Source organism: Eptesicus fuscus, chromosome 3, assembly GCF_027574615.1.
Source record: "Eptesicus fuscus isolate TK198812 chromosome 3, DD_ASM_mEF_20220401, whole genome shotgun sequence".
In the NCBI taxonomy this organism is placed as follows: Eukaryota; Metazoa; Chordata; class Mammalia; order Chiroptera; family Vespertilionidae; genus Eptesicus; species Eptesicus fuscus.
The window spans coordinates 77,089,754-77,233,932 of record NC_072475.1 but is presented as its reverse complement, the minus strand read 5'-3'; the positions used below and the strand labels follow the sequence as shown (position 1 = coordinate 77,233,932).

General features: G+C 38.6%; 1 protein-coding gene across 1 annotated transcript; it reads left to right on the top strand.

The window, feature by feature from the left end:
• The first annotated feature begins 51,057 nt into the window (after positions 1 to 51,057).
• Positions 51,058 to 96,893, top strand: LOC129147986 (zona pellucida-like domain-containing protein 1). The gene is made up of 11 exons (XM_054712151.1): positions 51,058 to 51,085; positions 54,071 to 54,184; positions 70,895 to 71,115; positions 74,261 to 74,442; positions 76,286 to 76,358; positions 81,397 to 81,494; positions 82,734 to 82,814; positions 88,964 to 89,135; positions 90,378 to 90,486; positions 96,285 to 96,314; positions 96,718 to 96,893. The coding sequence occupies exons 1-11, from the start codon at positions 51,070 to 51,072 to the stop codon at positions 96,891 to 96,893; spliced, it is 1,272 nt and encodes a 423-aa protein (XP_054568126.1). The 5' UTR covers positions 51,058 to 51,069.
• The last annotated feature ends 47,286 nt before the right edge of the window (positions 96,894 to 144,179 follow it).

The following is a 144,179-nucleotide window of genomic DNA, read 5'->3' as shown; positions in this document are numbered from 1 at the left end:
AGAGGCTTTTGCAATTTTGCAAGTCTTGTCTCATAGGCTGTCTCCAGCACAGAAGTTGTCCCGGTATAGACATAGGTGATCCTCACAGCCAATTGATCTGGAAGTCAATTCTTCACAGTGATACCAACAACAATCAAGACTTAACTACAACAAGGCTGTACACACAGACCACAAAGGGGTGCACCAAGAGTGTCCACCTCAGGTGACTGGGGCGGCTGACCCACTGGGCCATATAGGAAACCTAGCACACAAAGCTACCCTACCAACTCAGGGAAGCAGCGAAAATGCAGAGACAAAGAAACAGATCACAAATGAAAGAAATGGAGGAAAACAAATGATTGGATATAGAGTTCAACACCACGGTTATAAGGTTTTTCAAGAATTTCCTAGAAAAGGCCGATAAATTTAACAAGACCCTTGAGGATATGTAAAAGGACCAACTAGAAATTAAACATACACTGACTGAAATAAAAAATATATACAGACACCCAACAGCAGACTAGAGGAACGCAAGAATCAAGTCAAAGATTTGAAATACAAAGAAGCAAAAAACACTAAACTGGGAAAGCAAAAAGAATCCAAAAATTTGAAGATAGTGTAACGAGCCTCTGTGACAACTTCAAGCGTACCAACATCAGAATAATGGGGGTGCCAGAAGAAGAGAGAGAGCAAGATACTGAAAACCTATTTGAAGAAATAATGAATGAAAACTTCCCCCATCTGGTGAAAGAAATAGACTTACAAGTCCAGGAAGAGCACAGAACCCCAACCGAAAGGAATCCAAAGAGGACCACACCAAGACACATCATAATTAAAATGCCAAGAGCAAAAGACAAAGAGAGAATATTAAAAGCAGCAAGAGAAAAACAGTTAATTACCTACAAGGGAGCACCTATACGATTGTCAGCTGATTTCTCAACAGAAACTATGCAGGCCAGATGGGAGTGGCAAGAAATATTCAAAGTGATGAATAGCAAGAACCTATAACCAAGATTACTCTACCCAGAAAAGCTATCATTCAGAATTGAAGGTCAGATAAAGAGCTTCACAGATAAGAAAAAGCTAAGGAGTTCATCACCACCAAACCAGTATTATATGAAATGCTGAAAGGTTTTCTTTAAGAAGAGGAAGAAGAAGAAAAGGGTAAAGATAAAAATTATGAACAACAAATACATATCTACCAATAAGTGAATCTAAAAATCAAGTGAATTAAAAATCTGAGGAACAGAATAAACTGGTAAATATAATAGAATCAGGGGCATAGAAAGATAGTGGACTGAAAATTCTCAGGGGTAAAGGGGTGTGGGGGTGCGGGAAGAGACTTAACAAAAATTATACACCTATGGATGAGGACAGTGGGGGAGACGTAAGGGCAGAGGGTGGGGTGGGAACCGGGTGGAGGGGAGCTATGGGGGGGGGGAAACAAAGAGGAACAATGATAATAATCTGAACAATAAAGATTTATTAAATTTTAAAAAAAGAAGAAGGAAAAACATTTTAGAACTTGGGAGAAACCACAATTCTCACCTTTCTCTTACTATTGGTATATTATTTATCTAGTAGGTTGCATCGAACATTAATATTTAGAAAAGGTCATATGAAGAGCCAGATTCATGTAGTGTATTTGAATAATGCAGGCAGCAGGGTCTAGAGAATTGGTGTACTTAGGCTAGAAAGCCTGATGTTTTTTAGGCTGCTCTCATTTCTGCCCCTGATTTATTGTTTGACCTGAAGTGAGCCATTATTTTCTTTGTCTGTAAATGGTGATAAAGAGATCTCTTCTTTCCCTTTCTAATATAGATGTGAAGAATGCAACAGTCTCGTAAATGGCCCCTGCCCTTTATATACTACCTCCTAGACTTCCTATCTACTACGACTTTCCTAAAACACTGCTGGGCATCCTCGCCCACTTCTCATAAATCCCTAGATTTTCCCCTATGGTATGATATCCAAGATTCTACCCATTTTAATCCCAAAAAATTGATGACCATTCAATGTACTAGAAATTGTACTGTGTACTTTTAATATCAACTCTATCTTCACACCAGTATATAGTTATGAATGCTCACACCCTGTTACATATAAAGAAAATAGTTATATTTAAAGCACAAGTTTGAAGGCAGGTCTGTTGGATTTTTGGCCTTTTGATCCATCCATATGCATATGCATATTCATGCTGTTGCTACTTAGCTTTTACCTTTATGCATACACAGGCACACAGGTAGACACACATTCTCTCTCTCTGTTTCTCTCTCTCTCTCTGTTTCTCTCTTCTCTCTCTCTCTCTCTCTCTCTCTCTCTCTCTCTCTCTCTCTCTTTCCCTTACATAAAACTTTATATTTATATCCCACCTACTTTCAAAGGTGAGAGTAAAATACAGGTGTAAAAGGACACCATTACATTAGAAATAAAAGAGTATTATGTAAAGGAAGATGAAATCAGCATTTTATCTCTAGAATGTTTCCCCAAGCAATTTACTCCACAGATTTGCACTGCCCGCTCACCAGATCTCCTGGACGAACTGCTGCAGTGGCCATCTATCTGTATCCCCACTCCACTGTCAGCCCTGTCCATACAGAGGATAGAATGACTATTTTATTTGTGTGTTTTGTTTCGTGTGTGTGTGTGTGTGTGTGTGTGTGTGTGTTTTAGAGTGAATATTTTAAAACATAAACCATAGCCTCTGCTTAAAATATTCTACTGGTTACCACTATAATTAGGATACAGTGCCACTCTCTACCATTACCTTCAGGGCTATACACCTTCAGACCTCTATCTTCATCTCTTCCCTTCCTTATCCATCCTACTTCAGTCCTCGGTGGCCTTTTTAATATTGCATCCCACCCAGGGTGTCTTGCTTTTGCTGTCACCTAATCTGGCACATTCTAACCCTTCAGGTGAATAGCTCCTCCTCGTGGTTCAGGTGTCAGCTCTTAGTTTGCTGGTTCCAGGTCAGTATTATTTGGCATACACTGCCCTTCCCTTATTGCCTGCAGGGTACTCTCATCCGGATACGACTTAACTCACTCAACTTGTCTTCTGCCAATTGGCATTAAGGTACTGCCCAGTGTTTTGAAGTTACAGAAAAGAAAAAAAAAAGCTGTAATATGAATGATCATATGTACATATGTACACACTTAAAGGAGGTTATTTATAGGAATAATTGCCTGAATTGAAACAACCAGATAAAAGGATACAAGATGCTTATTTTTGATAGATTTTTGCCAAGCCATAGAGTTTAATTTTATTTTTTCTAGCTTTATTGTGGTAAAGTTAACAAATAAAAATTATATACATTTATGGTGTGCAACATGATGGTTCAAAATATGTATGCATTGTGAAATAATTACCTCAATTAGGTTACTTAACACAACCATCACCCCATCATGTCACATAATCTCACATTATTATTATAATACTAGAGGCCTGGTGCATGAAATTCATGCTTGGGGTGGGGGAGACCTTTTAGCCCGGCCTGCACCCTCTCCAATCTGGGACCCCTAAGGTGATGTCCAACTGCGGGCCTAAACTGGCAGTCGGACATCCCTCTCGCAATCCAGGACTGCTGGCTCCTAACCACTCACCTGCCTGCCAGCCTGATCCCCCTAACTGCTCTCCCCTGCCAGCCTGATCACCCCTAACCACCTCTGCCTCAGCCCACTACCATGGCTTTGTCCTGAAGGATGTCTGGAAGACATCTGGTCCAATTAGCACATTTCCCTCTTATTAGTATAGATTTTGGGTGTGTGTGAATGCCTAAGATCTATTATCTTAGCAAATTTTGAGTATACAATATGTATTGTGTCAACTATAATCACCATGCTGTACCACAGATCCCAGAACTTGTTTATCTTATGAGTGAAAGTTTATACCTTTGACTAACATTTCCACCTTTGTCCCACTCTTCAGCTGTTGGTAACCACTGTTCTATTCAGGGAGCTTGATATTAAGGCATAATTAAGTGAAGGACATTTTAGAGGTGAAGCTAAGGTGTCATGAAATGCAACTTTATGAAGCTCTAACTTGAGCCAAGATAGAGCTCAGAAAGCCTTCAGGAGTGGATGGCTTTAATGATTTTCCTTGATTTGCACTTTTCTCAGCAGGTTTTTAGTTAGGAATGTATTTTTTTTTCCCCTGAACACAACCTTCTGCATTCCCTTGTGAACTAAAGGATGAGCCACAGGCTCAGTGGTGCTGGAGCTAACACAAGAGTTTAGCGATCTCCTGCTATGCCCACTGAAAAGTCTGAGCTGTATTTTTGCCTAGATGGAGGGTCCCAAGCTTCTCTGTGGAGATGAGCCTTTACTGAATGCCCACCTTCTGCCTTCTCCATGCTTAGAAAGGCTAGCACCAAGGTTGCCTCTTCCACAATTTTCCCCTCACTACACCAAAAATGGTTATCTTTCTTTTTTCTTCACTCTTTCTATTCTTACTGGCTGCACTATTTAATTGGTCCGAAAATATGTTGTACTTGATCATTTATTATTTATCTCTTTCATATGTCTTCCTTCCCTCACTTGAGTTGTGTGGTGCTCAGAGGCAGAGATGTTGCCACACCCCCTTTCTCCTTTCCAAACCTAATTCAGCGACTCTCACATTATAATGAGGAAAGTTAAGAATGATCATGTTAAGTTACTGACTGTTCACTACAGCTGGGGTGATCTAGACATCTCACCACTCTTCAAACCAGTGTCCCTTTGACCTAGGATATTCCAGCAGGAGGCTACTGACCCCGAGCAGAGCTGATGTCAAGTGTGGGATACTTTTCTTTCATATGGATTGTATACCAATGAGCCTGTGACCTTGACTTCATTAGCTGTTTTCTAACCAACTGAACTCATGACTAAATATTTTTAGGGCAAAATTTCCATTACAATTCATTGTTAAACTGACTCTAAGAAGAAAACAAACCATAGCCTGGAAGGAAAAACAGCATCAAAAAGTTGCCAGTGAGAGAAAATTGGGGTTATATGGTCAGTTTGCATGCCTTGTCAGCTACAGTATGCTTCCTCTGTAATGAGCTATTTCATACTGCTGAAATCAAATTCCTATAGATGCAGTCATTATTGGTATTTTTATGTCTTGGCATAGTAACATTTGAGAGGTTTGTACACTTTTACGCTTTTGCTGCTCTAAAAATAAGTGTCTTAACAGTTGCATATGAAGAGCATACAATGCAAGGAAGCTTTTGTTGTGATCTTTTCTGAGTGTTTTGCATATTATGGGCACTCAGTCATTTGATTGACAGGTTGTCTTCACAATATACTTTAAAAGGCTGGGTACTTTCTCCAGTTCCTAGAAAGAGAGCATTGACTCGTGCTCTTTGAAATGAGAGATCAGGCACTACTTAGGCACCAGGAGTCATGACAGGACCCAAGTCAGCTAATTTTGCCGAAATTTTAATTTGCTAAGGTTGGCCTTTGACACTGCTAATTATTGGATTGCCACTGTTTGTTATGAAAAGAAAATCACTGTGTAGAATGCCTAGTAGAGGTTTGACATCACCCTTGTTTATGAGTGGTTACAATTATCTAAGCTCTCTGTTGCAGTATAAGGGAGATAAAAAGTGAAGGAGAGATGAAAGTAATTATTCGGGTAATTTAGGCTCCACAACCCTTTTTGCCTCATTTTAGGTTTCAAAGGTTAGAATTTTTAAGCCAATTTTAACAAAAATCAAACTTAACTAAAGTTATCCCCATAATAAATGTACTGTAGAAAAAAACAAGTTTTTCCTAGAGATTTGACTACTTCTCTTAGCAGCTCTTCAACCTATGGTACTTTTCAGAATTAAAGAGCATTATATATAAACTAGAGACCCAGTGCATGAAATTCGTGCATGGGGGTGTGTGTCCCTCAGCCCAGCCTGCACCCTCTCCAATTGGGGACCCCTCGAGGGATGTCCAACTGCCTGTTTAAGCCCAATCCCAGTAGGACCGGGCCTAAATGGGCAGTCAGACATCCCTCTCACAATCCAGGACTGCTGGATCCCAACTGCTCACCTGCCTGCCTTCCTGATTGCCCCTAACCACTTCTGCCTTCCAGCCTGATCACCCCCTAACCACTCCCCTGCCAGCCTGATTGATGCCTAACTGCTCCCCTGTTTGCCCCTAACTGCCCTCCCCTGCAGGCCTGGTCACCCCTAACTGCCCTCCCCTGAAGGCCTGGTCACCCCTAACTGCCCTCCCCTGCAGGGCTGGTCTCCCCAAACTGCTCTCCCCTGCAGGCCTGGGTCCCCCCCAGCTGCCCTTCCCTGCAGGCCTGTCACCCCCAACTTCCCTCCTCTGCCAGCCTGGTCACCCCTAACTGCCCTCCCCTGCAGGCTTGATTGCCCCCAACTGCCCTCCCTTGCAGACCTGGTCCCTCCCAACTGCCCTCTCCTGCTGGCCATCTTGTGTCCACATGGGGGCAGCCATCTTTGACCACATGGAGGCAGCCATCTTGTGTGTTGGAGTGACAGTCGATTTGCATATCACTCTTTTATTAGATAGGATAGCGACCTGATGCATGGGTGGGGGCCGGCTGGTTTTCCCTGAAGGGTGTCCCAGATCAGGGTGCGGGTTCCCTTGGGGCATGGGGCAACCTGGGCAAGGGGCCTGTGGTGGTTTTCAGGCCAGCCACACCCCCCGGCAACCCAAGTGGAGGCCCTGGTATCTGGGATTTATTTATCTTCTGTAATTGAAACTTTGTAGCCTTGGGCGGAGGCCAAGGCAGGCCAGGGCAGGCAGAAAGCTTGGCTTCCTCCATCACCAGGGGCAACCCAAGACTCCTGTTCACTCTGTGGCCGCAGCCATCTTGGTTGGGTTAATTTGCATACTCACTCCTGATTGGCTGATGGGCATGGCTTGTGAGTGTAGTGGAGTGATGGTTAATTTGCATATTACTCTTTTATTAGATAGGATTTTTAAAGCCTCAGTACATTGTGGCATTTATTGGCCTACAATATCTCCATAAATGCTTTCCAATGACAATTATAAATATTTTCAAATGCTCTTTTTTTTTTTCTTAAGTATTTAACTGGTTTTCTTTATTTCTGCCTCTGAAGTTCATTATAAAATACTTTCATTTATTTAAATATGTCTCTTCTACCATTCATTCATTTAATACACATATAATGAGCACTAACACTTTCTTGTTTAATATGAAAACATGCCTGCTTATAAAGCAGTTTTATCTTTGCTTGGGATGGTACCAAAGCTTGAATATCAAGTGAACATTTATAGAAAGACTTTAGTATCTACATATTGGTACTTTAAGTGAGATACTGTGTAATGGTACAAAACCCGAGGATTCCTAATATGGAGACATTGGAAATAGTAGAATACATAAAAGCTAAGTCAGTAGTGAAAGGACTTTGATAAATCTAGATATGCTCTGTCTATAGGGTGTAAAGAAATTACATCAATGTTGCAGACCAAGAAAACCCTAACTGTGCAGAGTTGTTCACTTGGTTCCCTGGACTGTCTGAGGCAGTAGGATAGTATTTGATGATTATGAGCAAGCATTTTTAATGCCCCATATTTATTCAAGCAAAGACCCAGAAATTAAAAAATGTCAAGCTTTTTTCTTCAGGTTGGGTTGTGTGAAAGTGATATCTTCAGCCTGTCTTGTGAAATGTCAAACATATGAGTGGATTTTAAACATGATTTTCATATCAATAAAAGTTGTGGCTGTGGGTTTGTGATAAAAGTGAAACAATTAGTATTTTTTAGCCTTCAGTTGTGGGAAATTTCAAACATATACAAAATAAATAGAATAGTATAATGAACTCCCATGTGCTATTGCTCAGCTTAAAAGATTTTCAATATTCAGCCATTCTTGTTTTATCTTTACTTCCACCTACTATCCACCCCTACTGATTATTATTATTATTTACATTTCTGTTTTTGAGATATAAATTAAAGACATTGAAATGCAATAATCTTTATCTGTAAAATTTTTGCAAATAAGTACACTTAGCTCCATCTCTACTATGATTAGCTGGGGGATTTACATTTATTATTATGATGCTATAGATTCTGTAGTATCCATATGGGAGAGAGGGAAATTCTACCTTCATCTACTCCCTGATGCTCAGACCTGGTAATTGAGTCTTATATAAATGTTTAAGGGACATTAAATAGAGGAGCTTTTGCTTCCAAACTTTTTCATATTCTTAATTATTGACTCTGAAATATCTTCTCCCGTGCTTCTTCAAGGTACAAGGAAGAGGAGGTAGTTATTGTGAGTTAGAGAATGGGGAAGTAGAGGAAGAATCTCCAAATTTCATGTTAATCTGAAAAGTTTTTCCTTAGTTACAAAATGTTTGGAATTAAAGTCAAATGATCTATCTGAGGTCTTTATCTAAGCTGGGCTATATTTGCTGTCGCTTTGATCCCTGGTAACTTGTTCTTGAGTGACTATAACTTAGTAGTTTGATCATACCCTTAGATTTCTAAAACCTCTTAATGAATCAGGAATCGACACAATTCTAGTTCATCCTAGTATGTCTTAGTTGTGATTGTTGAAGTTGTATCATTGTGATTGAGTGGAGGGTGGGACATAGAACCTCTAGGGGCATATCAGGATCTGTGAGCAGCAGACAGTGTGGCTTTGAACGGTTCTACTCTTCCTGTGTTTTCTCCTCCTGACTTTGTTCAAAAATAGAGGCTCCTGCTGATGAATAAGCCCTTAATTCTATATATCAGAGATGTTCACAATATTTGCTCTCTTGGCATTGAAAATTACAAACACAGGGCTATTTTTTAAAATGAAGTAAAAATTCTTCACCTGTTTTTAAGATATTGTTATTTATTCATACTCAGTGGCTATTTGCAAGACTGATCATTATAATTCTGCAGAAAACTGCCTATATTCCTGTGTTACTCTTGAATAACCACAGTCCAGAGCTTCAATAAGGGTGCTCCTCATTTACAAGGTTAATTCCTTCAATAATGATGTCTATACCCTCACACACATTTCAGAGCTGATGATTTATTGCATGGGGCACAAATTCATTGAATATACAGTGTAAATAACCTTTTCAAGAGTGCAATGAGAGGGTATACATTATTGTTCCATCAGGTCAGAAGGGTAAACACAACAAGAAAAAGAGGGATTTACCACTAAGAAGTCTAAGTGATATATTTTCCTGTATCTTTTTATTGTGAGCCTTTGAAGTGCAGATTGCCTGGGTATTCACTGAGGCATTCATTTAAAAATTCTAAATTCTACAGTGTTGGAATTGTCCCAGAGAACAATGCCAGGGACTATGTGTTAACCAAAGTGAGAACTGAGACAATGTTTCAGGGAAGGGTGCATTGATAGTAAATCTGCTTTTGCTCTTGGGCTCCAGGTGTTTCTATTAGGATTCATTATAACCTATGATGAAGAATTTCTCCCTGCCAGCGTCAATAAAACTCTCTTGATCTAGATCTAAGCAGTGACATGGCTCTAAGTAGAGACCAGAACCAAGATGAAGCAGGATGTGCTTCAGCTGCCTCCTACATGGTCTGTATTTCCAGTTCAACTCTAAATGCTTTGATAGAAGAAAGTTGTTGTTTACTTCTTTATTTTTGCCAAGAGATGGCACCCAGTATAGCGGTGTGCCAATGGGAAGAGCTCCCTCAGTCAAGTGGTCTTCTGAGACATGAAATTACATTTTATACAACAGAGAATCCCATATCAAAACTATAATATCCTCAGGATCCTTAACCCAAGGGCCATTTTGCTTAGTAGTATATATTTTTCCTAGTCCTTGCAACAGAAAAATATTGTAAATACATTAGGAAGACAGTGTCTTTCAAATTAGTAACAACTGCTCTAATATTTATTTATCTGACAATACTAATGATTATAGATTCTTATTTTCTGTATTATCCTACCTAATAATAGACAAATATGCAAATTGACATACTTCCGACACACCCACAAGCCACGCCCACAAGCCATGCCCACAAGCCAATCAGAGCGAGCATGCAAATTAACCCAAACCAAGATGGCTACAGCCACAGAGAGCAAGGTTTCCTAGGTAACAGAGGTAGCCAAGCTTTCTGCCTACCCTTGCCAGGCCTAAGCCTCCACTCAAGCTACAAAGGTTCAATTATAGAAGGTAAATAAATTCAAACAAATGGCAGCAGATTGGAGCTTGAGAGAGCAGGCCAGGGTTGCCGCTGGCAACAGGGGAAGCAAAGCTTTCCGCACACCCTGGCTGGGCCCACCTGCTTAAGGCAACAAAGTTTCAATTATAACCCCAACACAAATGGCTGCCGGCCTCGGAAGGAGCCCCAGGCTTGGCTCCGCTCCAGGCTACAAAGTTTCAATTGTAGAAGGAAAATAAATTCCAGATACCAGGGCTTCCTCTTGGGTTTCCAGGGGGCATGGCTGGCCTGCAAACCACCACAGGCCCCTCACTCAGGCCACCCCACGCCCCAAGGGAACCCCCACCTGATCCGGGACACCCTTCAGGGCAAACCAGCTGGCTCCCACCCCTGTACCAGGCCTCTATCCTATCTAATAAAAGGGTAATATGCAGATTGACCATCACTCCAACACACAATATAGCTGCCCCCATGTGGTCAAAGATCCTGCCCCCATGTGGACACAAGATGGCCACCACAAGATGGCCAGCAGGAGAGGGCAGTTGGGAGGTACCCAGGCCTGCAAGGGAGGGCAGTTGTGAGGGACCAGGCTTGCAAGGGAGAGCAGTTGGAGGTGATCAATCCTGCAGGAGAGGGCAGTTAGGGGTGACCAGGCCGGCAGAGGAGGGAAGTTGGGGGCAAACAGGCTGGCAGCAGAGTGGTTAGGGGGTGATCAGGCTGGCAGGCAGAAGTGGTTAGGGGCAATCAGGAAGGCAGGCAGGCAAGTAGTTGGGAGCCAGCAGTCCTGGATTGTGAGAGGGATGTCTGACTGCCCGTTTAGGCCTAAACGGGCAGTCGGACATCCCTTGAGGGGTCCCATATTGGAGAGGGTACAGGCTGGGCTGAGGGACAAACCCCCTCCATGCACGAATTTCATGCACCGGGCCTCTAGTAAATGTCAAAATCTGGAATGGACTCATATGAAACGCATTTGGTATTATGATGATCCCAAAGTAAGAGTTATAGTGAATGCATCTCATAACCCGTATGTTTCTTATTGTTTGAACAAGGAGTCCATATTTTCATTTTGTACTAAGTCCTGCCAATTATGTATCCAGCCCTTGTCTCAGGCCTTTATAAACTTTTTTTTTTTTTTTTTTTTTTTTTTTTTTTTAGCAAGGATTAGGAATTAGCAAGAGCATCACTCTTTTAATATTGCTTTGTAACTGTATAACATATAAAATATGTAATGTATAATTATATGTATAATGTAGTGCTATTTATGTTATCATTATAATCCCAAATCTTATTTCTTATTTTTGTTTTTTTTTCTTTCTCTGTAGCTATTAGCATCTGGAAGACTAATTCATGTCTACCAACCTACAAGAATCTCATGAATTAGTTCATTTTGAATTGATAAATGGTTGAAAATACTGATATTGAGGGGTCAGTACCTTTTTTTTCTCAGAAGCGATATCTGTTTGGGAAATCAGATGATTTTAAGAAAACTCAGACAAACAGGATTTAGATGACCTTTAGGAACAATGTTAATGGATTGGTATGTACCCCTCTTCACTGCGATGACATCACTGCTGAGAAGCTTGGAGGCCAATCTGGGTGTCCTGTTTTATGAGGTAGTCCAGAGACACAGCTACACAATATTTTATGCTCAACTCTTATTTACCCAGACTTCACCCTTTGAAGGCATTGGTTGTTGCAATCTTACAATGTCCTATAATACAGTTTTTCTATCAGTTATATTTGGTGGGTATCCTCCCAATGAGATTTTAGTCTATACACCATTTTCCACGGTTGTAAAACATTTGTAAATAATCTTTTAGAATGGATACCTTTCTAAATGGTTGGTTAAATATGTAGGTTCTGATTAGCTTCACTTTCTAAAGTTTACATTTTGCTTGCTTCCTCCTCAAATTCTAGGTCATTTTGACTAGCTTTTTTTAATGATTGAACTTTAAAAAAATCTCCCACAGTTAACATTTCTTAAAGGATAAATTATTTTTACTGTAAGAAATAGTTAACAATGTTTAAAGTTGAAAGAGAATGGCTAGTTAATTCTAGCCATTTCCTAAGCACCACCATAATTCAGAACCTATTTTTCCCTTTGAGTGGATCATTAAGAATCACATTTTCCAAAGACATATGGTGTCAATATATTTATTTTATTTCTACAATGGGATGGTCAGTTTGAACAAATTGTGCAAATATTATGAGAAGTAAATTCTCAATATCGACTCCAAAAAGATGAAAATTATTATTGGAAGATATTTTTCAATATTCAAGTGAATGGTACTTAACAAGTCCATTCTGCAGGTTCTGCAAAGACTATTTTGGGAATAACTCATCTTAAATATCATTAAGTTGTAGTTATCCACAAATTTAAATTGTTGTCTATAATAGAAATTGAAAATTACTAGTGTATGCTCTTTTAAAGTTTTCCAGCTAATGTGTAATGCAGAACTCTGAGGATTTAATTGTGAAAAGGGGGACTTATGTAATACTTTCAACAATAAAGATTAAAGAAAAACTTTGGGAAGAACTAAAACTGCTTCTTGAGAGAAGTCTTGTTTCTGCCAATTTAGTTTCTTGACAGCTGAGAATGAACACAGATAAATTATTCAATATTTACATAAAAATATAAATACAGTGGAACCTCAGTTCTCAAACTTAATTTGTTCCAGAAGGCTGTTCTAAAAGCCATTTGTTAAGAAACTGAATCATCTTTTCCACTAGAAATAATGTAAATTAAATTAATCCATTCCAGAACCCCAAATTATTCCCTATTTTAACCTTTATTATATACAGTACATGTTTAATGCACTGTTTAACCTATAAATAAACACTTATTTTCTTAAATTTATCGAACCACTCCCTATTAGCCTTAAAAGAGTCACTTTTAGCACTTGGTCCAGTGGAGCCTTTCAGGTCAGTATGCAGCATCTTTGCTTGTTCATAAATCACTGCCTCTGAAATGGTTGTCATGGGCTAACTGCTTTTTCTTTTATTCAAATCAACAACAGTTATTGTACCTCTTCAATTGCCTGTGATCATTGTTTCTTTCACACCCTTAGCAACATTAGCACTCTTGATGGCCTCTTTATGTTTTAAAAGTGTGTTAATCATTGATTTCCTCAGCAACAAAAACATTCTCTCTTTTGTTTGTTGCCTGAGAGATGCTTTTTGTTATGCTGAGGTATCAGCTTGAAAGGGTTGCCAGTAAGAAAATCAAGTCTGATTCACAATAGAGACATTTTTTCCTGTGAACAACTTGGTCCAGAACTGAATTGTTTGACATGGGAGATGTTCAAAACTGAGGTTTGACTGTATCATTAACTATACAACTAGTAGCTAAATCAAGGACATCAATTCATTAAAAAGACAAAATGTCTTCATTTAAGGCATTTATAAAACCTTAATTTTTAAATATATGTTACATACACTATTGTTTCAGAGACCATCTGAGATAAACAACATTTTTTTCCTAAAATTTATAATCTCCCCTCTGCTATAAGCTAAATCAGTATAAAGCTATACCATCCCATTCTCAAACAAATGTCTCTTAGGGACTTATTTATTTATGGATTCACCTCCTACTATAAGCTCTTTTTGGTACTAGCTATAAACATAGCAAAGACTCTGAACCCTTGGACCACCATAGTGTAATGTGCAATACCCAGTTCCAGATGATATCAAAATGATATTAAAAAATAAAGGAGATGTTAGGTTTTTAATACTATATTTATTAATGTTATTCATGAGGTTTCTGGAGCAGAGCACATTTATTATTTTTTATTTATAACCAATAATGTGCTGGTTCCCTTGTGCTACAATGTCCTCCTTCTGGGGCCATGCAAGGAGAACAGGAGGTCACTCTACACATACTGTGTCTGTATCGAAGGTGAGTAACCTCCCCCCCCCAAAAAAAAAAATCCTAAACAATAAATCTGGGCATTTATACACGAGCAAGAGGCAGCTGTCTTCCCTCACCTCTGAGAGAGTTTTTTGAAAAGTAATGGGAAGGATCTTGGGTTCTCACTGTTTGGAATGTCTCCATGGTCCCTGGTCTTATGTCCCCTTGAAATGTAAACAAGTACGTCTTGAGTTCACGTTATATATTCAGTCAGAAATTACCTCCTAGGAATTGTGGTTCAGCCCAGGTTTCAAGGTTTAGTAAACAATTTCTCAGAAAGCTTTAATTATGCAGAAACAGAAATATTTTCTCTTTAGCCCCACAGGAGAGTTGTGGGGTAGACGCTTGATGAGGTCCTTTAGATTGAGGCAAGAAGCTGTCAGCCATGTGAAAATCTGTGGAAATGGAACATCTGGCATAAAGATCATAAAGTAAAAATTAACTTGGAATGTTTTAATAACTGAGAGAAATCTAATGTGACTGGAGTGTAATGGAGAGAAGGAAAGGAACTATATTCAGAGAAGTAGAGAGTAACAAGATCATGCTAAGCTTTACAGAACATCAAAAGGATTTGGATTTTATTCTAAGTGCAATGGGAAGGTATGGAAATATTTTAAAAAATAATTTGTTTCAGTTACAGTTGACATAAAATATTATATTAATTTCAAGTGTACAACATAATGATTATATATGTGATCACTTACAAAGGGATCTCCCAATAAATCTACCCATTTGACACCATACATAGCTATTACAATATTATTGACTATATTCCCTATGCTGTACTTTATATTCCCATAACTGTTCTTATAACTGGTAATTTGCACATTTTAATCACGACCTCTTTTTCATCTATCCTCTCAAACCCCCTCCCACTGGCAACAATTGAAATGTTTTCTGTATCTATAAGTTTATTTCTGTTTTATTTGTTTACTAGAGGCCCGGTGCACGAAATTTGTGCACGGGAGAGGGTGTGTGTCCCTCAGCCCAGCCTGCACCCTCTTCAATGTGGGACCCCTAAAGGGATGTCCAACTGCCCGTTTAGGCCCGATCCCAGTGGGAGGGCAGTCGGACATCCCTCTCACAATCCAGGACTGCTGGATCCCAACTGCTTCCCTGCCTGCCTCCCTGATTGCCCCTAACTGCTTCTGCCTGCCAACCTGATAACCCCCTAACCACTCCCCTGCCAGCCTGATTGACGCCTAACTGCTCCCCTGCCAGCCCGATTGCCCCTAGCTGCCCTAACCATGCTGGCCTGGTCACCCCTAACTGCCCTTGCCTGCCAGCCTGGTCATCCCTAACTGTCCTCCCCTGTTGGCCTGGTTCCCCCTCCCCCAATTGCCCTCCCCTGCAGGCCTGGTTGCCCCCAACTGCCCTCCCCTGCAGGCCTGGTCCCCCCCAACTGCCTTCCCCTTCAGTCCTGGTTCCGCCCAACTGCCCTCCCCTGCAGGCCTTATCCCCCCAACTGCCCTCCTCTGCCAGACCGGTCACCCCTAACTGCCCTCCCTTGCAGGCCTGGTCCCTCCCAAGTGCCCTCCCCTGCTGGCCATCTTGTGGCGGCCATCTTGTGTCCACATAGGGGCAGCCATCTTTGACCACATGGGGGCAGCCATCTTGTGTGTTGGAGTGATGGTCAATTTGTATATTACTCTTTTATTAGATAGGATTTTGTTTTTTGTTTTGTTTTGTTTTGTTTTGGATTCCACATGTAAGAGAAATCACATGGCATTTGTCTTTCTCTGACTCATTTCACTTAGCACAACACCCTCTAGGTTTATCCATGTTGTTGCAGATGGCAAGATTTCATTCATTTTTATGGCTGAGTAATAGTCCATTGTATATGTACCACCTCTTCTTTGTCCATTTGTCCATCTAAGGACACTTAGGTTGCTTCCATACCTTGGCCATTGTAAATAATGTTGCAATAAAAACAACACCCATACATATGTTGCCCACAAGAGACCCACTTCAGATTGAAAGACACACAGCATAAAAAAAAAAGGAATAGGAAAAGATATTTCAGGCAAATGAAAAGGTTTTGAATCAGGGGAAAAGCAGGGAGAACCATGAGGAAGCTACATCAGTAGTCTAGGTAGAAAAAAATGAGGGATTTTGGACTCTAGTATTTGTATAGAGGTAGATAGAAGTGGGCTTTGTACTTATTCAATAATTTCTTTATTATTCAATCATTCAACAATGTTTTGGGACCCTACTATGTGCTATGTAGACATGGACAAATTTATGGGGACATGATTGATTGAAAGGTTGACATGATATCGGATTTCTTGAAATTTATGATGTAGTGAGGGACAAAAAATATTATGTTTGGGATTATAGGAAATGCCATGGAAACAAGGAGGAGCACCTAAACCAGAGTGGAGCTGAGACACATAAAGGAAGTCTGAGTTACAGTTGCACTCATCTGTATGTCATAGAAACTCAAAGTGCTTTATTTCACCATATTTTTCATGAGTCTAAAGGCAGATAGTAGTCCAGAGTTGTTATGGTGACATGATGACATTGAGGTCCTAGACTGCTCTTACTTTTCAGCAATATCTTTCTTAGTACAAGTCCATTCTCATATTTACAAAAAAGTGATTGCCCTTCTAGATGTCACTTTTCAGTTCTATGAAAGAGGAAAGGGAAAAGGGAAAGAGCATAAGATACATTTAGCAGTTTTGCCTATTTTTTCAGGAAGACAATAATACTCTGAAAAGCCCAACCCTTAACTGCTCCTTATACCTCTTTGCCCAGAACTGGGTCATAGGATCATCTTTGGATTCATGGAAGTGTGGAAAGCTCAGTATTTTTAAACAGAAGCATTACCCATTGATTTTTAATTTGTGTTCGATTAGAAAGTGGAGTGGAGTGAGTCAATATTAAGAGGACAATTGTAAATGACTGGCACAGTGATGATTTCTGAAGAAAGTGAGAGCAAAAATTTGAAAAAAAAGAAAAATTCTCAGAAGACCATTGAGTGATTAACAGGCAATAAAAAGTTCCTATCACTTAATCTTTTTTCTCAATTTTTTAAAAGAGCAGTGATAAGAAACAATATAATAAGAATGTATGTGCTCTTTATTTTCTGTAAAGTTGCTATTGAAGATACTATTTAACTTTAGTCAATTCTCCTTTATACTGTTAAATTGAATTCCCCTTTTATTGCCCTTTAAAATTTTAATAATAACTTTATTATATCTATTCCTGTTACTTATAATATCCTTTAAATCAGTTTAGAAGTAGCTGAAAACCACCTGCTTCAGCCATGACTTTTAAGAAATAAACAAATATAATAATACTATGAGCTTGATGGAAAAAAAATACCACATTTGAACATAATGATTTTCTTAACTAAATATTTAGTACAATGGACCTTGAGTTGGTCCTCGATAAACAGAATATATGACTATTAACAAAAACAGAGCCAAATATACCATTGGCTAAAATATTACCCTTGTAATATAGGAATCATGCAAGTTAAGACAAATTTAAAAACATACTAGTACTCAAATATAAAAGATATTCATCTTATCCATTAATTTCATATTACGTGAAATATTTCTTTCCTGACCAATCTTAATCTTTCTAGATTGCATTTCTTTAAACTTGAAAAGAAGGAAAATGACTTAGGAAAAATATCATTAAATAACTCTTGCCTATGGATTTCCACATCTTGCTAAAATAGTGATTATAAACTGATCCTCCCAGAGTTATTTGTTCCAGCAATGCTCCCTCTCCCCCTGCTTTTTTTGAGTTAAATGCTCAACAGTGGGTTTAAGTACTATATATTTTTACACATGATCTTGCACGATCACATGATTTAAATGTGGATATTCAGCAATCCCATGCCTCAGAGAGCACAGAAGATGCTGGGCAATGCTTAGGACAAGAAATCACTATGAAGATGGTAATAGTCAAGGCTTACACAAGCCTAACAGCATTGGTGGGACTTGGCACAAATTATTATTGGGGATTCATTATATCTGTATAAAACTTATTTTTCAAGTGACTGATTACATATTATAAAAGCAGTAGTTTTAGTGTTTTCTCTCCTGTTTAATTTCACATTTGAAAATTTGGTGAGTCCCCCACTCAAGTGTGAGTTATGTTTCATTTTTATCTTGATTATATTTATCTAATTGAATATGTGAAAGCATTCCCACAGTCTGGCCTTTGGCATTTATAGACTGGACATTCATTGGTGCATTCCCACCCTGAAGACCTTTTTCTTTTTCTACTCAGATAATCCTATCTAATAAAAGAGCAATATGCAAATTAACCATCACTCCGCTACACCCACAAGCCACACCCACTAGCCAATCAGGAGTGAGTATGCAAATTAACCCCAACCAAGATGGCTGCAGCCACTGACAGCAGGAGAGAGGCTTGGGCTTCCCTGGCGATGGAGGAAGCCAAGCTTTCCGCACACCCTGGCTGGCTCAGACCTCCGCTTAAGGCTACAAAGTTTCAATTATAGTAGGTAAATAAATGCCAACAGAAATGGCTGCCGCCACGGATGGAGCAGAAGGCTTGGCTCCGCTCAAGGCTACAAAGTTTCAATGGTAGGAGATAAATAAATCCCAGATACCAGGGCCTTCGCTTGGGTCGCCAGGGGGTGTGGGCGGCCTGCAAACCACCACAGGCCCCTCGCCCAGGCTGCCCCATGCCCCAAGGGAACCCCCAACCTAGTCCGGGACACCCTTCAGGGCAAACCAGCTGGACCCCACCCATGCACCAGGCTTCTATCCTATCTAATAAAAGAGCAATATGCAAACTGACCATCACTCCATCACACAAGATGGCTGCCCCCATGTGGTCAAAGATCCTGCCCCCATGTGGACACAAGATGGCCACCACAAGATGGCCAGCAGGGGAGGGCAGTTGGGAGGGACCAGGCCTGCAAGGGAGGGCAGTTGGGGGTGATCAAGCCTGCAGGGGAGGACAGTTAGGGGATACCCGGCCAGCAGAGGAGGGAAGTTGGGGGCAAACAGGCTGGCAGGGGAGCAGTTAGACATCAATCAGGCTGGTAGGGGAGTGGTTAGTGGGTGATCAGACTGGCAGGCAGAAGCAGTTAGGGGCAACCAGGAAGGCAGGCAGGCAAGCAGTTGGGAGCCAGCAGTCCTGGATTGTGAGAAGGATGTCCGACTGCCCATTTAGGCCCAATCCCACCCCTGTGCACGAATTTTGTGCACCAGGCCTCAAGTAAGTAAATATTTACTTAGAATGGAGTTGATAATCCATATTGGGCAAATACATGTATTTCTTTACTTTTGTTTTCATGTTACTATTCTGATTATTACTTAAAGTACAATAATTTAAAGTCACATTCTTTCTTTAAACTTGAAATTTAGAACATAACAGAAGAATTGTTTTCAAAAGACAAAAAGATGCTCAAAAGTGTGTGTGTGCCTTTAAAACAACTGATTGCTAGCTACTCCAATATTTCATCCACACGCACACACACCAATACATCACTCATTCAATTTCTAAAGCCTCTTAGGCTCATGATGGTACAAATGAAGTGAACATTCAGCAACCTAACACTGGACTTCAGAAATTGTGAAATTGGGGAGCCACTTAGAGTTTAATTCCCTCTCTATTAAGAATTCTTTTGGAGAAACATAAGAATTGCTGTTTGGCACCAAACATGCATAGGAAACCTGTTGAGTGGAAATTGGCTCAGGTATCTAAGTCCTGAATGGATTTTTTGTTCCTAAAAGGCTTGCTACAAATGCCTGTTCCCAGAAAGAGGGTAGGGGGATCAGATGGGTGTTCAGATAAGAATACCCATGGATTTCTGTGACATTTCAAAATCTAACGTTCACCTTCCAAATTAGTAATTGGGCAAAATGGAAAGAATAATTTGACCTAAAAATTGTTTATATTAACGTTAATACACGCTTCAGGAAATAATGTTTAAAGGACAACATATTATATGAGAGAACTGTGTCTGTTTCAACAATACCCTTTCAGTGTTCTTAATATATCCATCTATGTTCATTGTGAGGAAGAAATACATTGGGTTCAAATAACACAAGGTGGTTGCAAAAGTTTGTCTTACATAGTCAAAGTAATTAACTGTGGGATGAAAAGATGGGAGCTGGAGGAAAATTGGATTCTACTTCTCCAAAGCTGAGAGATGTAGAAGCCTTTGCCCAGCAGAATGAGCAGATGGTTTAATCCCCTTGGAGTACAAGGGCTGAATTCAATACTTTGAATTATTTGGAATTATTCATTTAAAAGGTTTGGTCTTTTCTGAGAATGTAATAAGCCAAGAAAGAATAAACTGTGTCATTCAATTTTACCATTATAAGTTGTCTAGTACAATTCAAAAGAATTATTAAGGGAGCTTTTTATGCTTAGGAAAAACAGTAACAGCATTCAACATTCAACATTTGCTGTGGCTGGGGTAGACCATATTTTTTAGGATGCCAAGTAACTTACATTGATTTGATTTAAAAAACTAGCCTGGATGAAGCAAGTATGATTCTATCCTCTGTATTTGAAATAAACCTGGGCAGACAGGGAAGACGTGGGAAACCAAAGAATGATTCAGCCAAGAATAATGAGTTGGCTCTAACAAAAAAAAGTTTATTGTGAATAAATACAAATTCCTTCATTTCCAGTGTGGACAAGTAAAAACTAAAAATAAAAGAATGTGTTAAGTTACACGACAGGGGAGAAGGTATTTAGCAGCCATATGTATAAAATAAACTTGCTATATTAATTCTGGGTCCTCCAAAGAAACAGAAGGAGCCTTTTCTCTCTCTTTCATTGTTATATTTAATGCTAACTATATGAAGAGTGTTAGAAGGTAGACACATTTATTTTTATCCTCACCTGAGGGTATGTTTTTGTGTGTGTTTTTTTAATTGATCTTTAAAGAGATAGGAAGGGAGAGAGAAACACTGATGTGAGAAACATTCTTTGCTTGCCTCCCATACATGCCTTGACCAGGATTGAACCCACAACCTAGGTCTCTGCCCTGACTGGAAATTGATCCAGTAATCTTTTAGTGTATGGGACAATGCTGCAACCAACTGAGACAGTTGGCTATGGCGATGTAGAAACATTTTTAAACTAGAGGCCTGGTGCACAAAATTTGTGCATGGGGAGGGCTGTCCCTCAGCCTGGCCTGCACCCTCTCCAATCTGGGAACCCTTGGGGGATGTCTGACTGCCGGTTTAGGGGCATCAACTCCAGCCATTAAGAAAATCACACAGAATGTCCTTGACCTACAAACAGTGTGGTTTTATGAGTTGTTTTAATAATAATGACCATTCCTTTAAATAATATCTGCTTACATACAATACAGCTGGTACTATGTGAATTCAGAATGTTAATAGCACAAAATCATAGAAAGTTGTAGTGGAAATAACCTTGAATTGTCTAGTCCAAACTTTTATAAATATTGGAATTCCCTTTTCAAAGATTTTGAATGCTTTTTGTCCTAAGAAGCTTAACCAACTTTTGAGGCAATCCATTTTCTGTGAAAGGACTGGGGGACAGGGGGGTGACAGGCGGGTGGAACAGCTGGGCGGGTCTGGCTGCACCACGTGCCTGCCGCCCCCCAGCTGGGCTGAAAGGACTGGGGGACTCTGGCGGGGCTGAGGGGACTGGGCACCGCCATCTTGTGGCTCTGGGCACTGCCATCTTTGTGATGGCATGACGGTAAATTTGCATATTCCCTCTTTATTCAATAGGATGATGATGCAGAAAAAGTTATTAATATTATTCCATTCTTGAAGAAAAGTACAGGGAATGAATACTTTTTCAAATGATACATTTCTATAGTTCAAAGCCATATGTTTAAAAAAGTAGGAAATATTAATTTTGTTCTTTATCTCCTACCCTCTGTTTTCTTAGGATGCCACCAAATACCTTTTTAATGTGCCAAAAATTAACTATGATGGTATGATCAATCTACTTTGAAATAATTATAATAAAACTAATATCAAGAGTATATTTGGACTTACCATTTTTTTCCTTCAATATATTGTGCTTTTTGTTACAATAAAAATATGTGCATAAACCTGTGATGTTGGGCCTCATAAATATTTACTATAATCTATATACACTAGAGACCCAGTGCATGAAATTAATGCACAGATGGGGTTCCTAGGCTTGGCTGGTGATCAGGGCCAATCAGATTCCCCGCCTCCCCGCCTCCTCCTTTCCTCACCACCTGCGCGCTGCCACCATGCGGTTCCCTGCCTCGCTGCCTCCCTGCCTCCCCCTCCTCCTTCCCTCACTGCCCTTGTCTGCCACCAACCACCCCCAGTTCCCCATCCCAGCCTGGGACCCAATCCTGATCAGGCGATCAGGACCAGCTGGCCAGAGGGAGGGGCCAACCGCCACTACGGTGGGCTGGCAGTGGGCCAATCGGGGCCTGCTGGCCAGGGGTAGGGACAGCGGGAGAGACCCAGGAGGTTGGCCTTTGACCCTGAGGAGGGAGCTGGCCCTTGGCCCCCCTGGGAAAGAGGCCATCTTCCCTGCCACCCACTCCCAGTTCCCCATCCCAGCCTGGGGTCTGGCCCTGAATGGGAGATTGGGGCCTGCTGGCTGGAGGGAGGGACTGGGAGGTTGGCCAGCAGGCCCCATAAGTGATCAGGGCCTGCGTGCTGGGGCAGCTCCTGCATTGAGCGTCTGCCCCCGTGTCATAGCAACCAGTCATTCTGGTCATTTCAGCTGCTCTATATAGATAAAAACCTAAGTGACCAAATGACCGAATGACCAGATGACCTAACGACCTGGTCACTATGATGTGCACTGACCACCAGGGGGCAGATGCCCAATGCAGGAGCTGCCCCCTGGTGGTCAGTGCACTCCCACAGCCAACTTCTCACGGCCAACCTCCTGCGGTCCCTCACCCAGCTGGCCAGGTGGTCAGTGCGCTCCCACAGCCAACCTCCTGCAGCCAGCCAACCTCCCACAGTCCCTCCACCTGGCCAGTCGGCTCCGATCAGCCCCCATCGCTGGCCAGGCCGAGGGACCCCACCTGTGCACAAATTCGTACACCGGGCCTATCGTGAATGTATAAATGGGCATAGGAAATTCACTCTGTGACTCATGAAAATGCCACTACTGGCTAATTAGGCAGTACCACACAAAAAGAAGAAGATTTTAGCAGAAAACTAGCTTATTTTTCTTTAGTTATAAAATGCTTTTGACTTTTCAGACTTCTAGACAAGGTGGCAAACTGGTTTTTCAAAAGTTTAATCCAGTCCAATATGTGCCAATGATTTAACAACATGAAACAATATATGAAGTTAGGGTGGTTGCAAATAAAAAGCATAATCTCTTTTCTTAAAATATTGGAATTTCTGGCAATGTTGGGTAATGTATTTCTGCATGACAACAACCTCTTGCAAGAATGTAGTCATTGCTGCCTTCAGGCAAGCTCTGTGTTCTCTAATTGGCCATGAGTCCAGCTATTCACTTGATGTGCCAACATGTCCATTCACCAGGTGGCTCCCATCACTTACATTGCCTTCCAGCCCTTGTAGTTCTTGAAGTTTGTTTCCTGTTCAAGAAAAAGGTAAGGCTCAATTTAAATAAGGAGTTCTGGGCAAATTCCTACCTTTCTAGAATGTACAGTGAAACGATTGTGATGGCCTGAGTTTCTGTCTTCGAAATTTCTTAGAATCCTTGGTTTTAAAAGGAATAGGCCTGGCCCTAACCGGTTTGGCTCAGTGGATAGAGCGTCGGCCTGCAGACTGAAAGGTCCCAGGTTTGATTCCAGTCAAGTGCATGCACCTTGGTTGCAGGCACATTACCAGTGGGAGGTGTGCAGGAGGCAGCTGATCTATGTTTCTCTCTCATCTATGTTTCTAGCTCTCTATCCGTCTCCCTTCCTCTCTGTAAAAAAAAATCAATAATAATAAAAAAAAAAAGGAATAGGCCTGTCTTACTATGACAATAGAGATATGATTAGAACAATTTTCCTTACCATTATTCAGTTTGTGGCTTTCAACAAAGATTTGCTGGAAATACAAACCACAATCTCAGTGCCTTTATTGGTAAATAGGGTTGTATTGGTGAACTGATACAGTAATTGCACTTTTATAAGCATCAACACTCCAACTTACAATTATTTTAAATTTAATGCTTTTGGCTATGCATTTTCAGAAATGAGTGTGCTTATGTAATCCAAGAAATAAGGAAATGTTTTGTAAATCTAGGGATGATTTAAAAGCTTTCTTAAAGTTATTCAATATCAGATATCTATTAAAGTTAGTTCCTGGAATTGATCATCTGTAAATTAATAGCTACCAACCAATTATGTACTATAAAAACTGTAATAACCATGAATTCTTCATTGAGAGCATTTTGCATATATCAGTAAATCTTGTATATAAGGGGAAATTTCTAAAAATACCTGAAAAAAACAAACAAAGGCTTAAGCATCATGTGATATATGAGTAGCAATATATCAGTATTTCCACTGGTGGTTGTAAGGTAATAAATTCAGCATTCCTTTAATAACATTTTCCCCCTTTGTGGTACAATAATATCTTCAGTACAATAAAGTGTTAGTCTTATATCTGCTTGCTAACTTATCAACTAACAATTTATGCCGATCAGGCTAATTTATTCTGTTTTTAGGCTCTTGGGATTAGAAATATTTGGTTAAATTACTTGCGCTGCTGGGAAATTGATTGAACTTATGTGTAAAGCTTGTTTGGGCCCTCTTTTGAGTGTGGCTGAATCTGTTTTTAGAATTTATGTACAATGCTGTGTGGCCTAAAATTTCATTAGAACATAGACTCAATCCATTTGTGTGTAAGAGTACATGAACTACAGCTGATCCTGTAAGCACCTGAAAAACCCACAGTTCTACAGTCTAGCTCTGCAGTCATAAAGCTGTTAGGCTATATCTAAAATATGGCCACATGCTATCTATACTCATAAAAGGGTAATATGCTAATTAGACTAGGAGACCTTTCAGATGTCCTTCTGGACAAAGCCATGGTGGCAGGGCCAAGGCAGAGGCGGTTAAGGGCGATCAGGCCATGAGGGGAGGGCAGTTGGGGGCAATCAGGCCAGCAGTGGGGGAAGTTGGGGGTGAGCAGGCTGCCAGGGGGGGCCAGTTTGGGGTGATCAGGCTGGCAGGGGGGGAAGTTGGGGGTGAGCAGGCTGGTGGGGGGGCAGTTGGTGGCAATCAGGCTGGTGGGGGGCAGTTGGGGGTGAGCAGGCCATCGGGGGGGCAGTTGGGGGCAATCAGATCAGCAAGGAGGGCAGTTGGGGGCAATCAGGCTGGTGGTGGGGCAGTTGGGGGTGATCAGCTGGCAAGGGGGGCAGTTAGGGGTGAGAAGGCTGGCGAGGGGGCAGTTGGGGCTAGCAGGCCAGCAGGCAGAGTGGTTAGGGGTGATCAAGCAGGCAGGCAGGTGAGTGGTTAGGAGCCATTGGTCTCAGATTGCAAGAGGGATATCAACTGCTGGTTTAAGCCCAATCCCACATCAGGTCTATACTGGCAGTCAGACATCCCCCGAGGGGTCCCAGATTGGAGACAGTGCAGTCCGGGCTGAGGGACCCTCCCCCTCAACATGAATTTCGTGCAGTGAGCCACTTAGTTAAAAATAAAAAGTAAAGCAAGTTGGAGAGGGAAGATTTATGAGGTCAAAACTATTTTCTGGCTGCTGGATTAATTGAATGATCAAAATTAAAATCAACATCTATATATTTTCTGATTTCCTTTATATCATTGAGTTCAGGTCCATCCTATCTAATAAAAGGGTAATATGCAAATTGATCATCACTCCAACACACAAGATGGCTGCCCCCATGTGGTCAAAGATGGCTGCCCCCATGTGGACACAAGATGGCCAGCAGGGGAGGGCAGTTGGGAGGACCAGGCCTGCAAGGGAGGGCAGTAGGGGGTGACCAGGCCTGCAGGGGAGGGCAGTTGTGGGGGATCCAGGCCTGCAGGGGAGAGTAGTTGGGAGGGACTAGGCCTTCAGAGGAGGGCAGTTAGGGGTGACCAGGCCAGCAGGGGAGTGCAGTTAGGGGCAATCAGGCTGGCAGGGGAGCAGTTAGGCATCAATCAAGCTGGCAGGGGAGTGGTCAGGGGGTGATCAGACTGGCAGGCAGAAGCAATTAGGGGCAATCAGGAAGGCAGGAAGGCAGGCAGGGGAGCAGTTGGGAGCCAGCAGTCCTGGATTGTGAGAGGGATGTCCGACTGCCCATTTAGGCTCGATCCCAGAATGGGCCTAAACAGGCAGTCAGACATCACTTGAGGGTCCCCAGATTGGAGAGGGAACAGGCTGGGCTGAGGGACACTCCCCTCCCTCCCATGCACGAATTTCATGCACTGGGCCTCTAGTTTTAAAACAAAAAGGAACTCTGTGAGTGAGGCTAAACATGTGGATGATACAAACTTCATCAATCCTGAAGGTATAGAGATATAAAATTTTCATATTTTATAAATTTTAGTGTGAAGCTGTTTGTTTAAATAGAAAACTATGCTAAAACTGGTCTTACCTACCTTTTCCTTTATCTTTGAGAAAAACATACTTTACCACTTTCATATTGTATTTTTTCATTAATTAATTTATTCAAATATTATTGAGGCCTCATATGCCAGGCAGTCTTGTGAGTACTAGGAAAGTATTAGGGAACAAGGAGAACCTTTGCAGGGGTTACATTTAGGTATGCGTCCGGAGGGAGAAGACCTATAAATAAGTGCATTATGGAGTACATGAGAAAATGGTACTACAAATCTGATGAGATAGAATCATTCCGGAAGTAATTTAAAATCAGATAACTAGTTTATAGCAAGGTGAAGAGGGAAAAGACAGTTCTGAGCTCCATCACTGAGAGGTAACATCATTAGAAGGCAGTGGAAATCTATCTTTATTCCTCACCCATTGTACCAACTGCTGGTGAATGTCAATTTCATCATTCTAGGGGTGATTCCCCCCCCCCAAAAAAAATCTCACTTTCATGTCCCATATTGAAAATATACTTATATTGAATGCTAGAAAAGATGTAACTTTCCTATAAGTAAAATCCTAAAATAATGACTCGTTCACTATGTTTTTAATGGCTGCATCTGACCCAGAGGGCTTTTTACTTTCATTTTCTAGCTGGGGCAATTCAGTCATTGTGATTTAGTTACATGATTTCTAAAGGAAGTTACGAATGAGCCAGCTAGTTTGAGTCAGGGTGCCTTCCTAGTCTAAATTTGTTTTTTTAGGAACTGAAGGACCTTGGTCACTTTCCTCCTATTATGAAACATTACGTCCTTTTCTGGCCAGGATAACTGCTTAGATTTCCACTTCTGGTTGTATCAGGTACTAATGAATATTTTATATGGCTAAAATTATTTCCTGATATAAGCATATGCTGCATGTACCCCTAACCAAACACTCAACCAAGTCACATAGCCTATAAGACAAGAAATCCTCTAATAAAGAACTCAGAGTTTTCAGAAAGCTGGTAAAATTTTCCCTTGAAAGTTTGCGGAATGTACGACATGGCTGTTCACCACATTTTAAAAATGAAATAGTAACAACTAATGTCAGTTACTTTATCTCAACTATTTGATCTTTTCCTTGCTGAAAGCCTCTAATGGAATCACTGTCTTTTTAGCTAACCAGCTTGTAGAGTATGTGGGTAGAGGTATTCAATATTTATGAAATGTCCATTTTCTCAGAGGATAGAAGCGACTGATTTTTTTCATAAATGAAAGAACATATTAATTGCTACTTGAACCCGTTACATTTTCATTTTAATTAAAAAATGGTAGAGGACATAATGGTCATGCTTTCAAAGTAAAAGCTGAACATTTCTTAAAAACATCTTGCTCAAAAGCTTCAGAGTCAAACAGCCTCTGGAAGAGGAAGGAAAGCTGCAGTTCCTGTCAACACAATTAGGAAGAGGTTTCCTAGAATCATTTTTATGTTTTTAACAAGAGTGCTTAACCACAAAAATGCAAGGACAGTTTCATTAATGGTATTCAAAAAATTGGTAGGTTCTCAGGAGTTAGAATGGTATTATAACTATGCTTGTTTATGGAACTGACATGTCCCTGAAAAACATGAACCTGGATTTGATGTAGAAAGCACTGGAAATATCTCCCAACACTAAACAGGAGCTTGAAGGCAATGTAAATGGCCTCTGGCTACTATTTTTTTCAGTAGTTACATCAGCTTTAAATTCACCTACCCTTTAGGGAAAGAGTTTGGTTAAGGGGGATTGATTAGAAATCTTAAAAAGCTGAAAACTCTTGTATTTTAATCTTCATTCTCAGTAGCCATAGGCAACTTGCCTCTATCACAGAAGCAATTCAGAACGTAAATGTTGTTAGAGTATCCTAAACTGATTGAACAAAAACAATTTTATCAAGGTATATTCCCATGCCTTATTAGTGCAGCCATTCTTATTAAACAGCAGGGGGAGGAATATAAGCCTGCATAATGGGTTCCAGTCTTCCCCCACAGTCATCCCTAAGAATGCTAGTGCATCAAATAAAGCCTTCCTAGGGTCAGAGTCTCTCAAAAAGCTTTCCCTGTGGCACCGGAATCCCAGCTTCCCACTTTTCTTCCCAGTGAGAAGTTATAATAGCTATTGGAGTGGAATCCTTAGATGACATCCAAACTGGGTCCAAGGCTCCAAAGGCTGGTGGGTTGAGAGTTGTTTGGAGGCCTCTAAACAAAAGCCGAGCTTATGAAACAGGTTCAGTGCCTAGCTCATTCTTCACAATTGGGTCCTGTTGAGTTTTTTGCATTGACAGCCTCTTAGTCATTTTTTTTTCCTCAATCAAAACAGTTTTCACGATGATATTCCATATCCCATTTTCATCGGTACATGAAATCTAGTATTGAAAGGACCAGGCATCTTTCACAAAGCACAACGGGACATTGATAACTGTGCAGATTAACTCTCGGTCCAATCTCAGGCCTTATTTCTTACTTTATGGTTGTTGTTTTTTTAGACCAGCAGGCTTTCCTTCATCAGGCTGATGATGGCTCCCTTCACACATACCCCTCAAAACTTCTCTACAGTATAAATAGAAGATCAAAAACAGATAGGAGAAAAAGAGTAAGGGAATGAACTGAAAACTGAAAGAAATGTAGTGGGAAGGAAACAAAAGGTCTGTAAAAGATGAGCTCAAGTTTCATGTTGGTGATGATTAGTCTTGCAAACCCTTCTGAGACCTGTGGAAGCATTTGCCTAAAATCCAGTTTTTTTTCTTTCTTTTTTTAAAGACTTCTAATAATGAGCAATTATTCTCTCATCTGAAGGGTTGAATCTTTTCTGAAAACGTTTGCTAAGGCCAGGCATTTGGACACTCAGTCACATGCGGCAGAACCAGGCACATGGAGGACAGCTGACTCCACAGAACCAGGGACTTGGGTAAGTGCCCAGCACTGAAGCCACCTAAAGTGACTGCAAATGCTGTCTTTTTAGGAAGCACAGAAAACTCATTTTGATTTAATAATGTTTTTATAACACAAGGCAACTTCTGGTGACTCTTTTGGTGGTGTGTTTCCAGGGATGGTAAGGGTTGGGCTGGGAAATACCTTAAATATAGCAAAAGGAAGAGAAAATCATCTTCCCATAGTTGGATATAGAAAGGTAAAAATAAAATTTTACCATGCCAAATATTTTGATTAGATTTGGAGAAAGGACTGACTCTTGGTAGCTTCTTCAATTTTTAGGTCAGAGCTTGAGGTCAAAGTTATGTAGGATTCACCGCACCATTGTATTTCTGTCTTAAGTCCTGTCCACAGTCCACCTCCAGTCAGCTACAGCGGACAGATGCTCCATTAATGGAAGCAAACAGTTTATATTTGAGATTTCTTATCAGGACTCCATCATACCAGCTAAGCTGGCTGAATGTGTAGAACATTATCTATAATTACCAAAATGGTAGGATCATTGAAAACAATGGTTTTATTTTCTTTTAAATGAAAATTATTTTAATGATTAACCTAGCATTGTCAGAAGTGACTTGGCGCTCACCTAACCTGGGAGAAGTCATCCATGACTCAAAGGAAACATTGTGATTTCCATTTCTCAGGGGGTCTCTAAGGCTTTTTCCATTCCAAGATTGCCCTTGATAAAATCAGTTGTTTTTTATATTAAGAAAGAAACTTCACTTCTTGATTTCATGTATTTAAGATAATATTTTTGGTTCTTAGGAGCATGACATTATTCATTTTGCTACTCTGAATTGGCCTCTTATAATTCATTTTAGGGGACAAAGAAAAAAATATAAACTGTCACTTTAAATAAAATTGGTAGCAACACAAAAAAGGCTTGAGTATAGTTAAAATCTAATATTTCTTTTAATACACAATAGAAAATACCTATTATTTTATTTTGCAGTCACTAGCTTTACAGTATGAAACACATATCAGAACTATTATTTGAACCATTGCTTCTGGTTATACATTTTTAAAGTCCCTAAGTGATTTTTTAGTTTTCTTCACTGACTATTATAATACTTAGATAAATATAAAAAATCTATACTTTCATTTTAGAGATTTTTAGAAACAGCCTCAAAATAAAATATAGTAATCATTATTGTTAACAGCCACATAATATAGAAGGAAGATCATGCTAGATATCACAGCAATTCTACATTCCTCTCTAGACATTTAAAGCTCCCCCACCGCCCCGTTTCAAGAAGGGCTATATTAATGATGCAGAGGTAATAAACAATTGAATTTTCTGCTACAGAATCTTATTTTAAAGGTAACTTTTGAAGCATGAGCAGATACTCACACTATAATCTATTTAGTAATGGCATCATAGAGTGCATTACTGAAGATTTATGTTTTTGTAGCTTTTTCAATAGCTTGGATGGCATTAAGTTCATTGATAATGAGAATGATAATCTTTTGCATCATTTAAATGCCTATTAGCAATGTTTGCTTGCAAGGAATTCAATTTATTTTGATAATTTACCAAAATTTCCCTTTTTTTCTGTATTTAATCTGGGTCAAGACTAGGAGTTAAGCTTGATATGGTTTTCTGTGTTTTATCTTTGTTACAAAATGGTGTAGCTTGGGAGCCAGGCCTAACAGCTTTACCAAGACATGACAAAGTAAACATCAAGCTGTTTTACATATTCAGAGTCATTGCTGATTGTTATTAGATGTCTATGTCGATTTCAAGTGGAAAATTATAGGAATTCCAAACTCTGAAGACTTCGAAGATGAGGTGAAGAAAGGTACACCTCAAAAAAGTAAATGATTGATTTGACCAGCTTCCTAATACTTTTCCAAATATTGAATGAACATGATGGAAAGTACTTTATTGCTGCTGGCCAATGGCCTTTACTGAAGCTTACAGAAAAAAATATATTAGTGAGAAAATAAAAAGATGATATTGGCTAAAATAAATCCTCTTAGACATATATTATGTCCTCTCCCCGAGATGTACGTGTTGCATGTGGATATAGTCATACACTAATTGTTTAAAGCCCGGTTGGAAAATTTCTCTAGAAAATGCCAGATAGTAAACATTTTAGTCTTTGTGGGTCTCTGCCATGATTACTGAAATCTGTCATTGCAGCTCAAAAGCAGCCATGGAAAAGACATCCACAAGTGAGCATAGCTGTATTCCCATAAGATTACATTTGTAGACATTGATATTTGAATTTTATGTGATGTTTGCTTTTCATGAAATATTTTTTTTTAATTTTTTAACTATTTAAAAAAATGTGAAACCTGCTTTTACTAATACTCTATGCAAAAATAGGTGATGGATAGAATTCAGCCTGCAGGCTATGGTTTACTGACCCCTATTTTAAAGCATTAATTTTCTAGAATTCACAAGAAGATATACTAACACCTCAAGAAATATAAAAACAAACAAACACAAAATTACATACATGGATCTTTTTTAATTTTTTATAGCGACAAAAATATCTAAAAAATATAGAGCTAAACTGTGAAAAAAGTTGCTAATCTTCAAGAACAGCAAAATTAAAGTCAGGTTAATATGATCATTTTGTTATTTCTATGGCTATATCTGTGAAAAATCCAAATAATATATCTGAAAAATATTTTTACTTTGTTTAAAAGATTGTTAAGGCCAAATAAAAATGTCTGCGGCTTTTTTTGTTTTGTTTGTAAAATTAAAAAATGAGATTAACTTGAAATGTTCAATGACATTATAGTTATCATATTTTCAATTACTATGTATGGATGCAAAATTTGGACAGTGAAGAAGGCTAATAGGAAAAAAAAATCATTCATTTAAAATACGGTGTTAGAGGAGGCTCTATGACACCATGGACTGCCAGAAAGACAAGCAAGTGGGCCCTTGGGCAAATTAAGCCTGAAATATCGCTGGAGGCAAAAGTGACAAAACTAAAGCTGTCCTAGTTGGGGCACATCATAAAAAGTCAGGGTTCTTTGTAAAAGAAAATAATGTTGGGAGAAATTGAAGGCAGCAGGGAAAGAGGGAGACCAAATAGGAGATGGGTTGACTTCATAAAGGAAGCCATGGATGTGAGTCTACAGGAGCTGTGCAGGGCTGTTGAGGACAAGACTTTGTGAACATCACTCATTCATTGGGCCGCCTGATGTTGGAGCTGACTGAATGGCACTTAACACAATGTAAACTGGCATCATTAGAGTAAGAAAGAATGAAGACCACTTATTGTCACGTATTAGAACTTAAAGCGCTATATTTGCTCATATATGCTTATTTAATAAATAGCCAGAATTCATATAACTACATTGTCGCTCAGTTGAACACACCATCTCATCATTAAACTACTGAATAAATCTTCTGTAAATTACATGAATTATACTTCCAAACTAATCCATTTTTCTTTAGATGAAATATATTGTGGAATTGGAATTCATAACTATTTTTTTCTTTCTATTTCAAATGTAATTTATCATAATTTGGATTTAAGAAGTTAAAATAATTGCATAATTAAAATACTAATCTTTTAGAGATTTTAATTCATTACCCATAGAATATATACATTTCAAAAATGTGTGTATATCAGTGAATTATGCATATTTTTGCTCATGTATTTGTATTCTGGCACAGCAATTCTATTTAGAAAGTTATTTTGAATAAGCATTTAAAATTAAAGTAATATACAGTATTTCTAGCTTCCAAAATTTCTTGCTTTATCAATTCTTAGAAATGTTTGCCATCAGTGTTAGTGGAGTGAAAATGAGACTTAGCAAAGGATTGAATTATTTAAGCTTGGTGCTTTTTAGTTTTTTAGGAACTTCAAAAACTGAAAATATTATTTACAAGGCATAAAAAATACTCACTAAACAGTATATCTAAAAGTAGGCAATTAATTGAAGCTAATTAGAGAACATAATTGTACTGACTGAGCATTTAACAAAACAATAAACCGACTAAATTTAAGCAATTTTTAATCCAAGTTTTACATATGTATCTGTAATTTCAAATAAAGTTCTAGACCCCAGATTCATTTTGTTTTGTATTAAAAACATATAAAAATCAATGTAAATTATTTCTAGCAATGGGTGGGTTAATTTGAGAATATTAATTATTTAGATGGATTTGGAAATATTAATTTCATTAATAACATAATCTTTAAAAAGTGAAGCACTATCCTGACCAGGACTAGATGTTGACATCCTTGATTTTCTGCATTGTGATAGTATGGTACCACCCACTTTGTATCATGATAACTATAGTTAACAAATATATCTTGAGAATCTACAGTGGACCCGTCACTCTTCTAGATCCTAAATACAAATGTGAATGCAATATTCTTGACCTCATGAATATTGAGGTTTACAGATTTATCAGGGGAGAATGAAAATGTACATCTTAGTCAACTGGGGTGATTTTGACCCCAGGAGACATTTGACAATGTTTGGAAGAGATATTTTTGAGTGTCATAACTTGAGGGAGAATGCTCCTGGCCTGCAGGAGGTAGAAACCAAGAATGCTATTAAACATCCTATGGTGATGTTAAAACATCCTACAGTAAAGAATTATCCAGTCTAAAATGTCAGTAGTGCTTGATCTAAGTGTAACACATTTTTAGATCTACTATTTTAGAATGTTGCACAGACTCTGATGAGAACACAGAAGAGTAATTGGTCAATTTGACAATTCAACAAAGCAAGCAGGGTTGTCTTAATAGAGGAATAGTTCAAAAGAAAAGCTATGTCTGAGTTGATTCTTGAAAGGCTGAATGGAGAGATGTTCCTGTGGAGGGGAGGAATTGGGAACAGGAGCTTTCCAGACTGGGGCAGCAAAATGAGCAAAGGTGTGAATGTGGAAAATATCTTCTTATCTTTGAGAACTATAAGAAGTCTACGCTGGGTAGACTGGGTATGGGAGTATTAAGACTTGAGGTTTGGGTGAGTAATTAAGAAATTTATCCTGAGAGCTTTTCTTGCTCCATCATAGAGGTAGATTTTCTCTTGAAGATGGGGGAGAGATTGAGGTATCTTAAAAAAATCAACAAAAACCACACCAAACAAACAAACAAACAAAAACACCCAGATTTACTCATGGAGCTATGCTATGGATGCAAAATATTAATCTCACATTTTAACTTGGCTTTGCAATTATTTCAATTTTAAAATTTTCACCAGAAAACATACTGTTTTATTTCCATTAAGAGTTAAACTGCATTTTCATTTTTTTGGAGCATATATCAACTTTCAAATGATGGCTTTCTGACAGTGTTACAGACCAAGAGGGAACTAGTGTATGATTTCTTACTTGTAAATTTCTTACAGATTTACAAGTTGGCTGAGCCTCTCTCAGGTAGCAGAGAAATAATTAGAAATTTGAACATGGAGTTTTGAACAGTAATACTTATACTTTCAGAAGGTCTTATTTTATTTGCCCAGCTCTGTGATCGGTTGGTTAATGTGACTAGTAAGAATGGTGCAATCAAGGAAAGCCTAAAAGTCTGATCTTCCTGTAGCCCATTCTCTGTTCTTTAGCTGTAGACCATTCCGCCATCCGAGATGGCCTCCTTGAAAATGTAGGCGTTTGCTTGCTAATGTGCCACAGGAGATTGTACTGTGCTCCTGTGATTGTATCAATACTAACTCATTCTTGTAAAAAGTACTAAAATTACTAGCTCTAACACTTTATTTAACAAAGAGTTATCTGTTTTATGCAAGGAGATGAATTTTTTTTTCATCTATCAGGAAACAGAAAGAAATGGAGGTTCAGTCTTAATTCTCTATGGGTTGTTTATAACATTGTACTAGTGAGCAGAAGAGAAAACACTATTGTTATAAATTGTCTTCTCCCTATGCCCTTGAATATTTTTCTTTGCATTTCTCTTCTCTGCCATCAGTGTTCTCTTTGTGAAAAAAAAATTCCTTCTTAATTTTTTCAATTCACAAACTTCCTTAAGCAAGTATCTATAGCTTCTACTTCCTTAATATATATTTTTTAACAAACATCATCCGAAGGCAGAAATAAGTAACCAATTAGACCCTGTTATCTAACTTTGAGTCATTCCTCAGAACATTAGGACTATATTTTCTTTCAACATTATTCTTGTGGATAGTTCAGTCTAGGAATGGTATTTTTTTTTTTTTACTTGCTTTCTCTGTGAGGACAATCAAAACATGTTTGTGGGTAGGGACATTGAGCCCATGGGTACCATGTTGCTACCATGTTCTAAACCAAGTGGGTTTCAGATTTTTTTACTATAACTCAAGTCTGATATTTTACATTATGATATAGTATACCTATACCCATACATACATACACTTTTGCATTTTACAAAAACATCCTATTCCATTCAAACCTATAATATACCATCCTATTCTATTTTATGAAAAGTGCTATTCTTGACCTACTAAACCAATATCCTAGCACAATAATTATTTCAAAAAGCTATTCTAACCTAAATCCATGATTTTGAGGGCCTATGTAGCATCCTTCTAAGGGTCTCAGTAAAACTCTCAAGAATGTGTAGATAGTTTGAAAACAAAGCTGTTCTTTATTCCATTGCTTTGATTTATGTTTAGTAAAGAGTTAATTTATTTAGATTTTCAAATATCATATATAGGAGAAAATGAGATTATTTTATGTTTTTTAAATACTTAGTCCCTACTCTTCAAGTCCCACTTATATTTTTTTCATGGAGTCATCCAGTGAATGAACCAAACTAAACACCCACTGAAATTCACTTAGCAGTTAATTATGTATTGCTGGGTAAAACCTTTTGTGTAAATCTTTGAGTCAGAGACATTTTATTTTGGTCATGATAAGCCTTGGTTTTTATACTGTTCTTTTTTATTTTATTAATTTTATTAAAATTTTCAATGATTACATTATTATAGGTGTCCCCCTTTCTCTACCTCCCACTTGGCCCACCTCCATGTCCACCCTTGCTCCCCTTCCCTTGGCCTTCACCACACTATTGTCCATGTCCATGGAGTATGCATATATGTTCTTTAGCTAATCCCTTCACCTTCTTTAACCAGTCACCCACAAAATAAAATAAACTCTCTAGAAGATATGGGATTCCCAAATGCCTGTAAAATTAATGTTGAAATTTTCCAAAGGCCCTGATTTACTAGTTAGGATACAACGTTGTCTGCAATCTCATCCATGATAATGCATCCTTCTGGTAACCTCCTTCCCTGCTCACCTCCTTCCCTCTCACTTACCTTTGACTGAGATCCACTATAAGGACAGCTTATGTTACCTGCCGTGGCTCACAGCCACATCTAGAGCTTGTTTGGTGCTTTGGATCCTGGAGACCATTTGTTTTATGAGACAGGAGCTGAAAAGTTGTACCTAGAGTTGCATTTTATATTCCTAAATCTGGCTATTACAGGTTTATGATTTTGTTAAAATTATGTTCATCTTACCCAGGACATAAAGCTCATAAGCTATCTTCTAAGAAGTGGTAGCTTTCCTCCATTTCATAAATCTCATTCTCCAATGTCTTGATCCATTGCCTTTGATCTTATAAATAAGTTAGGCTGATTTCTGCCTCTTTTCCCTAACTCTACTAGGTAAAAGATGAAATGTCCCTTAAAAAGTTTCTACAGCTAGGTCTACTTTGTTATAGTTATTAAGTCACTTAGATCATGTAGGTCCTTATTTTATAGATAACAAGGGGACCTTAGAGAGGCAACATGAGTTATTTAGGTACTACAGTTAGAATAAGTTACCTATAGGTCACTTGATTTTGAGTTTTTATTATGATAAATTTAAAATACACAAGAGATTAAAATAATATGATATTTAATATTTTGCCATATTTGCTACACACATAAACACACACACACACTTTTTTGATGAGTTATTTAAAACAGAAATATTGATGCTACTTGAAAGTCAGGATTAATGTTTAAGACCTACCTTTTAATTACTGATTTTCAGAGTAAGGATTTGATGTGATGATCATTTCAATTCATAAAATAGAAACTATTATTATGGTGTTAATTGAAAAGTTTAAGGAGAAGTGTTTAAAGTTTAGATTCTCCCTGATTTGAACATCAGTTTTTAAGTCATGTTTGGATAAATACTACTTGACCTGACTGGCTGAAACTTTTGTGAATCTGATTTCATCATTCCCCAAGTATCATATTTTGTGGATGCAATTTTGTTATTAAGCAACAGCTAAATTAGCAATATTAGAAATTATTATCTCAGGACCTGCTTTTAGTTATCTTTTTTAACATTATCTATAATGAGTTTGCACTAACTGGGAACATATTTAGCCACTTGGAATCAATTCCCACATCTAAAAGCAGAGGCAGTCTGATCCATGCCTCCTTGTTTTTGGGTCTGTTCTTGTTTATCAGTCTATGTTGTTCATTATTTCCCCTAGATGAGTTAGATCATGTGCTATTAGAAATACACTTATAAGAACCGAAAATGAGACAAGCAATAATGGTTATGCTGACAGGCAAATGAATCAGTCTGTAGTGAGTTTCTTTCTGGGCCACAGTTCTTTTGAGACCCAATTTCAATGTCACACAGTTCCTTATGTGTACATGTCAGCCATGACATTTCAGTTCTGGATGGTGGACAAATGGTGGTAATGCTGGTCCAACCCTCTCTGGTTTGGTCCTGGGAAACCTGTAGTGTCGCACAGCTGTTAACTGCTAGTATGGCAAGGCGACGTCAGCCTCTTCCATTTCTGGACTGCTTCTCTTCTGTCTTGATGGCTGGGTTAGTCCTGTCGATTCCTCTCTGTTGCTGGAATCCACATGGTCTCGGAATTGTTTTCCTCTTGTGCCAGGTAAAATTACTGTACTTCTGATGATTGCTAGCGTGGCTAGAAAGGCGTTCTCAGGCATTCTTGGGTTTCTGGTTACCTCACAATTTCTTCCCTGAGGTTTGACATTCTGAATGATGTTTCTCTGTTTCTGGATCAATTTTTTTCCCACCATCAGTTTATGTTGTTCATTATATTCCACAAATGAGTGAGATCATGTGATATTTATCTTTCTCTGCCTGGCTTATTTCACTAAGCATAATGTTCTCCATCTCCATCCATATTGTTGCAAATGGTAGGAGCTCCTTCTTTTTTACCACAGCATAGTATTCCATTGTGTAGATGTACCACAGTTTTTTAATCCACTCATCTGCTGATGGGCACTTAGGTTGTTTCCAAATCTTAGCTAGGGTGAATTGTGCTGCTATGAACATAGGGGTGCATATATCCTTTCTGATTGGTGTTTCCAGTTTCTTGGGATATATTCTTAGAAGTGGGATCACTGGGTCAGAGGGAGGGTAAGGAAGGGTGGGAGTAAAGGGGAGAGATCAACCAAAGGACTTGTGTGCAAGCATATGAGCCTAACCAGCGGTTAAGGACAACAGGGGGGTGGGGGCATGTGTGGGGAGGGGTGTGGGCTGGGAATGGGGGAATGAGGACAAATATGTAATACCTTAATCAATAATGAAATTAAAAAAAAAAGCAGAGGCAGCTTCGTTGGCTTCAGTGTATTTCTCAGAGTGATGAAGGTTAATATTACATCCCCCCAAAAGCTCAACAAATAAAAAAAAATCATGAACATTAATGAGAACAGGGTTGAGAATGTATTTGAGGGAGAGTGAAGTGCTGTTTTACATTTACCAGCAGCCTATTTTATTTTGTGATTATTGCTTCCTAAAGACCTTTGAAGCTTTTGAGAAATAAACAGAAATATAGACACAAGGGAGGAGGGGATAAAACCAATAGCAACTTACTTAGGTTTCTTTCATGTAATTTTAATTTTGCCATGTTTGCCTGGGGAAGAACAAAGCCATCCGGAAGTGGAAGGGTTACAGCCTTCCTTTAACACCATGGAGATTAGCCTGTGGGACCGCTCACTGATTTTACTGGTATTGCTTATTAAATGACAAGACATAGATATGAGGGTGTTCCAGATTTGCCACCTCAGCGATTGTCAAGGATAGGGCAAGAAATTGGTAGAAGATCTCTAAAGCTTCCTGATGTAGTAAAGCCAGAATTCTGAGATGGAGGTGATTTTAGAAAGAAGACCTCGGGGAATTTATCACTATTTTCTCCTGCAGTTATTAAAACGTCATGGTTTCATTGGCTCTTTATAGCTGGAAGTGATCTTAGTCTTCTCCTAGTCAAGCACTTCATTTCACACATGAGGTAACTGAGAGTAAGGCACATTATGTGACTTCCCAAGACCACACAGATAATTCATGATGGAATGAGAACCAGAGCCCAAGCCTATGGTTTTATTTATACAAGGATATACTAGTTTACATTGCATAAATGTCATGTTACGTGATTAATAGGCAACATGAAAACAAAAATATCTCAGTGAGCCTCTAGGAAGGTTTTGGGAGGCCTTGCCTAAGGTTTATGATGATAAAGCAATGTTTTTTTCCAAAGAAATCTTTCATTACCCCAAGATCATAAAGGTACTCCTATAAACTAACTTCTAGAAGCTTTAAAGTTATTAATGTTGTTATTATGAAGCTAACGTTTTCCTTTTGATTAAAAGCTTTTTAAGGGTAGAAATTTGTATTCAGAAATGTATATTCTGTGCATTTAGTGAAGTCACACCAATCTGACATTTATCATATAAAATTCAACTATGTAATCTTGGGAGGAAAAGAGAAATGTAATTAATTAAATAATATATGTAGACTTCCTGTTATTCCAGTCAATGAATTTATTTATGACTCTGTAGATGTGAGACAGACCACATCAAACCGACATCCTTCAGTTGATATTGGTTCCCCTGTAACTCTCTTAGTGTAAGCATCTCAACGCACAGTGGATGATTTTAGTGTTTACAGATGCGGATTCTATGACTAACATGGCTTTTGAAGCATGACAACCATGTATTCTGTGATTAATGTGAGGTTTCCTTGACGCTCTATATTGAATAATTTAAAAATACATTCTAATGTTTTTAAGGATTAATATTCAATTAAAGCAGTAAATAACCAAACCTAGCCATTCTTAAAGATTTTAAGTTTAAATTCAGACTTTTAGTCTATAAGTCCAGTAAATTTTACCAATTATTTTTATGGGTATTTAAATTATATTTGGTACTATATGCAAAAGTAGTTAATGTACTGAAAGGAAATCAAATATACTACATTTTAATTAAAGGATGTTTAATATGTTTGAATGAGTTTAATTATTTGTTATAACAAGCCATCTCAAATATTTAATGCTTACAGATTTAAAAATAGCTTTTAAATTTGTTTAACCTATATTTCTGTGAGTATTTCAATATTATATGTAATCTTGGAGGCATGTCCATTTCTCAGCTTCTGAGAATGTAACCCTGATAATACATATCTCATCTCTAAAGATAGCAATCAATTCAACTGTGAGAAGAAAAACTAGCTGTGAAAGCTCATGGATCATGTGTGTCTCTCTCCAGGGTTTTGTACATAAAATTTGTTTGTATCATGGGTACATCTGAATGAAGGTTTTGCTATTTCTCATTAAGTGAACTCAAATTACACAAGAGTCTGCTTTTTGCCCCTGGCAGGAAACATCTAATCTTGCCATTTCAAGATAATTCTGATTTAGAATTTAGTCACTGCTGGTTTGAAATTTAATTTCTTTGGGGTTAACTATTCAGTTACAGTCAAAATTTACTTTACCCCCCTTCTTCTAACCTCCTTATGTTTGATGTGTAGAAAGGGAAGATAGGGAGATAGGATAGTATAGGTTTAAGAGCATGGATTTTGTAGCCAGATTACCTGGGTTCAGAAGTACCTCTACCTCTTTATACGGAGTGACATAGAGTAAGCTACTTATCCTCTCTGTGCTTCATTCTTCTCACCTGTAAAATAGGGACATTTATAGTACCTATCAGATAAGGTTGCAGTAATAATTAAAAGGTCATATTGATAACTATTACTTAATAATTAATATAATAATAATTATCAATAATAATTATATAAATAATAAACTATAACATGTATGTAAATAAAATAAATAGTGCTAATTATTGTTTATATTAGCTATTTTAAAAAATTGATTTTCCTGGGTTTGGTGAGGGCATTTGGTTCATTTACCATCTTGTGATCTTATTTGGGCTTAATGGATAACTCATCTATTTGATCTTTAGATATCACCATTGCCCTTGCTGGGTCCACCATGGCAGGCATAACTTATGATTTCTTTTCTCAAAATGATGAAAGCACAATGGTTTATCCTATCTCCTACCTGTGACTATACCTTATACACATAATGTCCCACTGCTGCTGTGGGACTCAGACTTCTGACACATTCCACAGCTATCCCTGGCTTTGGACCATCCATCTTGCAGGTCTCCACCACCTAACAGCTTTCCAGCAAGATATAACACATCTTGATTTTTAATTATCTTCTCTATCTCTCTTGAAGGGTTCTGAAAGTTTTTTAAGGTGTCTCCAAACCAGGTGGAAGATTGTACGGAGATTGTATGTGAAGCTATTTTAAGCCTTCTCTTTTTCTAGATCTGTCCTATCACTGTCACTCTCAATTCTGACTTCCTAATGTTAGTGCATGTACTCTGGCATGTGTTCTTCTTGCTTATAGATTCCATGTACCTGCCTGGATATTTTTATCTAAAATGGGGAGCAGAAAGAAAACCCCACATCAGAATCTAAACACTCTTGCTTTCCCACTTCTCTTCAAGCTCCTTCCCATGGAACCGAGCATTTCATTTATGACAAATGCTATCTCACATCTCCTCTGTGGGTTTTAGTGTAAACGAAGGGCTCAGGTATCCAAGCTCTTCACATTAAAGCCCAGATGTTGGAGACTCAAAAATATCCTTTGTCTTTAACATGCAAAAGTCATGAATTTTTATGGCTATTTTCTCTAATTTGAGTTTAAAATAAGGATATTTAGAAGTCAGAATTAGGCAATATTTTCCTTTTCATATAAGTTCTATTCTCATCTTCCTCAAGGAGTGGGCCATCATAAATGATCAGGAGGAAACTTACCCAAAACATTATTCTATTACTCATGAATCTCACATAAAGATGGGAAAATTAAGAAACTTTGGGGGTAATTTTGACTATATGAGGTAAGATGCTATCCCTCTGACTATGTTAGAAACCTTCTCCTGTCAGTATATATTATATTTATATAAGACCCTCTATGATAAGCAACAGAGGCTTGCCCTGGCAACTTATGAGACTGATGCGCTGCCTACTGCACTGAGAGGGCAACTTCGCCCTGGCAACTTAAAATGAGGTTCCTATACTGCCTCTTACTATGTGTTTCATCTTTTATAATATTTCAGTTTCTGTACAGAAAAATTAGATCCCCTTGCATTTGGCCCTAATCCACTGATATCTTGTCTCTTCTCCAGCCTGCTTCCTTCAAATTTTCTCCAACTCAATATATGTACTGCAGTTTACCTGCTTGACCAAGACAAACTTGAGAGATACCCTTGACTCATTTCTCTTACTTACCTTTGCACTTAGAATTAAACACCATGTCCTGTAATTTTTGGTTAAAAAGAACATTCTAAATTTGTTTACCTCACTCAGGATATTACAATCCTAGTCCTCAACTTAAAGGCCTTCAATTGCTTCTCATTCCATTTAGGAAAAAATGGTGCACCATGGTCTCCTGGTCTGTACCTTCAGATTTTTTCTCCTGGCCCTTTTCTCTTTGCTTTGCATCATGAACCTTCTTTCAAATTTTACCCCCTCCCACACACACATCCCCCAAATTAATTGTTTTTACATATTGGGACCCATGGTTGTGCAGTGAGCTCTACCTGGAATGCTCATTTCCAGACTGTGTCTAACTCAAATTAATCCTTTAATTCTTATCAAGTGTGACACTTCTAAGAAAGTCTTTCTTGACATCTCCCAGCTAAATTAGGCTGTGAGGTTTACTTTCTTGAAGCACTGTTTACTTTTCTTTCATAGCATTTACCAAATATATTTTGTGAGAATATTTTTATGTATGTAATTACTAGTTTAATGACTATTTCCTCTCTACTTTGTAAACTCTGTAAGAGTAAGGATCATGCTTGTTTTGTTAGCCACTGGATTCCCAGTGCCCTGAGTCTGACACTTAGAAAGTGCCCAGTACAAATTTTGGAATGAATAAATAATTGAATACATTAACAGAAGAATATAAAATAGTGAAGTATTAATAGATAGGTGCTCTTTTATTCTTGAGCAAGAGTCAACAAATATGAACTTATCTTTCTGTTATCATTGCAAATGCTTTTGATGTTTTGGAAGTGGGTTAATCTTCAGCCAGAATATGTCAGCATGGTATCCCTTCTTATCGCCGATTCTTAAGCTGTGGTGGCTCATAAATATTTGTATAACATCTCAATTGAGAAAGAAATATCTTCATTCTGAAATAATCATAGTAATAGTTAATTGTGGAATTAATTAAAAGGAAAATTAAGATAGTTTCATTTTTAATTTGTTATCACATTTCATGAAATGAGAAAGTCAACATATTAACATCTTCAGAGCTGCTTTAGAAGGATGAAATATGCATGTATCTTAAAAATGAACCTGATGAATTATTATAGAAAAGCTTTTAGAGTGACTTAGTTCAATCTCTCAGTACCCCCAAAACAAGGTGCTAGAATAAATGTTCTAAACTAAACACAGATCACTTAAATGCTACTCAAGAAAACCCTGAACAGACAAGTGAGAAAGGCGGGCAAAGGGAAATAAATGAACACTCACTTTGTGTCAGAGAAAATTGGAGTAGGTTTTTTTCTTAGGAACAGCCTTTAGCATTTATACTTTCTTTTGGTATACATCAGCAACTTTAGAGTTATAAAATTTCTGAATGTCTTCTTGATGGCTAAACTTATTTCCTTCTGTTTGAGGCATTATTCTGAAAAGTACAAGTGTCTAACAAGACAAGGACATGTTCTGTTAGAGGACGTACATAATAATGGGTATTTCCGATGCAAGTTTTGTTTTCATTTTCTTTTGAATATATATGTTGCCTCTAATGTTCAAGGGCAACATGGGAATAAAGAACATATAGAATCATTTACTCCATTAGAAAACATGTTTCTTTATTAAATAGTAATGGTTTATAGCACTTTAAAACTGGTGATTTTGGAGGGCGAGCTAATAGTATTTTTTTCTGGAGGCAACACTGTGTAATACCATGAGATTTTACTAAGCAAGACAGTTGCTGACCTATATAATTGCAATGCTTTTTTGCTCTAGATCTTATCTGGGCCTTGTTGGTTGCTTTGAAGGCTAGAGTAGGGCTTTATTCCTTTTAATGTAAACTTTGATCTCTGTTAAAACACATCCATTTCTCCTCCTCCCCTTTCCTGAGAACATTAAAAAATTTTAGTCATTTAAAGTCTAGTGACCTTTTTCTGATCTTTTCTGAGGATCAGGCTTCGGTAGGTGATACAGAAGCACCAGAAATAAAGTTATGCCCCTTGTAGGGCAAGCAAGGCTGTGCTGAGAGGCTAGTTGGTCAATAAATGCAGGGGAAGGCTGGGAATGAGAGGACTGGGGCCATCACCAATGCCATACAGCCCATTCCATAATTTTGTGACTCTCTATGACAAGATACGCAGATTTTGGGAAAATGCACAAATTTTAGATTGATGTTTAGACATTTGAAGAATTGCTGTTCGGTTTGAGTATTCTATTTTTCTTCCCAATTAGAGCAGCATGATACAGACTGGCCTATATGAAGGCATAAAATTAAAGAAGTATGAAACTTTGATAAATTGTTGAGCCCACTTGTTTTTGCAAAAGTTATTTCTCAAGAGTAGATAAAAGCACTTTTGAATGTGTTCTCTTTTTTCCTCAGATCACAGGAGTGCTATTTAATAAGTTACTTTTCTTGGGCACTAAAAGCTACCTTTATTCATTTGAAAAGGTTAACATAGCTGTTCAAAATGTCCAAGGTATTCCCAGAGAATAATTTATGCATTAAAAGTGTATTTTAATTGGGAAATGTCTAAATAGAAAAAGTAAAGTACAAATTAAAGACAAGTTGATACTATAGTTCATAACTGAATTTTTTTTTCTCCTTGAGCTTCATGTATATGGATTGATTTATAACCCTGGTCATCCCATTTAAAATTTCAATACTCCTTCTCCTTTACCCCAGAACTTCCTATCATTCTTTTTACTTTATTTACCTCCATAACACTTATCACAATATAGTCTGTAATTTACTTATATAGCTTGTTTTCTTTTGACTGCCTTCTAGAATGTAAGTTCTATGCAAATAAATGTTTTTTAATGGCTGTTCTTCAATTTCCCTGGATAGTCCCAGGTACATGTAAGCATTCAATAATAATAAATAAATGTAGAAATAAATTGCTATTGATCAGATTTAGTAAGGGATTGACATATTAGATCTAATCCCTCTTATAAGAATCATATTTTTGGAAGGCAGTACCACCTCATAGTTGAGGCTGCTTTCTGGAGTCATTGTGCATTGAATCTTGATTTTAACACTGGTTGTCTGTTTAACACTAGACAAATAAGTTAACATCTCTGTGCTTTAGTTATCTCATTCCCAGGATAAGGGTAATAATTTACTTATCTCATGTATGAAGTGCTTAACAAAAAGACAAAAGTACGTTCTCATAAACTGTCACCCTTTAACATTCACTGATACTGTCATTAAATCAATTTGTGCAAAGAACAATATTCTTGATGCACTCATTGCCTAAGTGAAATAGAGCCATGACAATTAAGTAGAAGTTAAAAATATTTTGCCTCAATCATCTAAATCTTTTAGTTCAAAGCATATTTTAAGCACACATTATTCATATAATTTACTTTCTGGAAGTTAGCAGGCATTAATTTTATTTATCTGACAAGTTCTAACTAAGTCAAACAGTAGAGTTACAATTCCAAGAGTCAGGCTTGGCTTTGAAGTCTGCTCTGCCATCTCCTAGGTGTGTGGCCCTTGGTAAATCAATGAAAAACTTTAGGCCCTGTTTCCACATTTTCAACATGGGTAACACTTACATTTATGTTAACAGCTGAATATCAAGCAGAGTGTGATGCCTGGCACATAGCAGATCTCAATAATAGGAAGGTTAAAAAAATTAAATATATACAATCTAGAGAACCAGGTTTCTGACAGAACTGTATAATTTGATATAAAATTAAGTGAGAATTGAAAGTGAAATTACATTTCTCTGAATCCAAGTTTAATCTTAAGAAAATACATTAGAAATTCATATTTTGGAAGAAGCTATTTTAAAAAGAAAATTTAATATGAGAAATGTTGAGATATTTGACAGCAAATTATTTAGTATTTCCTTTGTTTTGCTAAAACACAGAGCCCACTAGTACCAGTTTAAAGATGAACATGACTCTTTTTAAAATCAAACCTCTGAATTCCTTAAAATTTAATGTTGTGTATACAACCCCTCTCCTCCCCTACCCGCATCAATTTAAATTTATGGGAGTTCTAAGTTAAGAAATGTACAAAACTTCAGGCACACATATCTTCAAGGTTATTATTATCCAACTAGAGGCCCGGTGCACGAAATTCGTGCACTGGGGAGGGTGTCCCTCAGCCCAGCTTGCACCCTCTCTAATATGGGACCCCTCGGGGGATGACTGCTGGCTCCTAACCGCTCACCTACCTGCCTGATTGACCCCTAACTGCTCCTCTGCGGGCCTGATTGCCCCCAAATACCCTCCCCTGCTGGCCTGATCACCCCCAAGGCTTTTATTAGTATAGATATGACCCTGCACAGAAAATTTTACTAACCCTGCTTTACAATAAGGGCTTGACGATTGAATCATTAGGACCAGACACCAAGATTTCCTTTCTTTGAATAGTGGAGGGAATACTTACCTTGTCTTTAAGTTGCCCGGAAATTAAAATGAGATAATGACTTAGAAAAGTATAAAAGCATCACATAAAGACAACTGTCTTTTTAATGAAGTGGCAAAATGAAAAACACTTTTTATTCTCCCCTTCCTTCCTTTACAGCTTTTATTTAAACTTTGAAATTTATAAAAATTTCACTCCAATTTTCATTTCTTTACATTCAACATTATTTTGTATTGGTTTCAGGTTTTATATTAGTTACAGAATAGTGGTTAGACAATCATATACTTTACAAAGTGTTCCCCGATATTTCTAGTACCCACCTGGCATCATACCATCATTACAACACTATTGACTATATTCCCTATTTAAGTGACAATGGGTTTACAGGTTCCTTTCAGTCTTTCTTTTGTGTTTTTTTGTCCGTCCTTTTCTTTCTCACTTCTTCCCTCATTTTCTTTATATAGTATCTCAATTGGCCATCAAAGCTCAGTGAAGGCACTGGGACAGGCTTCATCCATTTTACAGACCAGGAAACTGAGGCCAATTCCAGTTGGCTGTGGAACTTGACTCAGGAAGCCCTCAGAGCACACAGGAAGCCCTCAGAGCCATGCTCTTTGCGCTTCCTAAGGGGCAGCGGCCCAGCAAACAGAACAAACCTTCCAGTCAGGCTTCCGAGCCTCTTTCTCAAGCACCTCTTCATTGCGGATGCTCCACATTCTTTCCTCTCCCCCCATTCTTTACTGCCCCCCCTTCTCCGAAGCAGGTGGAAGGCTTCCCACTCACTGCCTAGGCATGCTCTGCTATGGGGCAGGGTGTAGCGAGCTTGCTTTTGGGTGAAGGCAGGAGCAGTAGTCACTGCCTCTGAAGTGTGAAGGCCGCCTGAGCGAGGCCCATTAGCACTGGGAGCTTCTCTGAATCACCTCAGTCAGTCCAGTACCCTGCAGTGCAGCACCCCTCCACTGAGGTGGCTCCATCCCTCAACCCCCGCCTCAGGAGTGAGGGTCCTTGCCCCTCTGCCAGGAGTCCTTCCATGCCCCTTGACCCCTGGCTGGGCCCACCCATATCTTGGGGGCACTATAGAACTTCCGTCTCTCTGCAGATGAAGCAGATCCCTGCCCTAGGTCTCTGCAAAGCTATGAATCTGTGGCCAGAGGCCTGGTCTGGGTCTCAGCAACTACATGCCTGCAATGTTCCCAGGGACCCTGGGAGGGGCTGGGCGAGTCCTGCCACGCCCAACCTAGGGTGGCGATGGCCCCCGGATGCCCCCGGAACGCATGGCTCCGCCCAAATCGCCCCCCCCAGGGTGGCGATGGCCACCCGGGACACCCGGCAGCGCCTGGCTCGGACAGGACACGCCCCCTGGGTGGCCATGGATGCGGACACCCAGGGAGCACCGGGCTCCGCCTAGACACGCCCCCCGGGTGGCAATCGCCATGCTGACACCCCGGGAAGCGCAGGGCTGGGAGCGGACCCGCCCCCCGGGTGGCGATCGCCATGCTGACACCCGGGGGAGCGCCGGGCTCGGCCCGGACCCGCCCTCCAGGGTGGCGATAGCCAATCGGCTCAGACCCGCCCCCCCCGGTGGCGATCGCCATGCTGACACCCCGGGGAGCGCCGGGCTCGGCGCGGACCCGCCCCCCCCCCCCCCGTGGCGATTGCCATGCTGACACCCCGGGGAGCGCCGGGCTTGGAGCGGACCCGCCCCCCCGGGTGGCGATCGCCACTCGGCCCGAACCCGCCCCCCCCGGGTGGCGATCGCCATGCTGACACCCCGGGGAGCGCCGGCTCGGAGCGGACCCGCCCCCCCGGGTGGCGATCGCCATGCTGACACCCGGGGGAGCGCCGGGCTCGGCCCGGACCCGCCCTCCAGGGTGGCGATAGCCAATCGGCCCAGACCCGCCCCCCCCGGGTGGCGATCGCCATGCTGACACCCCGGGGGGCGCCGGGCTCGGCCCCGACCCGCCCCCCCCCCCCCCCGTGGCGATCGCCATGCTGACACCCCGGGGAGCGCCGGGCTCGGAGCGGACCCGCCCCCCCCCCGGGTGGCGATCGCCATGCTGACAACCCGGGGAGCGCCGGGCTCGGAGCGGACCCGCCCCCCCGGGTGGCGATCGCCATGCTGACACCCCGGGGAGCGCCGGGCTCGGAGCGGACCCGCCCCCCCCCCCCGGTGGCGATCGCCATGCTGACACCCCGGGGAGCGCCGGGCTCGGCCCGGACCCGCCCCCCCCCCCCGGTGGCGATCGCCATGCTGACACCCCGGGGAGCGCCGGGCTCGGCCCGGACCTGCCCCCCGGGTGGCGATCGCCATGCTGACACCCCGGGGAGTGCCGGGCTCGGCCCGGACCCGCCCCCCCCCCCCGGTGGCGATCGCCATGCTGACACCCCGGGGAGCGCCGGGCTCGGCCCGGACCTGCCCCCCGGGTGGCGATCGCCACTCGGCCCGAACCCGCCCCCCCCGGGTGGCGATCGCCATGCTGACACCCCGGGGAGCGCCGGGCTCGGCCCGGACCCGCCCCCCCCCCCCGGTGGCGATCGCCATGCTGACACCCCGGGGAGCGCCGGGCTCGGCCCGGACCTGCCCCCCGGGTGGCGATCGCCATGCTGACACCCCGGGGAGTGCCGGGCTCGGCCCGGACCCGCCCCCCCTGTGGCGATCGCCATGCTGACACCCCGGGGAGCGCCGGGCTCGGCCCGGACCCGCCCCCCCGGTTGGCGATCGCCATGCTGACCCCCCGGGGAGCGCCGGGCTCGGCCCGGACCCGCCCCCCCCCCGTGGCGATCGCCATGCTGACACCCCGGGGAGCGCCGGGCTCGGAGCGGACCCGCCCCCCCGGGTGGCGATCGCCATGCTGACACCCCGGGGAGCGCCGGCTCGGCCCGGACCCGCCCCCCCGGGTGGCGATCGCCATGCTGACACCCCGGGGAGCGCCGGCTCGGCCCGGACCCGCCCCCCCCGGGTGGCGATCGCCATGCTGACACCCCGGGGAGCGCCGGCTCGGCCCGGACACGCCCCCCCGGGTGGCGATCGCCATGCTGACACCCCGGGGAGCGCCCGGCTCGGAGCGGACCCGCCCCCCCCGGGTGGCGATCGCCATGCTGACACCCCGGGGAGCGCCGGGCTCGGAGCGGACCCGCCCCCCCGGGTGGCGATCGCCATGCTGACACCCCGGGGAGCGCCGGGCTCGGCCCGGACCCGCCCCCCCGGGTGGCGATCGCCATGCTGACACCCCGGGGAGCGCCAGGCTCGGCCCGGACCCGCCCCCGCTGGTGGCTATCGCCATTCAGACCCCCGGAACTTACTGGATTGCCCGCAGCCATCTTGGTCTTCCCAATGGCCGGATGGGCCACCTGGAGTCCCACCCCCAGCCTCTGGCAGGCCCAATCATGGGCATAGCGGAGGTGCGGTCAATTTGCATGTTTCTCTATTATAAGGTAAGATTATCTATCTAATTCTCTATTGTTGGTATTTTATAATTTGGCTGTGTTAGGCCGCCTTGTACACCTTGTTAGCACCACAGTAGGGGCGCTGGTTCCTGCACTTAATTACGGTGGAGAAGAGGGGAGATGCTTCTACTCTGGATCTCTAACCAGAGTTTGCTGGAGCCACAGTGGAACAGCAGGCACCTCAGGCCACCCCACAGCAGACCACAGAAATAAGATTCTACCTGTGACAGGAAGCTCAGCTAAGTTTTCTGAGCCAGATCAGGACTGGAGTACATTTGTCTAGAACTGCACCCGCCCAGGAGCTAGGGAGTCTGCTTTGAGGACTGTAAAGAGTTTCAACATGCTACTTTCCTTTCTTTAAATCCCAAGTGACCCTATTTCAGAAAAGAACTTTAGGAACTGTGGCAAGGTAGCATCTCCAAGTTTGCTACTGTGAATTGATGCTCAGATTTTCTATGTTCAGGGGAAATGGTGGAGATAGGATTGGAAACAGGAAGTTTGCAAATTAATAGTTCATCATTTTGTTTTATCTTGTAGATGGAATATAAAGAGCCTCCCAAAGTCTTAAAAATGCCATAAGTACTGCTAATGTTATAAGGGACCAAAATGTAGATGCTGCCTATACAGTCCTTTCAAAAATGCCCTGCTCAATATTTCTTAATACTAAAACACAGACCAGTGCAGATAACGTTATAAATAGAATAATGTGATTCAACTTAACAGAACTGCCCCTAGTCTATGGACTCCTTTGCGTCGAGCAGTCTAGCTCCAGCGCACATGGCTTAGCCGAAGGAGAACAGGCTCTGTCACCATCTCTTTCCATTGGATGCCCTTGTACAGGGTACAACTTGCACATCAATGTGTGGTGGCCCTGAAACTAGTATTTTAATACCTTCTGTATATCCAGACTGACCATGCTGTGTTCTGATCCTCACCTTGATTTTCAAATGACAACTCTAGAGATTGACTGAAGGGGGATTTGAATCCATTTATTTGAATCTGCTTATTTCAAAATCAATGTATTTTCTGTTAAAGCAAGCTGCCTTCTAATGTTACCTTCCTTTCTTTAAAAATATTTATTAAGGATTTTAATCTCCATGACAGTGCAGGAGGTCCTATTCATGGTGTGAAGGGGAGAGGCATACCTCTTTTGGACAACCTCAGATCAGATCTAAAGTGGTAAAGCAAAAACTTACTATTACTGTCAGTAGACTCTTTCAAATAGCTTGAATTTCTCATCCATTTTTGATAAACACAGATGTGTCCAGTTTAGTCTATAGTAATAATTCTCACTCTTTTCATAATAAGGGCTTCCTTTCTCTTATTAAAAACATAATGTTTCCCCCTTATGCCCATATTATAAATACATCTGTTAAACATATTACATTCACTACATAAGAATTTGTTTATTCATTTTCAGTTAAAAAGATAATATTAAAGAGTACATAATTCAAAAATCTAAAGAAAGCAACTGATGATAAATGGCAACCCCCCCAAAAAAAAGAAACAAAAAATCCACTGAATTTATTTAGTAATAGATATTCAGATAATTTGTGCAGTAAACTCTGTTATCAGAAAGACCTGAAGTTGAATTCCAGTTTCTCTATTTGTTTTCCATGTTATTTAAACTTCCTAAGATGTATTTTTCTTTCTCTGTACCTGTCCCATCCAATTATGATAAGGAATATGAATGAGACACTGTCGGTAAATGGTCTGGTACACAGTGCCCTCTATGTGTACAGTGTGTACTCAGTAAATGTTATTTTTCTCTTATGAGAGAATATAAAAGCTAGGAAGCATTTCAGAATAATAAAATAACTCATTGTTGAAAACGCCTGACTCTGTGAATCCCTAGGAATGGGAGACGTCTCCAGAGTGAAGACAACAGTGTGGGCATAGAGCCTCAAGGGCACCTATCATGAGGTGGGGCAGGGCTGAGATAGGTGTGTGTGAGGTGGAAGATACCATTCAGCAACAAGCTGCTCTTTTTGCTAGTAGTCTTCCAAAGTCTCCAAAAGAGCAGGGATGACTTCATCTATCTGAAGGGTCTCCAGGAGCTAGACAATGAAGGTGTAGGTGTGGCCAAGAGAGCGCACATCTGGGTCAGCAATTGTGTGAGCCTTTTGTTTAGGGACTGTCCTGGGGGAGCAGAACTAATCAGACATGTGGCTATTCTCCCGAAAGTCACTAGGTTTGTGCCTGACTATTATGTTATAATGCTGAAGAAAGGAAGCTCCTGTTGAGTTAATATTTGTTCAGACTATTTTTGAGTGTAAACTCATGCCTTCCTTTCCCACATCCTCACCAAAGTGAGGTCGCTCACCATGAACTTGTTATATTAAAATGATTATTCAAAAATAAGATGTATTTCCTTCCTTTTGCTAATGACTTGAGTAATCATCCAAGGGCAGATCTTTAAGGACATCTAAAACATCATTTTCTCCCCCAAACCTCAAGCTTTTAAAGTGCACTAAGTTATTTGAACCAACCATTTACAATTTTATTTTATTTTTGCTTTTTATGCATAAACCAAAACCACCAACCTAAAAGATTATTATTATTTTTTTTTTTAGTGAAAATACTATACTCTATGAATAAGTTGGGCACTCCTGGAACATGTTTTAACTTTATCAGGCCAATAAAAAGACAGTGAGGAGAAAACAATAATTAAATACCAGACTAACTAGTGCTTAAGTATTAAAGTCAATTTATGTTTGTTTATTCAATCCACATTGACAACTTAAAAATATCATCTTCCACTACCGTTTTTGCAAGAATTCAAGGTTTTCATATGGCTAGCAATCCTCATTACCCACCAGTGAACAGCCCTTGAAGGAAACATGGTGTAGTTCCACACATAGTGCCTTTCTGTTCTCCCTTTTGCTTTATGCCTGTGTTTCCTGACAAAATGTCATACAAACCAATGATTTGGAGAAGTCGTCTGGAATTTCTTTGTTGAGGGGAAATTTTTCCAGGCATTATTTGGTCATTGAGAGCATTAGAATTCTCTGAGGATCAAGTAGTAAGTGTTAAATTTCTTTGCCTTTATGTATATGGGTATTTTTAAGTGCAAAGTTTTCTCCAAATTGGTCAGTTTGCCTGATGGTGTTCTAATCTGCCAAATACTTAGTTTGAGTTTTTCCTATTTATGTTAAAGATTTTTCCTTTTACAAACTTGATAACTTATACCTGACTAGTAGCTCTTCTATGACAAAAGCCTGGCTTTGTCGCCTTTAGCAAAATGAAGCCAAAGAATGAAAATAATTTTGACTTATTGTAACCAAAATCTCTGCCTTGTTGCTAATAATTATTTCTGACAGTCTTTGGGCCTTTCATGACCTTTGCTTGCAGGAATATAGACTGCTTACCTATCCAACAGTGAGTTAGGTCAGCCTCAGTATTTCCAGCAAGTAAGAGTGAAGGCTGGTGATAACATAATAGGTAACTCTTTTCTAGGTTTTGCAATGGAACAGATATGGTTGCTGTTGCTTTTAACAATAAGAGTACTTCCGGGGTCTGCTCAGTTCAATGGCTACAACTGTGATGCCAACCTCCACAGTAGATTTCCTGGTAAGTCTGAGCCTAATCTTTTCTCTAATTATATCTGGAAAGAGTGATTATGTTTGGAAAGTAAATCATTTAAATACATATGAAAAATGGTGTGGGGATCCCTCTATATTAAGTGGATATTAACAAATGGCAACTGACAAAAGACATTTTTCTGGAGTTGTAAATTACATCCACATTAACATACAAAGTGTTCATCGTAGTTAATATCATTATAATGGCTGCTCACAGATGTAAAAAATATTGGCTAGTGGGTGATAAAATTGGGAAAGGCTAATTTTATTCCAAATTTGCCTAATTTATGCCTTTTTTCCCTCATAAGTTAATTCAGACTCTCAAAACTGCTCATATATGCTAATAGACTGATTAGAAATAACACTTAAGAAATGATTGTGAAATATTATGCAATACTCAAAAAATACTATTTCAATAAAATGTTGGTCACCACTAAAATACCCGGCCAGCTTCAGAGTGCATTTCACAGCAACCCATCAATTTTGTGACAGGAGATTTTGACCATATTGATAAACATGTCTCTCAGCTTCCTCAAATCTCCACTCAATGAGATGTAATTCCAACAATTCATTTAAGTATTTGCCATTTCATATGAGTTAAAGTTATAGAAACACAGTTCAGCATTTTCAAAATAAAAGTTAGACAATCTGAAACTACTTTTTCAAGTCTGCCATCCAAATTGAAAAACTTCTACCACGTTTTCAATTCTCCATACCTGTCATTACTCCTGTGTCCAGAGCAGGATAGGGCAACAATACACTTGCACAGAGCAATCAGTAGGTTGTTACATAGTTGATGTGAGATTTCTAGTTTATCTGCAGAGAGGCAATCTGGCTTGCTCCAGAGTAAAGACCAAAGTGTGTGGGAATGTCTTCATGAGCTCAGACCTAGGATGCAGATGTTTGGCAGGTTAACTAAAGCATGGAGGTCAGGAAAGAGAATGTCTAAAGGTAAGTATGCAAAAGCAGGTTTGTTAATGGTTTTGAATACCAGAAATGATGTTTTGCATTGGTTTGTTTGTGTTTTACTTTTTTTTTTATTATGGAAAATTTCAAATGTATGCAAAAGTAGATATTAATAAAAAGAGCACTTATATTGATTATCAGTCCATCAATTATCAAAATTTACAAATTTTGTTTTATCTTTCTTATCAATCCCATCTCTGGAATATTTTAAAATAAATTCATAACAAAGAAGAATTTAAAAATCATTATACTTCATATGCACATCTAATAAACTTAATGATTCCTTAATATTATCTAATACTTGGGCATTTTGCTTTTAAAATATCCACATTTATTAATATGTGTCTTAAATCTAATTTAATTTATAACCGTTCCTCTCTGTCCTTTGCTTTTCTAAAATTTTATCTATCTCTTTAAGTAATTTGGACATTTGTTTTGTAGGACTCTGACACTCTAGATCTGGTTGACTGCCATTCTGACGTGTCATTTAATATGCTCCTCCTTTCCTGTATATCCTATAAACTAATTAGAGCTAGAGATTTGAGTAAAGTCAGGTTCATTTTTTTTGCAAGAATACTTGATGTGTTATTTGTGTAATAAAAGTATTTGTCTTTATTTTATAGGCAGTGAAGAGTCATTTAGTCTTTTTAAACATACCTTCTGAAGAGTTTGCAAAGGTCACATTTTGTTGTAAAAAGCAAACATTGGGAAAAGTATAGACACACATCAGGAGAGACTAGAGACCAAGAGAAATATCATGAAGGCAGTGACAGTGGGAGCATAGATACTTTGTGGTGGACTCCCACCAGCACTTAAGGGCTGATTCAATTTGGGACGTGAGAGAGGACTAGAGGATGTTTTGAACATGGATAACTGAATGTTGATACTGTTACCTGACAGCAAAAGTATAGGGCACTTGCATATTTTAGAAAGAAATTTGGGTTTGGAAAACATGAACTTGAGATGCTTTAAGAGCTTAGAGTGGCAGCGTCTGTCCAGTAGTAGGAAATATGGCCCTGGGTCTAAGGAGAGAGGTTGACACTGGAAACAGCTATGTGAGACCTGAATCCCTGTGCAGCAAGAAGTGGGGGAACAGGGAAATTAAAGTTATGAAAGTAGACTACTAGCTAGATAACTTTGGTGGTGAAGGAAAGGAAGAAGTAACCTAACTCAGCTATTTAAATGAGAAAAAAGAATTTTAGGATTAGAGGACTAGAGACAACTGAGTATACATGAGTAATGGGAAAGTACTCCAGAAATTTGAAATAATTGAGATAACAAGGAAATAAAATGTGGATGAGACTTAAGGTACAGGTCGAAGAGTTAACCTTGAAAAGTGGTAGCTGATTCTTTGATTTAGGAGCAAAGGAGAAATAAGACACAGGCAGAGGAGTTGAGAGATGCTAATGGTCTCTATCTCTGCAGTGAGGTGGGAGGCAGGGGCTCTGAGAGTGAGGGGCCAGAGATTGGGCCAGGCCCTGAGAGGGATGGTCAATGCTTTCTTACTCTGTAAAAGAAAGCCCAAATGTAAAAAGATTGCTTAGCAGAGAGGATCTAGCTGCTGTTGTAGTTATATATTTGTAAAGGTAAATAAAATATGTAAATGAGCCAGGGAGTGATTAGGACAGTAAAAGGAATAATTTTTCATATGGTAAATTTTAAAAAATTATGTTAAAACATCTATTTACAATGGTGCCCATTGACCACTTGCATCAAAATCACCTGGGCTAGTTGTTAAAGTGTGGACTCTACTACTTCACCCAAAATATGTAGTGGCAGAATCTCTGAGTATGGTGCTTGGAATCTGTATTTTTAAATCCTGCAGATGAGTCAAATGCACATTTATGGTTAAGAACAACTGACAGAGTATATTCTATTATTCTCTCAAGTCCATTCTTCCAATTAAAAGCTCAGTCATGTGTTGGGGAAACAATTAAAAACAAAAGTCTCTCAATCCAGAAATCCTCTCCACAAAGACAGTAGAGATAAAAACGCTTTTATCATTGAATAAACATTAAGCTAGAATGTGGTGCTCATCACAGGCAATCCACTAAGAGGTTGCAAAGACAGAAAGAAATCTCACTCTTTTACTCGTATATAGCCAAGCAGATGCAACCCGTTACGGATATGTTTTCAAGATAAACAATAACAAGACCTGAAGTAGGAGGACTTGACACCACCATTTGTCACATAGTTTATCCTAAAATTACTTGATAATTCTGTTAGCGTAATGGCTTTATCCAGAGGAAAATAAAATCCTCGTATCTTTATGAAAGGAGGTACTTTTGCCATCTGGAAGCGCGGATCCCACTGAAGTTAGGCTCTCACCCTCCCACGGGGTGCTTTCTTTTTTGATATTTACATTTTCAAGAGATACTTCCCAGGTCTTGAAAAAGACATTTCTAGGTCATAGAACTGACAAAAGACCTGTCTAATTTTCCACAGGATTTACATGCATTTCAAGGAGAGGAGAAAGTACTTACAATTATGTTTTCTGATGTAAATGGTCTAAAAGAGGGAGAAGTCCTTTCCTTTATTTTCAACAAGGATAACGAAGCCTCTTATTTTTAATTTCTGTTTGTCTTTATAAATCTTAGCATTTTTAGTATTGTCTGGCTTAGACAACAAATATCCAAATTTTCTAAACGTACACACACACACACACACACACACACACACACACACACGCTGTTGCAATTTAAAATTTCTATTTAAAAACATTTGAAATCCAGATAAATCAGGAATTCCAGGAGAGGCTTTAAGTTTATATGGGTACTAGAGGCCCGGTGCACAAAATGCATGCATGGGTAAGGGCCCTAGGCCTGGCCAGCAATCAGGACCAATCTGTGGGGTGACCTGCGGGGTGATCAGGGGGCCCCTGCTGGCACCCGCCTTGGCTGGCCTGGTGCTGCCCACTTGCCGGCTCCAACCCCAGCCCTCGCCAGTCACCTCCCTTGGCTGACCTGGGGCCTGTGGGCTGGGGGCAGCTCTTGTGTTGAGCGTCTGACCCCTGGTAATCAGTGCACATCATAGTAACCAGTCATTCCACTGGTTGTTCTGCCATTCGGTCAATATGCATATTAGGCTTTTATTATATAGGATTACTTTCAAGTAAGTCTACTTTTGCAGGTCATTTGCAAAAGATCAGAGTGAGCTAATAAAGCCTAGAGGTTAATTGCTCACTCCCCTCTTGACTCACTTTTCCATATCAAGATCACTCTTGATGTCATTAGGAGCTTCACAAGCAGCTCAGCTACTGAGCAGTGGCTAGAATGAGAATGAGTCTGGTACAGGAGAGGGGCTATCTAAATGCAAAGTAATGTTAATAATGAGAGTAATCATCTCACCCTATCTGACCTTTGTGTTTCATGGCATTAGAACTATTTTCTTTAATTTCCATGGCATTTATCCTTGAGCCAAGGGAAATACCATGGTCTAATTCATTTCCAATTTAAAGGGATAATATTTAATTTAAAATGGTTAACTATTGGCTTTCCAAGCTAATAGCAGGGAATAGAGATATGCCCAACTAATGTTATAGTGTGCTCTTCCCAGTATAAAACTCAAACCACAGTTGACTTTGAGGGTACCAAGGAATTATTTGACCAGAGTGAAATACATAGATAATTGCATTTGACCTCTGTTACTGATGGGTACCTTCTGGAACTAGCCCCTTTTGCGGGCAAGATGATAGTTTATATGGGTTAACCTAAACTTTCAGATTTCTAAAGAAGTCTTCAATGATAAAGGCACAACCAAGGAGAGATTAGGTTTATGGCACCATAACCTTTGTGTCCTGACACTGTTTTATGGTGACTAACCAGTTATGGGAAACTGAATGTATACCAGTGTTACATAACTTATCATTAATAAGGAAGAAAACAAAAGATTCCTACATATTGAATGCTAGGAACATTACATAATTCTCTCTTTTATTTCTTAAAACAAGCATACAACACCATTTTTTGAAAATTTTTATGATTTTTTTTTTTGAGGCAAACTAATAACATATGCCAGGGAGCAAGATCTCAAATGCTTTAGAAAATAATAGTTTTGCAGTTTCTTTTATGCATTTGAAATTAAGGGAATGTCAGGAAAGTAAAACCATTTTTTAAAAATATATATGTATTTATTTCAAGAGAGGAAGGGAAAGGGAGGGAGAGATAAAAACATCAATGATGAGAAATAATCATTGATTGGCTACCTTTTGAATGCCACCTACTGGGGATCAAGCTCACCACTTGGGAATGTGCCCTGACCTGGAATTGAACTGTGATCTCCTGGTTCATAGGTTGGTGCTCAACCACTGAGCCATGCTGGCTAGGCACAAACAACTTTTTTTTTAATCCTTATTTTATGATGAGAAAATTGAAGAATAGAATGCTGCCAAGTTAGCAATGGACAAATTTAAAAAAATTAAAAACTAAAAACTAGACTTTTTCAGTCAAACAATGATGCCTAAAAGTGAATTTTAAATAGCTTAAACAATGATATATACAAACAAAAATAATCCAGTTAAAGATGGGCTCCAAACCTGGAAAGGTATGTGAAAATTGTTGAACATCACTATCATCAGGGAAATGCAAATCAAAACTACAATGAGATATCATTTTATAGTTGTTAGTATGGCTATTATAAAAAAGACAAGAGATAATGCTGATAAGGATGTAAAGAAAATTGGTGTAGCTGCTATGGAAAACAGAATGGAGGTTTTTTTTTTTTTTTTTAATTTAAAATAGAACCACCATATTATGTAGTAATTCTACTTCTGGGTGTATACTTGAAAGAAACAAAATCACAATGTAAAAGAGATATCTGCACCCTCATGTTTATTGCAGCATTATTTAAAATAGCTAAGACATGGAAAAACCTAAGTGTGCATCAACAGATGAGTGGATAAAGAAGTTTTGATATCTATCTATTTCTATATCATCTATATCTATATCTATATCTATATCTATATCTATATCTACCTATATCTATACATACATACAATGGAATACTATCTTATCTAATAAAAGAGAAACATGCAAATTGACCGTACCTCTACTATACCCACAAGCCATGCCCACCAGCCAATCAGGAGCTAGAATGCAAATTAACCCAACCAAGATGGCGGTGGCCATGGAGCTGGAGCAAGCAGGAGGCTTGGGTTGCTCCCAGCGATGGAGGAAGCCAAGCTTCCCCCACCCTGACCTGCCCTGGGCTCCGCTCAAGGCTACAAAGTTTCAATTATAGAAGATAGATAAATTCCAGATACCTGCTTCCAGCCTATGCTTGGGTTGCTGGGGGGTGTGGCCATCCTGCAAACCAACACAGGCACCTTGCCCAGGCTACCCCATGCCCCAAGGGAACCCCCACCCTGATCCGGGTTATCCTTCAGGGCAAATCAGCCAGCCACCACCCATGCACCAGGCCTCTATCCTATCTAATAAAAAGATAATATGCAAATCGACTGTCACTCCAACATATGAGATGGCTGCCCCCATGTGGTCAAAGATGGCTGCCCCCATGTGGACACAAGATGGCTGCCACAAGATGGCCAGCAGGGGAGAGCAGTTGGGAGGAACCAGACCTCCAAGGGAGGGCAGTTGTGGGCAATCAGGCCAGCAGGGGAGGGCAATTGGGACGGACCAAGTCTGCAAGGGAGGGAAATTGGGGGCGATCAAGCCTGCAGGGAAGGGCAATTGGGGGGGACCAAGGCCTGCAGGAGAAAGCAGTTGAGGGGACCAGGCCTGCAGGGGAGGGCAGTTTTGGGGGACCCAGGCCTGCAGGGAAAACAGTTAGGGGCAGTGAGGGTGGCAGGGGAAGGCAGTTAGGGGTGACTGGGTCAGCAGGGGAGGGCAGTTGGGGGGAACCAGGCCTGTAGGAGAGGGCAGTTGGGGGTGACCAGTCTAGCATAGGAGGGCAGTTAGGGGTGACTAGGCCAGCGGGGGAGGGCAGTTAGGGGCAATCGGGCTGGCAGGAGAGCAGTTAGGCATCAATCAGCCTGGCAGGGGAGTGGTTAGGGGGTGATCAGGCTGGCAGTCAGAAGTGGTTAGGGGCAATAAGGAAGGCAGGCAGACAAGCAGTTGGGAGCCAGCAGTCCTGGATTGTGAGAGGGATGTCCGACTGCCCAGATTGGGCCTAAACGGGCAGTCAGACATCCCTCAAGGGGTCCCAGATTGGAGAGGGTGCAGGCTGAGCTGAGGGACACCCCCACCCCCGTGCACGAATTTCATGCACTGAGCCTCTAGTTCATTTATAAAAAAGGAAGAAAATCCTGACATTTGTGACAACATAGATGAACCCTAAGGACATTGTGCTAAGTGAAATAAGTCAGACAGAGAAAGACAAACAGGCAAATACTGTATGATCTCACTTATGTGTGGAATCTTAAAAAAACACATAAAAAGAGACTAGATTTGTGGTAATGAGAGGTGCGAGTGGAGGGTGAGAGAATTGGATGAAGGGTGATTAAAAAGTACAAACTCCCAGTTACACAATAAGTAAGTTCTGGGATGTCATGTACAATATAGTAATGATAGCTAAGTAAAATCTAAAAGTTCTCATCACAAGGAAACAAACATTTAAATGAATACTAGTGTTCCACAGGAAATAAAAGAGAGAATTACCTATTTAATCAATATAATTCATGGGTGGGTCAAGCAAAATGAACTGTCTGGTTTTGTGTTAGGCTTTGCTTAACCTTTGCAATGTTCTGTACCCCCAAACAAAGTAGGAGCAAATCTATACTAATAAAAGCCTAGGTGGTCCTCATGCGTGACTTCATCATAAGATGGCCACCACTAGATGGCCACCACAGAGATGGCCATCACAAAGATAGCTGCCACAAAGATGGCTACTACAAGATGGCTGCCACAAGATGGCCGTGCGCACCTGGGGGGCCCATGGCTCTGCGTGGTGTGGAGGAGGCTGGTCCTGGTGGAGGACACGGATTACAGCAGAGAAGGGCAGTTGGGGGCCATCAGGCCAGCAGGGTGGGCAGTTGGGAGCCATCAGGCTAGCAGGGGAGGGCAGTTGGGGGCGATCAGGCTAGCAGGGGAGCAGTTAGGCATCAAAAAGGCTGGCAGGGGAGCAGTTAGGGGGCGATCAGGCTGGCAGGCAGAAGCAGTTAGGGGAAATCAGGCAGGCAGATAGGCAAGTGGTTAGGAGCCAGCAGTCCCAGATTGTGAGAGGGATGTCCGGCCACCAGTTAGGCCTGGTCCCTGTGGGCCTAACTGGCAGTCGGACATCCCCCAAGGAGTCCCAGATTGGAGAGAGTGCAGGCCAGGCTGAGGGACTGCCACCCCCCCATGCACGAATTTCATGCACTGAGCCTCTAGTAATGTAATAATTACCCTAGAGAGTATGTTCTGGATCTCTGTGTAGATAAGAAAGACCAGTTCTCCTGCCTTCTTCCTCTGTAGTGGTGTTTTGGTCTCAAGTTGTGAAGAGTTTGCCTGCTTCCACTGTGCACCTGTGACTGCAATTACTGCACCCGATGAGGCAGAAGAACTGATCCAGGCAGCGATTGCTGATCACATCCTGATTAATCTACAGTGATAAAGTGCAGTGGAGAGAAGAGCAATTAGTCAGCAAGTTCAGTGGCTGAATAATTCAGTCCCTACCCTTTTTTACTTTAATAACAAAGTTCTTTATTGAATGAATTTTTCACTTTCTCTGCTTGTAGAAGCAAAACCCATATGCTTTTTTTTTTCTTCCTGAAAAAGATGACCAAGCTCCTCTGGTTTGGGGAAGCTAGTGTGGGTATACATGTGCAAAGTTTGCCTCAGTGTTCCTACAACACTGAAACAACAGCTTGCATTTGCTAACGAGAAACAGATGTGAAAAACTGAGATGGCAAGAAACCTGTTCAATATAGAGAGGAAACCTGAAATTTCTAATCCACTTTAAATTCTTCATCAGCTGCTGGCATTTCATGTAGATGAAATATCAATACCCCTTCAGGACTTCTTGCTCTTTTAGCAACAAAACCTCAATATTGTATAAAAACTTAAGAGGAATAGTAACTTTAAAAAAATGAGTTAAAGCAACATATATAGCATCTGTTCTCTAAGCAGTTCTGTTTATGTAATGCCAAATATTGCTGCTCTCCTCTTACAGGAATAGAAACAGAAATGGCATATCAATTACTCTTTAATCTGCTTAAATGGTATACATTAGTTTTGGGATGCCTACAAGGAAGTAAATTGTTTCCAGGTAAGGTTTCTATGGCAATACAATGTGATTCACTCCAGCATACAGAAAAGGCTCCTCCTATTAGATTGGAGAGATTTTGGTTCATACTGTCAATTTTAAACCAATGCTACTATGAACCATGGATACAGGTGCAATAATATTTATGCGAATACCTGCATCTGAACCGCACAGAGCCTCCATCTGCTCACAATAGACTCACCTATCCTCCCCCCATGTCTCTGACCATAGTTTCAGAGAGTGCCCAGGGCATAGCTGCCCTTTGAGGTGGACTATCTCCTTCCTTCAGTTATTAAACTGCTATGGTTTGTTGAATGGAGTAGAGGTGGGGGTAGGAGAAGACAAATCCTATTCCCAAGTTTGTTTGATACATTGCCACCTGAGCACTAGAATGGACTTATTTGGGCTAAGTCTCACAAAGTTTTTCATGAATCTTTGTTCACTGAGATTCAAATCAGCTAGTTCCTCAGGAAGAAAGTCAGATGAAACACATCTATCTGCTTCATGACTCATTCTCTCTGTCTCTCTCCTGTCCCTTATCCTATAAATTTCTCCCTTATGAGCATGTGAATCATACAAATAGATAATACATATTTGGTGGGAGTATTTGATCTCACCAGACAGAATCTACCTAAGGGTTATCTTCTGCCCAGTCAAAATATATACTTGTGATTAAGGAACTCAACTGGTTAAATAAAAGACTTGAGACTTTGGCCTCACCAGGGAGCCTGTGCGGAATGCACAAATCAGGCCCCACACAGATCTACTGAATCAGAATCTGCATTTTAATAAGACTCTAGTAATACATATGCACAGTAACATATAAAAAAGTGCCAGTTAGACATGGTACTCATAATGATTTGTTAGCTCTGTGTTGCGACATAGCCATGGTGCTTATGTCAACTTCAGAGGCTGTCATGCACTTGCTTGCTACTAATGACAATATGGATTAACAAATCTATCACTATTAATGGGAAGTGATTTTTTTAAAAAAACAACTCATTAATAATGAGGGAAGATAATTAGTCTCTAAGACTAATGCATTTAAAAAAGGTTAAGTAATTAAACAAATAATGAAAAACCATTATATTCATATTATTTAACGGGTTGAATTTTCTTAATTAGAAGTCAGAATGTACCTGACATTAAGGATTTGAATTTTCATCTAAAACTCTGAAAACAGGAATCATCTCAGGCAGTTGGCAGAATACAGATAGGAAATACGAGCTACAGATGGACAGTCTAGACAAACCCCTATTAATTGTGCACATTTTTTTTTTGTCTGTGAATCTTAGGACTTGATATTAAAAAGTTAGAAACCATGCATGCTGTTTGTGAAATAATTGAATCAAGTATATTTTAATAAACATTTGCTGAGTATTTCTTAGGCACTCTGGGGAAACTCAGAGCTTTCAATGAGTTCATAATTTAGCAAGAAAGTAAATATTCATTTCTAGATATAATGTAAGCAATATAGTAGACTCAGCTAAAGTGATGTGGAGAATCATTATGTTCCATCAGGGAAATGAGGAAAAGTCTCATTAAAGGACAATGTAGAAATAATTATTTTGTTCTCAGCCTATTTCTCTTCTTATCTGAATGCTCTCTTGGGCAGTTCACCTATTGTTATTGCTTATTATTGACATCTTGAGTATTTGATGATTCTTAATTTTATATTTTTTTCTCTGTTCTATTCTCCAAACATTAAACTCATATTTCCTACTACCTGCTGTATATTTCTGCTTGAATGTCCCATATGTACCCCCAACCTCTCAAAAACTGAGCTTATCTTTTTCCTTCCTGTATTCCTTACTTCAGGAAATAATGTACTCAGTCATGAAAGCTAGTATCAGTTCGACATTCCTTTCTCTTAATGCCATCTTTTATTCAACTTTTTATAGAATTTAGCCAGTTAGAACTATTTTATTTTTCCCCAACAATTCTTTCCAAATGCCTCTATTCTACCAAACATGGTTGTATATTACATGGTATACAGACCTCTATTGTATCATTATCGGGCTGCATTATAATTGTCTGGCTTTCTTCTATCTTCTTTACTCAACCATAATCTCCTTGTAGTAAAGGAATCTTGTTAATGTCTTTATCTTCAGAGTCCAGCACAGAGACTGATACATAATATGTAAACAGTACATACTTTGCTTGAATTTGTTGTTGACATGAAGTAGTATGTAGTTTAGATCTTGAAATTAGGAGAACTTATTTAAAGGGGTGGCACTGATTTTGTGTTTTCAACTCCTGTTCCTGTGCAACCCATTCTTTTATTATTATGCACTGACCCCCAAGATTGCTTTTTATACAGAATTTTATATTTTTATATAATTGGTGAAGGAACATTTTGAGCCACTGTGCTAACTACAAGCTGACAGCCCAATTTGGGGGTGTTACCATGTTTGCTTGTATTGCAGAATATGTGTGTGTAAATTATTTGAATAATTGCATTGATCTGCACTCTTATTATTCCAGGTAATAATAAAAAATGTTAAAATAAATATTCTGACATTAGTGAAAGGAAATGTTCTCAAACTTAAAAGTATTGACATGAGTTGAAAGTCATTCTGTCTATCACCAGCTAGGAATACTTAGCCTCATTCAGATGCTGTTCGTTTTAAGCCAGTTGAATATGCAATTGTTGAGAACAAGAACAAAGTTAGATATACTTATTGGATATGTGAATGATATGCTGAAAATATATTGTCAGTAATTATGTCTAAAAGGAAAAGTATAATTAGGTGTTCTAGGAATGGAACTTTATTGTGGATAAAGAAGTAAAGTGATATATTTAAAAATCTTCATTGTTGAGAGTATTATAGATGTCCCCTCTTTTTCCTCCAAGAATTGGATCCATCCCCTCTTGACTCCCATTTACATGGCAACCATATTCTATGAACTCCTAATCAGAACACCTTTTTATATGTAGATAGATGGTTGACAGTGTGATAGTATATTTAAAATGTAATAATTTTTAAAAATCTGAAACAAATTCATGTCTGATTCATAGGTGAAAGGAGTGCAGAACATTTCTCTAACCTGAATTCAATGAAATACTGTATTTTTAAAATTTCTATGAAAGGGTTGGCTTGGATAAAGTATCAAGGGGAAAATTCCATTTTGGCAACATAATGGCACATAAATTCTGTAAGCAGGCCTGCCATCTTAGACATACTTGGTATCTTTAAACACAAAACACTAAAAATCCAACATCTAAAGGCATTTATTCATTGATTTTTGTTGTTGTTTAATATTCAAGTATTGTCCCAAGCGGTGTCACAATTCAGGCCAGGGATTGAACAATAAGAAGAAGTCTCAAAAAAATTAATTATTGAGAGCAACTGTTATTCAGTATCTCAAAAAAATTTTACCTGCCTTTGTCAGAAATTGCCCATTGGCAGCTTGAAATAACTTACCCCCACCCCCAGAGCCTCACAAATGGACAAATTGTGCTGAATGGATGTCTTTAGTATCTACAATCAGAAAAAGATGTATTCCTTGGAAGAGGCAGTGAAAAGTCTTTAGAAAACTGGGTTAGGATGGATTTGAACAGATCCTTTTCTTACACTGCAAAATGCCTTTAGTTTGTTATCATATCTCCATGTGGGATCAGCCTGTAGCAAATTCAGTTCCATTGCAGGGGCTACACCTCTTCAGTGATAAAGCAGAAAAAAGAAGGGAGCTCTAGATCTGGACAAAGTAATCACCGCCATTTGTAAAGCTATTGTAAACATCAATAAATTCCTCTGAAGCAAAGGTGATAAAACTCAAGTCTTCAGTTGCTTTAAGCTAAGAAGAATGGTATTTCTCTTTTGTAATATTTAATGATATGTATTCACTTAGATACATTTATGACATGCCAAATAATGCAATGATGCTTGCTCTCTATTTCCCTGGGCATAAAGAGTTCCTAGTGAACCCTCTAATAGCTGAGGATTTGATGTGACATTCAGGTAGACATTGCGTTATTTTACAGAGACAGTTTTCTACATAAAGGTTTCCGGTGATCTTGCCTGCACGTTTGCCACTTGCTCTCATTCCCTGCCATTTCTTCCTTTGCATTTTAAATCCTAATGAAAACTGAACTCTCCAGCTCCAACCAGAGCCTATTGCACACTGGTGTCATTATTGACACTGTCCCCTCCATGTTACACGTTTTTCACTCTGTGCAGCTAACTCCTATTGATACGTCAAAATTCAGCTCAATGCCATCTTCTCTAGGAGGCCGCTTCTAACCAGTGGGTCTGGGTGAGGCTCACTTTCTATGCCACCCCACCTCTCTGCCCAGTCCTTCTGATACTGTGGGTCACGTCTACCTCCCCTTATGGACTGTGATCCACTTGACAACAAGGACCACTGCTTTGTAAATCCTCAGTGCGGTCTCTGGCTCCAGCACTGTATGTAATTGATTAATTAATTCATTGAACACTCACTGGAGCACATTGATGAATATCATAACTTCCTGCTTTCCAGGACTTTCAGTTTAATGAAAAGACAAATATACAATACATATATGACTCTAAGGCAACATAACAGCTTAGAACAGAGTGGAATAAATTAGATTGGGAATCATGGATGTCTTTGGGAAAAGGACAATGAAATCTGAGACCTGAAGGAAGAATAGGAGTTTCTCAGACAAAGGCTGGGGGTAGGAGTAGAATCTCAAGCAGAGGATAGAGCACATACTGAAGGCCTTGTGTATAAAACCTGTCATAGGGCTTTAAAAAGGCTTGATTTAGGTTATCAAGGAATACTTCACATACAATACCATACAGTTCTCAGGGTACACCTTGAAATTTTAACATGAACATATGCTCATGCAATCACTACCCAGATTAAGATAAAGAACATTTTCATCACCCCTTAAATTTGTTCTTATTTCTTCTATTCTAGGCAGCTCCGCTCCAGGAGGTAACCACTATTCTGGCTTCTATCAGTCTTAGTAATGCTTTTAAAGAATTGAGAGAAGTTCAGTGAAACAAATGTAGGGACCAAGGGGGATAGTAAAGAGCGGGGAATGCAGAGGCAGGTGGGCGGCAGAGCATAAGATCACAGAGAGGCTTGAGGACCAGGTTCAAGATGTGGACTTTTGACCCAAGTCAGTAAGCTATGGAAGATCTGAGCAAGGAGGTGAGATGATTGGATTCATGTATTAATGGCTGTGTTAATGAGAGGGGTTAAGAGTGGAAATAAAGGGACCAGCTAGGGAGTTAATATAGTATTACAGGGGGTAAGGTAATAGTAGCAAGGGCCAAGGAATATCCTGAGGATGGAGAAATATCAATAGATTGAAGATACATTTTGAAGTTAGTAGGCACTCACTAAACCTTTGTTAAAATTAACTCTATTCTTTTAGTAAAGAGCATCACTTAATAGCCATGTTGGCATTTAAACAGTTAATGTTGCTGAAGGCTAATAGAGATGCTGTCTCAACTGAAAGTTGTAATTATTATTTTCTATGTTAATAAAGTGTACTTCATAATGAATTCATTTTCTTTTTCTATCTGCAAGGGGAATATTGCTTGAATTTTTCCATAATAACTAGCCGAATATTGCCTTTTGGCCATGAAAAAAAGGTTTTCTTTGTTTTGTAAAGAGTTTAAAATTATTATCAAACATAGGAGTTTCCATATTGACTTATTCAGATACTCAAAATAGGATTCACTTTGCCAGCAAAAAAAAAAAAGTGTAGAGAATAAATACTCCAAAGAAATATGCCATTGAACACCTCTACCCTTGTATTAGAATTGAAGTATTTAAGGAAATTAATTCTATGCCAAAAATCCCTGAATAACATTTACTTTTTCTTAGGTGAACATCCTATCATTTAACTAAAATATTTTTAATTTGCTTGTATTCTTTTTTTGAGCAATCAATTGCATTTCTCCACATAGCCTACTCTGATTTTTTTTGTGTTAACAGTCTGGAAACCTGATGCATGCTTTGGATTCTTTATCAAAGTGGTAAAACAGAGTGTTAAAAAGTGGCAAGGTAACTGCATTAGTTTCCTAGAGCTGCCCTAATTAAATTCCACAAGCGGGGTCATTAAAACATTGGAAATGTATTTTCTTACAATTCTGGAAGTCAGAAGTCCAAAATCAAGGTGTCAGCAGAGTTATGCTTCCTCTGAGGCTCTGAATATAATCCTTCCTTTCCTCTTCCTAGCTTCCGGCGGTGGTTTGCTGGCAATCTTTGGCACTCCTTGGCTTATGGAAGCCAATTCTCTGTCTTCACATGATGTTTCCTCTGTGTTTCTGTGTCTTCACACCAGTCATATTGGATTAGAGACCCCCCTACTCCAGTATGACCTCAGCTAAACTACTTATATCTGAATAACCCTCTTTCCAAATAAGGTCACAATCTGAGGTACTGGGGTTTAGGGCACAATTCAACTTTTAACAGTTACCAAAACCAATAAAAGTAAATGCCTTTGCCTCTGGCAAATTACCTCGCAGGAAACCTCTTCATTTTCTGCATATATTTTCTTCATTACACGTAGAAAAATAACAAAATAGAGATATGAAAAGCTTGTGTGTGTGTGTGTGTGTGTGTGTGTACCTCTATAAACCTAGAATGGATCCCATCACTGCTAACCCACAGTCATGGAAAACTGTGCAAATTGTGTTTAACATTTCCATGCCTAGTTCCTTTTATTTTTTTTTTATATATTTTTTTATTTATTTTTTACAGAGAGGAAGGGAGAGGGATAGAGAGTTGGAAACATCGATGAGAGAGAAACATCGATCAGCTGCCTCCTGCACACCTCCCACTGGGGATGTGCTCGCAACCAAGGTACATGCCCTTGACCGGAATCGAACCTGGGACCTTTCAGTCCGCAGGCCGACGCTCTATCCACTGAGCCAAACCAGTCAGGGCCCTGGTTCCTTTTATTGAGGCATAGTGATTGGCAAACTTTTCTTTGACTAGTCTATGCATATTTTTGCCATATCAGAATACTATTTTTCATTTTCTTACCCTATTGGAATTTAATATAGGTAAAACAAATTGGGATTCTAATGAATGGTTTTTGTTTCTACATCCTGGATAAGATAGGTTACAAAATATCAAAGTTCTTAACAATTTGGGCTTAGGATGGATTTTAACTGTTTCTTCCTTATGATGGGAACATACATCAGGTGGTGAGCCTCACTACTCTAGATAGGAGATCTGAATAATTCAGTTACTTTAGCTATGAATTTCCTCAGTAACCTGATTTTTTTCCTACTAAATTCTCTAATCATTTGATAATACCCAACCAACATTTAACACACATCTACTATGAGGGAAACAGAGATAAACTAATCCTATACCTAAAGATCACTCCCTGAATAAGTAAATCAAGGATTGTTTTCCTGGCTCCTTTTCTTCTATACCTTTCACTTTGGATTATGGTGTATTCAAATACAGGAATGAGTTAAACAGATTGAGAGGGCAAATAAATATGTCAGGGGATGTTAAAGTCATTCTTATATCCTCTACTGTGTTTTTATGACTTATATTTGTTTTTTATGTATTTTAATTTCAGCTGAAAGAGACATCAGTGTCTACTGTGGGGTGCAGGCCATTACAATGAAGATTAATTTTTGCACAGTACTTTTCTCCGGTTATTCTGAAACAGATCTTGCCCTGAACGGAAGGCATGGGGATTCCCACTGCAGGGGGTTCATCAATAACAACACCTTTCCTGCTGTGGTTATTTTCATCATCAATCTCAGCACCTTGGAGGGCTGTGGCAATAACTTAGTGGTAAGATTCGTGTAAAATAGTGTGCTGGGTTTGAGGTCATAACTGAAAAAAAAAATCCCTTTCCATGAAATAACCAGAAGTTCAATCTATCTTTCAAGAGAAAATTCCAATAAAACTGAACAAATCACTTTCCTTTGCCTGCTTGAGGCTTCTGCTCCCAAACATACAATTTTATTTTTCAAAAATGGTTTTCTTTATTGTAGCCAGGCAGTTGAGGGGCCTGAGATGGGCTGTGCTACTCTAAGCAACATTATTTTGTGTGAATGACATTGATGAATATTTCTCTCCAGTTTGTCATTAGCTACATTCCTCATGCTTTTTATGGAAGCATCTTATCATAGAGAAATTATTTGTTCCAGTGAATTTGGCAATGAATCCCTTGGCCTATTGCTTCTTAGTGACCTCATTCAGAAAGAAAGATGAAGTATAGAAGGGAATTTTTAGAATTGTCTAGGTTTTTTGTTTAACAATGAATAATTCACACCAATGTTTTATAAAAGAGGGCTGTCAGCATATCCAGTGTGAAATTCTTCATTGTGTGAGGCTGTCCTTTGAATTTCATAATGCTTATCATTCCCAATCTTACCCATGAAATCCCAGTAGCACTCTTTCTAGTCATTGAGAATATCAAAACATCACTTCAAATATCTCCACCCAGAATAAGAACTACTAGTATGAGTCTATGCTGTCCCTTTACTTATTCATGCATTGAACACCAAAAATAGAATTGAATAAACCATTGACTCTACTGGGAATTAAAATTAATTGAAGTAAAAATGTTATGATCTGGAGAGAGTTACACTGATATTCATTTTGTACTGTTTTTTTTTTTTTTCATTTTGCTTATTTAAATACAATATTATTTGTTGGAGAGTGGGAATTTTTGAGCATGCTTCCAGAGAGGCCGTGGACTGTGCCCCATATAGAATTGTCAGTGCTGACACCAGGCCAGGCCTTGAGATATGGTCTCATGGCCCCTTCCCAGCACGTAGGCCTTCTTTCACAGAACACTCAGCTTTCTGAATAACAGGATGACCCTGTGAATAACATGGTCGTCATTGGCATGATCCTGACGTTGCTTGGGAAAAACTGTTTTGTTTTGGGTTACTTGTTCTGCAAAAACCGGATGTGGTTAATGTGCTTAAAAGCAGTCCTACACAAAGGGTGGCTGCTGCTCTCTGGTCTCCCTGCGTGGAGAATGGCAGAGCAGTCTCCCAGCTAGTCATTTGGCCCGGCCAGCCGGCTAATAAAGGCTCCCTAAATTTTAATTTGGTCTGGGCTCCAGTGTTCATTCACTCGCATCCACTCCACAACATTATTGATAAATCCTAGCAAAGACAAAAGTGAACTATGATGAGCAAGGTCACTTAGCCTAGTGAAGAAAGAGAAATTGGCTTTTCCTCTTCATAAATTATTGTTTGGGATTATGGAGGAGGCTTGCTTATTCTGAGGGCAGAGTTTCTAAGATTTGGTGAGAGAGAACAATAGGAAAGAGAGTCCTTTATCTCCTACCAGGGGTCAGCTAGAATATTGTGCCCATGACCATCCTAATCCCACAGCTTGAGTATTGTTGACACTTTATTAAAAAACATTTATTCATCTCTCTGAGTTGTGTGCAGAGAGGTTATTAAGTGGCCTAAGGGGCAATGGTGCAGGTTGATTATTACATGTCTGTTTCCTGGTGGAGAGAGCAAGTCCATGTGGAGAGCCCCAGCCTTTGCTCTCCCCCCACCACACCCCAAGGCCTTCCTTCACTAAGCTATCTTCTCTGGATTAGTCTTGCCCTGCTGCCTACAGAACAATTCAGGTAAAATTCCAGGCAAAGCATGTGTGTGTGTTTCACAGACAGAACTGGTATTTTAGTGAGAAGTCAGATAAGTGGTGAGAGGAGAGGAAAATCTGCTTGTTTTCTGATTTTGTCTTTGATGTCACCAATGTTGGAATCTATTCCAAAGATAATCCTTCATGGAAAAAATTAAGTAGACTAGTTATTACTTGAATTTGAATCAAAGTGTTCATAATGATTCTGGCTCTGTTCATGAATTATTAGCACATTAGCTTTGCCCATGTGCTCCTAGGGTCATGTATACCTAAAGTTTATTCTTTTGTCCAAAATTAACTGACAGGTTTCCATAATATCTGCTAAAAATATTTATTGAGTGTCATATAGATATTTGACATAGTGAAAGAGGCTGCATTCCTCTATGCTATTATGAAGGTCAAGAGCATTACCTTATTAAGATTATTTTTAATATGGTATGATAGTTCTTAAATTTTAGTGGGATTGGAAAATACAGTGAAAGCTCATCAGTTCCAGGAAAATACACACATGGACTATACTTTTGGGAGTTCGTGATCCCCCTGAAACCCATGTATGAACTACTGCCCTGGAAGCAGATAGAATCTGTATGTTCCACAGAGGAAGACTGGCTGAGAAGATCGACTCTCAGAACACTTGTGACCTTAAATCATTTCTTTAGAATTTATCCTGGGGGCCCCCAGATGCCGGCCTCACTGTGCTATTCCGAAGATGTGAAGGTGAACAAGGGGGTGTCACTATGGCTGAGCAGACTGCCAAGGCAGGAGGCTGCTCATGCTCTGTGGCCACTCCTATGATGGAGATAGACATTGCATGTGCAGGGGCGGGAGGGTGTCAGAAGTTTCCTAAGAAAGATGAGATCCAAGGCAGGAGTAGCATATGTCATGGTGAAGTGGGGAAAGAGGAGGCAGAGGAGTCCGCACAAAGCCCTGAGCAATAAGGGCCTATGGGGCTGGGGCATTATTATTAACCAAGAGTGGGAGCCTGGGAATATGAAGGTAAAGTGGAAAACAAGATCAGATTAATAGGAATCTTTTAAACCATGCCACAGAATTTGGAATTGTCATGAACATTTTCAACATTTTCAATCACTTGTTATAGCACTATGAACATATAATCTCTTTTTTATTTATGAACTGCCTTTGGTAAATATAAAGTTTCATTAAGTTCAGACACATATAATCACTTCAAGATAGCATTATGTTTGTTTAATTTCCAATCATGATATGTTATAGTTGGAAGAGATCCTAATAATGATCTGGTCTAATGTTTTCTTTTGCATATGAAATGCTGTGATTTATACATAGCTATTTACCATCTCAACAGGTATCCACAGTCCCTGGAGCCAGTGCTTATGGAAACACAACTTCAGTACAAATAGGAAACATTTCAGGATACATCGATACTCCAGATCCACCAACAATCATCAGCTATCTACCCGGGCTTCTTTACAAATTTAGTTGTAGTTATCCATTGGAATACCTGGTTAATAATACACAGCTTGCTTCGTAAGTTCCACTTTATTCTTGGTGTCTCATATTGCCTTTATGTTTGAGTCATTTCTTATCCTTGAAGGAATTATAAAGATTTATAAGAATTTATTTAGAAGAATTTGTTGAGAGTAGCCAAACTAATGTGATGGAAACCCTATTAGGTCTTATCTATCTATCATCTATCTAAATTGTATGGTCCATATCAAAAGCTCAAGCAATAAAATATATATTATATTTTTATATACTTATTATATATATTTCCCTCCAAATTAAACCTCAAACTAATCAGGTGTCTGCCTCAGGTTCTCTTTGCACCCTTCAAAATAGCCCAAGAACCTAAGAACTCTGGGTACTTGTGCGGTCCAGAAGGACCTGTCATATTTCCAGTGTGTAGAACATTCAGTGACTACCTTGTTGGGTTTGCATGGCTTCAGTCTCTGCCATATGCTCATTGTTGTATTCTGCTGTCTCAGAATCTGAGGTGTCACCTGCACAGATGCTGATGATTGGCAAAGAAAGGTGGCATGGCCCAGAGCCAAAGAGCTCCAGCCATAGACTGAGTTCATAGCCTTTGTTTACAGTTATGTATCCATTCATTTTTCCAAAAACACATATTTCAAGACAGGGTTATATACACATCCTGTATAATAAAAGCCTAATATGCTAAGTGTCTGGCCGTCTTGTCATCTGTTCAACCAATCAAAGTGTAATATGCTAATGATATGCTAAGACCACTCAACTGCTTGCTATGATGTGCACTGATCACCAGGGGGCAGACAGTTGACCAGTTGGGTAGTTGCTATGACGTGCATTGACCACCAGGGGGCAGATGCTCCAATCAGTAGGTTAGCTTGCTGCTGGGGTCTGGCAGATCAGGACTGAGTGAGAGGAGCAGTACACACCCTGGAGCCCTCTCATGATCTCTCCCCAGCTGGCCAACCTCCCACATCCCTCCCCAGCCCCGATCGTGCACCAGTGAGGTTCTTTGGCCTGGCCTGTGGGATCGGGCCAAAACCAGCTCTCCGACATTCCCTGAGGGCTCCCGGATTGTGAATTCGTGGACAGGGCCTCTAGTTACAAAATTAGCATGTAAATTTGTCAAGTAACTTTGACAAAATGGGATGTTCTATAGGAAGACTTCCCTCTCCAATTCCAGGGTTTGCTATCACAAAGGTATAGTTGTTGTTTAATCTTAGTTACAAGGGAATGTGAAGAACACATTTTGCTTTAGATAAAAAACATTCATAGCTGATTTTAATGGCACAATGATTTTAAATATTTTGGTCAAAAACAAGTTTTTAGTATGGAAAACAGGACAAGAAAGGCCTTGAGTCTAACAGAAACAGGTGTAGAGAAAAGCAGGTCTTGCTCTGCCCATACTCTATCTCCACACTAAACATACCTGAGTTCCACTGTGTATGGACATTCATTCAATTATTTAATAAATATTTATTATACACCAATATGTACCATGCCATCTTCAAGTAGTGAACAAAGTAAAACAAAATCCCTGATCTCATGAAACTTCTAATAGAATTGATGAAAATATATGTGCATCAGATTCAAATTCTGCAAAAAGTCTCATATAAGTAATGCAAAATGGAGGGAAAGATGCTTTTATGAATAAAAATATATATATAAAGAACAGTTTGTCTTTACTTTTGGCTGTTCTTGCCTTTTTATTATCTATCTCTAGTGATTTAAACCATATGCCCATTCCAACCAGGCCTTATTTAAAAATATGTCAGGCCTACTTAAGGATTTTAGTGCCTTAAATCTAACATTAAGGTATAGCTGGAACTTTTAGTTTGAAATTCCATCAATGTGTTGTGTGTTTTTTTTCCTAACTCTATTTTAGGTCCTCAGCTGCTATTTCTGTGAGAGAGAACAATGGTACATTTGTCAGCACTTTGAACCTGCTCCTTTATAATGTAAGTTGATGGGTGAAGGATGCTATTTTCTCTCCCACTGTTCTGAGGAACCATTTTCGCAAATGCATTTTATATAAAAATCTACTTAAAGCCACGTTAACTTTGTTATCCTTTGGTACATTTATTCATCTTTCCTACCATTTTCATATATCTTGGTGATAAAGGTGTAATAAAAATTCATTATTTCCTAAAAGTTGATAAATGACTTAAATTTATTTCATAAATGTGATTCTGCACAGTTATTCTAAGTGTCTCTCTACTTTTAAGTGTATATGTTTATTTATGTGTGTGTGTGTGTGTGTGTGTGTGTGTGTGTGTGTAGCCACAGTCAGGGTCAAGATTTGAAGAATAATAAATTTGTATTAAAAAGTTAAGAAAAATCCAAATGACACTTCTCTTGAAGGCATGCTTGGTTATGAATGTGTTAATATCTTTAACATGGCTTTTGATTGATGTCAATTCTGTCACATTTGAAATAATTTGGGTTGACTACATAATATTACCTAAATGTTCATCATGTAAATATCAACAGTGGCAGAAAAATATGAAAAGTACATGGATTTCTATTTATAACTCTAACATTAATCCTTTAAATGATATTTTCATGTTGATTAAAAAAATTTATTCATACATTTTAAATGCCTGATTTAAATATCAATTTTTCAATCTATCAACCAACATTTCTGTAAATTATGAATCTGATTTTTACATTATTATTCATGTCATCATGGCACTGAGTTATAATTCACACAACTGATTTAAAAGTCAGTGCTTTATACTTTGAATATAATGAGCTATAAATATTGTAGTAGGACATTTTCCAAAGGCATTTTAAAAAATCATGTTTATAAGTTTGTAGTCTGACACCACAGAGTTCTAAACAACAAATTAAAATCTATTGGAAAGAAGATGCTTTTGTTGGTATGATTTTCTGTCATTTCTAAATTTTCTTGTGTAAGTGGTTGCTAAGTTACTTGATTCTATAATTTCAGCAAATATGTGCCAATATCCATTCCCAATATGACCAAATGTTTATTATTATTGTGAACAATATTTTAATTTAAAAAGTTTCTATTTGATGACTGGTGTGGACTCACTATTATTTGTTATAATTGAGTGAAACAAGAATGATAATTTCTGATCTTAAAAAAAGTGAAAAATATATCCACATGGCATTTTATAATCATACTAGGGGCCCAGTGCATGAATTCGTGCACCTTGAAAGAAACTGTGGGCTGCAAGGCTGCAGTGGGCACAGGGGCGGGTCTCGGCCCATCCTCCGTGCCCCGTTCCAGTCCCTCTTGCCTCGGCCTCCGGCAGCCCCGCTCCCACTGCTGCTGTTCCCAAGTGCTGATGGCACCAGCCCCCTCACACCCACTGACAGTGCGGAGCGATTGGGGCCGGTGCCAGTAGCGGGTGCGAGCAGGGCTGGCGCCATCAGTAGGTGCTAGTGGCAGCTGCCAGCTCCAATAGCCCCTCAGGAGCAGGAGGAGGTGGAGAAGCCTTCAGGGGCGTCTGGGGCCAGCAGCCACTGCTTGCACCTGCTGATGGTGCTGAGAGAGCAGGGCTGGTGCTGGGCACTGGCAGCAGGTGCAAGCAGTGGCTCTAGTGCTGGCAGCAGGTGCAAGGAGGGCTGTCGCTGGCAGCAGGTGCAAGTGCCGGGTGGGACCGCAGCATGCAGGAGCAAAGAATTTTCAGTAACTACCAGAGGCTCGCTCCCATAACAGTGACCAGCATCCCGCCTTGGTCTGGCGCCCCCTGCTCACCTGCTCCACCATCCTGCTGCAGCTGACACCAGCCATGTTCCACACGTGCCCCCTGGTGGTCAGCGCACATCATAGCGACCAGTTGTTCAGTTGTTCCATCATCCAGTGTATTTGCACATTACCCTTTTATTATATAGCATATTATGTGAAATTAAACTATTTTCTCATTGGAAAAGCAGAAAATCAAAATTTAGACATGATAATTTCAGGAAAACTACTGTTAACGCCTTCCCTTTATTATTAGAAATAATGTAATAGTATTGTTGCTAACTAGACATAATTCTTCAGAGAGTTTCTATAATCTTAATGTTAAACAAAAGCCTGTAATTTAATGATAACTTTAAGATTTTAATTCCATGGTAAAAGGTAATGAATTGTTGGATATCAGACTATCAGTGAAATAGGTAGTGCCAGAATACTTCTCATTTTTAATCAGTTTACAATAAAAATATTACTAATGGTTGAATTAAAAATTAAATTGAATTTTAAAATTCATTTAATAACGAGTTATTTAATAGAGTTCAACCATTTCCAAAAAAAACTTGTATTTTATTTTTTATTTTTATTAACAGACTTTATTTTAAGAGCAGTTTTAGGTTTATAGATAAATTGACCTGCAAGTACAAAGAATCCCCACAGATCTCCACTGTCTGCAGCCAACTTCTATTATTTTGGGATATGCTTGTCACAGTTGATAAAGCAATATTGATATAGTATTAACTGCAGTCCACAGTTTACATTTATGTTCACTCTTAATGTTCTATATTCTGTGGGTTTTGACAAATATCTTTGACCTGTGTCCACCTTTACACAAGAGTTTCACTGCCCTAAATTACTTAAAAAAACACACATGGGACCATATTAATATTTTGCCAAGTTATAAGACATCAAAAAGTTAGTAATTTGTAATAGAAATATGTTTTAGTATACTTTCACTAATTAATCCCAAGTCATATTTATTACTTGTTGGAAACACTAACATTTAGCTACCCAAATGTGATTTTATTATAGCACTTCAAATTAAATATTATTTTAAAACCATGAGGAACCCTATCTTCCTATTTCACATGCAGGCTCTTATTTCTAATCTTTAGGAATGATGAAAAGTTGCATTATATACTTACTACTCTTATTCTCTGGTTAGTCATTTGGAGAGGAAATTTATGCTTACCCAATTGGGATTCAGTGCAATTTTTATTTCTATGTGTTCTGGGATTCAGTAAATATTAGTTGGAAAAAATTATTTATAAAAAGTAATGACTATATGGACTATCATATTTTCATATACGTGACTTTGAGTTGAAATGTGGCTTTATTTCTGTACAATATAAGTATATCGTTTTCTCCTCTGCAAAAATAGAAAGTAAGAGTGAACTTGTGAATTTAAATTGTACCTAAATATTAGGTGTCTTCTGAGCAGATACTAAAACAGTAAATCTGAAATAGTGGATGTTTTTAAAAGTTGAAGAAAAAAATCTAAAATAAATGTAATTTATTTTAGAGACAATATTGTACTGACAAGAGTAAAGGCAACTATCCAAAATAGAGAACTATCTTTTAGAAGCAATTTTAGGAGGAAAAAATGTGATGATTCATGGTTAAACTACATTATTTGCAAATGACTTTGCAGTATAATATTTGTAAAGAAATAAGTTTCTTCTGGACAATATAAGAGAAAAATGCTGGATAGTTAGAGAAAAATTACTTGAAAGTTGGAAAAGGGAGAGTTTAGGGTTTGGCCAGTGACAAGGGCTGTGAAAGAATTCACAACTGAAAGAACAGATGTAGAATGAAAGTTTATTTTACTTTCCAGGAGAGGAAAGGGCCAAGTATTGCTAGTCAATACAGCTCAGGGAAGAGAGGGTGGCCTACTCTTTCAGGCAGTGGCTGTTATTAAGCGACAAGGAAGGAAGGGGGATTCTGTTGAAATTGAGCAGATTCCAGGGGTTGTCTTGAAAAGTTACCATTTGTTTGCTTTCTAGGAGATAGTACCACAAATGTCCCAGGGAGGTGTCATCTCAGTATTTCTCCCAAGCCTGTAAAGTATTTCTCCCAAGCCTGTAAAACAAGCTTAGAGAAAAAGTTATAAATAATTTAAAAGAGGCTTGTTTAAAGGGGAGGAGGATGGGGGAACTTTCTATTAATTAGAGATAGAGATTCCTTGGTGTGAATTATCCTTGAGTTGTGGAAACATCAGGGAGGAGGGGGATGCAAGAATGTAGCCTTGAGAGTAGCTTATCTTGTTGCACAGTATGAACAGAGGAGCTAACAATCTTGGGGTTTAATTACCAGGTGTTTTTCATAAATTGTGGAAGGCCACAGCAAAGAAAAGGAAAGGTCTTTTTCTGTCCTTAGAGGGAGCCAGAAAGATAATTAAATAAAAATACTACCTATCTGAAATGGCTAGAGGAGCTATTATCATTTATCACAGAAATAAATAAGTACAGCATATAATCTCTCATTTATGTAGCTTATTTGGGAATGAAATATTCCACATGATTGCAACTTTTTAAAAAGTTAAACATACAAACTACTACTGTTTTAATTTTAAAAATTCAAAATCTGTTGCTTTTTTCCAGCCTTTTAAAACATATGCTCTGTATTTTGTCTTGCTTGCTTGATAACTTTGAGATTTCATAATGAATATTTAAAAATTATTTTTGCTACAAAATAACAATATCTTCAGATTTACTGAATTTGGGAGAAACAATTTACCTCCAGACTAAATGATTTGACAGTTTACAACTCTATCGCATGCATTTTGACAACTTGGAGAACATATTGGTCTCTTTTTTTGGTTTTCTATTAAATTTGGTAATTTGAAATTGCCAGAAAAGTGATTTTGGGTAAAGACTTTCCAGTGTATAAAGACATTCAATTCCCATGGCTAAGGGCTTAAACTAAAGCAGGTATAATTTAAATAAACTTTTTAAATAAATGAAATATTAGTTTAAGTAAGCTGAATATTGACAATTGAATATGAAACAAACAAAACATTAACCATTGACTAACAGATAAGTATAATTTAAATTCACTTACCATCATATATTGTAAACTAGGGGAAAAAGATTTATGCATGGAAAAGAATTTGTTACTTGCATATGGTTTAGGACAGTTTAGACGAGAACTAGAAGATTAACTAGGTCCTTTTTGGAGTTGGTTTGGTAGATTTACATTGATTTGTCCCCTTTTGGATGACATTACTGTTTTAAATGGTAAATATGCTGTTGTTGGAAAGGCAATAATGTATTGTTTATTTTTTTCATCATTAGGATTCAACCTACAGTCAACAGTTAATTATCCCAAGTATAGGATTGCCTTTAAAAACCAAAGTATTTGCAGCTGTGCAAGCCACTAATCTGGATGGCAGGTACTTTCACACTCTTATCTTTTGTTGGTTAAAATATTTTTGCTGCCTAAAACCTCATGAATCACAAAGTTAGCTCATTCCTTTCAATTTCAAAAATACTGTCATTGCCACAATGTTTAATCATGCTAATAAACAGAAATAACAAATTATAAAGATTAAGGGGTAACACTCATTTTTATGTCATTAATTGGAAAAATAGCAAGTCTTCCAATAAAGAAGGAGAGGTAGTGACTGGAAGAGGGCATGGGAAATCTTCTGAGATGCCAAAATGTTCTGTTGTTTTTTCTCCTGAAAGATGATTAATCAGATGCTATCATTTTGTGAAAACTTATGATTTGTGTGCTTTTCTATTTGTATGTTACTATTCAATAAAAAAGGTTTATTAAAAAATCAAAGAACTCTCTTCACAAGAATCTTCACCAAATTTATATAAAACAATCCTCAGAAACATCTCTCTGTAAAGAAAAACCACCAAAAAAAATCATTCCATTTCCATATGATACTTAGAAAATTTAGAATGATCAAAATGGAAAGAGAATTCAAACGCTAAAGATCCAATCCTGTCCTATAAAAATTTAATATGTAAATGGCTTATTTTGGGTTTCTCACATATTATTACTTAAATTGTGTATCCTGAAGAGATTATTATACTCTAGAAATTTGGTTCTATGTTAGCTTCTCTCTCTCTCTGTGTTCTTTTATTGGCATTCAATTCCCATGGATTAGTAATTTTTATAACACCAGAGTAGAAATGAAGTAATGTATACATGTACGTATAGTCTGTCCTTGTGGAGGAAGGCTGTGTCTTTGCCTCATGGCTTTCTTCTACCCACCACCACTGATTCTGGCATAATGTAGAGTGTGTAATTTACACACCAAACTCCTTTGCTGTATGTGGTATTGTAATATTCTTGTCATCTGTTAGAGACACTAACTTTTGGAAACAGACTACCACTGTTCACAGTGAACTTAGAAGCATCTATGCAGCTCACTTTTGGGTTTTGTTTCCTCAGGCTTTGACCGTCCACTTGCCTTGTACGCACATCCATTTGATGTAGGATGGCAACTTATTACAGATTTTAAAACACCTTTGAGTTCAGGAGAATGTCCTAATCAATAAGAATCTTCTGCAAATAACTAATAAAAAACTATATTTCATGGGGTAAGACAGTTGTCAATATTTACTTGCCTTACCCAAAAGGAGTTGTGACTCTGGATTTTGTTTGCCTCTTCCTGCAGATGGAATGTCTTAATGGATTATTGCTACACAACCCCATCAGGGAATCCAAATGATGATATTCGGTACGATCTCTTCTTTAGGTAGGTGTCTAAGTCCTGCACTGATAGCAAAAACTAAATTGTAGGTAATTGAATTGGAAAATACAAGCCATTGATACACATTATAGGGCACTTTTATAGTTTTCAAATGTGAAGTTTTATATTTTGAACTTTTATTCCTTATAAAGCTGTAAGTATAAAAATTGAGACCCGTTTTCAACAGGAAATGCTGATAAGGCTATTGTTGAATGAGAGTTGCAAGTAAGTTAGGTTCATCAAATATGTTTTATTCATGTTTAGGGTATATGGGAATATTTCACTGTCTTGGCAAAAGCATGGCTAGGCTACTATTGTCAATAAGAGAAAGGCAGTGGGAGGGTACTATTTATTCACAGCTAGACTTGACTCTTCACAAGTTAAAAGGAGAGTAAAGTTAAAGTAATGGTCTAGATAATTTAGACCCCAAAATGCTTTTCTCCATTTATCAGTATTTAATATGAAAGTATAAAATAGCCTCCTATTCATTTTTTTATTAGAGCCAGTAACTTCAACTTCATTCCCCAATAGACAGTGATAGAGTGAATGTAATCTAAATTTGGGGAAAGGGGACATTGATCATGAAAACATTCAATCATCTCAGTTCCCTTTCAGCATTTTTATCTGATAGCAGAACAGACTTGAGAGTCAAGCAATGGCTTCTAATCATCCTTACAAAATGCAGTTGGCCCAGATCACTGCTGCTAATTGACACACGATGGGAGTAATATGATGAGAAACCAAAAGAATTTGTTTTATTGGCTAATCAAGGTGAACATGATGTTCAGAGGTTATGGTCAAACTGATACTCATATTGCATTGCTGGAAGTGTTAATTTGGGCAATATTTTTGAGAAAAGTTATCAAAAGCCTTAAAAGATTTCATGTTCTTTGACTCTATGTTTACAAATTGGGAAGCATATTCTAAAATATTGATAATTTTCTGGTATATCAGTGCTATTTAAAATGGTAAACATGGGAACAAAGTGGATGTTCAGCAATGAGGAAATTGCTAGGTGAATTACGGAGAACCAGTAAATTGAGAGCTCACCCAGGCACTGCAATCATGTAATTATTTATAAAATAGAAAAAAAAAATGGTTGGTTGTTTTTTACTTTCTCCCTTTCCATCTCCTCAGTTTTTCTATACTTGAAATATATAGTTCTTATAATTTAAATGTAATAACTATAAAGTGAAAGAATCATATCTGATTATATGTACAGCTACCCTCATTTATGTTATATATGATAGAAATGACTGTAAGGAAATACATAAAATGGTTCACAGAGATTACTAATGCATGATGAAATTGTGGATAATTTTGTTTTGACATTTTTCTTTTTCCAAAATGTCTATAATAATCACAAATTGCCAATGTGGAATACAATTATCAAACTTCTATCTGGTATTACCCTGGCTTCAGCTTAGTTTTCAGTCTTTTCAGTTTTCTTGTTAGAAACTATAGAAGAGTGAAATGTGTAACTAAAAGAAGTCTCCAAAATGCCAGTTTCAGTAAAACTAGGAGGAAAAAAAGCCCATAGAAAGTCCAAAATATGATAGTGCTAATAAAAACAGTTAAGATTAAGAGAAAATGGTGGAATATGATCATGAATAAACTTGAGAAACACAGGGCAGAGAAAACTCAGCTGCACAATTACATTATTAAAAAAAAAAAATTGCCTGTCATTGTAAAACAGGAGGGTGGCCCATGAATTGGGGAAACCCTTGAGGAAGGTCATTAATATTCTACATTGCCTTATGAGTCCCCAAGGTAAAAACAAAACAAACAAACAAACAAACAAACAAACAGGTCTGGGAAAATCCAACTCTTTCATATATGAACTAGAGGCCTAGTGCACAAAATTTGTGCATGGGGGTATCCCCTTTCCCCAGTCTGCACCCTCTCCAATCCAAGACCCCTCGGGGGATGTCTGACTGCTGGTTTAGGCCCGATCCTAAACTGGCAGTCGGACATCCCTCTCACAATCTGGGACCACTGGCTCCTAACTGCTCACCTGCCTGCCTGCCTGGTCAACCCTTACTGCCCCCCCCCCTGCTGGCCTGGTCGCCCCCAACTGCCCCCCCACCAGCCTGGTCACCCCTCGCAGCCGCTACTCAGTCATTTGGTCGGTCCTCACTAACCCCCCCTGCCAGCCTGGTCGCCCCATGCAGCCTGCTTGTTGAGTCATTAGGTCATCCCTCACTAACACCCCTGCTGGCCTGGTCGCCCCATGCAGCCTGTTCCGTCATCTGTTTGGTTGTTTCTGTTGCGACGGTCGATTAGGCTTTTATATATATTCAATAAATGAAGGCATTTCTGACAATGTTCCTATATACTACAAAAGAAATGCAAAAAATGTCAGAAAAAAAATTGTTAAAGATGAATTAAACTCATTAGGAAAAATATTTTCATGTGCTGGTAGGATAGCTCAATTGGTTGGAGTGCCATCCCATACACCAAAAGGTTGTGGGTTCAATCCCCAGTCCAGTTGTGTAGTGGAGGTAACCAACCAATGTTTCTCACATTGATGTCTCTCTCTCTCTCTCTCCCTCTCAACATATCCTGGGTGATGATTAAAAAACTTATAATAATAATAAATGTTGCCATGAAACAGATAGATTTATAATCAAATATTCTAACAATTATTTTGTTTTACAATTTAAGAAGTAATTATATTTATGAAGATACAATCAAAAGAACTCAGGTCAGAAAGAACAGTAAAATTTAAGGCCATGAAAATGTGAAAAGGGAATTGGGAAAATTTTAGATGAAATTGAAAAAAACAAATCTATTGAAATGGAGGACATAATTAGAAGGCGTGCAAAGGAGAATAGACACAGCAGACAGCACAGTGTGGGATATGGAAAATAAAAATAAGAAATTCAATTAAAGAGAAACAAATGTGAAGGAGACGATAAAAATGTTAGAGTAGAAACAATAGAAATAAAAGATGGCAAAAGGAACTAAATTCATGTATAACATGCATAATTGGAATCCCCCAAAGAAACCAAAATAATAGAATAAAACAAATATCCTCTCTAATAAAATGGTACTATGCAAATTAACCATCACTCTGCTACATAAGCCACGCCCACCAGCCAATCAGGGAGAGTATGCAAATTAACCCCAATCCAAGATGGCTACAGCCACAGTGAGCAAGGTTTCCCAGGTAACGGAGCAAGCCAAGCTTTCCATAGCCGTTGCAGGCCTAAGCCTCCACTCAAGCTACAAAGTTTCAATTATAGAAGGTAAACAAATTCAAACAAATGGCGGCAGGATGGAGCTTGAGAGAGCAGGCCAGGGTTGCCGGCAGCAACAGGGGAAGCAAAGCTTTCCGCACACCCTGGCCGGGCCCACCCACTTAAGGCAACAAAGTTTCAATTATAAACCCAACACAAATGGCTGCGGGCCTCAGAGGGAGCCCCAGGCTTGGCTCCGCTCCAGGCTACAAAGTTTCAATTGTAGAAGGAAAATAAATTCCAGATACCAGGGCCTCCCCTTGGGTTGCCAGGGGGCGTGGCCAGCCTGCAAACCACCACAGGCCCCTCACTCAGGCTGCTCCATGCCCCAAGGGAACCCCAACCTGATCCGGGACACCCTTCAGGGCAAACCACCTGGCCCCCACCCGTGCACCAGGCCTCTATCCTATCTAATAAAAGAGTAATATACAGATTGGTCATCACTGCAACACACAATATAGCTGCCCCCATGTGGTCAAATATCCTGCCCCCATGTGGACACAAGATGGCCACTACAAGATGGCCAGCAGGAGAGGGCAGTTGGGAGGCACCTGGCCTGCAAGGGAGGGCAGTTGAGAGGGACCAGGCTTGCAAGGGAGGGCAGTTGGAGGTGATCAACCCTGCAGGAGAGGGCAGTTAGGGGTGACGAGGCTGGCAGAGGAGGGAAGTTGGGGGCAAACAGGCTGGCAGGGGAGCAGTTAAGCATCAACCAGGCTGGCATTGGAGTGGTTAGGGGGTGATCAGGCTGGCAGGCAGAAGCAGTTAGGGGCAATCAGGAAGGCAGGCAGGTGAGTGGTTAGGAGCCAGCAGTCCCAGATTGCGAGAGGGATGTTCGACTGCCGGTTTAGGCCCGATCCCTGTAAACCAGCAGTAGGACATCCTTTGAGGGGTCCCAGATTGGAGAGGGTGCAGGCCAGGCTGAGGGAAACTGCCTGCCCCCCCCCCCCATGCACAGATTTCATGCACCAGGCCACTAGTAGTTAATAAAACTCTAAAATTATTAAATAAATGTGATACTATGCAAGACTAGACACATAGATGACAAAAATTTGGAAAAGTAAGCTGAGAAATAGATCCAAAACGTGAGAATTTACATTATGGTAGGCTGTGATATCACAAAGCAGTGGGATAAACAGAGATATTTTAAATAGTGCTGGATAATGGGTAACCATGAGAAAATATAGCACTAGATCTGTAGTATACTTCACTCAATACACCATAATGAACTTTACACAGATTATTAACTTAAGTATAAAAACTACACCTTTAAAAGTGGTAGAAAAATATATTAACACTAGCGTTCCCATTGCAGGAAAAATCCTGCAATAGGGTTTCCTGCTGCACTCTACCCCACCCCACCTCCGCTCCTCCCTTGTCCCCCGGCCTGCCTTCTCCGCCAGCCCGCCCCACTCTCCTTCCTTCTCCCCCGGCCCCGCCTCCACTCCTCCCTTCTCCTCCCTCCGGCTTGCTTGCTTCTCTGCAGCTTTGCTCCCTTCAGCATCTCTTGGCTTCTTTCTAATCTGTCTTGATATGCAAATTAGCCGCCATCTTTGTTGGGGTAATTTGCATACTCGTCCTGATTGGTTGGTGGGCGTGGCTTGGTTGGTGGGCGTGGCTTGTGTGTAGCGAAGGTGCGGTCAATTTGCATATTTGTCTATTATTAGGTAGGATAAGAAATATTTTTAAAACTTTGGAATATGGAAAATCTGTCTTCAGCCCAAATACTAGACACCATAAAAGAAAATATTGAAAATATAACATGAAAATAAATGTGTATGTGTGCACACATGCAGACACACACACACACACACACACACACACACACACACTCACACAAACTGTGAGGAATGTCCAAAGCCAAATGACAAAGTAAAACAATATGCAACTTATATATGAAGCAAGGATGCCCGTTTCCTAACATATAAAGAACTTGTAGGAATCAGAATGGAGAGGCCAATCATAGAAATTTGGGCAAAGGACATAAGCAGTTTTCAAATTAAGAAACACAAAGTGGCTCTAATGTATACGAAAAATGTAAATAATAATTATATGGTGATAGTTTATTTTTCCCTTCAAATAGGGAACAATCCAAACATTTTTTCATAGGCTTTATTCATGTAGCTCTGGGGGAAAATAGGGATTTTTTTCATATATTAACGAGGAAGTACAAAAATGTAACAGTATTTATAGAGGGTTATGTAGCAAACTCTATCAATTAATCTCACAGATATATTGCATAGATACCCTGCACATGTTCAAAATGCTGCATTATAAGGCAACCTATTATTTACTCTGTTTGTAAAAAGTAAAATATTCAAGGATACACAATTAGATAACTAAATAAACTCTGTCAAATGGAATACTATACAGCTGTGGATCACGAATGAGGAGGCTCGCTAAGTATAGATATGGAAGGATCTCTTAGGGTACATTACTAAATTTTAAAACAAGGCAAGGTCCAAACATATTGATTGTGCTACAGCTTGTGCAATAAGGAAGCAACAATAAGAATATGTTGCTTGTGCTTCTCTTTGTACATTCCCTGGCAGGACACAATGCAAGTGGGATCACCTCTGGCAGGTTTGTATGTGGATGTGACTGGTATGGACAGGGTAAAAGATGGGAGGAGACTTTTCACTATATATACTTATATTTTTTATTGTTATCATGTGAAATTACCTCTAAAAATTGACAGTAATGTCATAATCAGGAACTGATCTATTTATGTTCTATGATCAAAGTCATTCTTATATCTGTTGAGCTAGCTTATTCTCTTATTAAATGTCTCTAGCATGGCATGATTTTGTTAGCTCTTAATGTAGTGGGGTACTTTTAAGACTGCAGAGATTTATTTACGAGTCCCAGTGGGCTGGTAATTTCCAATAATATCCTGTTTTCACATTCCCTAAAATGCAGCTGTGACAAAGATCCGCAGACCACGGTCATTGAAAACGGTAGAAGCCAGCAGGGCCGCTTCTCCTTTGAAGTGTTCCGATTTGTGAAGCACAAGAATCAGAAAATGTCCACCGTCTTCCTGCACTGCGTTACCAAGCTCTGCAGAGCTGATGACTGCCCCTTCCTTATGCCAGTATGTTTCTGAGCAACTTTAGTCTAAATCATCAAATTGATCTAAGCTGAAAGGTTATCAAGTGCTCACTAATTTCTGTAGTGAGAGTGGATGTTCATCAGGTCAAACTGTTTGCAGTAGGATTTATTCATTCATCCAGTGGAGATCTATTGAACGCCGACTTTGTGCCAAGCATTGTACTGGGAATACAGAGATGCATGCATGAATTCTGAATTCAGTGAGCTTATCCTTATCCTAGGAGCAGGAAATAGTCATGAAATGAAACAAGAGAAAAATGTTATGGCACAAGGCAGACATAGATATGGGCTGTAGTAAGAGGCAGTGCCCATCATTGTGAGAGAGATGAAGCAGAAGATATTAGGAGGGTTGGTGGAAGAGATGAACCTTGAGCTGTGCCAGAAGATGGATGAGCCCTAAAGGAAAAAAAAATCAAGACTGTGAGAGACACTCCATGCCAAAGAGTGGTCAAAGTCACAGACACTTAAACAGAGTAGCCAGGGAACCTCCAGTCCTACAGTAAGGCTGTGGAGCAGAGTGGAAGATGATGGACAACCTGAGGAGGGGGCAGGGCTGGCACTAGAAAGGGAGATTGGGGCCAGATGGACTAGGGATCCCTTGGATTAAAATTAAAATCTATAAAAGGTGAGACTCTGAAGTGCTTAAAGCCATCACATAAACTATAGACCCATTTACTACTGAATAAAAAAATTCTATTGTTGACAGACCTTATAGGGTCATGTCAATATTAATCTGAGAAAAAATACAGGCACATTTTATAACATGAAATGACTTTAGTATGTTTATATTCATGTTCAAATTCACGATTTTCTTTATTGTTATAGACTAGTTTAGTTCTAACCAGCTATATCAGATGTGGTTAAATGGAGAGTTCACATTACCTTGGCTCTGTGCTGACCAACATTTCAGGGAAAGATTTATTAAAGGCTTGAGAGAAATAAAAGAGGAAAAGTTTGATAAACACAGCTCTTTTTTCAGGAGAGCCACTGAGCTGTGTAAATTAATGAGGCAATGCACTACTATAACGGGAGGAAATAAGAAATGTGGCCCAAGCCAGGATAAGAAACACTGTAGCAGTTATACGTAAAGTAAATAAATGCACAGAAGTAAATGAATAAAATTAAACATGTGGTATCTCTTCCAAAAGAATCTGCTTTCCAAATGGCCATAAGGAAACAGTTCTGTGCCGGTGTGGAGTTTCATTTGTTTTCATTAACTCCTCAGAGTTGCAGCCACAGAGAAAGGAGAGACGCAGGGAGGAGGACCACCGGGAGCCCCCAGAGCACTTCTGGAAATGCCATCCTCTCTGCGGGGCCCATCATCACGCGGAGTGGTAAGCGTGCCCCTCCTTTTGTGTGTAGTCACAGTCAGTTCCAAAATGGCTTGTTAGTTGGCTTCTAAGGAGAACACAAAGTGGTTCCTAAAGAGCGCTAATTAACTGTAAGACAAGATAAACTGCTAAACAACTTTAATTTCACAGTAGTTTCCTGTTTACTCAGCTTACACAAAGGGCAGTATTGTCTTTATCACATTTCCCTTTACACACACACACAGAGAGAGAGAGAGAGAGAGAGAGAGAGAGAGAGAGAGAGAGAGAGTATACCATCCTGGACAGTTTCACTTGCCCTTCCCAATTCACTCTACTTTTCCAGCCCTGCCCTCTGCCCCTGACAGACCTGTGTGAACTTGGTCTATAGGCAGCCTTGCCATCCAGTTTCTGGTTGGGCTTGGCCAATAGGTGACGCTGTCAAAAAATGGGAGTGAAGTCCACCCAGCTCCTGCCAGACAACTCTCTTCACAGAGCTGGTCTCAGAGCTGGTCCCTCCCCTTCACCCATTGCTCGATTAACTTTACTTTCTCTTGTGAATTCCCTACATTTTTATTAATAGTCCTATTAAACTCTCCTTAAATTGCCCAGTTTGCGTACCCATTTTTTTCTCCCAGGATCCTGAATATTACATAACCCCGTCTAATGTACTCTTTCATACTCATGAATCTACTAATGTACACAACTGTTCATACACTTATATCCTCATGTATGCAAGTACAATATTTGTGTATGTATATGCTCTCTCTCTCTCAAGTGATATTGCTTTACATCAGCATGAAACCAGAGACATCCAGAATAAAACAGACATGCAGTATAAACAAAACAAATTAAATTTTAATTAAAAAAAAAACACACCAAAAAACTAGGTAGTTTCATCTTTTGTCCTAACAAGCTTTGTGACTTGGGATTGCATTTTATTTCAGTTCTGTGGGCAAATGTTTCTCCATTTTTTAAATAAAGGTTTTGAAAAGTACGCTTAAAGATTCTTTCTAAATCTATAGTTCTAAATTTGTCTTAAAAAGCAGAATTCTGATTTGGGTTATATTTTAATATTTTTATCTATTTTATATTAGCCATAAGTCTATTGTTGTAATTCAATTAGATTATCTTTACCTCTTCTTCCATCCCACAGTGAAAAATGTTTTAAGTGAAGTAGGTGATTAAGCAAAAAGTGGTTTAGGCCTGAAAAATCCAGACAATTGCGTTATTCACTCCCCTGTGTTTGTATCAACATAGCATTAAAAAAAAAAAAAGCTAACAGGCCTTTTAAATAATGCAGACATTTATTAAATATAAAATTTCAAACTTAGTCCACACTCCTGAGAGTTTGGTATGTGTTTTGAAAGGTTTGAAAAGAACTAGTTAGTGGCTTATAAAAGGCCCAAATCTTATCTCTATTTAGCTGTCTGAAATAGCTTCTAGAATCACACTGAATGGAAACTCAGCTCTTGTTGCCAATGATTAGGAATACTTTGGGGTTGGTACAATAAAAATGTTTTTATTTCTATAGAGTGTGTCTAGTGTCAGTTTGTCCTAAGAAAAGAACCTTGAAAGTTGAGTAGATGGCTTTTTTTCTTATTAACCTCCTTGTTTTCCTTTTTACTGGAACCAAATTCAATTAATTTATTTTTTAATTTAAATATTACACATTTCAAATAATTTGCTAGTGTAAGATACTTTTCAAAAACAGCAAAATTTCTATAGATTACCAAGTAGAAGTTTCTAAATAGCTAACCAGAAATTCAGGTTTGTAGGCTTCACCTACATCATATCTAGTCATCCAAAATATCTGTGTTAAAAACTCAGTGAAGTAATGCCTTTAATCACAACACCACTGATGTCATGCAGGATTTCTTCCTTTCTAAGTTCAACTTGTTTTTACCTCATGGGTGATATTTATTCCGAAGACACTGAAGTTGTCTCTTAGTCACCTTGGGCTCTCCACTGGCAAAGCTCCCAAAGGACTATGTTCAATCAAACATTACAGACCCCTTCCTTCCTCTCTGACTCTCTGTGAATTTATTTTTATATAATTTAGATAAATAGCAATAGATGTTTCTCAATTTTTGGTGATCATGGTGGTCTCACTGTGTAGAGGACCATATATAACAATGTTTCCTAAAAAATGTATTTAGTTACTAAATATTATTTTAAATTCCATGTAAACACAGAATTTAGGAAATCAAGCTGTATCCATCCACAGGCAAATCCAATATAAACTTAATGTCCTGCTTAATGACCAAGGCAACCTTCTTTCCTTAGTTTCACTCTATTTTTACCGTAGGTCAGCTAGAATTCATCTCTCCAGATCCTATGGCCGATTTTATAGAGAGAAGTCCAATTTCAGGCTTGATTTGCTCTGGTCAAACCTCTCTGATACTTGGAAGTTTTGCTTTTTTTTACTCATTGAACCACTCCTTTCCCCTTGGCTTAGGTCAAGTTTAATAAGATGTTAAACCTCAGAACTTTTGTTTTGTTTTGTGTTTTAATGAGATCAAATCCATTCTGGTTATTTTTACCCAACATTGTTAAATCATTTTGTTAGTTGATTTAGGAAAATATTTACATCCTCAAAATTCAAATATCTATAAAATTCCTGAAGTGTTATTCTTTTAAGCTCCCAAATACTAAAACTATTTGATAGGAAAATGCTTATCACAGGGTACAATTCTGGAAATTTAAAGGTATCATCACTGAAAAACAATAGTAATATATAGTCTGTTTACATAAATTCCAATGGAGAAGTCCAAGACAAACTCTTATTCAACTAGTTTCATTGAGTATTTTCGGTAGTTAATAATTCACCCAAGTGAATTTATTTAGCCCCTATAAGAGATAGGCACTCTGGTTGGAATTTGAAATACAATAGAAAACAGGCCATAGTCTGCTCTCAGTGATCTCAGAGTTCAAAGGTAGAGATAGACTATGAACAAACATAACAGGGTAGAAAGTAAAAATTTTGAAGGCTCTGAACTTGAAATATGTGGTTCCCTTTACTATATAGGTAATTGAAAAAAAAATTTAAATAGCTTTGCCTGGCTGGTGTAGCTCAGTGGACTGAGCATCACCCATGGACCAAGAGGTCCCAGATTCAATTCCCAGTCAGGGCACATGCCTAGGTTGCAGACTAGATTCCCAGTGGAGGGTGTGCAGCAGGCAGCTGATTGATGTGCCTCTTTCATGGATGTTTCTGTCTCTCTCCTTTTCTCTTCCTCTCTGAAATCAATAAAAATATGTTAAAAAATAGCTTGTGCTAAGTAAGAAAACTATTCATTTTGCATATATCTTTGTACTAATGTTCTTGCCCCCCCCCATTTATTTCAACTACTTATATGAAAGAAAAGCAGAGAATGATAATTTATCTGCCACTTCTGGCTTTGGAACAGCTGTGGCATTGCTGTGACCACTTTTCTCCTATTGGTCCTCAGCTAACATGTTTTTGAAGAACCCATCAAGTTTAGTATTCTAATCTGATCTAATTCCAAAGGTTTATTTTGGCATATATGTCTGTTAAGAACAAGAGGACATGAAAAACAAACAAACTAACAAAAAACAGGAGTGTGGCCCTAGCCTGTTTGGCTCAGTGGATAGAGCATCAGCCTGGAGACAGAAGGGTGGTCCGGGCATGTGGGGGAGGCAACTAACTGATTCGTCTCTCTCACATCATGTTTTGTTCTCTCTGCCTCTCCTCCTTTCTTACACTCTCTCTAACAATCAATGGCAAAATATCCTTGGGTGAGGATTAACAAAAATATAGAAAAATAATTTTTAAAAAATACACAGGAGTGTGTGGTGACAAAAATTTTCTGGAAAATGTCTACCTCCCCTTTCTGGGCTGAATGGGGCTTTGATTTCTTTTTTTTTTTTAAATTGCAATGATACTAATATTGCTGGGCATCAGAAACAGCAACCAGATTAAATTATTTTCTCTACACTTATCCACTATCAAATACAATTCCATACAATATTCTAGTATTACATGCTTGATTTCAGCCATCTGCCAAATGTAGGATGCTTCCAGTTCCAGAGTCCTAGAACCTGGAGCTGGTATGGCTCCTGTGGTCTTGTGTCCCCACAGAGATTTTGTTCACAGCCAAGCCTTTGTGGGTGACATCTGGGATATTGTTCTTACAGAAGTATTGGAGATAATGTGGGAGAGGAGGGGATATTATGACTTTTCTTATTAACCTCAGGATGCAGAAAATAGTTGGGGTACTTTTGCCTAATTTGGGCCATATAGGAGAAAGGAGCTTTCTATTTTTTAATAGAAACATGTTTTAGAGCCAATGAGTTTGATTTCTAAACAAAGAATAACTGTTAGAAAAAACTTTAGAGTGTTAGATATTCTTCTCCATGTTCCAGGGGGGCAGTTTGCCTTAAGAGAAGAGTCACATGGACCTTTTGGACGAATTAATCACAGTTCCTTCATCCCATCTCTTTCCATGAAAAGAAAGTGTCTATAAGAAGGGTGTTACTTGGAGGTTAGGATTTTCCTAAGGGTGCCTTAAAAGGAAAATTGGAGCTGTTTTTCTTTTTGTCCTATAGCAATGCACCGCACCATTCTAAAGATTCCTGAGAATGCGTGCTCTATTAATTTTGGGCATTGCTCTTCAGGGATCAAACAGAGGAACCATCATTTCTGCCAAGACTCACATGTCTAAAAAAAAATGGCATCAGATGTTTTATAAATATCTCACCAAGTTCTCCCATCAATGGTTTCAAATACTGATCCTAGAGTTTTGTAGCTTGAGATATTCATCTCTGACTAAAAATATTTTTTTCATACTTGGCTAGTTTATATTATTTTAGAAAAAGGAGGCTGAGACTGAGCTTTTACTTAAACACATGTTTACTTTATCAAAGAGGCTGTGACAGATGGAAGTTTCTTCATCTGTAAAGTGGGGGTAGCAATCATATATAAACCATATGGCTATTATGAGGATTAAATGTGATAACATATAAAACAGCACTTTATAAACTGTATGGCACTACATGCACATTAATTGTCATAATATTTATCTTCAAAATCTGTCAACTGCACTCATTTTATGGTTCAAATAACAAACAGTCACAGATGCACACACAACCACATATTTAAACACAAATACAAAGTTCACACATTGTACAAGCTCAAGGGTTAATTGCTATATGATTACTAAACAGGTAACAAAAGTTGTAAAGCCAAGTGAATGTGTTCATGCATCTGTTATTATGTTTGCCAGGAAAAAGTGAAAAATCAACAGCTTCCCAGATGCAAATTAACCTACAACTCGAGCTCAGACTTCATGTTTCCCTTTCAGTTCGTTATTAAGTGTGAATTTATCTTCTTGGAGCGTAAAATGATGCTTTTGCTGATTTCGATGGGCAAATTGGCAACACTTAAAATAGAGCAGCACTAAATAATGAATATTTCTCTAGAACAGAATAACAAATGGCAGGCTATAGGGCTATAAAAAATGTAATAACTGTTAACAATTACTGCCCCCACTAACATGACTAAAGAGATGATGATGAAACAAAGCTGGCAGAAAAGAACACAGAACAGTGTATTTTGCAATTATATTGTGGCAGAGTATGGGCTTGGGGAACAGATAGATGATGAAATTTTTCACATGTGGAATGGAAAATTGGAAAGCAGAATAGTTTAGGAGAATTTTTATTATCAATTGCCTTCCCCATGGAGCTTGTGGGTGAAGGTGAAGAGACATGTTGGTAAAAAGTAATTATAGAATTATAATAAACATAGATAAATATTTGGAGACACAATATTGCTATTCTTTTGTTTCTTTTTCCCCTTCCAGATGAGACTCCAACCAACAATTCACAGCTTGGTAAGATAATTAACATATACTGAAACTAAAATTATGATTTTTTAAATTTTAAAGTTTTTTTGGTGATCAGTTGCAAATTCATAATCAACTAAATATATTACAAGTTTGTTATATTTTAAATAACAGTTCACTGAGGATTTCTGAATTCATATGTGACCTGTTGGTCAATTTTTATTGAATTTTATAGATGACTATTATTTTTTGATACCCTGGGGCTACCAAGCTTCGAAACAATCTAATCCTTTGGTTATTGAATTTAAAAAGTCACATAGATTGTTGCTTAATGTAGTGTCATGCTGTTATTCTACAAGATACCAATGGCAGATGCTTGCATATATATAGGGATAAGGTAACATGAATCTAACATTGGGCCTTCCCACTGTGTTTGTCTTATTACTTATAGGTTCTCCAAATGAACCACCATTCCAGCTGAATGCTGTCACCAGCGCACTGATATCAGGAATGGTCATTCTGGGCGTCATGAGCTTTTCCCTACTCCTGTGCTCACTGGCCCTTCTGCACAAGAAGGCACCCGATAGTTTGGTGTTGAATGGCATAAGAAACCCAGTCTTTGACTGACTGCAACAGATTCTTGCTCTGGAGAGAAGGCTCACTGTGTGACCGCAGTCTGTGTTCCATCTGAATTGAATGTGAGCCAGCACTTGATATTTGTAGGTTTGGTAGATTTCACAGTGTAGCTCTTCAGCGTGATGCTAGTGAAAAAATTTTAATAATATTGCTGTTGTCTCTTATGGTCAGCCATATTTGTATGGCACCAATGATTATACTGACAATAAGCAAATAACATTCAGGACTTATATCTTACAGGATAAGTCATATTTTATTTTATTTCAATTTTCTTGTGATTATTGGTTATAGAGATAAAAGATAGGAATAGGGGAAAAAAAGGAATTATTTACGTTTTGCCCCATAAGCATTAAAACCCAATGCACTGGCATTTAGATTTGCAGTCCTGAAATGAAAGTTGTTTTTGTTTTATTCCAGATAATTTCAGTTTGGGAATATACTTTCATTGAATTGACCAATTTAGACATCTGAGATTTAACTACTCATTCTATGACCTCCTGTATTTTGGGATGATTTCTCAAATTGACATTAATTTTCTAGAAAAACTTTTGGGAAATATGTCTTTTAAAAAATTATTGAATTTATTGCGGTGACATTGACTAATAAAATTAAATAGGTTTCAGGTATACAATTCTATAACACATCATCTGTATATTGTATTGTGTGTTCACCACCCCTAGTCAACTCTCCTTCCATCACCGTTTATCCCCCCATTATCCTCTTCTACTTCCTTCACCTCTTTCCCACTGGAAATCACCATACTCTTGTCTGTGTCTATGAGTTTTTTTGCTTTTTCTTTGCTTAATCTCTTTACCTTATTTATTTTATTTTTCTACCTAGTTGGGAAGGAATGTTGTGGAGTATCCATTTCTGATCAAACAGTAAAAGTAGTTTTTAACCTCTGAAGTGACCATTATTCCTTTGGCTGTGATCAGTTTCCCCAAGTCAGCATGTGTTGGCTCTTCTCCAGCAGCTGTGCTTCCAGCAGTCAGACAACTGCAAAGATTATTCTTAACTCAAGAACCATTATTTGGGAAAGCAAGCTGCAGTTGTGGGAAGAGGACCTTGTCCCCAAACATAAGCATAATGTTCCTATGTGGGATTTTAACGATCTAGGTCCTTTATTTTCTCCCCTAGAAGAAAGAGAAAATAGGTTAAATGTATTTTGCATATCTTTGTTGGAGTCTCCAAAAAATATGTTTCTTTCCTACAAATTTCTGATGCTGACAAAACAAATAGTGTGGAGGAGGCTTTATTTTAAAGGTGTCTTCTTGAAAGTGTCATAATTGCTATAGAATTAACAGTATTTTCTTCTAATAATAAGCTGCAAGAAGCATTGGACACTTTACCAGTTTTGCTAAAATTTTAAAAAGCCAAGTTTTAAGCAGTCTCTGTTCTTACAAGAAGAAAATACACAAAAAATCCCCACAAAAAAAAACAACCTTCCATTTGTTCAAGCTATCCACACAATTGAACAATTAAAATAATTCAGTGACAAACACCAAAACCTAGAAATGCTGTTTTTGTGTGTGTGTGTGTTTTTTTTTTTTTTATATTTTATTGACTTTTTACAGAGATGAAGGGAGAGGGACAGAGAGCTAGAAACATCAATGAGAGAGAAACATCCACCAGCTGCCTCCTGCACACCCCTCTACTGGGGATGTGCCCGCAACCAATGTACATGCCCTTGACCGGAATCGAACCTGGGACCTTTTAGCCCGCAGACCGATGCTCTATCCACTGAGCCAAACCGGTTTCGGCTAGAAATGCTGTTTTAACTATAAAAATTTCTGTAGAAACTAATTTCTATTCAACATTTGTGACCCATTTTTCAGTACTTAATTTACTATACTATATGCAAATCACTATGCAATTTAGATTTGACTCAAATAAAGTATCTATATCCTTTTTTTTTTTAAATTAACATTTTTTAATGTTGACACTATGGCAGGTATCCTCCCTTTTCACCCTCTTTGTCTACCTCCACCCACCCCCGCATCCCCTACCTTGACCTTCACCAAATTATTGTCTGTGTCCATGGGGTATGCATATATGTTCTTTGGCTAATCCCTTCACCTTCTTTATCTAGCCACCACCTCCTCTTAGGCATGGGACAGTCTATAAGTACCTACACTCTAAAATTAATAATTAAATAAATCATCAAATCAAAAAAGTGCCTTTCTTCCAATTTGCCTGAATAGTTCAGAAGAAAGTGTTTATGTTACAATATTTAGCTATATAATGGCATCAACTTTCTCTTTCAAGGTGTAGGCATAATCAGATTGACGTGGGATCTGGAAAGTCTCTGGATAATTTCTTCAATATTAAGTCTACTACTTAAAAAACAAATCTCCTCTGTGATACTTCACAATAACTTTGATGTGACCTTCTGAACTATATCTGTGTTAACAAATTTATTTTCTAATATAAAGGGAAAAATTGTGCAAAAAGAAAAATATGGACAATGGTACTTATGTGACCCTAAGTGTATGAAGATCATATTGAAATATTCTGGAAAATCTCTACTTCAGATACTTTAAGTGAACTACCATTGGCCTGAGGATTAAATCCTATGAATAGGACATAATATCATTGCCACTAGTTTGTCAGTTTGATTTTTGGATTTTAGGATGGCTGCTGTTTCAGCTATTGACCTTTTAACTTATGTACACCATATTGTAAAACTGAATAACAGACATATCATTTTGCAAGCAATTTAAATCTCATATTATTTTTTGCCACCCTTTCTGCATAAAACCAGATCTGTTTTATATACCTTTGTTCTTACAAACCTGCTGTTGCATGTAATATGTAGCTATACTAACTATTCTGGTTACTATAGTGTGAAAACCTTACAGAATATGTGCAAATGTTCCTTCAGTTTTAATACCTCAGACGGTTGTTTGCACTTCAGGGGTAAGGTGTGATGATATGTAAAAAATGATTGTTTAATAAAATAATTGTAAATGAATTTTGTTAAAATAGTGAGATTAAAAAAAGATAATTCTCCTTTCTATTCTTTTTTAAGTTATTTGTTATTTTTTATTTATTTATTTATTGTCTAAAGTTTTACATATGTCTCTTTTCCCCCCAATTGACCCCCTCCCCAGCCATTCCCACCCTGGGCAAGCCCCCACCACCCCAGTGTCTGTGTCCATTGGTTATGCTAATATGCATGCATACAAGTTCTTTGGTTGCTCTCTAACCCACCATCCCCTGCCATTTGTCTCTGGATCTATTCTTGTTCATCAAATTATGTTTATCATTATATCCCACATATGAGTGAGATCATGTGATATTTATCTTTCTCTGACTGGCTTATTTCATTTAGCATAATGCTCTCCAGTTCTATCCATGCTGTTGCAAATGGTAAAAGTTCCTTCTTTTTTATAGCAGCATTGAGTAAATGTACCATAATTTTTTAATCCACTCATCTGCTGATGGGCACTTAGGTTGTTTCCAAATCTTAGCTATGATAAATTGTGCTGCTATGAACATAGGGGTGCATATATACTTTCTGATTGGTGTTTCTGGTTTCTTGAGATATAGTCCTAGAAGTGGGATTACTGGGTCAAATGGGAGTTCCATGCTCAACTTTTTGAGAAAACTCCATACTGTCTTCCACAATGGCCACACCAGTCTGCATCCCCACCAGCAGTTCAGAAGGGTAGGTTTAGTTCTTCATTGAATGCTTTGTAGAACTCCTCTGTAAAGCCATCCAGACCAGCGCTTTTGTTCGCTGGAAGATTTTTGATTGCTGTTTCAATTTCTTCAGTAGTTATCAGCCTATTCAGGTTTTTTGATTCGTTTTGGTTGAGTTTTGGGAGTTTGTATTTTTCTAAGAATATGTCCATTTCATCTAGGTTGTCCATTTTGTTGGAATAGAGTTGTTCATAGTATTTTTCATAATCATTTTTATTTCTGTGGGATTGGTTGTTACTTCACCTCTTTCATTTCTGATTTTGTTTATTTGGGTCCTCTCTCTTTGCTTCTTGGTGAGCCTGGCTAGAGATTCATCAATCTTGTTTATCCTTTCAAAGAACCAGCTCTTGGTTTTGTTGATCTTTTGTATTTTTTGTCTCTATGTCATTTATATCTGCTCTGATTTTTATTATTTTCTTCCTTCTGCTTACACTGGGCTTTTCTTGTTGCTCTCTTTCTAACTCTTTGAGTTGTAGGGAGTTGTAGGGTTAGATTATTTATTACCATTATTTCTTGTTTTTTGAGGTAGGCCTGTAGAGCTATGAACTTCTCTCTTAAGACTGCTTTCATTGTGTCCCATAGATTTTGGATTGTTGTGTGTTCTTGTTGTTTGTTTCCATAATGCTTTTTATTTCTTCTGTGATCTCTTTGGTAACCCAGTCATTGTTTAATAGCATGCTATTTAGCATCCAGGTGTTTGATTTTTTTAATTGTTTTTATTGTAGTTGGTTTATAGTTTAACACCATTGTGATCTGAGAAGATGTTTGATATGATTTCTATCTTCTTGAATTTGAAGAGACTTTGCCTGTGTCTGAATATGTGGTCTGTCTTTGAATATGACCCATGTGCACTTGAGAAGAATGTATATTCCGTGGCTTTGGGGTGAAATGTTCTGAAGATGTCAATTAATTCTATCTGATCTAGTGAGTCATTTAGGATTGATGTTTCTTTGCTGATATTTTGTTTAGAGGATTTGTCTAGTGGTGTTACTGGGGTATTAAAGTCCCTTACTATCACTGTATTGCTATCAATCTCTCCCTTGATATCCTCCAGAAGTGGTTTTTTTTTTTTTTTTATGTATTTGTGTGTTCTTGTATTGGGTGCATATATGTTTACCAGAGTTATATCTTCTTGTTGAATTGCTCCCTTTAGTATTATGAAGTGGCCTTCCTTATCTCTTGTTATGGCCTTCACTTTGAAGTCTAATTTGTCAGATATAAGTATTGCTACCTCAGCTTTTTTTCATTTCCATTCGCCTGAAAAAACTTTTTCCATCCCTTCACCACCAGTATGCATAAGTCCTTTGTTCTGAGGTGGGTTTCCTATAGACAGCAGATATATGGGTCATGTTTTCTTATCCACTCAGCTATCGTATGTCTTTTGATTGGGGCATTTAATCTATTTACATTTAAAGTTATTATTGATAGGTACTTGTTTGTCACCATTTTTATTCTTTATGCCTGTGTTCATTCTTCACTTCCTATTTCTTCTTTTTACAGCAGACCCTTTAGAATTTCTTGCATTGCTTGTTTGGTGGTAATAAACTCCCTTAGTCCTTTTTTGCCTGTGAAGCTCCTGATTTCACCCTAAATTTTGATAGATAGCCTTGCCGGGTACAGTATTCTTGGATTAAGACCCTTCCTTTGCATGACTTTGTATATTTCATTCCATTCTCTTCTGGCCTGATGTGTTTCTGTTGAGAAATCAGTCACTAGTCTTATGGGAGATCCTTTGTAGGTAACTTTCTGTCTCTCTCTGGCCATCTTTAAGGTTCTTACTTTGTCATTGGTGTTTGTCAATTTAATTATAATGTGTCTTGGTGTCAGTCTTTTGGGGTTCATTTTGTTTGGGACTCTGAGCTTCTTGGATTTGTGTGAGTTTTTTCTTCCCTATATCTGGGACGTTTTCTGTCATTATTTCTTCAAACAGGTTTTCCATTCCTTGCTCAGTTTCCTCTCCTTCCTGCACCCTTATTATGTGGATGTTGTTTCATTTCATGTTGTCCCAAAGTTCCCTTAGGCTCTCCTCCTGTTTTTTAAGTTGTTTTTTTTTTTATCTAGATGCTGCTTTGCTTGTGTATTTTTTCCTACCTTGTCTTCTAGCTCACTGATGCAGTCCTCCACTTCTTTTAGTCTACTGTTGATGCTTTCTATTGAGATCTTTATTGCAGTGATGTCATTTTTCATTTATTCTTGGTTCTTCTTCATTTCCTCTTGGTTTTTACACATATTGTTGAATTTGTCTTCCAACCTTTTCAGTGTCCTTATGACCATTGCTCTGAATTGTTTCTCTGACATATTCCTTGTCTCTATTTCATTTACTTCCTTTTCTGGTAATGCCTCCTTTTCTTTCATATGCAGGCTGTTTCTTTGTCTCCCCGTGATCGCGCCTCTCTTGGTGTCTGGTTATATAGCTCTCTCTCTCCTGTGTTGACTTAAAGGCACAAAATACAACACAACAAGGCACATCACACAAGGTACCGAACACAGATGTATTCACGATACTAATAACCCTAAATAAAGGTAACCACTAAGAAAAGAGAATTAGGAGATAAAATTTAAAAAATGGAGTGCAAAAGTTATATTGAGAGAAAGAAAAATATAGGAGAGAAAAGAAAGGGAATAAAAAAAGAAGGGGGAAATATATGTATATGGGGAGAAGACTCCAATAAAACAACAACCAATCCAAAAAATGCAAACAACAAACACCCAGAGATGAATGCAAACTATAAACAACAACTAATCCAAAAATGCAGACAACAAACACCCAAACAATAAACACCCAGATGAATCTGAGGGGGCAGAGCTTATTTCCAGAAGGTGAGGTCAAGGAATTGAATGAATAGAGAAATAGCCACAATTCAGTATAGAGGAGGTAGAAAGAGAATGAATGTATAAGATGAAAAGTAAAAACAAACAAACAGACAAACAAAAAACTATTGGAACAGGAGTATAGAGAGTAGATAGACCTGATTTAGTGATTGGAATTAGTTAAGCTATTAGTAGAAGAAGATAACAAGCAAGGAGAGGAAAAATAGAAGCAAAAAAAAGAGAGACAAACAAACAAACAAATCCAAACTCATCAACAATAAAACAAACAACAGGACAGAGAAAGAAAAGGGCTAAACAAAACAAAATAAAACAAAAAAACATAAAACAAAAACAAAGAAAAAAAAGGAAGAAAGAAAACAAATTGGGTAGTGAAAAAAGAGAAAAGAGAAGTGTGTATGGACTTGGAGCAAGGGAGCGGAAATTAGATATATAAGTAGGATCAATTTTTAACAGGGGGTAAACAGAAAGGATAGGGAAAAACTAAAGCAGGAACAGGTAAGAGAAACAGGTCAACAAAAGGGGAAACATGAGGAAGAGAGTGTTGGCATAAAGATAAAATTGAGATAGAGTAAAATAATGCTAAAGGAAAGATGAAAATAGAACGTAGCACACTAATCCCAAAATAAAATAAGATAAAGAAAAAAGTAAATTAAAACTTTAAAAGAAGGTAAAATAATAGTGGCAGTAATAATTAAAAATAAAAATACAATAATAAAAAAGGTAAAATCAAGTGAGAAAAAATTTAGTTTCTTAAGTAAAAGATAAAAAATAAAAATGTGTAGTAGTGAAGGTCATTCACTTCCTCTACTGTTCTGTTTGGCACATCTGTTTCCTGTCAGGCAGTCAGGACAGTATTGAAGTTCCCTGAGATCCACTGCTCTTCCGTGTCATAAGCCTGTTTTCAGGCTGACGGAATTTCTTTGTTTCTCAGCCTGCCTTTAGTTGTATTTACACAGGAGTCAATTTGTGATTCAACCCCTGGCAGTGTTTCTGTATTGACATCTGGGGCTAAAAGTACTCTCTATCCAGTGTTTAGATTTTGTTTTCCCTGCCGCACTTAATACTGGGTTGGGGGAATGGACTGCCCCAATGGTTTTCTGTTCTTCTTTCCCCACTCTGATCCCCAGGTTCCACAAAAACAACTTTCCCCTGCAGACTCTGTGAGTGCTTTTTAATTGTAATATTCTATGTACTGGGCTTAGTAATCAAAATCAAGGATTTAAAAAGAAAACAAAACCCAGAGTAAGCACGCAGACTCACGACATTTTCCCTGGCACTGCACACGTCTCTGCGCAGGTCTTTTTCCCCTGGCACTGCGCAGCCAGTATACTGGTAGAACTTCAGGCTGCCTGTCTATGCCAAGCTCAGCTGTGGGTTGATTTCTAGAGTTCCCTTCTGCCAGCAGCTCTGTGGACCCCCTTCCACATTCACGGGCTACACTGACCCCAACTGCTGCAGATTTTGTGGGGCGCAGTCTTTCTCTGAAACTCTAGATCCTGCTGTGCACATTTCTCCCTCCAGCCTGGCTCCCAAACCTCACCTTTCTCTAGGCAATATCTGACCTCTCCATCCACGGATTGGTGCTTAATTTGCCAATTCCAGGTGGGTGTTGCTCGAATTAGCTGTTCCTTTTATCTGCTTTGTGAGAAGGTGCAGGGCTCATCCGTGTCCGCATATTCGTGCTGCTTTGTCTCCTTCTGGACAGACTATTTAAGCGCCCGAGGTTGGGGTGGCTGGAGACCCAGGGTGTTCGTGGGTTCACAGTTGAGGCAGCTGGTCCCTGGGTGTTGTGGTTGTAGGGTTCCTGGAGGTACCCAAGCTTTCCCTGGTTGAAGGTAAGGCTGGGCTTCCAATTACAGCCACTCTCCCCTTCAAGATGGTGCAGTCTCTGCAGCAGAGCTGGCAGCTCCAGGAGAGATTTCAGCAGCAATAGAGGCTGCCCGGCCAGGGGAGCCTGGTCCGGCAGTCCGCAACAGTCCCTTGGAATATAGCTGTCCCTCACTCACAAACACAGACACTCCCCACACATCCACACACTCTCCTTTCATTCTCTCACTCACACACTATCTTGCAGCCTGCCATCCTGTTGACAGCCATCTTGGATCCTCCTTTCTATTTTTTCACAAACATTGAGGAAGGTTAAATTTAAAATAAAGTGCCTAATGCAACAGGGAAGGGCAGTGATCTCTGAATGTAGCTGTAAGAAGCTCACCTCTCCATATTGAGCTTCCTCTCTCATCATGGCCTTGTGTTGGGAGACATATCTATGAGACCAGCAGAGGGCAGAGGAAATAGTACACTTTACCGTATGTCTGAGCTCTCACTAAAACAGACTTCAATTTGTCAAACTTTGAGGGGGAAAGTCAAAACTGAATAGACAAGGAGCTCAGCTTCTGCCCAGAGTTGCTTAGTCACTCATGACAGTTTCATCAGGCTTGAGCTGTCATCCCTTGTTTGGATGGGACACAGAGTTAAGGAGAAATCCTTTTCCTAACTCAAGGAGAATTCACTCTTATGGAAGTGAGTACTACTCTGGGTCCTCAATAATTGGCAATTAGCTTTGGGAACATCATAGACATGATAGTTCATGAAGGGGCCTTGTCAGCTGTGGAAAATGTAAAGCAGTAAACTTCTAGAAGTGAGTCATGAGCAGGAGAAGGAGGCCTTGGGAGATGCTTATTTGTGAAAACATCTGAGGCATAGTTTGAGGGGTTCCAGAGCACTTGACAGGAGAGAAAGTGAACAAGATGGAGAGCCTTCTATCATGACAGAGGGGGCTCTTAGGCCAACACACATTTGCTTTTATTCCATATTTATAAGAAAAAAAAGGCAAGTTGTTCACAGATCACTTGCTTTTGAGAATGAAATTCCTCAATTATGTACTAGTCGGAGACATTTAATATGAAATCATATAAATTTGTAATTTAAAAAACAATATACTTGGGTAGTAAACAAAACAAAAAAATTGCAGAGTTAGCTGATGCATTAGTCAGGATTGTCCAGAGAAGAAGAATGAATAGGACGCGTATGGAGAGACTAATGTTAAGAAATTGCTTACATGATGTCAGAGGCTGACAAGTCTCTGTTTTGCAGTCAGCAGGACGCAGGAGAGTTGCTGGTGTATTTCTGGTTAGAAAGCCAACGGGCTTAAGACCCAAAAAGAGCCATCCTATCTATTTGTATCCAACACAGGAATAAACCAGTGTCCCAGCCTGAGAGGCAGCCAGGCAGGAGGATTTCCTTGTTGTTCATGGGAGGGTCAGCCTTTTTGTTCTATTCAGGCTTTCCACTGATTAAATGGGGTCTGCCCACATGAGGGAGGGAAATCTGCTTTATTTATTTATTCAAATGTTAGTCTCATCCAGAAAAACTCGATAGACATACCCAGCATAGTGGATGACCAAATGTCTGGGCAAACTATGGCCCAGTCAAATTGACACAAAATGAGACATCACAGGGAGTAAACTTGTAAATACACCATCAATATGTATCACACTGCTGAAAACCAAGTGATAATCAACCCAGTAATAGTAAAGAATGAACAAATTAAAATGTTACAAAGTTTGGCAGTCTACAAGTAAAATCATTTTGAAATGTTTAATGTTTGGAAGTAGGGGCTTATGAGCATAGGGTTCTCTTTTATATTAGCTGGCAATATGGATCAAATAGAGAAAAGACAGGGCACAAGTCCATGTGCAGTGATGAGATCCAAAGTCACATCCGATGATCACACATCATCAGGAGAAACAGGACAGGCGGCCTGGCATCCAAGTGCTGATGGCCCCGCATCCTGCAGGCCGGTCATTGGAGCAGAGTGAGCGATGACATCAGCGGTGACAACAGGCCAGAAGCAGTAAAGAGCATAAAGCAGCAAAGCAGAGAAAATAGGGGGCAAATGCAGAGAAGGGATGTGATGGACACTGGGAGGAGTGTCACCTTCTTAGTGAAAACGGGTTCACTCGTAGGAGACAGAAGTAGAATCTTTGGTAGCTGTTGCCCATATTTCTCATGATGGTGGCCTGTCTCCTCCAGAGGCTCAAAAGAAGTGCAAACTGGATAAACATCAATTATATTTCCATGTTTGTGAGAGTATCTTGCCTGGTAGCCTATTGGTAAACACAGGAGTCTCTGCAATTTGAATAACACAGGAGAACTAAAACAGCCTCTATTAATGCCACGTTTTACTGAGATACCAAGGACAGAATTGATTAGGGGGTTTTCTACTCATGGGTTCTAGACATAATCTTTGGAAATCTCTGTTCAGTAAACTTCATAATGCTTTGTATTCTTGGCAAAGTGAAGTTGAGAGCTCAGCTTGCTATCTGCATAGTTCAAACCTCCCATTCCCTTTTGCCTCTGTATCTGGGATATTCTGTTTTACCAAAATTGCCAATATAATTTCCTCAGTTTTTCCTTTCATTTCATGTGTTGAAAAGAGAAGTGCCATCACTGTATGGAGGGTTAGTCAAAGGCAAAGTGGCTTAAATGTTGAGGTGCGTTTTCATCTGGAGCTGAGCTGTATTAGCATTGCCCAGAGCGAAAATGGTTCCTGAATAACCCTCTAACACTTGAAGCTCCTGAGAGAGTTGTCGTTTGACAATTTCACACAACTCTGCCTCAAAGTTATACAGAACCTGAAGCTATTTCTATTCTTGTATGTAGTTTGTAACTTTCTTTTTTTATAGTAGTGAACAATCGACTAAAATGAAAAAATACCCTAGAGGAAATACAGTACTTTTTAGAAATTATTTTCTACTTGGGAACTGGACTGATTTGTTTTTTAAAAGCTATTTTTTCAATAACATTTCTTTTCCCCCCATTTATTTATTTATTTATTTATTCCTTATTGATTAAGGTATTACATATGTGTCCTTATCACCCCATTGCTCCCCTATCCTCCTACTCATGCCCTCACTCCCCTGTTGTCTGTGTCCATTGGTTAAGCTTATATGCATGCTTACAAAAGTTACTTTTTGCTAACATGTATTTTGTTGTTGCTAAAATGAGGTGGCAGAGAATGATGCAGAGTGCCCACTGAGAAAGAAATTAAACCCAGGAATCTTTCTTAAATTCTATGAAAACAAATCATAATTTTATTTTATTTTTGCATAACCCTCATTCAAAATATGAATGGAACAAAGGTGACTCACTATCTCTTATTAAAAGGTATATTACAACTTTAATACTTTCTTTCCAGTTTGTCAATAGATAACTAATGAGAATTTCTCTTATTTCACAGTCCACCATCCCTGGATTGTAGCCTTGTTCCAAAAGTAGAAGCAAAGGGCATCAATAGTCTACAGAACTTTCCTAGAAGCTGCCACTTTGTCTCATATTCCACTAGCAAAAACTTAGGCACATAGTCATGCTACCAGCAAGGGTGTCTAAGAAATATTTTTACTGTGGGTGTCCACGTGGCCAGTGACCATCAGAGGATTTCACTTACACTCCTGTTACATAAGTAGCGCCATCATTTACTCACAGCCTTAACATGTTAGATACACTCATGTACAAGGATGTTTATTACTGCATTATTTTCTAGTAAACAAATATTAGATGCCACTTAAATGTTCACAAGTACAGAATTCTTCTATGTATTATGCTATTTTTCTGTGATAATAATATATAGACACTGAAAATCAGTTATAAAAAACTTTACCAAATGAGAAAATGCTTATGCTATAATAAGAAAAGAAAGAAACAGGAGACAGAACTGAATATATAATATGAAGTCACACAGAAAAAGACAGGAGGAAAATTTATAAAAATAATAGCTTTGGTCAGTAAGGAAAAATAATTAGTTTTGATATTACTTTTTTTATACTGCTGCCCAGTGTGTTCTCCTTTTTAAGAAAATATGCAGATAATGTAAATCAGAAAACAATTTTAGTTGTCTGGTAATGTAGAAGTTGAGGAAGGGTTTTATCTGTATAATTGAGGTAATTGCAGTAATTCTCAACATTATGTAATTTTATCTACTGAAAAAATTCCTCTGTACCTAATCTAATAAGCATATACACAAAGAAAATAAAAATCCAAACTTTCCTGAGAGACAGTGAAAATGCAACTGCTTTGTTTATTCCTAAACAATTCTAACATTTTACTCAACATGCAAATGGCCTGCAATGCACTTCAGATTACACAAAGGCAGATACTAAGCAGAGTTTTGGAAACTCTGGCTTCTATTGGCGGCAATGAATGAGCTGTCTGACTCATTGTTTTTCATTCGTGCATTTGTTTTTCTCACAGTGCTACCACTTGTCATGGCCGCATAGCCAGGCTCACACTGAAAATGAATTCATGCTCTGGGAAATGATTAAAACGCATCATCATCTTCACTATGCCAACAATGAAAATTATGTTTGCTCATGCTCTCTGGAGTTGATGGCTGGGATGTTTGAAAACAATATTCAGGCATTTTCCTTCTCACTGGGGAAAAAAATCCTTGCTAGTGTTATTTTTTTATTTGCCCTTTAGAGCTCAGGAAAGCTGCATGTAATGAATGCTGTTTGTACATAAAGGCAATTTCCAGAATGAGTATAATGACACTGCCTGTTGGTTCTTCAGAGAAATTGCATATAAAAAAGATACAGAAACTCTCCAGATTACCCCTTTAGTCCAACACTACCATATTTTGAAGTAAACAAGTAACTCTTTTCTATGCATTTTTACCTCACCCCATCTCCCAGTAAGAACAGTGATAATTGCTTTGTTGACTCTTCCTGTTCTTGCCATTACCCATTAAGTATCCCTGAGAATGGGTAGCCAGGACTCCATTGTAAACAAAACTCTAAGTTCCAAATTCCTGCAGTTTTCCTCCAAAAATGGATCTTTCCTCAAAATGGCAACCAGTAAAACTAACTGTATACATACCCGGAATGCTTGAAATAATGCCTTGAAAGGTGTGTGGTTTTTCCTAAATTGCCAAGTATATAGTTCAAAGGGAATCATATTTTGCGCAGCTTAAAATGAACATTTTTCTTTCTTCATATAGGAAATAGGGAAGAACAAAGCCAAAGATAGCACATCAATGTGTATCTTTTGCTCTTCAGTTAAAATATTTCCCCCAGTATCTAAACTCTGTACTAACTCTAAATGGAAGAAGCAAAGAATAATGTGCTGTTTTAAATGTAGATGGAAGATAAGATGTTGAGACTAAATTTAAAAAAAATACACCAAGATATATTCATTCCATTCTCACATTTAAATAATGCTCACATTAAATAATTGTTCCAAAGGAACTGTCAAAATGAAGCAGTCCGTCATAGCTTACCCCGCTGAGCTCTGACAACTATGAAAGTATAAGGCTTACAGTGAAGCTATGAGAATTATTTTTTAAAAAATCATTTGCAAAACAGGAGCAAAACCTTTTATTTCTATTTGATCATTGGAAGAAAAGTGAAAAAGTCCTACATTATTGATTAAGTGAACCTTTCTAGATTATATTGATTATGCAGAGCTCCCCCAAGGAATCTAAACCATGTAGGACAAAATTGAGGCTTGAGGAACTATGCGTAAATCACAAAGGTATAGGCATGATTGCTTTTAACTTTTATCTTTCATCTATGTCTGTGCTTTCTATACTCAGGGGAAATCTGGAACTCACTATGAAATGCATAAACTCTTTAAATCAGTACTTAGAGTCTTACTTAAAATCAAGGAATTGAGCACTTTTATTATAAAGGAGATTACTTATTCTTGAGAACTGGAATCATACCATAGCCAACATTGGTCTGGAATAAAGAGAAAAGAAATTGAAAACTTGCAATAACTCTAGAAATATAGTCCTCAAAGTGTTATCGGTGAAGTGCCCTCTGTGTCCCCTCCTGATACTGGTGAAAGTGGAGTTTTTTGGGATGCAATGGGGTAAAGAATTTCCTGAGGCCCCCATGGGAGGATGAAGTATCATGGAAAGCTTTATTGATGATGTAACATTAAGGAGGTTCCATTCCAAGGTTCCATTTCCTTCCTTTTGTCTTGCCAGGGAAGGAGTCCTGCCTTGTCTTCAGCAGAGCTAGAATTAAAGCCACTACCCAGAGTTTCTGCTCCATATCAAAGAACAGTCCAGTCCACCATCTGGGTAGCTTAGCTTCAGTTCCAAACTGCAGTCCATTGTCTGTGGGATCCTCATGGCCATGGGCAGCCACATGGGAGGCTAGGGCATGGGTGAGTGCGAATCACAGAACAAGACAGTGCAAGGGAGTGCAAGAACAACCAAGAGAGAGATTTCTTTAGGGATTATGTATTCCCAAATTTCGTGAATTTTCCTTGGGGTCCTAGGCAATGATCTTTGTCCCCAGGTTAGACTGAGAGACAAGCACCTTCCATACATCACCCTTACTTCACTGCCCATGTTCCCATCTTCCTCTTTGTTGGACCCCTTCCCCCAGTGATCTGTAGGAATGGACCAGCGGTTCCCTGGGGAGTGTAGAGTTGCAGCTTCCTGGTGAAGCTGCCCAGATGAGCATCCTTATACTGTCTGGCCTCCTCTTTGCTCTCTTCCTATTTTAATGTTAACTAATCAATTATTACTATAACAAAAGTATAGGTCCCCTGATCAGCACCATCAGTCTTATGTGGGACTTTTTTAGAAAGGAAATTCCTCAGAAGCCAATTCAGACCTACTCAATCAGAAACTGTAGGTGAGGAGGCATATTTTCTATTTAGCAAGCCCTATGATTGATTCTGCTGCATATTAAAGCTTGAGAACTACTGCCCTGGAATAAGATTTAAGATATTTCCAGAAAGCAGAAAAGAGGTCCCCATACACAGGTCAGCATCTCTATATCCCAAAATAAAAAGGAAGAGCCATACTACCTAGTGTCTAGAACTGGACATATACCTCCATTTTGAAATCTGTCTGTACACCTTTTTACCTGATTGATTACATTTTTACTTATTGATCACCAGAGCTGATTCAGCCAACCTGCCTGTTGCAGGTGTGTACTTTCCCCGTCAAGTCTCCTTATTTATTCTTTGGATGTAGTAATTTATATGCTTGGCTAAAGGGAGTGAACTTTTCAGATGGAGACTGTTCTTTGGTCAAGACATACACATACCAAAATTCCTCTGCTCTTCTATATTATACTGCTTAGAAGGAGACTGAGCTTACCCAGGGAAAGTCCCTATTGTCTAGATTGTATAGATTATGTCTCTGGCAATCCTATATAATAAAAGTGTATTATGCTGTGTCCGACCATTCATGCGACCCTTTATTCGACTGTTCCACCAGTCGCTATGACATGCACTGGCTACCAGGGGGCAGATGCTCCAACCGGTAGGTTAGCTTGCTGCTGGGGTCTGGCCAATCTGGACTGGATGAGAGGGCTGGCATGCCCTGGAACCCCTCCCCTGCTGGCCGGCCAGCCCCCATCCGCCCAATTGGGACTGGGCTAGATGGCCCTGATCAGCCCCGATTGCTGGCCAGGTTGAGGGACCCTGCTCATGCACGAATTCATGCACCAGGCCTCTAATATTGTATAATGGAAAACAATAAATGCTTTGGAATCTAGACTCAATTTGAATCACAGTTCTGTCACTTGTTAGCTGTATGGCTTGGGGAGAAGTAATTTAGCTTATTTGAACTTCTTTTTCTTATCTATGAAGTGAAGATTCTCATAACAACTTTTCAGATTAATTTGAGGACTAGAGATAATCTATATAAATGCCTGGAAGTCAGTAAATATTAGGTCTTCCACCTTGCCATTTTCCCCTTACTATTGCACCTGCTCCTTGCCATTATTATGACTTCTGGCTTCTTAATTTGTTTCTATATAGGATGGTAGGAGATTAAGAGCATGGGTTATGATGTCAGCCCATCTGGGTTTGAATCCCAGTGCTGAAACACACCGTGTTGTTTCTTCATGTTTACAATGTGGAAAGTAATATGGCCTACTTTCACAAGTTGTTGTAAAGAATAAGTGAGTACTGCCCTAACCGGTTTGGCTCAGTGGATAGAGTGTCAGCCTGTGGACTGAAAGGTCCCAGGTTCGATTCCAGTCAAAGGCATGTACCTTGGTTGCAGGCACATCCCCAGTCGGAGGTGTGTAGGAGGCAGCTGATCCATGTTTCTCCCTCAATGATGTTTCTAACTCTCTATCCCTCTCCCCTCCTCTCTGTAAAAAATCAATAAAATGCATAAAAAAAAAAAAGAGAATAAGTGAGTATAGGGTACTTATCCAATGGCTGACATATAGAAAGCAAGCAATTAATGTTAGCTAATTTCATTCTTCAATATCCCTGTTGTGACTTTACTTTTCTTCCTTGTGTCTTAAACATAGTACTTTGGTGGAGAAAATTATCTCTTCATTCATTCATTCATTTAGCCAATACTTTTGAGAATCTACTATGTGAAAGAAATTGAGCACAGATCCTGTCTGAAGGTTTTATAGCACAGATTTATATTTACCACTTACTACTTCTCCACATTAGTTTCCTAATCTCTAAAACAAGGAAAATTAATTCCTCTGTATCTATGTTAAAATGTTTTAAATAAAATGATATAACAAATGAGATTGCAAAAATGGAAATAAAAAGCTTCAAGGGCATATTCAGATGATCACACTGTGAATACCTCCCCAGGTAGCAGAGCCTCAAGACAACAGCACAGCTACTGCTTCTCCTTCCCAGACATATCCCCCACCCCCGTGTCTGTATTTTCTTTGGCAGCCTTAGTGCTTTTAGGAGAATGAGATGAGAGAGAAAAACAAGTAATTTAACAAGTAAGAAATGAATAAACAGACAAATTCATAAGCTTCTTCTTTTCTGCAAAAGCTTAAACTAAAGCTCTAGGCAGCGCTTTAAATATGTTGTGTATTATCAAGGTTATTTGTTGAAAAGAATATTTATCTATCAACAAGACTAAACTCTAGAAACAAGAACTTGATTTTTAAGTACTGAATGACATTTGAGCGCCCATGTCTTGGGGGTCACTGAATAACATTTGAGTGTCTGTGTGTTGGGGTCACTGAATAACATTTGAGTGTCTATATGTTGGAGTCATTGAATGGCATTTGAGTGTCTGTGTGTTGGGGGAAGTGCTGGCCCCTGCCTGCTGCAGGCTGTAGAAGTACAGGTTACTGAGGATCCAGTTTGGAACCACAAAAGACGAACCCAACAGTGTTAGGGGCCCCTTCTCAATCCGAGGGTAATGATAGATAGGGTCTTAAGTTTTTCTTGCTACTTCTAAGACCCATTGCCATTGGGTCTCTGGGAATTCTCTGGACATTTGTGTGTGTATCATGCTACACTCTTGCCTGTTATTTGTTACCTCTCATGAGTGGAAGTCAGTTTTCATTCCTGGTGTGTTCTCCCATTATCTAACAGCCTGCATAGCCCCTTTCTCTGACTCTATTCCTATCAATTGCTACCCAGGTCCTGTTCTGCTGCTGGGAGATTCCTCTTTCGGGACCCTCTACCACTTTCCCCTCATTGACTTTTATACCAGAACAGAATCTGTCTAAGTCTGCCTGAGGGTTCATTTTCAATTGTAAATGGTTAGGTTGGCCACTCCCATGGGATGTGGTGTATGTGGTTCTTATCCATGCTTATTCTCAGTTTACCTCTCTTATGCTATATTCTGCTGAGCAGTCTTGACATCTTACAGCTTAGATAGGTAGGTAAAGATGTAATCTCTCAAAGAGAAAAATAGTAATGTCAAACTTACCTAGACAGAAATTTGAGATGCCAGTCATTTAAATCAAAAAATTTCTAAGAAGGCAAACAAAAATATTGTTAATTAAATGTTTAATTATTATTATAGCTAGCATATTAATTTTAAATAGTTTTAATTTATAGTATAGCACAATCTTATTTATGTTTAGCATGTGGACTTTATAGCATAAAGTGTCCTCTAGTATAATCAATGTGTATACAGGATGCTTACACTCCTTTTATTGGACTTGGAGCATAATGTTACTATTAAATATATTTAAAAATTTTATGGTTGCTTTTATGGGCCAAATTTAGGGTTACATTTCTGAAAAAGATGTTTTTATTGATATTTTAGAGAGAGAGGATTGGAGAGGGATAGAGAGATAGAAGCATCAATGAGAGAACATTGATCAGCTGCCTCCTACACATGCCCTACTGGGGATCAAGCCCACAAACTGGGCATGTGCCCAGACTGGAAATAGAACTGGTGACCTTGGTTCATGGGTCAATGGTTAATACAAGTCAGGGCCAGGTTTACTTTTATGCCAAGTCTCTTGTCAAAAACACAGCTTATAATTTCTATGGGCAATATTGTTTCTTTGGGAAAATACATAAATATAAATACATTACCTTTCATGTACATCTCCTTGTCTACTATTTGAAAAAAAGAGAGCCAGGTTTTTAAAATTTCTATTGGAACTTTTTTCCTATGTGTGTTTCCATTTGGGGATAATGATTTCCCTTGAGGTTATGTGGTTGTGTTATGTGGTGGTCGAGTCTTTTATCATAAATCAAGCACAAGGAGCTAAAGTTCTTAAAAAGTGCATATATATGTGTGAGGATAGGGAAGGTTGTATGTATAAATGTATTACAAACAAAAAATCTTTAATTAGAAAATAATTTCAATTTAAAATAATACTATTGAAATAGAAAATAAAAATTGATTTTACCAATATATTTCTTTTATTAGTAGTACTTTATTCTTTCAGTGTATTATAATTCATGGCCTTGTTCAGAAATTTAGATTTTATTTGACCAATGAGGCCTGAAAATCCTCTTCCTGGTCATCTGGACCAAGATGCACTCTGACAGATGCAGAGGTGGTGCTTCAACAACACACGACATCTGGAGATTGGCAATAAAAGTGAGTCGTGCCCAGGGCCGAAGGTAATGTCCAGAGTAGTGGAAATCACTGATCACTAGGAAGAATGTTGAACAAAAAGTTGGTAGACCTTCATTCACTTTGGTGAGTCATAATCTCTCTAGACTTTTATTAGATTCCTTATTGTTGGGCTTTATTTATCTCCTGTAAGAAAAGCAAACAGCATTTCTTCTAAGTCATGTGTGTCTAACTACTTTAATATATTAACATTTTAATAAAAATAGTATAATTACATATGAATTCATACTTTGTAACTTTACCTTTTCCAGACTTGGAGAGAGAATAACTCTTAAGCCTAATCATGCAGCCTTAGGTTAAGACAGCAATAAATGTTATTTGATCACTTATAACTCCTGTCTTAAGACTTTGTGTAATAAACTATACATGCTATGATAGTAAGAGCTCATAAACAGCAAATGCCTAAACATCTTTTGTTTGTTATTGAAATCTTTTAATTTTATGTCAGTTGTTCTTTGTCATTACATATTGTAAGATGCAATTCCTCAAATCATATTTCAATACAAATAAAAAGCCATATAAATTTAGAAACTATTTCATTTCATCCATGCAATGTTCATTTCAATTTAGAGTAAGAAAATATTTCACATGCACAGTGAATCTCTTATATTCCCATTTTAAGGTTGTCAAGTATTCTGATTTCAATCCTATTTGACCAATTTAAATTGCAATTTAAATGGTTAGATTCTACCATTAGATTTTAATTACCTTCAATTCTATCAGAGAGGGTTCCAATCCTTCATAGCAAATTCATTTCCTGCTTAACCAAAGAGACAATACTCTTTAAGTAGGCTCCCCCTCCCACATCCCCGCCCCCTACTGCTTGTATTTTTTTCTGGAAACAGTTTTAACACAGACTGTTATTTATTTACACTTTTACTTTACAACAAATTTATGAATAAAATGAGTAAGACACCAATATAAGGGAAAGATGATATGAGAAACATAATAATATTTACTTTGTGAAAAAGGATGCTCATTATTTCTTTAATATTTGTGACTGAGTGACTTAATCATTTTAACTAGGTACCCTAAATACTCATAATAGTATAACTCTGCACCTGTAAGCCTTTCTTTGCATAAGTAATCTCAAATACAATCTTTTTCTAGAGAACATAATTAATGAAATACATAGAGATAAAGAGTTCCTCCCTAGGAGGCCTGTGATTTCAAGCACAGCACCTATAAAAATCATAAGGAATCCATCTGAAGTGTACACATTTACACATATAAAAATACTAGAGGCCTGATGTATGAAGATTCGTGCAAGAATGGGCCTTCTTTCCCCTGGCTGCCGGCAGCACCTTCACTCTGGCCGGAGCCACCTTTCCGCCTTCCCATACTGCTCAGAGGCCCAGAGTGGCTGGGGTGGTACGGAACGCCTGTGTCGTTGCCATGGCGATGACACAAGGGTCCCGCCCCACTCCAGCCACTCCATGCCTGTGCAAGCAAATTAACCCACCATCTTTGTTGGGTCAATTTGCATACTCACTTCTGATTGGCTGGTGGGTGTTGCAAAGGTATGGTCAATTAGCATGTTACTTTTTTATTAGGTAGATATTATACAAGATTTAGCATTAGAAAGCCTCATTCTTATTCTTGATTTAAACTATTAATAGGCATTTCTGGACAAGTTATTAATTGGTTGATACTACAAAGGGCCCACTTAGTACACTGAAGCAATGACTTTCTAAGTGGTCCCACTAAACAGAAGAACTTAAGTTAGGTTCCAGAAGAAACCCACACTAGTTTATATAGGTGTGCAGGAAGTCAGCATGTTGGAAATGACTTCGTGACTACATATGGAAACTTTGGGAATGCAAATATTGTCACTAGGTAGCAAAAGCAAAATGACATTTTTCAGTTGAGGTTTAAAGATTTTTAATGTAACCAGTATCTAAGAGTGAAGGTGACTCTATCATGATGCTACGGTACCTTGGCAGAAAAGCTTCCCATTATTTGTATACCCTTTTAATCAAATTCTAGTGAGTCAAGAGATTGCCAAATTTCTTTAAATGGGATCTGTTGCCATTATAATCAAATCTGACAGGCTCCTGGCTCATACTTCAAAAGAAAGTATCATTTATCCTTGAATCAAATAATGATTAACCTAAAAAAGGCAAATTAAAATTTTTATAAGATTTGCATATCTTACATAAAACATGCAGATATAAAAGGAATTTGCTTTTATGCCTGTCAGTGACCAGTATTAAGGAAGGTACTACATGCTAATGTTGGTTGACAGCTTCGGATTCAAACAAGTCTTGGCTCTGTCACTTGCAAATTTTATGACCTTGGAAAAATTTCTTAATATCTCCATAGCCTTAGTTTTCTCATCTATAAGGTGGCTACATATAGTTATGGAGAAGATTAAATCAGATCAGCTAATATAAATCCTCAGCACAAGGCCTGACACTCAGCCTGTCTTCAACATATCGGTGGTGGTGATGATGGTGAGTAGCCCTCAACTCAGGCTGAAGTCTTTGGCAGTTTTTTCATTGTCCATATTCAAGCAGTTGTCAGATCCTTCCGTATCTAAAATATCTCTAACATATTTCACATATGTGCTTTATTGTATTCCTACCTTTCTGCATTTATATCAGGCAGAATTCAAATGTGAAAATGTGTGATATAACTTTGTAAATTCTAGCACACTATAGAATTATTAGTTATTTTTAACATTTTATTGAAACTTACCAGAACTATAGTAATTAGCTGCCATCCGCCATTAGTCACTACACATTGCAGTCCATTTGCCACAGTGCTACCAGAGGTACCTTTCATAGCACGTCTTTTAGATTAGTCCTTTCCTCAAATATTTTCCAGGGCCTCTCAGCATGATGCCCAACACTCTACCTAAGTGGGTCATTGCCTCTCTTTTTAACCTAAACTTCCAATATTTACCCTCACATCCCACCAACACCTGCCCTCCAACACTTCAGAAAGATGCTCTCTTCAAATTTGTTCTAAGTTTGCCTTATATATGTACTTAACTTTTTAATTAAGTAGATATTGATTAATTTTTTCATATGATTTCTCTCTATACCAAATGGTCTATTTTTCTTTCCATTCTTCAAATTCTATCTTTCAAGGTCCTACTTAAATTTTTTTTATATTTAGCCTTCTTGAATCTTTCATGTGAGAATCAACCTCTCCCTCACCTGTTCCCCATGTTTTAGACTACATCACCCTTCTACCTTAGTTTGACATTTACAACATAATCTGAGAAGTCTGGAAGGGTAGGGCTGGATCACCATTTTCCTTCTACCCTCCATGATGCCTAGTGGAACATCTTCCACAAGGGAGGTGCTAAATCAGGAAAAGAAATATTAAGTCATTTTCTCTATGCGTGTATTTGCTAATACTGAGCTGTAGAAAATAAATTGAAGAACAAAAGAGCTGGATAGAAGAAAAAAATATTCCCAAGCCTAGAGGGGACAAAGTTTGGCTTTGATCTTCTCTTCTCGTTTTGGTGTATTCCTGTTAGGCTGCACATTCTTTTGATATTTATATTAACCAGAATTCACTAAAATAAAAATGTTAAGTGAAGGTCATGGATAAAAAGGTGGAGAGAGAAACAGAATTTCTTCCCAAACCAAAAGTGCCACTGTAGACCCCATCTTTATTCTGTTTTACTAAGACCTATGACAAATCCCTGCTGTCATAGAGCAACAACAAAAAAGTACATCAAGAACTCACTGTTATTTATTTATTTATTTATTTATTTATTTATTTATTTATTTGTCATTTGATAACAACTTGTCTTAGCTTGACCTGGTCAGTTTGTTATTCAGAGTAAGGTAAAAATTCAGCACAGAAAAAAAAAACAAAAAAAAAAAAAAGCATTTCATCAATGGTCATTCTCCTTATTTTCTGTATCCTATCTCTATCCCAGCATTTCATGGTTCTCTTTAACCTTAATTTGCCTTTCTGGGTGAGATGTTGAAGATTAAAAGCAGAGCTAGAAACTACTTTCTTGGCCTTCAATGCCACCAAAGTATAGGATTACCAATGTTTACACATCTATCAATCAGGTAATATAGTGAGGATGGCTTCAGGCTTTTCAAATCTTCTTTCATACTTCATGTAAATCACAGGACCCTCCTCTGAACTGTGGGAAAGGTATCACAAAGAGGGTCATTTAGGGACACATGACCGATGGCCATGGACAAGATACCGTTAGAAGGTTTTGCCATACTTTTGGTGGAGTAATTAAATGGGCAAATAGCATTGACCTTTTATGGATTTTAAAATCCCGCCAGAGCCATCCATCTTTCTAAATAAATGAACAAAATTGGTCAACAGCTACAGTTGTATCTGGCCTAGAAAATGGAAAACGAGTCATCTTTTACTCTGAGGAATACACCATCTTACTCCCTCCTGTTTTTAATTCCAGTTTAAACATAAGAATAAATGGACTGAAGGGAAAAGAAAAAATATTCATCCTCAAATTAGCAATTATATTGAGCAAAACAAACAGATTTGTTGTTGGCTGATTGCCTGACTGACAAACTAAATCAGAGTGGAGAAAGCATTGCCATTTTTTTTCCATGTGTCAAATATTGTTTTGGGCTCTGTGGTTCCCGAAATGGCCCTTCAATGATCGCTTTCATTCTTCTGACATCCCATGGGTCTTACTTTGCATCAGATCTGTGTGAGGAAAGTATTGAATGCTTTGTTTCTGAGATCAACTCCTTTCCTTTCATTTAAAGGTGCATTAAACACGGTTTACAAGGATATTCAAATCACACAGGTTTTCCTTTGAAGGTTTTCCACTTGATAGAACAGAGCAACCATATCATAGCTGCATTGCTGTCTGTACAGAATCCACTGTTTCAGAAAGATATTGCCTTCAAAACTGCTGCTAGCTATAAAATGAATGAAATATTAATGCTGATCTGCAAGGTACACACCAGCTGTAACCATGCTTTTCTGGAAACTATGCCCACCAACAGGAGCCATGTGAGAAATTGGCCCTGAGCTCTTTCAGCCTCATAAACAGGACTCTAATTAGCATGCTGATAAATACTTCAACAACCAGCAGACAGAGGAAGCATTCTGTGCTCTAATTTATACAATTCTTCTGACATTCTCTGGTACAAAATGATAAACCACACTGCTGATGCCAGAGATTCATGAAAGTAATAACATTAATTCTATTTACAAGATAATCTTATTATACCTTAATCTTGAATATCACTGCAAATAACAAAAGGGATGGCATGGATAAATGCAATTTGTAGATACTTATCTCAGATAAACTTTTAGTTTTAGATTCCTTGAACTCCCATCCCTTTACCAAAACTCTACTAAAACCTAAATGTAGATTGATGTGAACTTTACAATCACTTCCTTCTGCCTATTCTTACTGAGATACACTAGGCTTTTGCATATTCAGGAATAAGCCCATTTTGGACCAGATAAAACAGGTCAATTTTATTGCAGCTCACCAATGTCAAGCTCTTCCAGGTTGTAAAAACCAGAAAGGTATGTAGGTTTTTTGGTTTTTTTTACATAATATGATTTTTTGTTCGGGATTCACACAGAGGAGTCTGTAAGCATTGAACAAAGTCTCAGCAGGTACATAATTGGCCTCATGGAGAACTGGAACTCAGTAAGAATTCAAGCTGCTCTAGTGGTCTAACAATTCTAGTAACGAATTATACCCCCAACTCAGTTTCACACTCTTTCTGTAATACTTTCTCTACTTCTTTTTTTTTAACAATTAATTTTTATTGAGATAACATTGGTTAGTAACATTATACAAATTTCATGTGTAAAACATTATAATTCAATATCTGTATACTTTATTGGGTACTCAACATCAAAAGTCTAGTTTCCATCTGTACTATGTATTTGGCCCCCTTTACCCATTTTGCCCTCCCCCTACACCCATTTCCCTCTGGTAACCACTATTCTGTTGTGTGCATCTATGAATTTGCTGTCTCTACTCTGTTTCTGCTACTGATTGAGATCAGGCTACCATCTGGCTTTCATTTATTCATGGTTACTCCTGTCTCATGGCTCCTGTTTAATGTAAAATCTCCATGTGTGTTTTCTTCTGTGCCACTGTATCTGCTGAGCCTCTCTATTCTCTATATTTAAATTTCTTAAGATAAAGGATCTAATCAAACAGATAATCATGCTTCTCCATAGAGCACCTTCAGTTAGTAACTGTTTAACTCTATAGCACATCACAGTATGTGTAATTCATCCTAGGGTTGAGTGCCTTTGGTTCAAGGGTTCTTCAACTATAACAAAGGTGCCGGGGTGACTTTATCCAGAGCATCTATAATAATACTAGTAAAAGCATAATATGCTAATTAGACTGGACAGCCAAATAACCTTCCAACCGCGGCTGTGAGGGCCAAGTCCCTTGCAGAAATTTCATGCATCGGGCCTCTAGTGGTGAGATAAGCACTGTAGTCTTTGGAGTTGAGAATGGTTGGTTATGAGAAGCCACTTATTTTATTTATAAGCATTGAATTCTGAGTAGACAATTCTAGGAAATTATTGAAAAGTAATATGAAAGAAATGTAATGACTAAGAGGAAAAGGAGGAGAAAATGGCTTGGGACAAGTACATAAAATTAATGCTTGTCACACTGTTTATGTTTCATTGGAAACTGATAATAAGAAATGTAACTTTCTAAGCAGAGCTCTTTTTCATCTCTAGAAGAAACACAGGTGTTAAAGAAATTGTCAACTAAATTGTCCACCAAAAATATAGCATACATTTGAGAACTGTGCTTGCATGAGATTGACAATAAAGTTCAGTTTATTTGTATGTCTTGCTATTCTAGGGGTAATCAGGTATAAGGATCCCAGAATTCCATAATTTGATTTTGTAAGGGCCTATACAATCATCTTACCCAAATCTCTTATTTTCCAGTTGAAAAATAAGGCTAAGTGAATGGTCCAAGATCTCACAGCTCATTAGTGTCTAGGTGCTGTACCATATTATGAGGAACAAGTTTAATGGTGTAGGAAAACATTTCCCGCTAGACTCTGTGTTCCACTGGAGTGCTATGAGCAGCACTTCTGCATGCTCTGGGGGAATTCTACCCATGTCCAGGGATTACTCTATCACTTAAAACCCCCGATCCACAGACCAAAGAATGGCCACACATTCATTGGAGTTACTTACCAATGGCTGAAATAGCTATTTTCTTCCAGATCTGAATACTCAAATTCATTTTTTCCTCCATGTTGTCTATGTAACACTAAAAAAATTTAAATGGCATTTTACATTTTTAGAGGATGTGATCCTGTGTTTGCCACAGCATCAATACAATTCATGATTATTTTTTTTGTTTCTAGATTATTTCATGGGCCACATGTAAAGCTTTTCAAAGATATATACAAAGCTCTAGGCCAATAATTAGCATCACTGGGTGAGGATCTCACACCTTCCGATTACCCTTATTACAGACATTGCTATTTATGTAGCCCCAGATACAATCTTGTAATTTTATCTTCCCATAGGCAATATGTCACACTAAGCCAACTACTTAGAGAATAAGAAATTAAATCAGTCTGAGAAATCCTGGAGAGTAAATTATGTCCATTGGGCACTTTTCAGGTGCCCACTTAAGTGATGAATGTCTTACTCAGATTCACATTTCCTCGTCCTTATGGTAGCTCAGCTTTCTGTTCAATTCCAGGTCCTTGAGAAAACAAAGCCAGCCTTTCTGCCTCATTTGGGGGAGGAGGGGCCCAATACTAGAGTAAAGATAAAATCATTTTCCATATTACTTCCTAACACATAAGGTGGGCAGAGGAGAGTAGGACTTTAAGAGGATAAAAGCAATAGTTGAATTTTATTGCCAAGGAAAGAAAAAAATATAAACCTGTTGGAAAATAAAGCAAAAAACCCTCTCCCATCAAATGACTACTCCAGCCACCAGTGGAATTTAAAGTGCTCCAAAGAGATATAGTAACTTGGCAACAGTAAATTACTGACTTCAAATACACTGTTGTTATTCAGAGTCTCAGAACAATCCTCAAGTCTCAGCTTTGCTCCACTTATGCTCATAATTTCAGTAAGTTATGGCAAACAATCACCTAATATGTTTTGACTATCAAACTTTTATGCAATTGGTAATGATCCTTTCAAAATGGTTTCTGTGGCCAATGAAGCTTTCACCCATAAACCATAGACTCAGGAAGAAAACAGGAAATGACCAAGGAATTTTGTGTTTGCATTTGTATCACTTATATACAGACCCATAATTCCTAATGGTGTATCCTTTCATCCTTTAAATGCTTCTCTTAAATGCTCCAGTAATGCATATGGTTCTAAATAATGCCAAGGATTTAAAAATACAATTCTTCTCCTTGTCATATCTTAGAATATGATTATATCAACTGTAACCAGTTAGGAACAAAGACATGGGGTTAGAAAGTCACAAACCTAAGGATTTCCCTTACCCCTACTCTTAATGTTAAGGTAAGAAGACTAATATATTCAGCAGGTGTAGCCCTATTCATCAGTGGATAATCTAGTAAAGCAGTTCTTATCAGGGAAGTCAAAGAGGTGATAATGGCCTGCAGAGCCTAATTATTGGAACCTGGAAGGTAGAAAGAAGGCAAGAATTCAGCGTGAATCATTTGGATTACTAGGTAAGAACCCATTGATTACAAACCAGGGCTCATGAATAGGAATCCAGCCTGCCTTGGAAGATGGGGTTTAGCTGAAAGAACTGTTCAAAGTGAATGGGGGCAGAAGAGTAAGTGGATTGCGGTTGCAATAGTAATACCAGCAACAATGACAGCTGGCATATTTAAAGCTCTTACTATGAACAAAGTGCTTCATAAGACACTCTTCCATAAACCAGCTCATTTACTTATTATAGTAATTCTGTAACTATTGCTATTCCTATTCTAAAAAAAAAAAAAAACAAAAAAACACACACACAAGAAAATTGAGGTCTAGTAAAGGAACTTGACCTAGTTACCACTGCTTGTTTGCATTTTTCTCTACTGTTTCAGATATTCCCCTATTTGCCCCTTGGATCCTTCTCTACCTTGCTTTCTGCCCTAAGGGGCTGACAGGAAGAGATTAGAGGAAATTTAAGGAAAGGGAGAATGTTGTCAAGGTCAAAGTATTTATTCCCCCAGGTCCCTCCCTACAGGGTCATATCAAGGACCCTGTATCCCTTGTCTCACTGAATATCTGGAGCACTTGATAGGGATGCAGTCTATAGGGAATATGAGATGCCGGGCTGTCATACTCTTGGAAGAGTTCAGAAAGAGAGCTGAAACAAGGGTACAGAAACCCAGAATGTGGGGCAAGAACTTAGATGCAGGTTTGCTGGATCTGCCTGCAGGTGGAGTCAACTGTCTCATCTGCCAGACCAGCGGAGCACCAAGGGCGCAGGCAAGGCTCATTAGCAACTACACTTTTCTTGACAATGTGAGAGTTTGACTTGCTACTCAGTAAATGCTACTTAAAATCATTTTTATCTTATTAATTGTTCTTTTATCTAATTGTTCTTATGACATCATGATACAGGGGAGCTTCCCATGGGAACTTTGAAATGAGGGGAGCCTAATTGCTCTCCCTGCTCTAAGAGTAAAATTTTAATGTCAATAGCTCAAAACTACCAGAGAAATATATTAACACCGATCTTAAAAAATGAATGACTATCAAATGAATGATATCAATGAATATCACTAATCATATTCAGCACAAATAAAAAGGAGAGTGAGTAAGGTAGTGGGGACAAGACCCATGCTGGTACAGCCTAGTGAGTAAGAAAGATATTTGGCTAATGAATTTGACTATTCTTGTCTCTTTCGTCAAGATCTTCCTTACAAGGAAGGTGGTTTTATGTGAATATACAATTTTGCCGTTGTATTCTCATTCAAGAACCTTTTGACTACAATTGGACTTTCCATATATTTTTGTCTTCAGGGAGACAATGTACCAGCTAGAATTGGGAAACTGAATCAAGTCAATTTTATGCTAAAATAAATCAGTTATCACTTGGGTTTTATCGGTTTTGTGAGGTAAGTTAATGTGAGTCAGCATCCAAAAAACAAAGCACTCTATGTGTGCTGACAAATAAGCCTTCACCTCTTCCAGATGAAGAGCCAGATTATGTACCCTGGGAAAATTGTTAAAATAAATCTTGTCTAACCTAATTTTGAGAAGAGAACACAATAGTCTACCACAGAGGTCCCCTTCTGATACAGTAATCTGGGTTTGGTTGTTTATTTATTTATTTAAAGGTATTAAGTATGCCTAAAGTGTCAGGCACTTTGCTTTGTACTGGTAACATAATGATGATCAAGACACCATCCTGGCCCTCAACGACTGAAGTCTGGTGAGGTCACAATCAAGCATCTCCTTACCTCTTCTGTCCCAACTGCTACCTGGCTGAGATGGCAAACATTGAGGGCAATTTAGATGCATGAGGTGGTCTGAGACCCTATTTAGATAAGTTGCTAAGACAAGAAGAACATCTCTTGGTTAAAAACAACAAAAAACTAAGCTTGGTTGACAAGCTTCTGTTATGACTGGAGTATATACAGTTTTGTAGGACCCGGGATTCACCCCTGCCTGCTGCCTTAGACTTGGATTTTCAGAATTTGCCAGGTTTTCTGAATGACCCTCACCTGAGACTGGGACTTAGTTCCCACCTTGCTCTTTGCCATAGCTAACCATTACCCCTGCCTTCTCCTATACTCAGGCCAAAGTAGATCCTCATATATCCTTTTTTCCTAGAGGGGAGGCCAGATAATATTCTAAACATACTGTCAACTATTATCTTACAACTGTTGTTATGTAAAAATTAAAAAAAAATTCTCCTTAGTTAATGATTCCTAATTAATTTATCCATTTGTTCAATCTATATTCTTTGAACAAGAGCTATATACAAGTCCAACCAGTCTTTTCTCTTTACTGCTTCATTCTACAAAAAGAGGTACGTCACATATTAGAATTGCATGTAAGACATTAAAACAGATTTCTTGTGGGAACATCAGGGCAGTAGGGACTTTGTGGAGCAGGTGGTATTGAGACAGATCTCAAAAAATAAAATATGCTATTACTGGAAGAGACAGCAAGGACTCAGGAAAAGATAATTGTAATCATGGGGACAAAGAAAGAATGTTATCCAATTGACCTCTGATCCCAGCTCCACCAATTATCCTATATTTGACCTTGGAAAAATCAATTTATTTCTTTCAAGCTTCCATTTTCCTTAGGAGCAAAATGGGATAAAAATACCCACCTTCACACAGTTGTGGAGATTATGTGTAATAATATATGTTAAAGTTTTCTGTAACCTCAAGTGCTATGTACTAGGGGGATTTTATTTACACACAGCTAGTGAAAGAAAAACTCAGAGGAGTTATGAGATATATTCTAAAAATTGCAGGTGTTTTGGCCATGAATTTTACTTAGGCATTTCTGCCCTTTCTCATTTCAGTGACCTTGGAAAAGTGACTTTCTCTTTTTTTTTTTTTTTCAATTACTCAGCTGGAAAATAGAAATACAATTTTCTATCTACCAGAGACATTGTGATTACTAAAATTAGATTATTAAAAAATGCAATGAGCATTTGGAAGTGAAGAGCTAAACTAAATAAGCTCAATGAGTACATGTTTCAGCAAAGAAATAACGTTACAAAGAGGTGTCCTTTAATGTGCTGCTGCTCTACTTTCACTGGGAAAATGGGGAATGTTTGATAAAGCTCTTGAAAGGGTGGCAGACTAAGTAAATGCATTGAAATTCGATCTGTCTAATGTGACTGTCTCCTTTTAAAAATTGTCAGCTTGGTTTTTAAAAATTGCTGCATTCCAGTACTTGATTTTGGTTAATTACCATCAGAGTCATTTGGAGGTTTGGGTATAAATTTCATATTAATAAACAACATTAGCCTAATTTGGGAATGGCTTTCATTTCAAAACTGAATTCCTAATGTAAATGTCTAAAAGAAGCCTCCATAAAACCCAACAGCATACATAGGAGTTATGTCTTCATAATGTAAACAGAGCCTAGATTTGCAATAAAAATATAAACACAAGGTTTTTGGGTGACTGGAATTTCTAATGTTTCATCCCTTTATTTTCCAAATGCTGCCTTGAAACTCTCCTTAATCTGTTCCTCTGACAGTTGGGGGTGGGAGCAGTGTTCTGTAACACCTACAGAAGTATTTTCTTCAATATTGCTGCTCTGAGCAGCATCTTAGCATATAAAAAATTCCATGAGCAATGCTAATTCCAATGGTTTCTGAGCCAACATCAACATTGCTGACACCATGACATTATGTATACCAAACATAATCATTCTAGTAATATGATGCCTCAGTAAATCTGTGAACATTAACATACAGTTGAATCAATTTAGGACTGCCTCTTGCTGCAGTACACAGAAACATGCAGAATGCTTTACACGTAAATACATAGAATGTATGTATAATTTCTTTATAATTTTTAACAATCATAAACTCTGCTAATCTGATGACCTTATTTTTCATTATTCCTATATTAAAGATTCTGTAAATGTTATTTCAAAACCAGAGGTGTCCATTTTGAAAGAGGTGGTTTGCCTTCTTTGTGACATTGAGACATATAGACTTAGAAAATATTATCAACCTAATTTCAAATGTATAAAATATATTAACTAGCCAATAATTATTTCCTTTCCAGGATAATTATTTTCATGGAAAATAAAATACCTGTAGGGATCAAATTTCCTTTGGAGGCATATATAGAATAAGATTTATGCATGCGTGTTCAGAAAAAGAAAACCATTTACACCAGCAATCTTCCAATCTGCCTGGTGTCAGTAAATGGTATACAATATACCCACCTGGAATTCCTGCATATCTAAAATAATCCCTCTTTCCTGCTTTGCTCAAGCTGTCAGTGGAAGAAAAGACACACATGTACTAGTATAGAACCAGATAATCATAATAAAACACAAGGTGACTAGGTCACAACTGTGGTGCTGGCAAAGGATTTGCTGGAAATATTCTGGTTTTTGGATCAAAAGAGCAACTAAATAAAAAACAACTGAATACATGTTTCTCTAAATTAGTAAACATTTCTTAAAAAAAATCCATTAGGTTAGTATCCATTAACTGTATTTTTGTGACAAAAATATATTTTAAAGGATTTTTCTACTGTTTGATAACTGTTAGCAGATAGTAGTATGTCCATATTACTTTGATGATAAATATTGGAAGAAAAAAACACTTTCAATTAGTAATCTAAAATTAGGTAATGTTATGTTTAGATTAGTAAGAAGACTGGGGATGGAGAAGGCTTTCATAGCAAGCTCCCTGCAGTCACAAACCACACATGATTTCAGTTATACTAGACTAGTGACCTGGTGCATGAAATTTGTGCACATTAAAAGGGGATTAATTAGAGGAAATAATTTAATATTGATATTTGCCCTTTCTCTATAATAGAAGTGTCAGAGATGAAAGAAAAGTAGTAAAATGTATATGAAAACCTTCCTCCTGTCAGAGTCTGGTGCTCACCACGGTACCCAGAGTCAAGTCTCCGCCCACCCACATGTACCTCAAAATTGCATGAGACCCAGACCCAGCCGCACCCCCCCCCCATTGGGCTAGATCCAGACCCGGCCAGTCCCACCCTTGTCAAGCCCTGCTGGGCAGTGGGCATAGCCTCAGGTCCCCTGGCCCAGCGCCAGTATGGGGGCCATGGCCTGAGGTCCCCCAGCCTAGACCAGGGTGGGGGGCATGCCTTAAGGTCCCCTGTCAAACCCAGCCAGGCAGGGGAGCAGAGCCTCAGGTCCCCTGGACCGGTGCTGGGGTGGGGGTGCGCAGCCTGAGGTCCCCTGTCAAGCCCCCCCTGGGTGGGGGGTGCAGTCTTAGATCCCCTGGCCTGGCACTGGGGCAGGGGGAGCAGCCTGAGGTCCCCTAGCCCAGCACCAGGACGGGAAGCGCACCTTGAGGTGCCCTGTCAAGCCCCGCCAGGTGAGGGGCGAGGCCTGAGGTCACCTGTCAAGCCCCAAGGGGGCAGGGGAGGGCATAGCCTCAGGTCCCTGCTGATTGCTCATTAAAGCTCCTTATGGGAACTTGGCCTCAGCTGTGGGTGCAGCCATCTTTGTGACTGAGGGATGGTCAATTAGCATATTCCCTCTTTATTAGATAGGATGGTTCCTGCTATACTAGATGTCAGACCCAGGGACGGATAACCAGAGAGATGCTATTAAAAAAAGATTAGCAACTGAAAGAATTGGCTGCACAGTCCAGAAGAACCCTCAGCATCTCAGTGTGGTGGTTTGATCATCATGGCAAAGGGTGAATTTCAGATTCTTTTAGTTTGTCATTTTAAAAAGCAAGCTATGGGAAAGATTTTTCTTCCAAAATGCATGGGTAATTTCCACTGTCATTCTCTTAACAACTCCCTCCTTCTACATAGGAAATTCAAGTGAAGTAATGACCAGTAAATCTAATTGTAGAGAGAGAAAAACTACTGTGTGATGCACCTTTTAATAGCCAATGCATATTTGTATTATTTGCAGCTTGGAATTCAATGACTCTAATAGTTGAGTCCTTTTCTCTGAAGGTCCTACTGCCACTTTTAGTGTTTGAATGGTTACATTAGTGATGACTCATCCCCTTTACTTGATGTTAATGGCAGAGCAAGCCCGAAGACATAATTCAAAGATACCTCTATTTCAAAAGTATGCAAATAATTTTATATATAGTGAACTGTCTATATATTGCACTTTTTTCTCTACTTCATGATTTTCTGCCTTTTTATAAAGAAAAAAATAAAATAATGGAAAGAGTGAATCCAATTTGATCCTTATAAAATTAAGTTGCTCAAAGTAGAGAATAAAGATGAAAATGTGTATATATATTTTGTGAAATAGTATAAATAGAGCAGGAACTTCCTGTCTGTTTGAAAGGGCATGAGTTCTATTGGAGAATTAACAATGGTCTCAAAATTTCTTTGTAATCAGTTAACATATTTCAGACTGAATCATCCACTTTTATCCGTCATGGACAACAAATGTTAAGTAGCCCAAGATCCAAACTTGCTTTTTTCACAATTTAGACTCACTGAAATATTCAATCCCCAATGTTTAATGTTGAGTTGGTGCGAAAAAAGAGAGGAAGATGAAGCTCTTCAGAACAAAATCCATCTGTCAGTCAGTGATAACATGACTTTCCTTCTCTGCCCTCTGTATTTTAGCTCTTTGGGAGAAAGCCCATTTAAAAATTGTCACACTGTCAGAAATGATGCAATGAAAATCAAATTGCATGAACTTTGTGAAGAGATAAAGGGAAAATGTAGTAATATATGGTACCTCCCAACCTTGACCACATCCTGTGTATCCAATAAGAGTGAATGGATTTTGGTGATATTTAGCTTTGTAGTAACAATGACTGGAAATGTTACCATCAATGACTTATTACTTCGTAAACTACATTTGAAAAATAATCTTTTTGAGACAATATTACTTGAGCTGTTATTAAAATGAGCAGGAACAAATGAGGAATTTATGCAGGTTTTTTTTTCCCCTACTCAAATCAAGCTAAATCTCATTAAGAAATGATTCCATCAAAATGGGTTACTGCAATTAAAAGTAATTTACATTGGAGATAATCTATTTGACAAAAAGCATAATATCTATTTGCCCTTATTTTATCCTATAAAACAAAAGTCAATTTTCTTTTAAGGGTCTTTCATTCATAACTGAAACAAGTTAAATCTAATTAATGCAAAGAAACCCTTTTTTTTTTCTGCCAAGAAGTTCTATCATCAAACAAGAAAGTAGATTATTAAAACCTAAATCTATATGATTCAAAAAAGGAATTTCCTTCTCTTTTTATGTTGCTCATCCCATATATGTACTTTAAAAAATATGTAACTGTAATTTAGCTGTCAAATATCTATGAGTCAATTAGAAAAATTAGTATGCTACTTTAAATCAAATACAGGCTTAGAGTGACTCAGTGGATTAAATCAAATACAGGAAGCTGTGCAACTGCAGTACTGATCTCAGCTTTGCTTAATTATCTGTGATCTCTTAGCTGTCACATTGATCCTTATGGCAAAATCTTTGTCTGTGAGAGGGTTTCTCTACCTCTCATTTCCAGCAGCTGCTACTTGGAAATGATGAATATTTTCCCCCAATAATATCTTAATTTTATTAAATTACTAGTGGCCCAGTGCACAAAATTCGTGCATGAAAGGGGCGATTCCCTCAGCCTAGCCTGCACCCTCTTCAATCAGGGACCCCTTTTAGCACTTTAAAAAATGTCATTTCATTATCTTCTGCTTTCCATTATTTTGCATAAAAAATAAGCTATAATTTGCATCATTGTCAGTTATAATTCATTGTTTTATCCTTGTAACAACTTGTTTCTTTACTCTATTTTTAAGAGATTTTATTTATATTTGCTTTTGAGTAGTTTTGCTATGATGCACTTAGATGTTTTCATTGTATTTATTCTCTTGGGATTTCCTGATCTTATGGGTCCATAGGTCAATGTTTTTCACTAAATATTGAGAAAAAATTGGTCATTATTTCCTCAAATACCTCTTTTCTACATTTATAATCTCTTCTACTTCTAGGACTCAAATTATATACATAGTAAGACCATTTTCCCATGATTTGACTGGTCACTATTGCTCTCTTCAGTTTTAATATTCTTGCTATTCTTCAGATTGCATAGTTTATTTTTATCTATTATCAAATTTTCTGAGACCATTTTCAATGATTTCCCATCTGATATATCCTATAAGTGATTTTTTTTTCCTTTCACTTACTTTTTTTAGTTCTAGAAATTGATTTGGTCCTTTTATTATTTAAATTTCAATTTTTCTCTTCAGGACTCCTTTCAGTTAACTTCTTAATATCACATTTTCTTTAATTCTTTAAATATCTTTCCTTTGAGTTCTCAGAATGTGTTTATAATACTTCCTTTATATCTTTGTTTGCTAATGTCAACATTAAGATTATAACAAAGCTGGTTTCTATTGACTGCTTTCTTGTGTGATTATGGATCATATTTTTTTTCTATTTCTTTGTTATCTTATAATTTATTATGTTACTAGAAGCACGGTGCACGAAATTCGTGCATGGCGGGGGTTGTCCCTCAGCCCAGCCTGTACCCTCTCCAATCTGGGACTCCTGGAGGGATGTCTGACTGCCTGTTTAGGCCCAATCCTGCTGGGATTGGGCCTAAACGGGTAGTCGGACATCCCTCTCACAATCCAGGACTGCTGGCTCCCAACTGCTTGCCTGCCTGCCTTCCTGATTGCCCCTAACTGCTTCTGCCTGCCAGCCTGATCACCCCCTAACCACTCCGCTGCCAGCCTGTTTGCCCCCCCTCCTCTGCCAGCCTGGTCACCCCTAACTGCCCTCTCCTGCAGGGTTGATCACCTCCAACTGCCCTCCCTTGCAAGCCTGGTCCCTCTCAACTGCCCTCCCTTGAAGGCCTGGTCCCTCACAACTGCCCTCCCTTGCAGGCCGGGTGCCTCCCAACTGCCCTCTCCTGCTGGCCATCTTATAGTGGCCATCTTGTGTCCTCATGGGGGCAGGATCTTTGACCACATGGGGGCAGCTATATTGTGTGTTGTAGTGATGATCAATCTGTATATTACTCTTTTATTAGATAGGATAGAGGCCTGGTACACGGGTGGGGGCCAGCTGGTTTGCCCTGAAGGGTGTCACAGATAAGGGTGGGGGTTCCCTTGGGATGTGGGGCAGCCTGAGCGAGGTGCCTGTGTTGGTTTGCAGGCTGGCCACGCCCCCTGGCAACCCAAGCGGAGGCCCTGGTATCTGGAATTTATTTTCCTTCTACAATTGAAACTTTGTAGCCTGGGGCAGAGCCAAGCCTGGGGCTCCCTCCAGGCCCGCAGCCATTTGTGTTAGGGTTATAATTGAAACTTTGTAGCCTTAAGTGGGTGAGGCTGGCCAGGGTGTGCAGAAAGCTTTGCTTCCCCTGTTGCCGCCAGCAACCCTGGCCTGCTCTTTCAAGCTCCATTCTGCCGCCATTTGTTTGAATTTGTTTACCTTCTATAATTGAAACTTTGTAGCTTGAGTGGAGGCTTAGGCCTGCAATGGCTATGGAAAGCTTGGCTTGCTCTGTTACCTGGGAAACCTTGCTCACTGTGGCTGTAGCCATCTTGGATTGGGGTTAATTTGCATACTCGCCCTGATTGGCTGGTGGGCGTGGCTTATGTAGCAGAGTGATGGTTAATTTGCATATTACCATTTTATTAGAGAGGATAATAGGTATTGTGGATAATATATTGTAGTGTATATGAATTCTGTTATATTCTTGTGTCTTGATTTTTGTTCTAGTAATAAATTTAATTATTCATTAAACACCTTAAGGTTACATAAGTGTGGTTTTCACTTGGTTAATGCAGATCTGACAAAGCATAAAGTCTTTCCCAAGACACTCCAACTTGCTAGGATTCAAATTCTTCCAAATTGTATATTCTATGAGGCTTTTTTAAGGGCTTGTTTTTTGTTTTGTTTTGTTTTGTTTTACTAGGCAGGTCTAGAATAATCTGCACTAAACCTTGTGATGTCTCAACTAGATTCCCAGAGCACTCCCATTGTTTAAAAAAATCTACACTTTGTCTGGACCAAACTCCAACTTCTAGCACTGTTACACCTTTAATGTTGAGCTCTTAGCCCTATAACAGCTATTTTCTGGTAAGTCTGATAAAGTCTCACCTTGCACATGTGCAGACCAGTTCTTAATGAAAGACTTGCATCCAATCACCAAACAGGCATCTGCCCACCACCAGCACAGTTTCTTCCTGTGTGATGCCCTGGCTGTCAGATTACAGCTCCTGCAGCTTCCCTACACCGTTATTTCTACCTCATTTCAGTAGAAACTCCATATTCTCTCTGAATTACAGCTCACTGTGCCACGGTTGGAAAATTGTCTCCAGTTGAAAATGAGAGTGATCACTTCATGGGCTTTCCCTTTCCTCAGTGTTTGTAGTGTTACACTGCCTGACATCCAAGGCCTAAAAATAGCACCCTCATGCATTTTGTCCAGTTTTATAATTATTCATGTCAAAAGTAATCGATTAATATTAGTTACCTGGAAGCAAAAGTCTCCTCTACTTAATTATTTAAAAGATTGCAGTATTCTTGCACAAGCCTCCAAGGATATATTTTAAAACCCTGTTTTCCTTGTTCTATTAAATATGCTTATCTCAAGTACAAGTTATTCTTTTTTTTAAATTTGTTTTTCCTCTTTCATGGTATTGCTATTTCTGAAACATATGGTGATTCTTGATTGCATGCTTACATCAGTCAAGGTCACAATAGGAAACCTATAGCATAGTCAAAATAGGATAATCAGAAGAGAGTTAATTTACCAAGGTGCGGGCATAGGGGAAACTTAGAATATTTTCGTCCTAAAAGGAACAAATCTGTCTCTATAATGGTACTCATAAGATACTTAAACATGTGAATTATTGGCACCTACATTTTCTGCCATGTGTAGTGAGGAAGAATAATTGAGCCAGCATTCATAGACATGGAGAGAGTAAGAGAGAGCGAGATATATATATAGAGAGATCTTATTGTGATTAACAATCTGATTTTAACTGTTCTGGCATCTGTATATTTCTTGTGGATTGTTGGTTCAGAGCAATTGCTGGTGTTGACCAATACATTATCCCATTTTCTCTTGAGTTAGTTTAACCTGGGTCTGTCACTGGCTATAAGAGAAGTCCTAACTAATACTGACAATAAAGGGTTGAAGGAAATGAGACTGATTCAAGAGAGTCTATTCAATCTGAATGGGGCAATTTAAGTTTTACTAGTTAGGTTGATTCTCTCTTTTTAAAAACTTTAAGTCCTGTTTTACTTTTTAACTTTTAAAATTATCTTCCACACCCACTAAAAGAAAAATGATATCTGAGATAGGCCCCATTTTTTTCATTTTTGCTTAGTTCAAACTTCTCAGATTTTTTTAAAAAAAATTTTAAATATATTTTATTGTTTTTTTGCAGAGAGGAAGGGAGAGAGATAGAGAGTTAGAAACATCGATGAGGGAGAAACATCGATCAGCTGCCTCCTGCACACCTCCTACTGGGGATGTGTCCACAACCAAGGTACATGCCCTTGACCGGAATCAAATCTCGGACCCTTCAGTCCACAGACCGATGCTCTATCCACTGAGCCAAACCGGTTTTGGCGAAACTTCTCAGATTTTAGTTAATCAACTAAATATGAATAAAATGTATCATTACGTGTGCTGGTTCCCCTACTAATATTTCATTGTTTATTTCCTATCTTGTGCACTATGGTCCAGGGCTTTGCTTGATTAAAATATTTAAACATTCTACATATTTTAAATGTTTATTTTTAAAATGATTTCACTTATGGTGTCATAGGCAAAATGTCTGTATCTCAGCTCTTTAAAGAACACCACTTTTGTCACTACTTATGGGGCAGGAGTTAAGGTGGTTAATGGTTGTCAAATGCATCACTACTAATGGAACAAAGGACTTTTTATTTCCTGTTCAGGAGTTAAAGGTGGTTAATTATTACATTACCTATCTTCATACAGAATAATTAAGACTTGAAATAGAAGCTACCACATAAACTAACTGCTTACACAGAGTTTTAAAAGTAATTATATGTGTTAACATAAAAAAGGCATAGCATATTCAAGTTTAATACTTATTAATTAGCTATGTTTAAATAAAAGCTTACACAAGTTGCAGTCATAAATGTAAAGCTTCCTTATTTCTATATTTTTATTTATACTGCTTATATGAACAGGATATGGTAATGAGATGAGGGGATGCATTAAACAAGACAGAGCCAAATTTTATAGCGTGGTTAGGGGAAGGAAAACACTAGAGCTTTTAAAATAAGACTTACAATGAATGTTTATGGAACTAGATTCAGGCAAGGCCGTTAAGTAACTGAATGCCTTTAACTCACCAAAGGGAAATAAATAATTGTATACATCATGGTGAAAAACTAGCAGATCCAAATATATATTCAAATCATTTATTACTCATGACTTTAATCAGAAAATGTGTATATATCGTGGATTCTGGCATCTAATTCGTATCTTATTTTGGTGAGTATGCAGGGAATTGGCAATTATGTCATATGAAAAACAAGTACGGTTTCTATTGATGTTTGGGGGTTGTGTACAATGTGCAACTGCTCCACCCACATTTCCTAGCATGATGTTCTCTCCCTGTAAGCCACTTTTATCTCTTCCTATTTTTCCCTGTGTTATTGAACAATGAGAACAAAAACATCTGTCTGAAAAAATATGTTTCAGAGAGGTTTACAACAGGCAAGTTCATCCAAGCATAGTGTGTTATTTACTTCCAAGACTTTTTTTTTTCTACTTTGTTTTGATTATCTGTCTTGATGTGCCGTCGCATCAGTGCTAGGTTTTCGGTTGCCTTATGCAAACCTTGGTTTGTGTGTGTGTGTGTGTGTGTGTGTGTGTGTGTGTGTGTGTGTGTATGTGTGTGTCAAGTTGAAGAAAAGAGTGATTACAGTATAAAGAATCACTTTTTATTGAGGAAGTACATAATGCCGAATCCTAGAGTAGTTCCCCAGATGCTGGCACCCACTCCAATAGCATCCTATCTAACCAAAGCCAGAAAACTTTCCTCCTGAGTTCATCCTGTCTCATACTCACATAACCCTAAACCCTCCCACCATTCATACACATCACTGGTGCCTACACCTCATCAGCCCTTAGCTGGGTGACGGAGGAGTAGGGTTACAAATCCTCCTTTATAGTTGCCCTATTTGGAAGACACCTTTGGGGATAGGCTTCAACTTAAACTTAGGATCTGCACAGTGTGAATCAGATGCAGGCAGTTTCTCATCTCCAGCCTTCCTCCTTTGTCAGATTTTTGGCTTCCGTAGTTTTCTATATAAGTCTCAGAGGGTTTTGAGAATTCCTGATCTTTAGGAGCATTGGAACTTTGACATTTTTTGTAGTATTATTCTAAATGACTACTGGATAGACTTCCACCCAATCAGAAGTTGAAATTAATGAACTATTCATTAAATGGCCCAATGAGCCACTGGCTATGAGATCATATGGCTAGACTATGACTTTTGCCAGAAAGAAGGGGTGCACACCAGTGTTAGGCCAATAGGTAAAACTTTAAAGGATGATGCTCTTGTAAGGATGGAAGAGGGCCTGAAATAGAGGAAAATGCTTCATGGGTTTAAACCCCAATAGATCTGAATCATGATACTGGTGCTCTTCAGAAAGAGACCTTTCCAGTCTTTGTAATTCTTTACCGTGATTCTATTAAGGAATATCTTCTTAGTAAAACGTAATTATTCATTTTTCATTCTTTGTTATTCTTCTTTTCTGCCTTCCAACAATCAAGCGATGGCCACACTTCTCTGATTATGTTCATGTTGTTTATATGATAGTTATCAATATGAGAAAGCCACTCTTTAATTCTCTGCACAACACAAGGCCAGGTAGAGCCATTTTTCATGGGTTCTACAGTCCTCCCTTAAGAGGGTTTTGATAGTACCTCAGTTCGACAGCTTATTGCTTCCTAAAGCATGTGTTATTCATAATTGTGTAGTAGCATTGTTGAACCTCTAAGGACCTACCCTAGGCTATGACATGGGATATATGAGTGAAGATGCAGAGACTCTTCGCTTCTTTTCTGACCACTTCAACTTCTCTCCCACCAGTAGAGTCAACCTGTCCCAAGCAGTCACAAAGAACCATTCTTTTTACCTTCTAACTTCACACTCCTGAAAACTCTCATCCTCTGACTCACGTAAACCCTGATTCTTTCCCTGGCTTTCCATACCCATGGTTGGTACCCCAAATGTGTTTGCATACACTTACCAACTGCCACTTTTTCCTATTCGCCTTGCTTTGCAAACTCCCTTGATTGTGGTAATTTCTAATTAAAACCATCTGCAGCACTCTTCCCTGCAGGGAAGAGAAAATGAAGAGTGACTCTTGGTAGCTGAGGAGGAAAAGAAGGAATGAATACTTGCAATTATTATGTGTCAAACCTATTATTTCATATAATTTAGTTGCAGAACTATATAAAACATACTATGGTGAGTGAAAGAAGTACAAATAGTATAAAAGGGTAATATAACAGAGAGAGTTATTTAGTCTATCTGAGCATTGAGAGGATGTCTAGTTGCTCTTCATACATGAGATGAGTGTTGACTTGGCAACACATGAAGATGGTGCTGGCCAATCACTGGGTCATCATAGCATGCTGACTTATCTACACCTGGCAGCCAGAGAGTATAAACCCTCAGTGATTTCCCATTAGATTCGAACTCTCAAATCCTTTAATGGTGGATATAGACCTGGTTTATCCTTCCAAGTCTGCCTCTGGTCACTCTTCATCATTCACTTCACTACAGCCACATTGGACTTCTGGGCTCTCAAAAATACCAGGTGCTTTCCAGCCTGGGAAACTTTTTTCATGCCTCTGTCCAGCATGTCCTCCCTACTCTCTCTTAAGAAAAGGATGCACTCTTGGAGTAGAGCTTGTGCATCAGGCTGATTACCAGATTGTGGCATTTCAAACAAGTTCTGTTTACAAAATATAAGAAATTCTTATCTGATAACCTGGCTTGGTAAGCAATTTTATTTCCTAAAGTCTTCTTTGTTCAATTATGACCTGTTTCCCTCAGAAACACTAGCAAGTGAAAAGGTTGAGTTTACCCTAGAGAGTGGGTTTGCTCATGGTTGTGGGTATACCAGCTTTGTTTTTTAGCTTATCTCTGACTATTTAGATATGAAATTTCCTTGCTCACATTCTGAGTGTTATGCAAGTAACTTGTTATAGATATTGCATCTCTGGCCACTATTGCCATATTTTGTGTAATTTTAGTGGTTATCAAATAAGCAAAAATTAGTGAAGCAAATTTACCACCATGACAAAATTAACATATGGCTACACCCATCTGCTTCTCCTGGATGGCCTCAATTTTAGAGATCCTTTTCTCTTGGGAAACTTCTAAACTGTCCAGGATTTTAGTTTCTCATGTGTTGTGTACTATCTGTCTACTCTTGCTTGAAAACACCAGAGGCTATTATTTTGGTATGTACATCTTGGGATGAAAGTTGGAAGATTAAGGAGATGATTAACATAGCAGGTGATTTTTGTAGAATGGGAGACTGTCAGTCAGACAAATCTGCTGGGCAAAGTGCATGGTTACCTGATGACTCTTTGGGAGTTTGGGGTTTATGAAGGCTGATCTCTGGGATTCAGTGATGGTGAGAGCAGGTGGGTTGGCCTACGTAATCAAACAGAAACCAAAAATCTTGTAGGGTAGGCTGGTGGTAGGGGGCGAGATGGGTAGAGCTGAATCAGTCAAAGCACCTTAAGATCCATAGCCCTTAAGTATAAACTCTCACCTTCCCGTCCCTTTCCTCATCCTAACAAAATATTAAAACCACCAGAAACTCATGTAAGGCAAAAAGAAGACTTCTATGAATTTAGTGTTTGTTTGTGTGTTGGAGGGGTGGGCTAAAAGTGGGAAACAAGGGTGTTCTTGTTTTTTGTAAGACATAACAAAACAAGACACCTGTTCTTAAAAGATTGTGCTGTGATGGTCCTAGTAAGATCAGGAAAGGTCATTATCTGATAATCAGGGAATACATATTTGGGCCCATTTTGCATCATTTAAAAAAATGCATTGCACTTCAAAAAAATACTGTATACAGCAATCTTCAGTGGGTGATTCTTAATAGGCAAGATGGAATAGTGGGAAATGCAAGTACTATGACATCTTGAGAAATGTATTGAAGGAGCAAAGAAAAATCACTCTCAGACCAAAAATGAACTTTAATAGAAAATCATATACCAAAAATATTATTGTCTAATAAGACTAGATCTCAGGAAAATAAAGTCATCATAACTTGAATTCATTTCAGATAATATCCAACTGTACCTTCATGTTTCTTATTTGCCAGGAAATATCTTCCATATTGTTGCTTTTGATAGTAAAAGTAAACCATTCAGAATCAATTTGTACAAATTTATACTCACTCAATAGAGACCAGTAGGCCTGGCACATCAGAAGCTCTGGAAGCATACAATAAATGGGTATAGAGCTGAGATTAGGCAATTGAAGAACTGCATTTGTAGGAAATCAACACTTTGAATTTTGTTTGCAACTGAAACTGTGAATGGAAAACCAACTGAGATTAAGGAAGGAAATTACTGAGGAAGAAATTAGTATGGATATCTGATAAATACAAATGACATAATCCTTTTGTTTTTTGCTTGGCTATATCACAATAAAATGAACTATTGTCTATATTGTTTACTAACCTCATGTTTTAATTAAAAATATCAGGGAAATGTGTTAAAAGTCCATTTTGGGGGGTATGAAACCAGCATTCTGAATCAGAATCTTCATGGAACATGTGCAGTACTGTATTCTTTATAAGAGTCATCATACTGTCTCTATGAGGAATCAATGTGCAGCTTGATGATGACCTGAAAATGGATGAGTGACAGAAGAAGTTGGTTTATATTTATCAGAAAACTAGAGGCCCGATGCATAAAATTCATGCATGGGTAGGGTCCCTAGGCCTGGCCAGCCATCAGGGCTGATCCGAGCCTTACAGCTGCCAGCTGGACCTTTCTTCATTCTGTGCCGCCCCCTGGTGGTCAGTGCATGTCATAATGAGCAATTGAATCAGTCTCCCGAACTCCCGAGGGGAGACTTTGCATATTAGTCTTTTATATATATAGATGTCCATTTTCATAAACTGAATTATGGTGTTCTCAGGACCAATTGCTAACTAAATTTCTATTACTTGCTTTACCTTTCACTGGAAGACATCCTTTTTGATTATAAACTTTCAAATAATTTTAATCATTAAAAAAAAGTCACATATTGTCCAGCTTGTGTGGCTCAGTGGTTGAGTGTTGACCCATGCACCAAGAAATTGCTGGTTCAATTCCAGTCAGGGCACATGTTCAAGTTTCCCATTCAATCCCCAGCAGGGATCATGCAAGAGGCAGCCAATTAATGTTGATGTTTCTCTTTCATGGATGTTTCTATCCCTCTTTCTCCCTCTCCCTTCCTCTCTCACTAAAATCAATTAAAAATATTTTTTAAAATGTCAGGTATCCTTATACAAATGTTAAACCCAATGCCCCTCTGTTTGATTTCTTTTTTTTTTTTTAATGTGGCTTTTTTGGTAATTCGGGCTTTGTTCTATAATATCATGGTTTCCAGAATCATGAAATATGAGGTTATAAAGGGATCATAAAAATTACCCAGTCTAATAGTTCTTAAATTTGGCTTCTTAAAAATAAGAAGCCCAAGTGACTGAATTAGTCTCTGGGGATGGAACAATGCCGAATATCTTTAATCACTCCTCAAAGTGATTTTGAGGCAAACAGTGCAAATTAGTGACCATTCTGCCAAGATACCTTAGTTCTAGAGAAGTTCAGCCAGGTCACAAGAGTTGGTTTGGATGAGCAAGAACTAATACTCAGAACTTGGGATGCTCAGTGAGTGTTCTTTCTAAAGCATCAACAGGTTGGACAAATATAAAGTTGTCCTTGTGAATGTGGCAACTAACTTTTATACTTTAAGTAGTTAGCTTTATGTTATGTGAATTTCACCTAATAAAACAACATTAGAATGTACTAGTTTTATTTTATCAGCATGATGGCAAGTTAATGCATTTTCTATCACCTAGAAAGGGAATCATATGTTATGTCTGGATAATGTTAAGAGGGAAATTGTTGATATGAATCATTTAAGCTACTAAATCAGCTTTCTTGTTTGTAAGGTGGGGGAATGAAGATAATAATGTAATTTATGTTGGATTAATGTAAAGCTTTAAAAGAAGATACATGTAATGTGCCTGGAACATAGTAGGTGGTCATAGCTAGATTTTCTTGAAAATATGTAGCATGTCATGCTTTTTTTCTCTTCTCATCTTGTCCCCCACAATATCTTATGTATAATAGTTGATTAATAATTTATTTATTAAGTTATCGATTAGTAGACACACAGAAATCACCATGGCCTCTTACTGGGTGCAAAGAAATTTCCTTGAAATCTCATTTTGAGAGAGGTCTCAGCAAATTCCATTTACTCCATATGTGAATGTTCTGCTTTCCTGAATCTGATTAGGTTACAAGTTGTAAGGGCAGGGCTTGTTTTTTGGGGGTAATTAGAGCATTAAATGCACCCAGAAGGCTATTATACACTGGCCATAACCAATGCATATAATAAATAGTTAATTGGACAAATAAATAAATAAAAATTATAGCTCATAAAAGCTTCTCATTAACTTTCCCAGTACTAGTCTGGCTCTTTCAATTAATTTTAAACTCTCTTGTTTCTCCTTATTAAGTAATCTGAAATGAAATAGAAATGATAGAATTGTTTTTGCTTTCTCATTTGGAGAAATACTCATATAGGCTCTGTTCTCACAGCACAGAAAATGAGACTAGATGAGCCCCAGCTGATACACAAACAACAGAATTCATTTGGGATATATATATATATATATATATATATATATATATATATATCTACACTAATAAAAGAGAAAGATGCAAATTGACCATACCTCCATGACACCCATCAGCCAATCAGGAGTGAGTATTCAAATTAACCCAACAAAATGGGGGGTTAATTTACATATGCAGGCACAGAGCGAAGACTGAAGACTGAAGACTGAAGGCTCCGCTGAAGGCTGAAGGCTTGGCTCCACTGAGGCCAGAGCCAAGCCTGAAGGCTGAAGGCTTGGCTCTGCTGCAGCCTGGATCCCAGATGCCAGAGGAAAACCGGTGCTGGCAGCCAGGGGAAGGAAGGCCTATTGCACGAATCTTTGTGCAACAGGCCTCTAGTATATATATATATATGATTCCCATGAATTTAGAAAAGTAAAAATATTTATTTTGTTAATGCCTTATTCAGTGGTAGAT

What these genes read in the sequence shown, in the direction of transcription:
- LOC129147986 (XM_054712151.1), top strand. An exon ending in GCTGTGGCAATAACTTAGTG is followed by an intron (nt 71,116 to 74,260) that starts GTAAGATTCGTG and finishes CCATCTCAACAG; the next exon opens with GTATCCACAGTCCCTGGAGC. An exon ending in AACCAACAATTCACAGCTTG is followed by an intron (nt 96,315 to 96,717) that starts GTAAGATAATTA and finishes TATTACTTATAG; the next exon opens with GTTCTCCAAATGAACCACCA.